Source organism: Micrasema longulum, unplaced genomic scaffold, assembly GCF_059751315.1.
Source record: "Micrasema longulum isolate JH-2025_06_02 unplaced genomic scaffold, ASM5975131v1 h1tg001827l, whole genome shotgun sequence".
NCBI lineage: Eukaryota > Metazoa > Arthropoda > Insecta > Trichoptera > Brachycentridae > Micrasema > Micrasema longulum.
The window spans coordinates 30,193-174,371 of NW_028279001.1; the positions used below are offsets into that span (position 1 = coordinate 30,193).

A 144,179-nucleotide genomic window follows, 5' to 3' on the forward strand; every position below is an offset into this window, starting at 1 on the left:
GTGAGATGTCTAATTATGCTTCACTAACTCAACTGAGAATGCTAAGTTTGCGGTGTCAAGTAGTATAATTAAAATCTGTTTTTGAAAGATTTAGAGATGGTTTTGAATTACGCTTTTTAGGTAGGTAGGTTTTCACATAAAGTTTATTTGGGCATCAATAACTAATTTTCCGGTTTTGGCAGAGATTTCTAGGTCTGCTTTTAACACCCTCATTTATATTTGTATGGATAAATAAATTGTAAAAGAAGACTTTCAGACTTGATTTCAATAAAGTGAACATTAAAACATCTTTGATAATGGATGGGAGATGATTCCACAGTGGAGCTGCATCGACGGTATATGAGCTTGAAAAGAAGGATCGAGGAAGCACAGTGGTTTGAAATAATATATATTTAATAATAACATATAGACTTTAAAAGTAAGCCCAAAATTTTTTTGTCGGCACGATTTTTTAAGGTTTTGTATTTTCTTTTATTACTCACTAGTTCTCTTCGGTGAGTTGTCCCGATTGATGTGTTGGTTCTGGTTTTGGAAACCGGAAATCTATCACAACACTTTATCGCTGGTTGATTTAGATATTTAGAAGAACTCATGACGTTAATTAAAGCGGTAAATTTCTTTTTTTTTCATAATTTTTTTAAATTAAAGTTTAAAATTTTTCAAGTACAATTAAATTCCGCATTTTTTACCGCGCGTAAGAAAAAAAAAATTATATCCAATTTCCCGTAGCGCAAAACTTCCTCATTATGGGTGGGAATAGGGAAATATCACATACTACGAATAACCGATAAAAGCGTGCGAAATGGATTAAGAATAAATAATTGTATTTACATAATTAATATGGATATTGTAGAGAAATGTTTTCATACGTAATTTAAAAAATAAAATTACTAAAAAACATATCTTTACAAAAACGCAACATGTTTGGCCTTGACAATTGTGACGAAGATTCGAGACGATGTTCTATTTCAATTTAAACGGTAACAAACAGTTCAAAATTTAACCGAATCGTGACGCATTAGGAGTGGCCAATGCAATGGACCGTTTTTACGGGAATTTAAAATTTAAAATTTAAAATATTTTTTTTACTCAACAGTAGGTATTTCATAGACCCTTATTAATTAAAAATTGTAAAAACAAAAGCGATATTTCCGTATTAAGAGGGTGCTTTTTTAAAGCTTTCGAATACAATAATTGTTAACGAATAAGCGTTGGCATTTTTAATTTAAACTAAAATCGTGGAGCGTTAGGATTATGAAACAGAAGCTCATTGAAGAGAAGTGAGAGGGTATGATAATCTCTCCGCTGTCGAATTTTGAGCCATTTGAATTGTCTACAATAATGTGGTTACATTTCTTAAGAATTTACATTATATCCTTTTGTAAAAAAAACTCTCTGGGCGCATGTACAGTACTTTTAAATTGTTTTATAAAATAAATTTATTATTGAATATATTAACAAATAAATAAATAAATTCTTAATATTTTATTGATTTTAGTCTGCCGAAGCAAGTCAGCCTAATCAGTCAGCTCAACGCAATCACTCAGTTCCAGCATGCAGTCTAGCCCAGTCACTTCAACCCCTCGTCGCTATTACGCTCGCGCTTTATAACAAAGTACCTTATTCGCCATGTAATCTTCCGTCAATCTCCAACGGAGTAGGATCTCCACAACCTTCAAATCCCACATGTATAAAATATAGCTCATCTTCAGCATTAAGTCTTCATTATATATTACCTTTACCTGTCTGCCTTATCTCAGGATAGAAATCTTCCAGCATCAACATGATATAATATATCCAATCTAATATTATATATGACTAAAACAATATATTATCCCTCACACGTTTTTCTGTCAAGTCACGGTACCAATATTGTATATTAACACACAACAATAGAACTCGGAGAAGACGTCTTCATATTTCATCATGACCGTTTTTTTCTGTGTCCAATCCGCACATACAAACATACAATATTGTTTATTGGCAATCAATAAATTCGCCTAAAAGAACTCCCGCACCTGAAGCTAATTTATCTATCAATTCGATCACCAGTCCTATATACATAGAAATAATATTATTTACTCGTATCTCGTATATGGACACTCATTTGGATCGAGACGAGAACGAAAGAGAACTTTATCGACAGACCAGGGTTTCCCAAACTATGCTCCGCGGAACACCGGTATTCCGCTGAACCTGAATTAGATGTTTCGCGACAATTTGGAATGGTTTTATTAATTGTAACACATTTAAAGAACTTTTACTTTATATTGAAATGCGATAGATGATTAATTGATGTGTATGACGTCAGGTATCTAGGTACAGCAGTGGCTAACGGGGACTTTTTTTATGGGTGAGCCGTAATTTTTTTCGTGATTTGTTCCTACTTGTACATACATATAAGTAATAAAGTATATATACGGCTTTTTTTCTGTGGTTTAATGTGAACACAGCATCATTTCTCCGCTTCAGCCGCTTACAACAGAAGACGGAATAACTACTTATTTTTTATTAAAATAATTATTAACTTAATATTTTAAGTTTTTCAAATTTTTGTAGACAAGGACTGGATTCAACTCCCTGGGGAGCTGAATAGATGAATCTCACCCGTATAAATTTGGACATACTCAAAATATTGTTGATTAAAATAATTATTACCAATAATCCATTAATCAAACTTAAACAACAATTAATAAATTCGCGGTGTATGTAGGTAAATTTTTCATTATTTTAATACAATACATGTATGCAAAACTTAAAAAAAAAAAGAACCGTGAAGAAGCCGTGGAAAATGATTATTAATAAAAATATTATTACAATTTAAGTTTAAAAAATGGGTTGAGGTCCCGCGGCTAATGTTACGAATTCACGGATCAGAGGTCCGAGGTTCGAACCCCACTCTACCCCAACTAGATTTCCACTTTCTAATAGCGAGTTATTTACAACTCGTTGAAAATAGCCAGCAAAATTGAAATATTTGGGTAAATTATAAGAACGCTAATATTTCATTTTCTTTTTAAAAAGAATATTATAATGTATCCTTATTTTATAATGTGAATTATATGTAAAAACTGTTGTTTTTTCCTAAATAAATAAATAAATTTGCCCCCGAACGGTTAGCCGCGCTAATAAATATTGTTCATCTGATAAAAAAAACGACTAAAAATTTTACTAGCAAGAATTACCCAACTTAAAAAATAAGCTAAGTGTTAGGTTTAAATTTCCGGGTTTGCGTCGAGTTGCGGGAAAAGTTTAGGAAACCCTCGTCTGGACAATGAAGAAGTTCGGTGGTTTTAATATAAGAAAAAAATTGTTAACAGATTATTAAAGTAAGCAAAAAATTCCCACCGAATCTTCGAAATTACACCGCCCGCGACGCGACGTCGCGCGTCGCGACTCTGCGTTCTCTCCGGTGAGTTATCTAAGCACTCATCTCATCGGTGAAACATAACTGACAAGAAGCAAAGAAAACGTAGGTTTCGCTGACGTTTATTGTACGAACCGCCGACTTCCGGATGACTCCACGACATCGTTTGGCATAATCGGAGTAGTTTTTTAAAATTTATTTTTTTATATGGGAGTTGCATTATTTATTACCTTGCTTATAATATACAAGGTTTATATTTTAAAAAGAGGATGTTTCTGCTTTTGTATTACATTGTTTTAGCTAAACTGTTGGAATCAGGAAGGATATTCTAATGAGGGCTAATCAGGTTCTTCTCAGCATTCGCTCATGTGGAGAGGAAACCACTTAAAACTCTTCAGGAGAAGCCGGCCTGTTGGCAGTTGTCAACCGGCCTTCCGTTCCACTAGAGGAGTGTTCGGCATTTTGTTCCCTACTTTGGATTATTTTACCGATTGGCTGCACTATATTGACCATGTATGATACTACCTCTCGTGTGAGTTCTTTATTACCTTTTACCGATGGAATGTCGCGTAGATCTTCACCCAGGCTTCTGCATCGCGCCTGCAGCTGTTGTCTTTGAAAGTTTAAAAAGGAGCAATGCATCAACAAGTGAGGGACATCTTGAGGAGTTTGGTCGGTTTTGGTTTGGAGGCGCCAGAAACTCCCCTTTCGTCCTCTCGTTATCCGCTGTGATCACGCCGTTACGAGCGTGATCCCATCGCCCGGGGTTCGCGACGTGGACGCTAACGAGTTGGACCAGTCAGTAGTGTTGCCGGTGGAATGCAACTGGGCATTCGCAGCATTTCTTATAATCACACCCTTCAGCAAGATGTGACTTACTGCGACCCTCCTGACGGTTCGAACCCCAATAAACAAAAATATACGCTGTCTGCCTTAACACTTTGAGTACCGGCCGAATATACATAGAATTTACGCTGTGCCCGGCCCATTTTTGTGAAATTTCATCCTTTGTGAAGGGTTTCTTCAACGTGTGCTCCAACAATTATGAAAATACTGGGTTAAATCAATTGTCACTTCTCATATTTATTTAGATCAATTTAATAAGTCATTTTTGAATGACAGTTTCGCCAACATTGGCCTCTATGGAGAGCCACATTGCAATGTTTGCACATATATCTACAGGGTCTCACTCCTTTTATTGTGCTTTGTATCCCGGAGCCGTGTAAACACGTGATTATAATAGCCACGCGTTGTGTCCCGGTCCCGCGTTTTCACGTAGTTTACCAGCAGTGAAAAAGTACTAATAAAAGTAACTAGATGTCAATAAAATGCACTTTTTTGAACAGCTGGTAAACCACGTGAAAACACAGGACCGGGACACAATGCGTGGTCATATAATCACATGTTTACACGGCTCCGGGATACAAAGTGTTGAGTAAACAAAAATAATTACATCACAATAAAAATCTATCCCCTGTGTAATTTTATCGTGCGGTGTGGATTTTTTTGGTCATTCCATTCTTGCGTTGTATTTTCCAAGATAATTGTTTTTTATTACTATCGCGCGAAGTTAGGAAGTTAGGAAGCCACCCGATCTGCGGACTGTCGCGGGGATATTGTATCAGTCATCAGTCATCACTGCTTCTGTGTGGCGTATTATATTATAATAAGATTATACTCGTCTAACATCACAATGGGCGGAGGGCGCAGGGTGGAGGGCGCAGGGTGGAGAGAGGAGACTGGAGACGAGACCACAATGCGTGCGAGGCAAATTGAAATTCCTCGAAATGTGTTACCAGCCGTAATGGACAACTACACACCTGCATGTGAGGACTGAGGACGGGACAAGTGAACCAACTGACAAAATGGTATATTCAACGTTTTAACTTTGTAAGCTTTTTGCTTTTTTTTTACCAAACTGTTTCGATCATTTTAACTAAGGTAGATATTTTGTTACAATATATTGAGTTTATCCAAATGTTTGCAGACAAAATATTGGATTTCACCCCCTAGGGGGTCATTAAGGTTAACAAATTACAACAGAGATGGAGAACATTTTGGAGAAGGGAATATGGTAGTCCAGTCATTTACAGGGCTTATGACCTCATAAGGGTCATAAGCCTTTATCTCATAAGGGCCATAAGCCTTTACCTCGTAAGGGTCATGACCTCATAAGGGGCATAAGCCTTTCCCTCGTTATTAACGTATATCTAATTATCATTAAAATATATACTCATTATTAACATTTTTAAACAATATATATTATGTACACTTGAAAGCTATGACGAAAAATATTTCAGAGAACAAAAAAATTTAAACAAATTCACCATATCACAAAACAAAGCTCCAAGAATAATCCCGAGAAGAAAATACACACACACAAGACACAAGGCACAAGTCAATGCTAAATGACTCAATTGTAAACGAATAAAACCCCGTTGATACAATGATTCGCGTTCAAAACATCATCAAGTTCATTTACTTCACTAAAATCAACAGACGGAAGAATTGAAGAATATGAATGTGCAAACTTAGGCAAAATGGTGAATGTTACACAGTGTGTAAAGTGGCCACTTAAACCAGCCAATGACAAGTCGTAAGCCATGTAAATGCCTAGACTTCCATTTTCCCTTCTCCAAAATGTTCTCCATCTCTATTGTAATTTGTTAATACATATTTTGTATCAGGTCAACTGTTGATGTTGTCACAGATTGGTTTGAGGTTACCACCGGAGTTCGTCAAGGTTGCGTCTTCGCACCATTCCTCGGGGACTTCATCCTGAGGACGTCAATTCCACCGGATCGAGGAATATCCACCTCCTCTTCGCAAAAACTCTGCGACCAAGCGAACGCCGATGATATAGTTATAATTGACGATTCAGTCGGGGGTCTTCGGGTCACTGCAGATAAGCTAAATGGGTACTCCGCAGGCATGGGTTTAAAAATCAATATTGCAAAAACCCATGTACTGTGTAACACTTCGCGCCGAGGCCCTAAATGAAAATCCTTAATTTTTAGCATCAAGATGCTGAAAATTAGGGTTTTTGACCCGGGTTTCCCCGAACCCAAAAACCCGGGGGATTTTTAATGTAAACCAGGGGAAGTGTAAAACAGTAGAAAAGTAGAAACAGGAAATGTAAAACAGTAGAATACCAATTATATTCCTAAATTTGGAACCATGACCGAATTTACCTAGCCGGACTCGGTACGGCCCTCAACGTGTAGGACGTGTAGGACGTGCGGGCGATGTGTAGAGTGCGGTTATAAAAGATAGTACAAATTACAAATTACGAAGCTGACTACCATTTTTATTAATGAATTCGTCGATAAGTATCGCGTAAGGAAACGAACCGAGAAAGGAGTATTTTCATATTTAGAAGAATAATTTATTATTACTTGATTGTTTAAAGGATGGCAAGCGGATGTATGATTTGAATCATATATTTGCTGGCTATCTTATTTCAGTTTTTATGTACATATTATTACTTGTTACTTTATTACTATTTGTTGCTATATTATTGTTGTTAACATACCTATGTGTAAATATTTTTCTGTACCAAAATGAGTTTGTTGTAACTCAGGAGTTCAAGGGGAGTACAAAAAAAAATTTGTATGATTTAATAAATAAAAAAAATAAAAAAATTCCAAGTATCGAATATTTTCCTAAACTATACATGTAATTAATTTATAAGTGTTTATACTCTTCGTATCAATTTGCAACATCGAGAATCCGCGTTAAATCGTATATACAGCATCTGCGAATTTAAATCTCTTTGGCGTTGCCTACTCGTACATAAATTGAAATATTTATTCCTCGCCTAGCCCGAAGCTGCCTGAAAGAGCTCTCCGTGGCCCGGTAGCCCTGAGAGAAAAAAAAAGCGTCCGCACAAAGTATAAAGTACTAAAACGTATGTAGTCTGTACGCTACCAGCGTGCAGTGGCCAGCGTAGTCGGCCCGCACCACTCGCGACTCGCGATGGCCACATTTTAATTAAAATCACTCGGACGAAGAGTCTACGGAGAGAATGATCGATGGAGTAATAATTATTGCCGCGGCTGCCAGGACGACAATGGCCCGCAATAAAGGGGGGCCGACAATGGTCGGGAATTGATTCCCGGGGGCCCCTCCGCGGGGTCCCGAAACGCGTTCCACGAAAGTGACCCGCGAGAAATATCAATTTGCGAATGAATGCGATGTTTCCTTTCTCACGTTCAACAATCGGGGACTTAGTATCTGTTTTGTAGTTTTTTTTACCGCGCCTCACGTCGTGTACGGTCTACTGGCAGCAGACGGGTAGGGTCGGGTGGGGAACAGTGTAACACGGGGTACACTATAACATAAATAATATTTCCTTTCATTTTTCTTCGTCGCAACACTGTTTTTCTACAGCCGGTGAGAATTCAATATCCACCTTCTCAATATAGAGCTTATCTGATAACAGTATTCATGTTTTCTGTGGTAGTTCCGAATAATTGTTTTCGTTGGTATAAGTAGTGGGGTGACGATTTAGATTTATTTATTTATTTATTTATTTATTTATTTATTTACGGACAAAGTCCATTATAAACATTACAATTAAAAGAAATTTTTACAAAGGAATAAAAAAATATAAGGAACAGAAATAAGCAGCAAAGACAGATGATAGATTTTTTAGATTAAGTAAAAAGCATAGGCTAACTATACAGATTCTTTAGCTGATTTGTAAAGAAAGACATCCTTACACCATAATAATCAAGATCTTGATGATCGTTCACCCGCCTGATCATTCTGGGCAAAGGCGACTGTGCACCATAATTGGTCCTGTAGTGACCGAGGAAAAGCATTTCATTATTTCTTAGTCTACGGGTGGGAACGTTAAAAAGAATCTTTTGCAAAATTTCAGGGGCATCAATGAGACAGTTCATAATTTTATACATGCAGATTATATCTGCAATGCATCTGCGTTTTTCAAGACTTGATATGCTTAAAAACCTCTCCATATCAGAATATGAATAGTCTCCTCTTTCCAATCCCATCTTCCATGCAATTTTTCTTATAAAACGATGTTGAACTGATTCAAGGCGCTTGATATGAACAGCATAATGAGGGGACCAGATTACAGATGCATATTCAAGAATAGGGCGAACTAAAGAGCAATAAAGTGTTTTAAGTGTAAGCATGCTTTGGAAATCAGACGTAGTTCTATTAATAAAGCCTAAAATTTTTAAGGATCTGTTTACTATATTATCAAAGTGTTCCAGAAAAGTTAGTTTATTATCTAGGATCACTCCAAGATCTCTTATAGAGGTGACAATCGAAAGAACTTGGCCATTAAGTTTATTATTATTTAAGCCATTTTTTTTGGATTTTGCGTGGGATTATTCGATTGAATTGTTGATTTGTGCTAATTTTGCGGGTAAAGAAAAAATGCGGTGCGCGAAGATGGCGGATGCGGGTAAAAACAGTCTGAGGCCAAACGAACGACAGCAAACGAAAATCCTACTTTCGGGAAGGTAGGAAAGGGGATCGGGGACAGGAATTCGGATGCTAAAATGTCCTTTCTTCCGGGTAGGGCTTCGGGTTGTCGGCGATCACAGAACTTGACACTTTCGCTAAATGAATGCGGGGATGAATACGGCGGCGCGGCGGTCGGAAGATTAAAAAGGCGAGCATATTCTCATAGCTACCCACGGCCATAGCGACGAAGAGAATAAATTAATATTTGGGGATTAGAAGTTGGGAAATCAAAGGGTGGGATGTTGGATAGGTGAGTCTTTATCAACTAGTGGTCTATCCAGCCACGAACCATTCAATCCCACTAACCACTCGCGCAACCAAGTAGTGAGTTAAAAAAAGTCATTTCGTTGCTATTCTGAAACAGTTAAGCATTGGTGAGTAAATGCCTTTCCTATTTAATCAATTGTTTGTAAACCGTATAATAAAACAAACAAGATTATTTATTAAACCGGTTATTCTATTATGACTTTTTAAAATTGAAAGCAAATCATTTTATTAGCCCCCCCAGATCGGAGGTACAAGTCACACGTGAGTGATTTAAGAAAAAACGTTTTTATTATAATTCACAAGGATGTTTTCTATTGTTTTTTTTCAGTAGTCAAGCTATAGGATAATCGATTATTTACTGTAGGAAAAGTGATTTCGAAAATTTTTGTTACACTGTTCCCATCTGACCCTACCGCATATAGTGGACATTGTATCTACCTAACAAGCTGGACACTGGACCCCACATTAGCGGGCAGAATTTCAATTTAAATTTATTTAATTTCACTGCTTACATTTTACTTAACCTACCGACGAGGGTAAAACTTTTATGTGTTTATACGACGCACGTCTTCGAGAAACTTAAATTTTTCGGTGTTTATTTTCTACACACTTCGCGGTCGTCCATTTTACGTAAATTTCTGTAGGATCTGGGGTAAGAAATATTTTTTCCTTTACACGTTTATTCAGTAAATAACATTACGTTCGAGAGTTAGAATAATAACGCGACATAATCAAAATGAGTTCAGAAATTAGACCAACGACCGCGAAAGCCAAAACCAAATTCATTTCTAACAGCCAAAAATAGTCCGTGTTTTGGAATCCACGGGTCACTGTGCCAATCAATTAACTGACAATGCGTGATTTGATTCAGTACCTACATACGAGTACATATTCATCCACGTACTTCGCGTTTTCGGGATTTATTTTGTATTTTTAACATTTTCCGCACTTTTAACACCTTTTCGACAATTGATTCCGCAAACATGACCTAAACGCTACAAATAATATTCCCTCAACGGTAATACACAGTGACGACACGTTAGTACTTAAATACACAATAATTTGCGAATATTTGCACAAAAATAAAATCTCTACTTCGTCTTTCATTGCAATACTTGTTTAGAGTAGCTATTTAAATGTTAAAAAAACGTTTTATTAATATGTTACTAGTCGTGAGCTATCTCCTGTCTCTGTCCTGCTCAGTTAGTTGGGCGTATGGTGAAACGATAAACAAAGGTGGCGCGTATGCGGAAGGGAGCGACATACTGAATAGAATTTATTAAACAATAGATCGTTTAAAACCTATATGTAAATATTTTTCTGTCCCAAAATGAGTTTGTTGTAACTCCTGGGAGTACAAAAAAAAATTGTATGATTTAATAAATAAATAAAATAAAAAAATCGATGTAAACAGTCCGTGCTTTTTACTGTACTACTTGTTTTGCTTGTCAAAGTCGACGTGATATGACGTGCGACACTTGCTCCCTCCACTGGTCATTCCCTTTCCTTCGGGTAAGACTTTTTAGCTCGGATTTGTATGGAGTATCTCTATATATTATTCTCAATAGTCCCGAATGATTTTTTTTATGCAACTTCTGGGGTGGTATTCTGAACGCAAAAGCGCGCATAGAAAACACATTTTTAACGCGTATTTACGTACTACATACACGCTAACTGAGCGATCTTTCCGCGCGGATTTCGTTCAGAATACCAGCCCTGAGTATAGAATATCTTATCCGTGTAATATTAGTTTTATTAATAATAAAAAAAGGGCGCAGCGAGCATCAACTTTGTTGGACATGTTTAGGTAAGTTTTTAATGTGATTTGAATTACGAAAAAAAAAAGCGAATTGTCACTGTATTATTGATTTCAAAAGTAATAAAAAAGTGATCTTAGAATATCTTGCGTTTTCTTTCTAAACATTGCATTAATTTAATAGTTAATCCAACTATCCGGATATCTGCATATCCGAATAACGTAATACGGATACTCGGGAGTTTTACCGTAGTTGAAATATTTAAGTTGCCGACTTCCGACTTCTGACAGTCCCGCTTCAGATCACTCGGCGCACGAGCGCCGGCTTACCTATTTAAAGGTTAACCTCGGGACATGGCATATTGTTCTTATTTATTCGCGTTTTTTTAACTCTTCAAAAGGGTAAAACAAACGCCAGAAATCGGTTGACTAGTGTATAGAGAATGGGGGACGTCACCTATCTGATTTGATCTCCAAAAACTAAATAAAACAAAACTTTAGGTACCGCGAAACCGTCCAATTTTGCCCGCTTTTGTACAATTATGTTGATTTTCTCCAAAAAAATGTATGTTGTGCTTTGCTTTTTAATTGCGAAGAATGACCTTGGTAATCATTGAATTGGGTTGCAATTGTAAATTCAGTCATATTTAAATAGGATTTCAAGCAATTTAAAATTTTGATGGCGGGCAAAATTACCTGCATGTTCCTCCATGTTTGCCCGCAACCATTATTTGTTGAACTGTAGCTCATACGGCGTTCTTGTCTAAGAACTACTTTATTGAATTATTAATTCAAGGGCAAAATTGACGTTTTAGCATATTTTCAATAGCTAACTAATAAAATATTCGTCTAAAAACGATTGGGCAAATTTACCTGCCGAACTCTATTTGTTTTCATACGAGCAATTTATAGGTCTTAGGGTTGTCAACATCTGGTTGATAACTTAAGAAAAAATAATAAATCTTGTTTATTTAAAGAAATGTTTTATTTAAGTACACATACCAATAATCGTAGTATTAATTACCTAAACGACAATTTCTAATATCAGGTAGGTACACACATTTTCGAAATGGCAAATACATATACCTATGCTGTGAGAAATAATAACGGTTTCGGGAATATAGTAAACGAACAACTAAGAAGGTTAAAACTAGACGACATCAATTTTAAAAATTCATATAAATTATTTCGGAATCTAAGTCCATATGAAAGTGGAAAAATTTCGTTTGAGGGTGGATAATAAAGGAGGCTGGTTAACTCCAGATATAATGAAAATGATCTAATATAGAAACAAATTGTATATCTTATGCAAAAAATGAGAAATGCTTCAGAAACTATTAAAAAGCAATATAAGGAATTGAAAAACAAATTATCAAATTAATTAAGAAAGGCAAAGAAGAATTCAATTAAATTATCCACAATAATGATAATATTTTTGAAAATCTAAAATACCTAATGTGTGCAAAACTTTCATAATAGTTTTAATGAATATAAAGCAGATACCCGCTAAACTGCTGACATTTACAAAAAAATGGGTTCATTTTAAATGGGAAGACCGTGTCATTATTTGCAGATGGATAATATGAATGTTGAAAATAGTTTTGTCATTAATTTTCTCATCAACCTTGGAATTGAATAATTTAGATAAAAAAATATTAAATTAGACAATGACTGGTCGTAAATCCTATAAATGCCTAGGCCTTCATATTGCCCTCTCTAAGTTTTCTATTTCTGTAAAAGTTTCCATAAAATTTAAAAAAAAAACAGTATTTATATCGTTGGGTAGGTAATTTAATTTAAACTGATTATTAAAATAAGAAAGTGACAACCCTAACACATTTTTTCGTTTGGGCAAAATTGACAACCCAGAGGCTCGGCTCAACTTATGCTTTTTAATTTGCCAATCTTCATAATTCTTGATTTAAGCTACTGACAGCATATTCAGCACGTTCTGATATACCACTGAGTAAAGTTAGTGACTAAAGCTTCTGAGGGAAATTAGTGACGTAAATCTACTTTCGTCCTTAATGTACCAAATTTACCGAAATCAAATGGAAATATATTTTTTTAAAGGTTGATCATAGATTAGACTTTTTGGGTAAAATATCCATCCAGGGCAAAATTGGGCGGTTTCGCGGTATGTGCCTACATTATAAAAAACAAATAAAAAATTCTGATTCATACAATGGGTTTTATCAAGTTCTGAAAAAAGGCAGTTGTACTGCCACACCGACAGAGCTAAGGTAACATAAATGTTTAATTAGTAATTACTTTGACCTACCGACAGTGAAAGTGTAAAGTGGCCACTGAAACCAGCCAATGACAGGTCACCGTAAGCCCTATAAATTTCTAGCCTTTCGTATTTCTTTATCTAACATGTTCTCCATCTCTGTTGGTAATGTGGTAATGTGGTAATGTGGTAATGAATACCCTCATTTAATGCTAAATAAATAAACAGGTTCATAATTGAGGTGATTTTATTTTCATTAAAGAACATTTTTATTTACCAGGTATTGCACGTAAATTGTATAAAAAAACTAATGTACAATATTGTCACAAATCATTACTATCTTGTGGCACAGCATCCGGAGAATTCAATTTTGCTGGAGACTCTGTAGAGTCTTGTTCGGAGCCACGTTCAGACGTGATGGAGCGCGCGTGTCGGCACGCGCAGCCGTATCTCAGTCCGGTGATGTTCCCGGACCCGCACTCGGATCTAAGATCGGACCCGCATTCAGACTCGTGTCGTTTGCAGCCACATTCTAAAGCGTGTTTGGAGATAACAATTTGTTCCGGCGAATGTTCAGATATTGCGGAAGAAGAATCGCGGATAGAAGAGAACGGATTGGAAAAGTTGCCAGCAATCGGGAGCTAAAATTATAAATTAAATCAACAAAATTTAGAGCGTGTCCAACCACTCCTTACAGATATACGAAAATTTAGATTTATTGCGACGGAGAGGGATTAACAGTGGAGAGAGGACACAGGGCGTTAAGCGGCCACTCAAACCAGCCGATGAAGGGTCATAACGCGGGTCGGACCGTCGATGACGATCTTCAGGCAGAACTAAGGGACGCAGGATCGGGTGATGTCCGCATGCTCCACATAGGAGCGGATGAAAAGAGAGAAAAGCCGTATTAACTTACAGCGTCGGGGGCCCGGGGGCGCGGGGCGGAGCGCTGTGCGTCCTCCCGCAGCTCCTCCTCCGGCCGAGTGAAGAATTCCACGGCCCTCCCGAGGAAGCGAGTACGGGGCTTTTCCTTCAGCAACTTCTCCAGGAACACTTCCACTAGAGTTGTTACCTGCAATATCCTTAACTTAACACTCAGCGTAAAATATTTGTATTAACCTTATTGTTTTTCTCGCTGGTTTGTACTAAGTCGGGTTCGCACGAGGACAGATAAGGCATTAGACAGGGCAATATTGTCGTTTCCCAGCTATGCGAACAACCCTGACCGCGCAGGATAGGACGATGGGCCGATTTGACCGTAGTTCAAAAATGAATACATGACGACGCGCGTTATGAGCGAGTTTGCGAAAAACATTATTTCTTTTATGTATTAAAATTGATGGAGAATGAAATATTTTTTTTTAAAAAGAGTGAAACTCGGCATTCCCATAGCAGATACAATCGCCTTTGTCGAGTTTTCTCTGCACTTTTGGTGCCTATAATTTGGGCAATCAATATAAGCAGTCAAGCTCGCTATGTACATATACATTTAAAGTAACTTTGTAATTTGGTTCCAGGATGCCATCTATGCGACATTTTCAGCAAAAAAATGAGTAGGGGCGACAGGGACGCTCGATATAATAGGACAATAGGTCCGATGCTGGAACGGGACAATATTTTCCTGTCCTCGTGTGAACGCTCCTTTAGAAATGAAATAAAAATCTACTTCCTTTGTTGCGGAAAATGTTAGTAATTTCATTAGTTATTCCATCGGTTGTTTTGAAAAAAAAATATTGTAAGTAATTTTATCAGTCGCTAAATATTAGTATTCTATGGTGAAATTCAACTCTAATTACAATAGTACAATTTAAAAATAAAAAAAATACTACTAATATAATCACACCATTTCCACGCAGGGAGGATGGGCCGCCACACACCTCTATCCTGGCACACATTCCTAGCTTCCTAGACACGCATCTTGTCATATATGCCCTTCGATTCAGTCTGATTTTAAAAATCAGAAAAAAAAATAATAGTTTACTAATTTAATTCAAAACACACATTCTCATTATTTCATCTGGTTTTTAAATTGAAAAACGCTCGCAAAAAACAACAATTAATACAGCACCTTACGACATGGAGCTCAATTCGCTAGACTAACCTCGGGATGCTGCGTGAGGTACTCCTGGTTCTCATGAAGCACCTTAACCTTGAGGTCCTCCAGCAGCAGCTCACACTCCGCGGCTCCCTCCGCACCCGCGTAGGCACGTGCGCTCCGCGTGGGACACTCGCACACCTGCGCACGTTTCTTACACCCTGCCGCGCTCCCCGAACCAAACTCCAAATTATTGGACTTAAAAAAGCGTAAACAGAAATTTTGAAAATTCGTCGTATATATGGTAATGAAAAACACGGAAATAAATTTGAACTATTGAAATGTGTATGTCTCTTTCTTACATGAATGATTGCATGAGTATGAGTATTTGCTATCTCTTTTTTTTCAATTTTAGAGGGCAGCGCTACGGGCCTTACCTAATTAATTAAAAAGTTGATATTATTAAGAATAACGACAATAAAAAGTATTTTTATAGTACAATACTTGGTGAAGAACAGCTACCGAACTTAAATATAGAAATAAATTTATTCCGTCATTTATTGAATTGAGTTTATTTTCTATTCTGGTTTATTTCTTATGCACGTTACTCAACACCACATTCTAATATATAAACTGATGAGTCTTACCATTTTATTATGTAAATTGTTACTGATTTGTATTCACATCTTTGAGGATGGAAAACAGCTGCAATTGATTCTACATCTGACATTCAAATAAAAAAATAAAAAAATTCAACATTTAATAATTTTTTTCAAAGTTCCTACTTCAATTCCTACCCAACGATATAAATACTGTTTTTTTTTTTTAATTTTATGGAAACTTCTACAGAAATAGAAAACTTAGAGAGGGCAATATGAAGGCCTAGGCATTTATAGGATTTACGACCAGTCATTGTCTAATTTAATATTTTTTTATCTAAATTATTCAATTCCAAGGTTGATGAGAAAATTAATGACAAAACTATTTTCAACATTCATATTATCCATCTGCAAATAATGACACGGTCTTCCCATTTAAAATGAACCCATTTTTTTGTAAATGTCAGCAGTTTAGCGGGTATCTGCTTTATATTCATTAACTTGTCATTCACAATGTTATTTTACCTTATATTTACAGTCTGCATTTGCATAATGGGTCAATCACCCGTAAAGTAATACAGACTGCAATTGTCAAATGAATAATTGATCCAATGGACGCATAAAAATGAAAACAAATGATGGCCAATATCTCTATTTTGCAAGTAGATATTTTATTTTTGATTTCTTTAATATACATCAAAATAAAATAATAAAACAGAAGAGATAAAAAGTTGGTGAGTGGTTAAATATTAATATTTACGAACATTAATAAAAATGTTTGACCACACAGTTAATGCTTTAAACATAGATAATTTTAAAAGAAAGTGTTTTTTTTTATTTGATCGTTTTATCTTTTAAAAAAATATATTTCTAAATGTACAATTTATTTTTCAATACATAATGTAAAAAAAAGATAAAAATAAAAAAAGAATTCAGTTTTTTTAGTTAATGTAAAATGAGAATATATATAATATGTATATATTTATCATTTTTTTATGGCAAGTCAATTTCAATTTGTTGGTGATGAAATAATAACACAATAATTTATGAAAAATACATTATTATTTTATTGAACACAAAATAAGAAAATCACAACACTTTCATTAAGACAACTCTACCTAACTTGTTCTGCATGTAAAAAAATAAAATAAAAAACAAATTTTCAAACACAAAATACTCTCGTAATAATAAAATAAATTGACTGAATACTCGCAAACTACAAAAACATAAAATCAACATTTGGGAAAATAATAAATGGCAAAATGGCAAAATGACAAAATCCATTTTTGCAATTTGATCTTAATAATCAAATCACGATACAAATATTACTGACCCTGACAACTATTAATTAAAGCAATTAAGATACTCGGACAATTGGACATGCGTTTTTTTGGAACTTAAACAAATTTACATTTTAGGAAACGTTTACAAAATCAATTCACTTAATCAGTGTATAACCTAGAGATTACTTTAAAAATTTATATAATACAATGAAATTCAAATAGTGGAAGAAATTTGAACAATTTTTATTTTAAAAATTTTGAAAACACTTGTATTAATATTGATATTAATACAAACTTAGCAATGGGTCCCGTCACAGTGGACTAGATAGATGCACTGAAGAATAGCTAACAATTACTGGAAAATATATTACAATACCATGTATGGAATTATTCCGTGAAGAAAAATAGATTTGAATTGTACATCGGTTCAAGGGGTAACCCTCACTCACCGAAGGACGTTTTAATTAAATTGGAAATTTTCACATTTCCTGTATCGAGCAAAATGAGTGTGAATAAAACTTAGTGAGTTTTACCTCTGAACCGATGAGTCGGTTAAACAGGACAGTAATGATTGCCCGTCAATAGATAGCCCATAAATTTATAACGACAAGAGCGGAATTTGGTAACACAATTTTCTACACCACCCGCAAATACGGAGAACTCGCACTTCATTTATGTTACGGAAGAAACAATAAGTACATAATAATCATTAAAGATAAAGATCAACAAACTGCATTATTTATATTATACAATTTATTAAAGATGAGCCGTAAAGTAGGACTTTTACAACTAATATGGAATTGCCTCTCGAATGATTTGAATTTGGCCACAACAGGCCGGGAGGCCAGGCCCGACTACAGTGCAGAACACCTAGGCTCGAGAAAAATCACATTTTAATTATTATATTCTCACCGGGAATCGAACCCGGAACCTTCCGTGCGTGAGGCTGCCATTTTCGAAATTGCTAATTTACTTAAAGATAAATAAGACGGGGCGTATCAGCTGATGGCTGCCCGCCCTTCCGGTGATAATATCACTCCGCGTAGGACGGTCCGCGGTGAGACTTTAAAGAGGCAATGTTCATCGGCTTCCCGTTCTCTCCCTCGGAGCGGGGCAGTTCTAATGAAATACAATTATGTTCAACGCTGACTAGAAAAGGTGAGCCATCCATTGTAATCATGTACATTTTTATATTTGGCACTATATTTATTTAGTTTACGGGACATTTTTCAGTTAATATTTATACAATATGACTAACATTTATTAGAGTCATTCTATTCAGTCGAATTTCACATTTAAGCATATCGAGACAAGGAACAAAAGCATCACATCACAAATATATCTTATTGGAAAATGATATGACAAGTCGGGAAATTAACAGGCAGTTGCAATATCGGGGTATTCGGTAGAGACTGAATGTTCCTTGACTTGTGGTGTGTCCGCTTTATCCGACTTACAGAAACTCTGCCCAATTTAAACTCGCTTCTAGTTTATCGCTGTGTTACTTTCGCTACAAATTCCTCAGATAACATTTACATACTCTGTATTGAATTAACAGCGTCAGTTAAGAAATGCGATTCTCGCAACTAAAGCCTTTCTCTAAATGAAAAAAACAGATCTCGGAAAAGAATCAAAGTAAAATTTTTTTTTTTAAAAACTGGTGTTGAAACAAAAACCGCTATCTCCAGAATTAGTCTGAAATGAGTTAGATATGGCGATGGATAGAGGAAACAAAAATACTATCTATTGACAACTGCAAAGGTTTCAGACCATAAATGATAGGGAATTATCTCAAACATTTTTGACTCAGTGTATGACTGCAGTGTATTTAGTTCCGCAACAACAACGGAAAACTAAGTTACAAAACAAATAAGTCAATAATTTACTGATTAATCGCAATAAAATATACACAGAGAGCAGCTTCTGGCATTAATTATTAACTAAAATAATAAATTACCCTTGCAGTCTGGGAAAAGTACTAAAAAAAAAACATTTATTGCGTATTATTCAAAATGAAAAAAGTGGAGAATGCCATCTTTGAAAACAAACTTAATAACAATGTTAAAAAATATACCTCATATTATGTGAGGAGGTTAGAAACAGAAACGCCACTGTCCTTTGAGAAGACCCGAAAAAGGTAATTTACAATCCCAACATTTTGGAGCGCATAAAATTATGAGTACCGAGCAACTATTTATGAGCTAGGCATCACAGACCATTTGTTTTTCCAGAATGCGGGACAAATTTACCGTTGTTGATGCCTGCGGAGAGAATGATCGCTATGTTGAACAGCCTACCGAGAGAGGTGGATCTTTTTCATGCTGGGATTACCAGCTTTAGACTCTTCTTCTCCAACTATATATCATAATATGTATTAGTGAATTATTCATCTTTGTTAACTATTGTTTTATGGACTCTATGTTGGACTTTAATAATGTATTGTCCTTTTTTTTAGCATGTTTTTATAATTACCTAATAACTAATAATATAATTCGTGTACATTGTGATTGGCAGTAGTGTCATATTATTCAGTTAAATTAATTTTAAAAACCAGTAAAGAAAAGACTATTCATTTGTGTGCACATTGAACTTAAAAGAAATAGTCTTTTGGCTACTGGTTTTCCCAAAAGCAGCGATTATGGGCAGTGACGTTTTTGCTGTTAACCCCCACACGGATCGGGATCAAATATGTAAATATAAAGGGAGGTGTCTATAAATAAATGCAAAAGTGTCCATCCGACAATTTCCTAAACCACCGTATTCCACCATATGTTTGCGAGATCAATACAGACGCGTCTGCGTGTCGCGGCGCCGTCACAGGAAGCGGGGGTTGCGGCGCCGCTCGGGAGAAGACAGGAAGGAGGGGTCGCCGTACACCGAGCCGGGGGAGGGGCGCACCGCCGCGTACGGGCTGCCGCGCGGCGGCGTGCCCAGAACCTGCAGCGGCGTGCCCGGGGACGGGGCTGCAAACACAACACTCCGTTACTACACCGAGATGAGGTTACGAGACGGACACCTAGATAATTCGTTTATATTTTTGGTAAGGTATCCGAAATAAAATACATTTATCGGATTAAATTCTACTATAATTTTTTATAAATATACAACAGTGTATAATGCGACGCGTTTCGTCTTACTCGACATTACTCACAGCATACTACGCTCGAATTGTGCGCCCGTTTTGTACATTGATAGTTTGGACAAATTTTCTCTAAATGTCAAATGTATTTTCAATGTTACGCTTGATTTGCGAAAAGACCCTTTTGATGTTTGTAACATAATAACATACACATACGCGGAGAGAATGACTCACCTTGTACAGGAATCGGACCGGGCTTCAGGAGCGGCTGGATATAGCTGCCGTATACTGTAATCACAAGACAGTGTTAGTCACTATCACTCGCCACACCACACCGCACATAGCGCAAAGAAGTTCAGAGCGGCAATACTAACAACAATGCAAGATTTGTAAACACTTTGTTTTGTCTACAAGATATGTTTCATATCTCAATTTTTTGTTTGCAGTAAACATCAGTTTCAATGTTGGCACGACACATTCATTAATTAGGAATTTTTGTATCACTATTAGATTTCATTTATTTTATTCAGATATTTAGAACATTACAGAAAAAAAAAAACAGATTCATTCTAAATACAATAATAAATCACAAATTACAGTAGATAGTTGTTATTAAAATAATATAACAAAATGTAAAAAGAAAAATTAAAAGTTAGAAAGTGCTTTCCTAAGGGAAGGCCCAGCGTCGTGAAATATGTCCGCATCTGAGGTGATGCGATTAAGTAGCGAGATTGCTCTACCAACCGGCATAACCATTGGCAGGTTGGTTCCGCATCCGAGGTAGGTAAAGCAATCGATGCTGTCTTTGTCAAAGATAGTAATCGGGTACGAACAGACCTACATCCATCAGGATTTCTGAGTTATGTATGCGACCACCGATCACCTGGAAAAGGTGAACATCCAAATGAACGTCCCTCCTCCTCCATAATGACTGATAGCCTAGCATCTCTAGTAAAAAGTCGGTTGGGAAGAGCCGAGGATAATATGCACACTCTTTTAGCCCCGTAGTTCCTCTGGTCTTCGAAGTGTGCTGAGACGATGAAAAAATATATAAAAAAACAAATGAAAGCCATCAGTACTTATTTAGACGAGTTCCTTCTCCTCTATATCGCACCTTAGCAGCGTGTTAATTAAATCTGCGTGTTTTACTCGGTCAAATGCTTTTTCCTAATCAATAAAACGAGCGTAGATATTCGTTTTTTAATCATAACACCTCGTTTTATATGTACACCCTTCTTTAGATAAATATTTATTATTTTATATTTTTTAAAAGAGAGAATAAATACAATTAGTTCGAGACCCCTGAAACATTATTTACAAAGGATCACACTTCTATATCGGTTCAACGTACTCGTTTAGTTATACGTGGAAAATAGGCGCTACTGACGTTACAACAATAATCCATGAACCTAAAATTAATCCGTTTACAGATATTTAAAATTCCATTTATTTATACTAACGTACACGACATGCAGAATGCGCCTATGCGTGCATCGTAATATGTATGTTAGAATTATAAACTTGATATGTATCTTATATTTGATTACTTTTTAACCATAATAAATAAAACTTTTGCAAAAATATATTTATTGTTACGAGTGCTTCGGGGGCACTAAAGCCATCCGAGTGCCATCTCGCTCGCACCTCAGTCAAATTCTGTAATGTATTATATTAAGAAACTAGAACATTTAAGTTTGTAAGTGAAAATTCTTGATGGAAGTTCATTGTAATTTATTATGTAAATAAAAGAAGGGTGATACTTTAATCCACAAATTTGGAATATCTCTATATTTTGTATAAATACATTGAACTCCTTAATTAATAAAGATACCAGTCTCGAAGATGTCGCGAAAGTGATGAAACCGGTCACTGGATATTCCAAATTTGCGGATTAAAGTATCACTCGTCTTTTATTTATGAAATAAATTAAGAAACTATTTCAAAATATGGCTCCTAAGACATTACATTTTTCAGGTGATTTTTTTGGGTAACGTAATAAATACCGATTTTAATCAATCTCGGGAGATAATCCCCGCGTCATATATATTATTAAACAGTCTAAGCGAACAGTCGGTATTATTTTCATCAATTCATTCATCGAACGTACGAAAGTAAGTACTCACCTAGAACGGTGCCAGCGAGCGCGGCGGCGCAGGCCACGAGCGCCAGCAGCGCGGGCAGCTGGTCCTGCAGCAGGGTCAGGAGGGGGGAGGCGCCGCCCCTAGCGCACGCGCCCTCCTGCGCGCCTCCCGTGACCTCCACCTGCGCGGGGAGCGGTTTAGATTTTTAAACATAAATGCCGATAGTTTAGAAGAACACGCGTACGTCATTACGGACACATCCGAAGGCCTTTCCATATAATACCCAGAAGGCGAGTTCCATTTGACGGGTTAAAAATCAACTTCATATCGTCGCATCGATTCTAATATAACGTAAGTCACTAAATGACAACTGTACAGGAGACAAAAAAACTTTATAAATCCGCGATTTTGTATGAAACTAAAGTGTTTTTATTTTTACCAATTATTTGGTTTTTATGGTCACATCGTCAGCGTGCAATACCTCTAGTTACCGATTAAATTTTTTGGCAGGGAATGTGTAGAAGCGTTCTGTTAATATATTACTTGCGATTTCGATGAATCAAAAATACCGCTAAAGAATCAGAAAAACTATTATTATTTAGAATAAAAATAGCAAAATTCAAAACTCACCGTTCCTAGTCTCTATTACGAATGTATTTCAGTAAAACATTATTGTAAAAGAAACCGGCTACCATCGACGACATGTTTTTAAGTGTTTTATCCAAACAAATCGCACCCCCAGTTTTAGACTATGACAAGTCAAAAAATAGCATTCTGAGATAATTGAATTTGAAGTTTCATTTCTCCGAAAGAAAACAAAAAATGTTTTTGGTTAACCGTGGTTTTTTATAATATGTTTGTCAGGATCTGTATTTTAAAATGCAATGTTTTAAAAATTAAAATATTATAAGGAAATTGTGCTTAAAGTCGTGTTTTTGAGATATCATACTCTAAAACCAAACCAATGAAATATTTGAATCAAGGTTTTGAGTTAACTTATCGTGTACATTATTATTGCACTTATAAAAGTAGGAAATGAGATATTTTTTTTTCAAGATATGGTGCAAAATAATAAACTAACATTAATTTTGAACAATATAATTTTTTTATTTTTGGCCAAAATAACCAATAAAAACAAAGAAAACAACATAGAAACCATCTCAATATTTTTTTATAGTTTATCGTAACAGAAAAAAATAATAAGGACTTTCAAAGTCTCATCAATTGGAATAATTTCAATCATCGTTTTCTTCACAAGTCGATGTATTTTCTCTTCGAGCGGTATTAACGACTTTTAAATTATTACTATTAGGAATAATTTTTTTCTTGCATAGGCTTAAAAGATCTTTCTTTTTTGTTCAGTTATTCCTGGTAACACAATGTTAGCATTCTGAAAATTTATAGAATTTAAATTAACCGGTTTTGTAGGAAAGATCATCAAAAATATTTGATAAAAAAACTATGTTTAGATTCTTTTTTGAAGTGCATAATTTTGATTGCTTGCCATTTCACTTTGTTTCCATCGGTTGTAGTAACATATTTTTTTCTTAGTGCAACAGAGAGCTTTCTTCTTCTTCGTTTTTTCATGGCCTTTTCACATCTCAACTTGGGTGTTCTGGCCAGTGTCGAGTAGTTTTGTTTTTTTTTTTACATATATACACATGTGTTAGTAATATAATATGTAAAAGTTAGTATGTTAGTATTTAATATAATGTATACATATAATAATAAAACATATTTACAGCTTTACACCATTTACAACTAGATATTTACATAGGATTTTAAATACACGTTTATTGGGTGGGGACAGGAGAGTTAGAATATGAATAGGGAATGGGATATTGATATCAGAGAGGTCGGATAGGAAATCAGGATAACAATCATTTATGGGGCATCCAAAAAAAATATGGTTTAAATCTTCCTCATCTAGCTGACATTCGCAAATGGCAGAGTCCCGGACATGGATTCTGAACAGGTGAGAACCATTGCAGCAGTGCCCAATGCGCATTCTGCATATGGAGGATGTCTCAAACTTGTTCAGAATCACTTTGGAAAACCAAGGCTTTTCTGTAACATTTGGTTTCAGTTGGAAAAGATGTTTACCCTTGGCTTGGGAAGAGGCTACCCAATATTCTTGCCATGCGCGAAGTTGCTTCTCCTTCGTCATAACAAGGAGATCACCTAGTGGTAGTAAATTACTATAGGCAGGATCCCCGGAGTGGACCGCCTCCTTTGCTAACGCGTCCACTTTTTCGTTACCGGGAATACCACAATGGCTAGGGATCCAGGACATAACAATACTCTTATTGGATGCCTCTGATATAGAAAGAAGAAATCGAGTTTCCACGCAGAGCTCATCCTCGGGATAAAAGGATGGAGGGGATTTGATTTTTTGTAAGGCACTCAAGGAATCCGACAGGATTAGGAACTTGCTATATTGTGAGCTTAAGGCGTATTTGACAGCTTCTCGGATTGCGATACATTCTGCGGTAAATACAGATGCATTCTTGTGCAATTTGTACAATCTTTGAAAGTTGTTGTCTTCACAATATATAGCCGCACCCGTATGGGTTGCCGAATCTGACCGAGATCCATCAGTGTAGATAATTTTCCAACCTATCCATCTTGACGACCGAATACGGTTGAATGTACACCGGGGCTGTAGGTGGCTTTCGACTCCGAATGTGAGTTCAATACTTGGGGCATAAATAGAAGTTTTAAATGGGAAACGATAAAGGGGAAGAAGGTCTTTAGGATAAATGTTAGATTTGAAAGATTTGTAAAAATGAAAACTGTTGACTAGTAAAGGGGGTGGTTTATGAAACCAAAAAGATGAGGATGTCACGCAGTCAGAGAGAAATTGTACCTTTTTGAGGAGCAGGTTGTTTTTTTGGATAGAGCATTTTAGAAGAAATCTATCCGCCAAGTATTGTCTTCTCATACCAAGTGGGGGATCACAAGCTTCTACTTGTAAAGCGTTAATTGGAGATGACTTCATGGCTCCGACGACTAGTCTCAGACTTTGGGATTGGATCCGGTCAAGTCTTTGGAGATTCTTTTTTGAACAAGGTTCTAAAAGGAACGAGGCATAATCTAGATGGCTCCGGATATACGCAGTATAAAAAAGTCTCTGTATAAAAGGGTGGCTCCCCCACCATACTCGCGAGACTGCTCTTAACGTATTCAATCCGGCTTGACACTTGTTTACTATATGATTTATGTATGAGTTCCATGTAAGATGAGTGTCCAGAATTACTCCCAGGAACTTAATCTGGGACGTAAAAGGTACTATCTCATCTCCGTGTTGAATTTTTATGGTTGGGATTTTTCGCTGTCTACAAAAGGTTATGGCATTACTTTTACCAGTCGATAGATCCAAGCCATGTTCCACTAACCAATTCCTGATGTTTCTCATACCTAAATTTAGAGTATTTTCTAGATTATTTGGGTCCTTCCCATATGTATACATGAAGAAGTCGTCCACGTATTGAAGCAAACTTGTCTCTGAGGGAACAATTCCGCTTATGTCATGCGTATAGATATTGAAGAGAATCGGGCTCAGGACAGAACCCTGAGGTAGTCCCTTGCTCAACTCTCTCTCCACCACAGCATGACCGCGAACACTGATTTCTACCTTTCTGGAGAGAATCAAATTTGCTATAAAGGAAGTGAGTTTTCGCGGGATTCCAATTCGTAGCATTTTAGCTTCTAGAATATGGATAATAACATTGTCATATGCACCACTTATGTCCAGACAGACACCTATAAGAAATTCTTTCTTAGTAAGAGCGGCTCTGATATCAGATGTCAGAACCGACACGCTTTCAATAGTGCTCTTTCTTTTCCTGAATCCAAATTGAGACTCGGGGAGAGTTTTCGAGCTCTCCACAAACCAGTCCAAGCGTTGTCTCACCATATGTTCCGCCACTTTCAACAGTGTGGAGGAGAGGGCTATGGGGCGGTAGGAAGACCCAAAGTTTGGGTCTTTGTTGGGTTTAAGGATAGGGATAATGGATTGGGTTTTCCATGAAGGGGGGATGTTTCCTGATTCAAAGATCATGTTGATCAATGATAGGATGTAGGAGAGGGTAGGATCACTGTTATGTTGGATAAAACTATACAGTATACCGTCCATCCCTGGAGCTGAGTCTGTGAGCCGGGTCAGAATAGTCTTCAGTTCATCTAAACTGAAGCTATGATCTAACCAGCTTCTATTTGTAAACTGGTACCAATAGGGAGACTCATTCCAGTTATTTGCGGTCTGCGGGGCTAATTTGTTGGCGAACTCCTCAACCCACCCTAGGGTCTCAGGACGTCTCACTGGTGGAGTGAAAGAACCTCTAAATCGACGTATCATGCTCCAAACAGTAGATATAGGCACGTCTCGTGATAAAGAGCAACAGAAGTTTTTCCATCCTTGTCGTTTCTTGTCTCTTAAGAGGCGTTTTGTTTTAGCTTCAACCTGTTTAAAACTCAACAGGTTTTCTAGGCTCATGTTTAAGGAGTAAACTTTAGCTTGCTTTTTCCTTTTCAAAACTGCCTCCGCACATTCGCTATCCCACCATGGGGCAGGGGGGGTTTACTTCTATTGCCTTTCTCCTTTACAGGGACATGTTTGTCTGCTGCTTCGACGATGCATGATGACAATGCTTCATAGCACTTCACTACATTCTCTTTCGTCGGGGTGGGCAGCTCGTTCACTTTAAGTTCAATGTCGTCAGAGAAGTATCTCCATTTAACTCTTTCTGTAATGTATCTCGGTCTTCGTCTTCCCCCAGGGGATAGGCCACTTTGGCAATATCTATGGCTGGATATGAGGCTGACTACTATAGGGTAATGATCACTACCAATAGTGTCATCCTTAATTGACCATTGCACAGATGGTGCCATTGCAGCGCTGGAGATGGTGAGATCCACTGCACTGGGTCGCTGATTTGGAAGCTGAAGGCGCGTCGCGGAGCCATCATTAAGGACACACATATTCAGATCATCCAAGAGATCAACAATATCTCTTCCCAACCTGTCGCATGTCGGAGCACCCCACAGGGCATGGTGAGCATTAAAGTCACCAAGGATAAGGAACGGAGGGGTCAATTTTTGGAACAAAGATAAAAGTATCGATTTTGAGGGTTTGTTGGTTGGGGAGATATACATGGAAAGGATGGTCAAGTCATTAACCTTTGCAGCTGTCACTTGGAAAGGACAGCCATCAGTCTTGACATTAATAGGGATAAAGGGAAGGGAGTTTTTGATGAGGAGGGCAGAGCCACCCTTCCCATCCTCACGATCATCTCGCAGACAGTGGAATCCCCGGAATCTAATAGTAGATCCCGGGACCATCCACGTCTCCGAAATGGCCGCAATTGAAATAGATTCTTCTTGCAATGTATGCAAGAGATCTTCTTTTTTATTAAAAATGCTATGGCTGTTCCACTGCAGAATCCTCATCTGAGGAGCCATGGTGGTGGTTAAGTAGGGAGGTTATATTTAGAAGTTGATGGGCGACGTTGGACGGTATTTGTGGATTGTTTTGAAGGATCGATACTAGAATACTCAATATGGTAGATATAATTGTATTGTTCGATGTTGGGACTGTGCTAGGAAAAGCATTCCCATTAGAACCAGATGGAAGTTGTCCATTCGGGAAATACAGAAGTGAAGGGTCATGATGAGGAACATTAGGTTTGGAAGGTAGTTTTTTTGACCTCGACTTCCTCTCTACTGATTTTTTGTAGGATATTGGCGCGGAGGGCGCGGGCATAACAACATTGACATTCGGTTTTGTCGTTTTAGAGACGATTTCTGCATAGGAAATCGTCGCTTTTCCGAACATTTTAGAAGCTTCAATATATGAAATGTTTCTGTCAGCCATCGTGTGTTTTATGTTTTGTTGCCTTTTAAGCTCAGGGCACAGCTTGCTGGTGGCAGAGTGGTTACCAGAACAATTGAGGCATTTTATATCTTCTGCCGCCACCGTGCAGGATTCCCCATTGTGTGAGGAGCCACACTTGTAACAGCGCACAAGGGATCTACAGACAGTCTTTGTATGTCCGTACTTACAGCATTTAAAACACTGAATTGTCGGAAATACGTAGAGTTCTACGGAGAGGGACACATTGAAGATGGAAATGTGGGAAGGTAGAGATTTTGAGTCGAAGGTCAAAACCACCGTGTGGGAGGGTTTCCATTCGACTACGTCACCATTACTCGATCTGTAATTCAGTCGTCGAGCCTTGATTACTTTTCCGAATCCATGAGGTACCTCGGCATTCTCCACAATGTCCTGTTCAGACCAGTGCGAAGGGATGCCTTTGGTAACACCTTGTTTAGTTACTAGGAAAGTCGGAATGAAAACGTTATAATTATCTTTTTTAGCTATTTCTGATTTTACGAACGTATTGGCTTCGTTTGCCGTCTTAAACTCCACAGAAATACGGTTACGGCCGACGGACTTGATTCCGTTCCAGGCAGTCCGAATATTGTTTCTATGAAGAAATCGACCGAAGTCAATATCGTACAAGTTGGTTTGGGTGACGCCGTCTACTTGTACTTTTGTTACATGTACGATAAATGGAGCACGATCCATTCCATTGTACATGCGGGATTGGACTTTGGTAGGTGTGGTAATAGGCGATAAAGTGTTTGTGACCTCTGGAGTACCTGGGTTTGTAGAAGCTGAGGGTCGGGGGCTAGGTGTTTTGTGTGGGAGGGGGCGGTCTGACTCAGAACTCGATTTCCTCTCCGAATTTATAAGTTTGAGTTTTTTTGATTTAGGCCTTATTGTAACAAATTCGGCGGGATCTGGAACAGTGTCCATTGTACCGCACGACGAATCTAATTGAGATCCATCCGGTGGATCCGGAGGTTTCTCTTTATCGTTCATTTATAACAAGTTGTAAAAACCAAAAAAAAATTTGGCTACACGTGTATGGAAAAAATAATTGTTACCTGGTTATTAGGTTTCGGGACAGAGAACGAAAACAAACACAAACTACTGAAAACACTTAATAATAGATAAAATTGTATGTACACCACTCTTTTTTTAACCCAATTAGTGAATTATTTCGACTTTTTAAGGAAAAAACACAATAATTATTATCTAAGACAAACAAAAACGACCGCCACCACTGTTAGTCATAGACAATCATTGTCAAATCCAACAGAGAGCTGTTTTAGGTCAAACATGTAATTTGTTGCCATTTCTTTAACTTCATAGGGGTTTCCATTTTTCTTGGCCGTGGCTATAATGCGTACCCATTGAGCTGGTATAAAAACTGGCGCCCTTTTGGACATTCTCTTATTTCTTTTTCGATGAGTGAGTGTATTGCATCTCCTTCATTTTGGGTGTGACCCGTGATCAAATATTGTTGTGTTATGGAGATAATATTTTCCGTTGCTAATATGTACAAATACAAAGCAACTATGTATTTATTTTTATTTTGGCCAGCCCTGTTATCTGACCAAAAAACTACAACATTCTTGTGGCGATATTAATTTTCCAGGTAATGATACAGACAACTACCAATTTCATTTGATCCTCTTTTAGCAGTCACCTCGTTCCAGACACAATAAAATTCTTTTTTCTCTACAATGTCAAAAATTGTAAAATTATACGTTGCGAGTTTTCGAGTGTGATAAAAGTCTGAAACTTCACCACAGGGCAATGAAAAAACTGCCTGTAAATCGAAGCATGCGACTATTATATCTGAATCGAGGGTAGCAGCATTTGCCACGTCATTTTTTTTCTCGTCTTATGCTCTTTCTTTGTTTCATTAAATAGATAATTTAATGAAACTAATTGTTCCGATTTTTGCGTCTCATTAGAATTTGAATATGATGTGCACGTTGCACGTTGCACATTGGTCTTTTTTAGGTTGGAAACGCCCAATGTTGAATTCAGCATTAAATATTGTAGAATACTGTAACAACTAAACAAAAGATAAATTATTTTGTTGACACTTTTCTTAGTATAGTCTATATATTGTTGCCAAATTCTAAGACCCATCAATGAACTCTCAAAAAGTAGTTTGGGGTCTCAAAAAGTGGGATTCCACCCTTGGGATGCTATTGATGTGATCCCTGACATATTGTTTTAATTCAGCATCATTGGTTTTATGATTGCCATGTCTTCCAGCCAATTAAACATTATATTTACTTCTAAATGAACTCATCTTGAAAAATAAACAAATACTTGAAGTGTATAAAAGTGCTTAAAACGAAATCTCTGTAAACAATGTGGCGAGTGTCAAAATTTAATGTAGTACCAAAACTCAAAATCAAGTCATTTGTCTATTCCTAAACTATAATTCAAAATGTAATAGTCTAAAATTCATAAAAATGTTGTTTTCTAATTCAAGACTATACCAACTCTAAATATCATAGTCTTGAAATATCACACAATATGATTTAAGAAAATTCAAGACTATATTTTGTGTTATTAACACTTTGTATCTAATTGTGATTATATAACCATGCGTTGGGTCCCGGTGCCGTGTTTGCACGTGGTTGACCAGCTGCCTAAAAGAGTGCATTTTATTGACATCTATTGACTTTTCTTAGTATTTTTTCGATGCTGGTAAACCACGTGAAAGCACGGGACCGGGACACAACGCATGGTTATTATAATCACGTGTTTACACGGCTCCAAGATACAAAGCACACAAAAACGAGTGAGGCCCTGTATATGTGCGAACATTGCAATGCGCAATATGGCTCTCTATAAAGGCCAACGTTGGCAAAATTATCATACAAAAATTACTTATTTAACTATTTTAAATAAATATGAGAAATTTTTATTGATTTAACCCAGTATTTTCATAATTATGACACTTTTAAAAAACCCTTTACAAAGCATAAAATTTCACAAAAATGGGCCGGGCACATGGTAAATTCAATGTGTATTCGGCCGGTACTCAAAGTTTTAAATTGAGAACAGTTCATTTAGACTTGTGATAGTTTTTGACCAGATAGTTTACCATATTATCAATACTTCTACATTATTAACTCAATATCTTAGTTTTTTGACTTGTCATAGTCTAAAACTGGGGGTGCAAAATGTCAATTACTGTACTACTGACCATCTACGCGACTTACGCTATATTCCGAAGAATATGTGTCTTATCGATACGAGTTCTTTGAAAAATGTATTTTATCTCTTTTCTGTAAACAATTTCTTCGTGCAATGGCATGGATAGATGCTATTTTGTTAGGCGAAAAATATTCAATCATAATCTCGACAACAGACAAAAATGACTTACGTTGAATTCTAATGTCATCATCATCATTCCCTTTCCACACCTAATGGTGCATAGGGCACTGCATTGGTACACCAACGCAGCGTATCTTGATCATTTTTATTACATGAAGGTAAGATGAGTCTTACGTCCAGGGACTATGAAATATTCTAGTGTGAAAACAGCCTTTAAAATAAATATTTCATATCAACCATGTCGGGAATCAAACCCGAGGCCTCTTGCATGGTAGGAAAACGCGCTGACCTAATATAATCACCATGCGGCCGAATTCTAATTTAGGCGACAATATTCAGAAAAAATATATATCGCAAAAAACTATTTTGTAGGCACTCGTCACAGTGCGGCACGTGCTCTTGTACTCCTTCTTCATAAAAGGGGATGCTCACTTAGTCGTCGTACACATTACTACGACCTTCGTTGAACTGTCTCACTCATCTCCTCGCCATAGAATCACTTATCATCTCAAAGATCTGTTGATGAATGTGGACTGGTTTTATATTCCAAAACGAGACAAGGACAATCGAGACTAATAGGACTGAAATTACACAATAAACTTCTAGACAAAACTAAACAAAAGTAAAAATATTATTATCGACAACAGAGTATGAAAAAAAAAAGATATATTATTTTTGTAAAATGAATTTAATAATCTGTAAGCGTTAATAAATTTCTAATAAAAAAAATTAAAAAATATTCTTCATATTAAGGAAACAAATTACAGACCTTATCTCACGAGGGACGGAACATTAAAATTATTTAGCATTCCAAACGAGCACCACGAAGCGTACGCAACACTCAGCTGACCCACAATGGAGCAAACTCCTCAATAGGTCAGCATGAGGCGAGCGCTTGTAATCATTTTGTATCGGAGTTCAGAGCGGCAATATTAACAATGCAATCGGCGACCGTTCACCCCTAAGTGGCTGAATCGATAATAATATTTGTTCCCGACTGACCTGGATATCCTGGTCGGTGAGTTCCGACAGGATTCGGATGTGCCCGGTGATGGTCCCCTGCGCGGCGGCACGCACGATGTACAGGTAGGTGTCGTTCCCGTCCTGAGCGGGGCCCTCCACGGTGAGCGCGGCGCTGGACGGGGTCACGAGCAGCTGCCGCAGCACGGGCGCGGGCGCGCGCACGCGCAGCTCGGCGGCCAGCGCGGGCGGGGGGGCCAGGCGCAGCGCTGGCGGCTCGGCGCGCGCGCCCCGCAGCAGGCGCAGCGGCAGCGGCCCGGCGCTCAGCGCGCCGGCGTGCGCGAGCAGCGCGACGCTGCTGTTGAAGCCCGCCACCCCCGACCAGCTCACGCGACACACCCACGTGCCTGCGAATATTGCGTATTATCCACATTGTAACGATCATTTCAACCGATTCACCGAAATAACATCAATAATAGATCTCACACACTGTTTTACACACCCGGAAGCCGCACAAATGCAAGTCAGAATTCACCCATTAATAGGACAATTCGAGTGCTGAATACGGCGGCTTCTGCGGATATTATGGATTTTTTTTTCTGTTACATATCGGCAGTTTAGCAGCTATCTGCTTTCTATTCATTAATTTCTAATTTATGTTTACAGTCTGCATTATGTGATGCCCGTAAAAAAATTCAGATTACAATTGTCAAATAAATAATAATAAAACACAATCATCATCAGACCCACCTGCGCTACATTGCTCGATGGAATGCGGCGTATCCCGATCATCCAATACGGGAATGTGAGGTAATCAGTCTTACGCTCGAGAAGGCCAGTCCAGGGACAGTAATATACTTCAGTGTAAAACCATCTTTGTAAACAAATATTTCAAGTCAACCCTCCCAGAAATCAAACCCGGGATCTCCGGCACGTAAGGCTTCCGTGCGCGGCGGCGCACACGACACACGACACACGGGCGGGTGCGGTCCCCGCGCGGCGCTGGATAGGATCACGCGACGCTCAGCGGGCGCTACTGCACTAGGAGGCCGACGTTTCTGCATTTGATTTCTTTTTATGGGATTTTCACCCACTCCGTGTAACAGAGATGTTCTAGATACGCTACAATTGGATTGTGAATGCGGTGTCCAGTGTATGTGGATAGGCATATTACGGTGTACGGAATGATCGGTGCGACTAGAAAAGGTCGGGTGGGTCCAGGGGACGCAATCTGCGATTAAATAAATCATCTTTCCTGGCATTGAGCTAACATCGCAGTGAGAGAAGGTGATTTCACTGACGACATACGGAGCTAGGCGGAGTATCCGTACGGAGTATAGAACAACGCTCACCCTTGACGATGTCCAGCGCCGGCTCGGCCGCGAGGTCGTCCCCGGGCGGGCGGAGCTCGCAGGAGAAGGGCGGGTCGGGGAGGGGCTCCTCCCCATCCTCCGCATCCACCGACAGGCACTCCCCGCCGCCGAACAGCTGTGGATGTAAACCCCGCTCTATTACTTGCGGATTTCTTTTCAATAGTGTAAATAATCAAAATTTTAAATGGAATGTTCAAATCGAACGTATTAAGAATAAACTAAACAAACAGATTTACTTTTTAAAACAATATGAAATATAATCAGCTCAAAAGAACTTCTAAAAATGTATTATGCAGTTTGTCGATCAGTTTTGGAATATGGTGTAATTGGATGGGGATGTGTAAATAACACATTACTCAAACATTCCACTCTGATGCTGCAAAAGCAATCGAAAATTAACACAACTTTCGGTCAAAGAGGGTTGGTCTACTTCTCCGATAAAATGTACAACCTATTTCCACTGTCTGTAAGGACAATTATTTATCTATTTATATGTACGCCCAATGGGCATTTTTAAGGACATATTTATACATAGAAAATTACTATAAAGAAAAGTAGAAAGACACAATGGTATATAGTAGACTCCGTGGGAGTGGAATCGGGAAAGAGGTGTTAATAATTGAATTTGATGCAGTGGTCGTTTGAAAGAAGACAACTTGTTATCGAAGAAATCAAGACTGGTATGTTTGTTGGCAGACCTGAGAATTCTGGGCATAGGGGAATGAAAACCATAGTTAGTTCTGTGGTTATCGGTCTTGAAGAGAAGATATATTTAAGCTAGTTTCTTACTCATTATACATATATTGGTCTCTGGATAAGCCCAACCTCCAGCCCATCTTTCTTAAAAATCGATGTGGAGCTGATTCAATATTTTAGATGTGAACATTATGATGTTTTAATTAACATGATTCTTGAGTGAGACCAGATAACAGAGGAATACCTAGGTGCGGGCGAACTAGGGAACAGAAGACTTTTGAGGGTATAGATATTTTTGAAGTCAGTAAGTTGTCCTTAGCTAATAATATGAAGAACATAAAGACAATATAAATATATGTGCGCTTATTCTGTCATTTACTTAAACATTCTTAATCTTCATCAATTATGCCACGCTCGATTGTCATATAAATTTGTATGAAGTAAACTGAGCGAATAATATTTTTATTTTTTAAACGCAAACCTTTTAAATTATAGAAAAATATCGGAGCTTTGTTGATATATATCTATCTATCCAGGAAAAATGTGTTTTTATGCATCATACAAAATACCTAACTCAAGCGCGCTCGCTAGCCTACTGCCTCTCCTTAATATCTCACCAAGATCGGCAGATATTCCAACAGAGGAGAAGATATTCGGGAAGGGAATACGGAAGCTCGGGCGGCATTACCACATTGGAAGTCTTGTCCTTCTCGTCCGCGGCGGCGAGCACCAGCGGCACGTCCAGGGGTCGCAGGTCCGTCAGCACGAGCTCGCGCTCGGGCGGCGCGAGGAAGGCGGCGCGCTCGGCGGCGCGCGTGCGCACCTCGCACGCCGCGTGCAGCGCCAGCCCCGGCGCGGCGAGCTGCGCGGCGCACGCGGGAGCGGGCGAGCGCGCCTGCAGGCGGCCCGCCGCGCTGGCGTGCAGCGCGCGCGCCTGCGAGCTGCTCCAGCGCGCGCTGCGCACGCCGCTGCGCACGCACCACACGTCGCCCACCGTGGCCGTGACCTGCAACAGACATACTCGATACAACAATGTAAAAAACAAAATAATGTTTATTTATTTTTTTTTTTTAATAAAAACTTTTATTAGCGTAAAAAAAAACATGCAGTAAAAAAATAGAACAATTAAGGTTGAACTTGCCAAAAAAGAGTCTGGCTTTTGAGTTTGGCATGTTTACAAAATATTATAAAAAAGAAACAAAAAAATGCAAAACAAAATAATAAAATGAATAAAAAATTAAACAATTGTAAAAATTGAGAAAACTTAATACCTACTAATAACAGGCACATATTGTACATACATTTTTGTTTTCAAAATACGGTTAATGTCAATTATGTCAGGAAACTTTTCTTTAAATTATTCCTTAATTTTCCGTAATTTATTTCTTGACGTAGATTTTGTGGTAAATTATTAAAAAGCTTTATTCGAATCTATCGGAAAGCCAACAGACATTTATCAAATTATAAAATACGTAATATAAATATATTTCGTAAGGTCCAATTAGAGGCTTCCTCTTAAAATCAATAACATAAATAATTGTCATATAAATATAATACAAAATGTAAAATAATCTTAGAGTAATAATCAGCCATTGGCTATATTACTCTAAGGACCAATTGACTTTTTGTATAAATGTAATATATAACTTTTATTCATTCGCAGAGGTATATGTTTCTGATCTGTTATTTATTTATTCATGTATGTATTTATGCTTTTAACTTAATAGTTAGTTCATAACATCATTCTTCAGGTGACTCATTGTACAGCTTCAATTCCTTGTGCAAGGAGTTTTGAGACTCTGTTGTTCTCCTCATTGGTAATCTTATCTTTTTTTATCCCTAGTTTCGTCACGATTTATTAAGAAAAATTACAATTACTTTATCTGCTACATGTTTTAGGTATTACATTTCTCTGGATTATGTCTAGTCTGCCTAGTTAGGTACAACCTGTTTTGAGGCAGACATTTTTATGCAAAATAATAATAACACGACTACCTACTACTTAATTTATTGTACGGTTATATTTATTATTTAAGAATGTTTTTTAGCAATTTTTTAGGTTTTTCTCTGCCTACACCCAGTAACCAATTTTTTACAAATTAATTTAATTGAATCCGGGTAATGGTTTCGCAATGTTCGGGTAACATATTGAATATTTTGGGGCCCAGAAACCTGAAATTTCTTTGCCCGAATTCAGAGTTTGCGGTAGGCCCCGTGACCCATCCTCTAGTTAGACTTCCGGTAGTGTGGGAGTGTTCCTTTCGGGATTAGGCAGAATAATTTGCTTTCACAAACATTATTATTGTAAAGATGCATAATTGCCTTATATCTAAGATCCCGAATTCCTCGAACAACTTGATTGCTACATTATATATTTTTTTTATTAGGTATGATCCACTCCGTTAAACCATCGAGAAATGTCAGTAGAAAAACTCAATCTATAAATAAATAACTGAAATATAAATACTAGAGGGAGAATAGTCACCTTGAGCGGATACACGGCGGGCAGGATCCGCAGGGAGACGTAGTCTGAGAAGGTGACGTCGCCCACACTGCCCGTCACCTCGAGCACCGTTCTGCCAGACTGGGCCAACACTATCTGTAATATGACACACCACTTACTTTACTCGACGTCACAATGATAACGCTTATATATAGAACATCCGCATCTTGTAAATACATCCGACACGCTTCCGCACATTGAAAATGGGAAGCGTCGCTCTTGCGCAATTCGAATGCAGCTCCCAGTTTCCCGGGGGCTCTGCCCATAGAAAAATTACTCATAACCATTTTTGGTTAAAATTTAATAAGGATCATTTCTGTCCTTGACAAAAGGGTGTTTACACTAGTGTAAGGGAAGAATATTCGATTTAACATACAAACAAACAAACAAACAAACCATCACGCCGTTTCTCCGTAGGGGTAGGCAGAGAGGATAGAACGCCACATCACTTTATCTTGGCATACAGATCTCGCTTCCTCTACATTCATACATCTTCTCATGCACGCGTGCTGATTATTCCGACTTTTGACATGTCCATCTTAAAGTTTTTGTTGGATTTAGTCATGCCATGTTTTTCTCGGTCTTCCTCTATTTCTGCATCCATCAACATTCGCATTGTAAATATTCTTAGCCGTTTTCTCGCTGTCCATTCGTTCTACATGTCAGAACCAGCGCAGAGCTCCTTTCTTGATTTTGTCGATAATGCTTGTCTCAGCCTTACATAATGTACGGATCTCAACATTTGCGCATCTATCGTACATAGTTTTACCACACATTCGCCTGAGAGATCGCATTTCGACAGCATTCAGCCTACTTTCATCCCTGTTTTTCCAAGTCCATATTTCGCTCCCATACATCAGGGACGGGACCGGGACTCCGTTGTGAACTGCCAATTTTGCCTTTTGTGACAAGCATTTATTTGCCAAGGTCGATTTAAGTGCACCGTTCACTCTGTTCCCGGCACTCATCCTCCTTTCAATATCTTTCTCAGTCATTCCATCCCTAGTGAACATACTTCCCAGATACACAAATTCCTCTACTTGTTTTAGTATAGCTCCATTCACAGTGATTTCACATTTAGTCATGCTTTCATTTCTTTCGAAAACCATCACATTCCATTTATCGACATTCATCAGCAAATCGCTTTTCTCGCATACATCATAGACCTTTGTTACCAAGAATTGCAGTTCCTCTTTGTTGTTAGCAAGGAGTACAGTATCGTCAGCATACAAAAGACAATTGACATTTAAATCACCCATTTTTGCTCCCAGTTTTAAGCCTTTTAGTTCTTTCATGCAGTTATCGATATACACGTTGAACAGCCATGGTGACATAACACATCCCCGCTTCACTCCTTTATGAATGTCAAACCACGATGTGTATGATCCGTTTACCCTAACACACGCTGTGCTCTCTTTATACAGAGAAGCAATAGCACGTGTTAGATTTCCGCTTACTCCGTACTCCGACAACACCTTCCATAATTTTTCTCTGTCAACTCTATCAAACGCTTTTTGCAGATCGACAAATGCGCAGAAAAGCTTTTGGTTTTTAGCGAGAAATTTCTCTGTCATGTTTCGTAAAGCAAATATTTGATCCATACATCCTCTTCCATTCATAAAACCGCTCTGAATATCCCACACTCTATCCTTTGTAACTTTTCTTACTCTCTCAATCAGTATTCTTCCATACATTTTGCCAACAGCGCTCGAAAGGCTGATTGCTCTATAATTTCCGCATTCTACTTTTGAACCTTTTCCCTTGTATAGAGGCATAACAACGGCCCTTCTCCAGTCTGGAGGAGGGTATTCCTCCTCTAAACATCGGTTGAAAAGTTTGTGCAGCCATACAAAAATTATTTCACCACCCGCCTTTATAAACTCTGTAGCAACATTATCAAAACCTTGCGCTTTTCCATTCTTCATATATTTGGCAGCAATTCTTATTTCTTCCATTCTTATCTCTGTCGTACCATCATATGCATTTAAACTTACCTGAGGAGGTGCTGCAGTGCTTATATTTCCTGTATGTGTTTCATACACCTCCTAAAAGTATTCCTTCCATCTTGTTTTTATTCCACTATCATTTGTCACCATTTTCCCATCTTTTCCTTTTATAGCTGTCATACATCCACTTTCATTACTGTTTCGGGAATTTTTCACCGTTTTCCAGAATATCTTTATATTTTCTTGGAAGTTCTCGGTATTTTTTTGCACACTTCGATAGTCTATTGACAAAAAAATATTATTTTAAAAAACCACCGAACTTCCTCATTGAGAAATAGCGCATACAAAATGTAATAGAAAATACCTCCAGAGAAGTGTTGAGTTGATGGTCAACATGCGCGAGATCGGCACGGGGCGTGCGCGCGGTGAGCTGCGCGGGGGCAGAGGCCAGAGGGCGGCCCAGCGCGTCGTGCAGCGTGGCGGACGCGCGCACGCGCAGCCCCTGCGGCAGCGCGCCCGGCCCGGAGAGCGCGCCCAGCCCCTCGAGGCGCAGCGTGGCGTAGTGCGCGGCGCACACCTGCACGGCGAGCGCCAGGCGCTGCGCGGGCGCGCCCACGTTGGCAGCGAGCAGCGCGCGCCCTTCGCGCCCGTGCGCCCGCACCTCCCCGCCGGGCGACACGTCCACCAGGGCGCCGCTCGCGGCGCTCTCGTCCTCCCACACCCTGCGTGCCCGATGGACTAACATTAATACTGTGATAACTTTGACAATTTACTACTAAGAACCATCGCCTAAGATCGGCATAAATTACTTTCGAGTCGAGACTCGAACAAGTTCAGCTCGAAGTAATTACGAAGTGATTTTAATGCATTCAGAGCATTATTTACCTCATCTTATCTGACATTTTTACGTATGTTTCTTTCTCTACATTTATTTCTCGTGGGATTTTTGACATTTCTATTTGAGATTTCAAGTGCGGTATACCTTAAATATTTACATGACGTAAGAATAACAGTTCACTCATACATAAGAATAACAGTTCACTCATACATAATAGGGCCTGCCATCAAATCATATGCATTAGCCTCAATTCTATACCTGTGTAGGTATATCACAACAACATTTTTGAGAAGAGAAGGTGGATGTTCAATCTAAAATCAACATTTCAATCAAAAAGAAGTGAGGGTGGCAGTGTCCAGTTTGAGACTGAGACTGAAAGTATGAGAAAATGTGCAGTTATTGCATTACTAATTTTTTAAATAATTTTCTGGACTATAATGTACTGAAATAAAAGGTTTTATCTCTCAATCAAAAATCAAAGTAAAATTTTGAATTTAGATAAAATAAATACAATATTATTTCTCCTAAATGGTAGAAAATTTTATTTACATGGTATCACTTTTTTTTTCTATGGCATCACTAAAAACAACTGTTGCTTATTTAAAAAAGGTATCACATTTTTATAACTTTTTAAACCATCTTCTTTTTCATAACGTTTAATATTTCTCAAGTTACAATTTTAAACTATATGGCATCGCAATTTATTGATATAAAAAACCTTATTGTTCCTAAATGTGCGTCAACTGCGAATCATGAATTACATATCAATATGGTATTTTTGCTCAAGCAAAAAGTAACCATAAAGGGAGACACTTAAACAAAAAGATCAATTACACTGCACCTGCTTTGAATTTAGTTTAAGACAATAATTTACCCTTTATTGGTTGTACATCTGCTTTTATTCTTTATTCTTGTGACACTCGCGGTGGCGTGCGGACCGCGGTATTGCTTTTAGAATGACATTAATGGCTTTTTTGACACATCAAACGAATTTCGAAATTTTTTAAACGTAAAACTGGGGTTATGAAAAATGTAAAAAATATTAACTAGGGGAAAATTTGTATGAGAAAAATGGGACTTAAACATTTCGGTGTAAAAAGCGGGAAAATGTAAAATGAGGTTTTACTGTGCATAAAATTGAATTTGTTTTACGTAAGTTTTATTATTTGAATATCTTATTCATACTTGAACTCGGGAAAGGGCGCCGTGGGAAAATCAAAAGGCGCAGCAACTCGAAAAAGTTTCGGTCCCACCGGGTTAGACTGATCCTCTTATTGCAGTCCAATACTGTACTATAGCGTTTCAATCTCCGCTGTAGTTGATCATGTACCGACCTGAAGGTGACCTGATCGGTGGGGTAGTTGGTCCGCAGGGTGGCCGAAGAGTGGGGGGCGAGCAGCAGGGGAGCGAGGGGGCCGGCTTCGGAGGAGGGGGCCACCAGCTCCAGGGGGAGCAGCACCTGCAGCTCGCGCTGCGCCCCCCAAGACAGGGAGCGGCCCGCCACTCCGCCGCCGCCGACTTGCTGTAAAGGAACACACATTTTATCGCATGTATGTGTGATAAGAAAACTTTTGCATGGAGTTGATAAATACTTAAATTGAATACAATTACATTCAAACTTGGTAAACAATCGAACGGGAAAGATGGGAGCGACTAAATTTGCTCGTTATAAGCATCACTTATTATACCAGAGAGTTTTTTTGAGAAAGGGAACATATTATAGTCGCCATTGTATATTACCACTAAGTAAACGAATAACAGAGAACAGAACATATAATTCGTACAGTATATTAAAAAAAAAAAATTGTTATTGAAAATTATAATAAATGCTCACAACTAGATAAGTAGATAAGTATCTAGTTGTGAGCATTTATGTGTCTAAGTAGACACAAACACAATATAATCCCGAAGCCCGGTGGCATCGTTCTGTTAAGTTAGCTGCTCATTTAGCTTATTTAAAAAATGATGCGTTCAAATGATTGAACCGCTTTTGCGCAATTGTTTTTTTTTTTTCGGTATGTGCGAGAAGTCACTCATCATAAAAGTATGAAATGTGCTGGTTTCTTCCATCTTCGACAGATCAAATCCGTGCGGAGAAATATTCCTATAGACGCAACTAAAGCTCTTGTAAATGCTTATGTCGTTTCGCATCTAGAATAATTTTATTGGAATATACGCAAATCTCCCAAAATATCAAACTTATATACTTCAATTTGTTTTCAATGCAACAGCGAGGCTTATTACGGGAATAAAAAATATTCTCAAATCTCACAACATCTACGAGATTTGCACTGGTTAAAAAGCCCAGAGAGAATAAAATACAAGCTTTGCTGGACAGTATTCAAATCCCTTCATGAAATGGCTCCGAGATACCTATCGGACCTTTGAAAATCAAATCAAAGAAAATCTACTCTTAGCTCAGCATTCAGGAAAAGGAAAACTTGTCAAAATCCGGCGCTCCCTAAACACTAGATTTGGAGATCGTGCTTTTGCCGTTGCCGGCTCCTCTGCCCGGAACCGATTGCCTTCAAACTTACCAATCATCGACAGTCCCGGTCGGTTCAGATCCCAACTAAAAATCTCACTTCTTAAGGTACCCTCAATTTAAATCAAAAAATATAATATGTCACTTTAGTTTAGTTAGAATGTAAGTTTAAGTATACAACTGTATTTGAGATGATTTTTCACAAAAATGGCGCTATATAAATCAGCCAAATATTAATATTATTAAAAGAACTATAAACTAAAATGTCAATTGATGTTTTCATAACCGAGTTCGACTGTATGCTAAAAGAGTCACTCACCGTAACGTTGAGGTACACGGTCACCTTCCCGGGGCGTACGGCCGTCAGGCGTACGGACACGCGGTCCGTGTCGTCCGGCTCCAGTCCTGCAAGTGTAAGGGCGAGGTGAGTAACATTGCACGCGCGCGCGCACTCCCTATCGGCGTGTCCGATTTGTTACCTGGGTGGGCGAGCACGTCGGTGACGGTGGCGGCGCCATCCCCCCGCACGCTCCAGGAGAAGGCCAGCGCGGGCTGCAGCGCCCCGAGCTCTGCGGGACCGATGCCCTCCGACACTCCTGATGCGCGTAACCAAAAATCAGACACAAATTATGTTAAATCGACAAGTAAATGGCGGTGTAGTAAATAACATATTGTTGAAATAATAAGAAATATTACAACTATACAACTTTTGATTGCTGTCTTCGATCAGTACGAATTTTGAAATCATCCTCCAAACACATTTGTAAATAACTCACTACTAGAAAATGGGAAGCTAGTTGGAGTAGAGTGGGATTTGAACCTCGGACCTCTGATCCGCGAGTCCGCAACACTAGCCACGGTCAGATATTAGAAACATCACTTCTCCCTGTTGATTTGAAGGATGCCATTGAGCGAGAAATTCGTGCGATGCCGTGTAACATGCTGGAGAGGGCAGACGAGTGCGGCGAAAGAGGGTAGACACTTACCAGACATTGCATAATTTATTATTAAAAAAACCTTACAATATGTAAACTTTCATTCGTTCTGCACATTTTGAAATAAAAAGAATTGCTAGAACTCAAAATTTACTGCTTACTATTATTTATAAAACCATCAGGTAACACTGGCGGACCCTGTATGGAGTATCGGTGTTCTAAATAAATAGAACCGATATTAGATAAAAAATAATTGTCAATTCAGAGACAAAAGTCAAGATTTCGGATTGAATTTTGACAGTATGTGGGACAGCGTTAGCGCATGACATACCCAGCGTCGGCTGCCGTTTCGGGCCTTAAAAAGAATACGGGACATGCGAGATAATTTACCTGTCGCCCAGAGGGGCATGGTGTTCCCGGCCAGCAACGCGGGTACGGGAGCGTGGATGGCCACGCCCTCGAGGCGGCGCACGCGCACCGTCGCCGTTGCGCGGCCCAGCAGCGCCCCGTTGGCGTGCGCGCGCGCCTCCACCACGCCCGTGCCGGCACTCAGCGCCTCGACCACTCCATTGACCAGGGTCTCTGGATATTTAAAACAAATATGGATGCGGTATAAAGAACATTCACGAATACCGAACAGATGAACACGTGCGAACCACGAGCCCACTGCGTGATAAAATCCACACGGTAAAATAACATAGGGTGGATTGATAATTATTATATTATAATATTTATTTATTTAATGCCAGGCGAACGCAATAACCGGTACACCGTAAGGCCGATTAATCTTCGCTCAATTTCCTTTTTCAGGATTTTTACATGAGAGCATCCGCTAATTTTAAATAAATGCAAAAGACTATAATAAATGCTAATCCACCCTAATTTTACTGTGCCGTGTGAAATGAGCCTCTGTCGGATATCACGCGGCCAGTTTGTTTATTTGGAAATTGGTAAGAAGTATTTTATTCCACACATATTTAATGAACCGTATTGATTTCTTCAATTATAATCTAACAAAAATGTTTTTAAAAATACTCCTAATTACCATCGGCGACAACACAAGATTATGGTATTCATTGAAAAGAAAAGTTATTAAATGAAATGAATATTCGATCAGACTAAAAATAATACAGAAAAGACTGACAATGAAGCTAAAGAAATTTCAGACACTGATAGTGATGATACATAAATAAGATGCCTATTTCAAAATCCTTTTTATTATGACTTTGTTGTTAATAATGTTTTTTATTGGTCTCATAAATAAAAGGGTGTGTCTTATAATCTAGGAAATACGATTATATATTTCCAACCAAAATAATACTGTTTTTTTTAAATGATAATGACATTAAAATACCTTCTCCCTGCTTTCAAATTCAAACGCCTAACACACATTCAAACACCTCGCTAGGATGGACTTCTCCGGATGAACACCCTCAATGAACACGAAGGATCAATACTCACTGACGACTCCCTCCGGAGAGCTCTCGGCGAGGGCGAAGGTGACGGCGGCGGGGTGCGGGGGCCCGCCCTGCGTCCGCAGCTCCAGGGAGCCCCCGACTAGCAGCACGGTGTCGCGCGGGACCAGCTGCAGAGGCAGAAACACGCGAGTGTGAGCCACGCCGCGTACGTCCCCCGCCGAGAGATGCAGCTCCGCCGGGCCCTCTTCCAAACCTGATGCAGAACATGAGCGTGAATTACCCGATCGTTAACACCGCACTCGCTAGCACCGCGCGGACTCCGTCCGTCGAGAACACTCACCGGTGACGGTGACCATCAGGCTAGCTCCGGCGGGCGTCGCGGGGTCGGGCGCGACCTTCAAGCCCGGGCCGGTCTGCGCCGCTATGGGCGGCGCGCCCACCGTGGCCGCGGGCAGGCACGCGCCCGCCGCGTCCTGCAAGCACACGCGCACGCTGGCGGAACGCCCGCGCTCGAGAAGCGGCGGAAGCTCGGCGCCCAGCGTGAGCGCGCCCAGCACGCGCACGGACAGGGCGGCGGGCGACGCGCGCAGGCACGGATCGCGCACGGTCACGGTGAACTGGCCCGCGCGCAACGGCCGCACGCGCAGCGCTCGCGCCGGTAGCCCTTCGAGCGCCACGCGCGCCACCTCGCCCGAGGCGGCGCTGAGCACCGCGTGCCCGGAGCCGTGAGCCAGCGCTACGCGCGCCTCCACTCCGGAGGACAGGTACACCACCAACTGAAACAGAGCCAGCTGAATTCCTTCCCCAGAGTGTAAATCTACAAATATAGCGAAAGTGGGTGGCAGTATCGGCCGCAGTGTCGGCACCGGGGACGGAGTGTACCTTATCTGTTTCGATGCGGAGAGGGCGCACCACCTTGATGGAGAGGGCGGCGCGGGGGGAGGAGGGCAGCGGCGGCGTGTGTCGCGCCCCGACGCTGCGCAGCACGGCATTGTCGTACCCGTACACCTCCGCCAGCAGCTCAGCCGCTCCCGGCTCGGGGAGGTCTTGCGTGTTGATGGACAGGCTCTGGGACAGTAAATACACCGTATTATTTTATTTATTCAGAATTCAAATAGATGCTAGATATTTAGACTGTTGATATTAACAAACGTATAACTAAAAGCTTCTGTTAAAATGTACCTGGGAGTGGTAAGCCACCGTGGGCACGGGAAGGAAGTCGTCGCTCGCGTGCGCAAGGAGGCGGCGCGGGCCGAGCTCCCCGACGAGCCCCGAGGGCCGCGAGGACCAGCCGAGCTGCAGCGAGCTGGCGTTGTGGAACTCCTGTCCCGCCGCGTCCAGCACGCGCACCTCCAGCTCCAGACTGCTGTCGCCTCGCAGGATGGCCACCTGAAGGGAAGATTGCGGAAGAGTGAACAAGCCATCGGAGATGTACATACATAGGTATGTGAAACTTACCGTAGTTCTTATAGCAGTAAAGATACAAATATATAATGTGCTATAAATACACAAATGCTACGCTTCATCAAAATATTGAAATCCCTGCGGAATACAAAGGGGGCAATCAAAATTACAATTGAAAGATACAGAAGCCATACCTTCACTATCGACCCCGTATCTTCAAGTTTTGAGGTGAGTACCTCGACATGTCCAACCGAGCACTTCTCGATTTAATCATGATTTATTTAAATTTTCAATTGTTTTGAGGTGGCTACTTTATCTTAGAAGCCTATTTTAAATACGATAGAGAATTTTTTTTAAATTTATTTCAACAGAGAGGGAATACGTTTTTGAGAAGAAAATATGGAAGTCTAGGCATTTACAGGGCTTATGACATGTCACTGGCTGGTTTAAGTGGCCACTTTAAACACTGTGTAACATTCACCATTCTGCACATGTTTGAACACCCACATTTCCTCAACTCTTCCACCTGTTGACTTTTGTGAAGTAAAAGAGCTGAAACCTTTATCACGCGGGTGAGATTCATCCGGCTGAACCAAATCACCTACTAGGCAACGCCTGAAAACAATTTTCCAATTTTTATACTTCTTCTTTTACCAGGTAGTAATTCAACAATGTTTGAGTATGTCCAAATAAATTTAAATATGAACAACTCCCTATGGAGAAAATCCAGCCAGTCTGCAAGCATTTGGACATACTCAAACATTATTGAGAAAAAAAAAAAAAAAAAAATCTTAGAGCGCGAAATCAATTTTGGCAGTTAAGACAGCATCACCCGGTGGTTTGAACATTCGAGGTATAACCACCTCACTCAGCACGCGCGTTAGATTATTGACATTTGAGATGACTTAATATGCTGTGAGGTGCAATGGCAACACTTGGAAAGAAATTAATGTTACTACTATGAAAAATAAACATTCCCATTGTATAGGGAAATATCACGTTTAATCAATTAAGGTCTATGAAATACTGTCCGGTAAAAAATAATAGATTTTGAAAATACAATTAATTATTCTAAATCCATTTATTATATCATTTCCCTATTGCCCCCCTGATATCTTTAAAATGATTTAACCCTACCTGGGAAGCCTCGGCCAGGGGGCACGCCGAGTCCGGAGGCTGACTTTGGGAGATGGCCAGCGAGTGTGGGCTGCTGCAGGACACGCCCAGCTGCGCCTCCCCCAGCACCGCGCCGCTCTTGTCTCCGTACACCTTCAGGGTCATCTCCGTCTTCCCCAGCTGGAAACACAACCTGCCGTCACTACGCCGGTCACCGCAACACACGAGTCTTCGGAAGATATCTCATCATTTGTACGAACAGCTAAAAACTATTATCGGAGACCCGCCGACCCGTTACTTCGCAGCTCCTCGGTAGGTATAACGCACGATGTCTGATGAGGAAGTTCGGGGGACTATCGAACTGAGCCAAAAATAACTATCATAATTATGAAAATACTCACCGTTATTTCAAAATTACACCGCCCGTGAAGTCGCGAGTTCGGGTCAGTGGAGTTATCAAAACACACATCTGAATGGTGAAACATAACAGGGGAGAAGCGAGGGGGGCGCGGCATGGCTGAAGCTGTATCAGACTCCCCCCTCCCCCCTACTCATTTCTCCCCTGCAGAAGTAAGCAACCAGTTGTTTTTTTTATATTTCATTTTTGTAAATTTTATTCGTTCTCAAAAAATATTTTCATGTGCTAATATGTGATCTTGCTCATATTAATCGTGCTCATATTGATCGTCACCTGTATATCAATATATTTATGTAAAATGTGTAAACAACGGTTACTAGTTCAAGGATTAAAGGTGTTATAAAAATTATCACGTTTTAATTAGTTATGAAGCTGAGAGATTAATAAGTTCATTTATTTCCATATGAAAACATTTGTCTTTTATGAGAAAATCAATAGTGTTCCGGACGGGTAAAATGAATAAAATATAATAAAATATGTAAACTAGCTAGAATCCCCGGTATTTGTACGACTGAGCGCCAGGCCCCCGGGAGGGCGCGCGCCCACGCCGCGTCCTGATCCGCGACCCGCGCCTCGTAGCGCGGCTCCGCTCCCCCTATCCAGCTCAGGGGGCCTCCTGAGAGAGAGAAAACCCTCGACTTATTTATAAATATATCACAGTTGCGCCGAGAAAGAGACAATAAAGATAAATGATTCACTTTCGAGCCTGGCCTCAGTAAAACCGGGGCAAAATATAGCCTTAGAATGCCTAAATATAAATATAAAGTAGTATTAAACGTAAATTAAGCCCTAGAAAGGGCAACTATATTGTAATTATCATGTTGCGCGCGTCGCGGCTGCCGACGAAATAAGCCACCCCAAGCCAGCCGGAGCGGGTGGGACAGCTGACTCACGGGGCCCGACGCGCATCGCTTTATAAGGCGTGTATTTCGCCACAATAAATCAGTTGAGTTCCTAACTCTGAGCACTTCACAAGTGTTTCATTAAGTTCTCCCTTCTGTACACCCTCCTGCACTTCGCTCTTGGCTCCGCTCTGCCGGCTGACTGCCTTCGCCTCTCTACACCACTCGGACCGGGTGGAAAGTCCTTTTCAGGGCTATTGAGGTTGACTTGCGGTCGTCGCAGTTGTGCCCCTACCTTCCGACTTTGTCTTTGACTCTGTCTGGGAGGGTGGCTTCTCGTTTAGGCCGGGAAGCCTGACTGCGGCAGACGCGGGTGACGAACCAGCACAACACGTGGTAACGCATACGTTACAAATAGTTTTTAAGAGTTACACGTTTTTAGAATTGAAAAAGGATGTTTTTTTTATTTTATTTTATTTTATTTATTTTATTTGGGAAATCAACAGTTCTACATACATATTTTTAATAACCCTCTATGGAACTGAGACATCGATATGTGGTATGTAAAATCTAGCCCAGTTATTGAGACTGCACGTTGAGACCAGACCTTTGTAACAGCTTATTCCAACCATCAATATCATCGACAGCCCCTGTGGGGTGATACTCGATCCCGGTTCCATTCCCGGTGAGTGCGCAAAAATTGAATGTGAATTTTCTCAAGCCAGGGTGTTCAGCTTGTAAGTCAGCACCGTAATCGGGACTCCTGACCTGTTGTGATGCATACAATACTAAAGTTTTACCTACCATTAAAACTCTTATTATGTTGCCTTCGTCATCCAGAACATATTTTATATATGTGAGAGACGACATTTCGATTCTTGTCTTGTAGTGGTCTAAATTAGCTTCCATTCTCCTTATATTGTCAACACTGGGATGACATCATCTATATGCTCTGTGATTGGTCGTTTGTTTTGTCACCGGCAGTTGGCATCATGCACAATTTTTTGTCAATTCTAATCTCACCAAGCAGTAATTAAATATGTTCTGGATGACGAAGGCAACATAATAAGAGTTTTAATGGTAGGTAAAACTTTAGTATTATGTAGTGCCGTTCGTCATCCAGAACATATTTTATATATGTGAGAAGTGTTTGTTATCGCCTTGGTGACAAAACTGATGTCAATTGTGAGAGGTTGTTAATTAGTCGAGTATAGGTTCAAACAGATTTGTGAGGGATGGCAATGTAGAGGAGCTGCCACCTTCCATTACTTCCCTTCTGTAGTGTTTTGCGAATGTGTTCTCGCTCTTCCAATTTCCTCTTTCCAGGATTTTTTCAATTGGGCAATTTTCTAACCAGCTGAGCGATGCTACTGCTGACCTTGTACTCCCTGCTGATTCATCAATGCCAGCACTTCTTAGGACTGTTTTCACCCATCCTCCAATTATTGTTCTTGTGGCAGGTTTTGGTAAGCCCGTGGTTGAGATAAATAAGTCTGGTATGGAATTTAATTCTTGTCTTCTTACTCTAGATAAAGCGCATACTTCTCGAAGCCAATATACCGGATCCGTACCTTGTTCTGAGGACGCATTAAGTTTCCACCCGGACTGCTGGCGAGTTGCACAGTCAGTTTTAGATCCAAAAGCTGGCCAAAGAATAACATGGTCCCCATTGTCCACAAAGCTGTCTGGTGTGCATCGTAACAGAGTAAGGTCGTGCACTCTTCTCCCAGATGCGAGTAAAAGTATGACAGCGCATCTTCGAGAGGCCTCAAACAGAGTAACTGTTTCTGGAAGGTTTTCTTTTAACCAGTTACTAACCTGTCTCGGGTCCCAGATAGGTAATACTTTTTTCCCTATAGTAGTATTGACTATACCCTTCATTACTTGTTTAACTACCGTGTGATTACTAAGCCTCGATTCACACTCTGGGTTAGTTAAAGTTGAAATGGCCGACTTATGAAGAGCAATGGTACTAGGAGCCAAGCCTTCTTTAAGTTTCAAGTGTGCTAAAAATCTTGCTAGCTGCGAACCTGATGGGTCAATCCTATTAACATTATGTTTAACACACCATTGGCCCCACCGTTTCCATGCTGATTTGTAGGCAGTTACTGTGGACGATCGCCACCCAGCATTGAGAAGGGCCTTTTCACGTTCTGACCACCCATTTATCGCTCCTCCCCAGCCCCAATCATCCATACTTCCATCTCTAGTTTTTGGATCTGAGGAGGGTGAAGACCTGTTGACATATCCACTAGGTTTTCGGCTAGGTTTGTTATTCGCAAAGCTGGGGCTAGGGCTCTCGACTGGAGATCTGGCAACCAGAACACTTTGGGCCACCTTGGTATTACCAATAGGTAAATACCGACACACTTGTTTAGATGTTCCAGGACTCTCGGTATCAAGCACGGTGGTGGAAACACCCATGCCAGTCGGAAGCGCCAAATTCTGCTGAAAGCATTGTGGAATAGGGCTGTTGTGTCGGTGGGGTTTATGGAAACATAACTGTTTACCACGTGAGCTGTCTCGGACGCAAATAGGTCCACCATGGGTCTGCCCCACAAGCGGAATATTCGGTCGGTCGCTGAAGGTAGAAGGTGCCATTCGGGTAACAAGGTCCCTCGTGAAAGATGATCGGCGAGTCCGTTGTATCGCCCCGGGAGATAATACACTTCCATCCTTATATTGAGAGCATCCACTAGTGCCAGAATCTGATATGTCAACTGAAGAAGGTTCGCTGATTTCGTACCTCCTTCGTTGCGTAGATATGCCAGTACCGTCCTGTTGTCCGATTGAATGAGACAAGTAGAATTGCTCAAACTGGCTCTCTGATACTTCAATGCCTGGAGAATAGCAAACATTTCTTTGAGGTTGCTGTGCCATTTGGTTTGTTGCGGTGTCCAGCAACCTGATAGTGGAGTGTCGTCTACCTGCGCTCCCCATCCGCTGTCTGCTGCGTCTGTCGCAATGAAGTGGCATGCTTTCGGGAAATGAATAAGGGAATGGGTACTCACATTGGTCATCCACCAGTTTAGGTCGTCCAGTACAGTAAGGTTTACAGGTACCTTCTTTCGGGGTGGCAGCCTTGACATGGCATGTGACTGAAGCTGCATCTGCCTGCAGTGCAGGCGACCCCTGGAAACCACAAACGCTGCAAAGTTCAGCTGTCCTAGGATGCTCTGTACCTCTCTCAGGGACCATTTTTTCCTTGTTATAATATTCTGCAATGACTTCCGTATTGCCTGGCACTTGTTTTTGGTTAGCATCTTCCGATTGAGACCAGTGTTCCATGAAACTCCCAGATATTCTATCCCTTGTGTCGGTAGGTGAACACATTTCTCTCTGTTGATGGTCCAACCAAGGGATTGTAAGAATTTCAATGCTTCTAGAGTCTGCAGCCGGAGAGTTTCTCGGCTCTGATGTGCTAGGAGAAAGTCGTCCAGATAAACAATAACTCGAATGCCCTTTCTTCGAAGGACCTCTGCGATCCAATTGGTTATTGCTGCAAAAATTTGAGGGGAACTGCTCAAACCCTGGGGCAAGCATGTCATCTGCAGACATTGACCTCTGTACACGACACGTAGAAAACGACGATGGGTCTTTGCAACTGGTATATGAAAATACGCATTCGACAGATCTACTTTTGTCAAGTAGTCTCCGGGTTGCAAGAATTCGGGCACTTTGAAGTGGGAGATCAGGGAAAACTTTTTCACTCGCACAAAATTGTTTAGCGCTTTCAGATTGATGATGGGACGATGAGTCCCGACGCTCTTCTGCACTAGAAACATCTGGGACAGGAAACCCCGATTCATGGGTGCTAGTTCTAATACTCCCATTTCTAGCAACTCCTTTATCTGTATGTCCATTTCCGCCGTGTATTTTGTGGCAAAATTGTGCAGTCTTATCCGAGTGGGCCGGGATAGCGGTGGTTTTATCCAAAATGGTATCCGATAGCCATTGAGAATTTTTAGGGCGAAGTCGGGGGCATTTGCGGTACGCCATTGTTCTAAAGAACCTTGCAATTGCCCTCCCTGAAATCGCCCGGGCTGGTTGTCAATTGTTTTGGGGGCGACGGTGCGAGGTCTGCCCACGCCCCGTCTGCCTCCGAAATTTCCGTCCTCTGCTGGCAGAGGAGGAAAGGCCAGAATGGTGACCGGGGTCTGCCCGCCGGTACTGAAACGGAAATTGGGTGGGACCCAGATTTCCTGCAGGAGCACATTGAGTCTGTTTGACTGTTTGTGCTCCGCTCTTTGGCCTTGACACTGTTTCCCTAACCCTGGGGGTCTGCGGAAACTGAGCCCTAAAGACTTTGCTTGCCCCACCCAGTCTCTGCAACTGGGTGACAAGTTTGTCCTCATTGAACAGATGAGTCACCGTGGGAGGAATCTTTTCCAGTGTTGCCTTATCCCCTGGAGTTCTACAGGTCCTTAGAATACGGTCCCGTCTAAATTCAATTATTTCTGCCCGCTTCCCGCAAGCTATCTGGAGTATGTCATCGTTCTTTGCAATGCTTCCCCCAAAAACATCCTGAAATCTTTCTGCCAGGGCCTCTGGCGAAAGTTCAGTATCTGGCTGACAGCTCCAGGTCAAGACATTTTGAATAGATTCCTGGAGGGCCTGCCGTTGTTGGAGCGCTACGTGGGAGATGGCAGCAAAAGCCCTCTCCATACCTGTGAGTTGGACACAAGCAGACGTGATAACCTCACAGTTTACCTCCAACTCTTTGAATCCCGGGTCAGCAGCATACTCCTTCAGCACCTTGGCGTAACGGACATTACACCAACCGGGGGTGTCGAAATTCTGTAGGCGTTCCACTGTCTTTAACATGGCATCGGTCGGTGCTCCCATTAGTGGTTCCTTAAGTGCCACTGCGGGGTCCGGTACATGAAATACCGGAGCCGTGGATGTGCTGCAGGCACTGACACTAGGCCCTGACACATTTGGAGTCTCCACCGGGCCTAAGGGAGACTCTTCGTCTTCGAAACCCTCAAATTCACTGTCAACTGCGCCAGATACGCCGCCGGCATCTCGCTTAAAAACGAACTTCTGGAGATCGCTTAACTGGCGCGTCAGCTTTTTGAGCATTTTATTTTGAGACTTTTTCCTGTGTCTCCTACTTTTTACGCGTCGCGAGCCATCCGAACTCGAATCAGAATCCGTGGTCTCATAACGACGCTTGCTCGTACTTGAGTCCGTGTTCTCACTTCGGTGTTTTTTGGTAGTTTTCGCCGGAGTCGGCGGTTCCACAGATGACATTACGGCGCGCGAGGGTTATGTGATGATAAAGATATGTAAATAATATTTGAAGCGCAACGACGCACGTTGTTTTTAAAAAATAAAAACCGGTAAACAAGATGGCGTCTACAAACAATGCGCGTCACTAATACGAAATTACACGAAAAAACAGTGAATAAACGCAACACTCCTAGTCAATTATATCATATAGTTTTCTTTAAACAACGGAAGCTTTTAAATAAACAATTGAGTTATCTCTAGCACTTAATGTATCACAAAAAACTTAGCGCGAGATAATTCGTGACCACATAGAAAGAATTTCTATGTCAATTGACAAAAAATTGTGCATGATGCCAACTGCCGGTGACAAAACAAACGACCAATCACAGAGCATATAGATGATGTCATCCCAGTGTTGACAATATAAGGAGAATGGAAGCTAATTTAGACCACTACAAGACAAGAATCGAAATGTCGTCTCTCACATATATAAAATATGTTCTGGATGACGAACGGCACTACATAATACAATAGTGAAGTTACCTTGAGACAGGCCACGGTGTAGACGTGCAGGTGCTGGGCGCTGGTGGGGAGGGCGCGCGCCCACGCCGCGTCCTGATCCGCGACCCGCGCCTCGTAGCGCGGCTCCGCTCCCCCTGTCCAGCTCAGGGGGCCTCCTGAGAGAGAGAAAACCCTCGACTTATTTATAAATATATCACAGTTGCGCCGAGAAAGAGACAAATCAATAAAAGGGAAATGCCATAAATCAGTTCATGTACAATAGGAAAATATTGGCAATATCGATCGATTCAATTACGACAAGAAAAAGAAGTACCTTTGTAAAACATAACAATTTAGTTATTTTTTAAATATAATTACCGACATTAACATACATTGTATAATTTATTATAACATCAATTTTACAAAAAACTAAACTAACTAAATCTCACCAAGCCACTTTCTGCAGCTTGTTAATGATATTTAAAATAGATTGAAAAAGTAAATACGATGTGTTCATAAAATAATGGGAATCTTTAAATTTCGCAGGTTTGGAGAGTCCGGTTGTCTCCAATGTTGGTATACATGCCCCTGAAATGTGCTAAAATGTTCAGATGTATTCATCGTTTACTTAGTCTGCGGCAGCCGCTAAGGTCAGACGTGTTTAAAAACTTGACAATCGGACTCTCTCGAAAATTGAAAAAATCCCGTTATTTTTCTGAACACACCTCGTATACGAGGTATATCCTGAAAGCAAATTCCGTTTGACAGGTCAAAGAATATAAGTATGTACATATTAAGAAAAAAAAATTATTGTGAAAACATCTTTAGATAATTTTTCTGCATAACTCCTTTCATTTTGTAGGCACTTGACATAACGCGGAATAGGCGCAAAGCTTTTGTATTCCCTCTTCATAAAAGGGTAAAGACTGCGATGTGATTTTTATGTACCTCGTTTGAGAGTAGAGTTTTTGGCACAAAATTTTCAAAAATCTAGTTTTTCATAAACAATTTCATTAAGAAGAAATCTTTAAATTTCAAGAATTTCCATAGCAAATTGCTAACTTTCAGTATTCATCAATTTTTTCTTTAACACGAACAAGTTCAAGAGTAATCAAAGATGGACGCCCACTTCATTCGTCATTGAACTACCTCACCCATCTCCGCACCGTAGAATCGCATATCACAAGTTCTCCGTATGGACTGGTTTAATGTTCTTCGCATCGAGGAAACAAATTACAGACCTTATCTCACTAGGGGCGGGATACTTGATTTAATTTGGAATTTCCAACGAGCACTACGAAGCGTACACAACAGTCGGCTGACTCTTAACGGTGTAAACCGAATAAATACAAACGGAACTCGCTTTCTGGATATACCTCGTAGATGAGCTTACTTCGGTGAATATGATATGATAAGTTATTTGTTACCGGAGTAGATGACGTTGGCCGTGGAGCCCACGGTGAGAAGCAGAGGGTCGCGGGGGGGGTGCAGGCGTGTCAGGGGGGCGTGGCACGCCAGCGCCACGTCACGCGTCAGTTCGCCGACGCCCACGCGCACCCGCGCCGCGCCCGCTTCGCCGCACTGCACCCACACCACGCCGCACGCCGAACCTGACAAATAAAAATACAAAAAATTATAAAACAAAAAACTTTCTGCGCCTACTTTTCTCGTTGTTGTCTGTATGCCTCGTGTCGCGTCACTCCCCGACCCGCACCCAGTGGTGCGCAGCGGCACCCGTGCAATCCACCGTTCCATCGTAGCTATTCCATTAGGCCTGTCGATCGCGACAAGACAAAGAAAATATAATTGTTTATGTGCATGGGTTTTCATTTTTTTTTTAAATTGTGTTAACATAAATGGTGTCATCATCACCAAAGTACTTTCGAAACGACCCAAATTTTTACCGGACACGGAGTTATGAGAAGTTATCTATATAGGTTTAAATTAAGGAATGATGACTATTGTCCATGCGATGATATTTCTTCACAGAGTATCGAACATCTGTTATTTCAGTGCCCATTTTTCAGTTTGCAACGCCATAATCTTGAAGCAGAATGCAGGAAAGATGGAATATCCTTAACAGATATCCACACTGTAGTTAAAAGTAGTTATCACGCGCCATTGTTCTTGAACTCTGCAACAATGGTGATTGGACTCATAAAGGTAATAAACCAAAATCAGTGATCGAACATCCCATTTCCAAGACAAACAAAAACGTTTTTTTCCGAGTACTTAAGCCTTGTACATGACACGTAAGGCTACTAAATATAGGGGTCCAAATATATATTTTTAAAAAATTAAAAAAATGGTGTCCGTTCTTTTCCAAATTAAAAAATGAGCGCGCAGAAAAATGGCAACAGTATACATCATTCGAAAGATTTTTTTTGTTATACAAAATATTGCGTTCGCTTTCACGTTAAATATATTATTTTATCTGATTAGAAGCCTTCAAAATGGAATGTCAAGTAGACGAAAGTGAGCATTTTCGACAAAAGTTCGTGTTCAATCGAGGGTATAAAGCTGCCAAAGCAGCTCGCGATATTTGCGCAGTGTAAGGTGAAAATGCTACAAATTATTAACTCATTTGTTAACTAAAATTCGAGACCTACAATTTATAAAAGAAAAAAATAAATAAAACTACTTCGGATACATGGAACAGATCAACATCCGGAGCGAGTAAACGTTCTAGCGAAAGAATTTGAACTGCCAACGTCTATTAACTTAAATCCTTTTGCAGAAATGTGTATAAGACTTACGCAATTGGTTTAAAACACATTTAAAATAATGAAAGTCAATTTTCCAGATTTGATGCGTTCGTTAATAAAGTCAGGGGCAGAGAGTAAGGCCTACGGCCCAAAATTTGAGGAAACTTTCTCACCGACAAGTTGAACATCTTCTGGCTTCGGGTCCGGCTCCATCCTCTGGAAGTCCACTCCCTCCAGCGTGCTCACCTGGAACGGGAGCTGGCCGCAGCTGCAAGGGACGCGGCGGTGATGGAATAATCAGCATTAGCGTTGTAAATTAAATATCAATAGCATCCATCATCATTCCCCTTTCCATACCCAGTGGTGCATAGGGCACTGCTTTGGTAAAACAAATGCGGCGAAGTTTGAATATCTGTTACACGAAGGTAAGGTGATTAGTCTTAAGCTTCAGGTGCCAGTCCGATGAAACATTGCAAATCCAAAAAACCTTTTAAAATCAATATTTCACATCCACTCTACCGGGAATCGAACCCGGGACCTAAAGAATGGGGGTGAACGAGCCAACCACTGCCCCACGGGGCAAAGTTATCTCCACTCGATTTTCTTATTTGGGATTTTTACCCGAGAGCAGCCATCGAGTCAAAAACACTCATACGGGTCTCTATTTCACACACAGAACCGTATTCTTCAACCGTCCAGACCCAACATACTAATCATTTTAATAAATCTTTAAATAATCAACATAATTAATATTTTACACATGTAATAAAAAATTAACAGGTGAAATCAAATGATAACAGAAAATTCAATTTATTGTCACACAAATGCAAAAAAACCTTTTTTAAAAAAATAATAAGTATAATTTGCAATGATAATAGAGTACGGAAAAAAGAACACAAATTGTATGAAATGATTTCGTTCACTGCAGATATTCACCACGGTGGGTACAGTACCTGGTGAAGGGGGGCGCGCCCTCCCCGGCGGGGAACAGCGCGAGGTGCAGCGCGAGGGGAGCGCGCACGGGGGCCTCCCCGGCGCTCCAGGCCACCTCCAGTCGCGCAGCCTCCACCACGCGCACACTGCGGAACATTCTCGAGGACATTATAATACGGACAGTAAAAACGCAATTGACTAATGTGCCGTAAAGGGAATTTTGTACGAGAGTCGATTAAATGTGAGCACATATTATGTCCGAATGTTTGTAGACAGGCTGGATTTCCTCCCTGAGGAGTTATTATTAGTGCAGATGTAAATGCAACAAATTAAACTAACTGGCATAAGAAAATATATAAAAAATGTTTTCAGGGGTGGTATTCTGAATCTTCTCTACCCCTTAGAGAGATTTTTGATTTTTCGCAATGCGTCACACTAATGGTCAAATGAATATGAACACGTGAAATCAAACGCGATGATTTTATTTAGAACATTATTGCGACTATCTTATTTCTTTCTGAAATTAATTTATCAAATATTTTTGTGTACAATAACATTATATTATTATCCTGTACGGGTGTTCTTTAAACCCTGTCACATCCGAAACCACGATGATTAGTACGGGCAAGAAGACTACTGTAAACTAATTTTTATTATTTGTTTTTGACATTAATTTATTAATACCATTTTTTTTTTATACCAATACCAAGTTATTCAATTCAAACATTTTCCTTATACCCATATATTTTTTTTTTACTATGCAAAGTTTCACTTTTTATTTTGCATCGCAGCATGCTTTTTTGTTTCTACATGTATACAAAAAAAAGTGTTGTTTAGTTTTGAAATTATTACTTACTATGTTTGTACTCACTTGTATAATTTTTGTAAATGCCCCTTGGGCGCATAAAAAAAAAAAAAAAAGACTTTAAACATTACCGAAAATACTTAATAAGGCTGAATTGACCAAACCGTATTAGTTATTTTCCGTTTTTTAACAGTTTGCTGACGTTGAATCATCAGTGTGGCCATTATGTGAAGCAAAGTACCGTCGCATTCAAAAAATATAAATCCTCAAATTAACCACTCTCCAGGGGGTAGAGAAGATTCAGAATACCACCCCATCGGTGTTCACATATAATCGGTGAAAGATGTTTAGTTTTATTTTATGAAGTGTATATTGTATATTTATTTATTTTTACATAGACGGCATAAATTGCCTTTAACATGTATTGAACATAAATATTTAAAAAAACGCATATATAAATACATAACAAAAATTATAAGATTCCATAACTATAACAATAGTAACAAATAGGTAAATACACATAAGCAACCAAAAATATTAACGAAATAAATACATAAATATGAAAAAACAAAAAAAGGAAAAACATTATTAAATATAAAGAAAAGTTTAAGAATAATATTGCGAGAGAAAAAAATAAATCAGATCCATTTTATAACTATCAAGTCCGGAACCAAATATATCAGCCTTGTCCTCATACTGATTGCCATATCTATGGAGCCTAGGGATAGGCGAGTGTATGCGATAGTCGGTCCTAGAACTTGCAAAACAAAAAGGAGATCTGTGGCGGGTATGTCGACCAGGTACACGGAAACACACCAACTCCAGCAAATCTGGACAGTCAATTAATGAATTGATCACTTTTTAAAGTAATATTAGGTCAGTTAGGATTCTTCTATCAGAAAGTCTTAAAAGATTTGCTGGAGATAACAATTGATTATAATTAAATAAAGCAGCTGGAATATGAAGTTTAAAATGAATATATTTTAGGAATTTCTTCTGGACGCGCTCGAGTGAATCATAATGTACACGATAATGGGGCGACCCGCGACCAGACTGGAGAAATATATTCTAAACGACTTCTAACCAGGGAGCAATAAAGTGACTTGATCGGTGTGATACTTTTAAATTTGTTAGTAACCCTACAAATAAATCCCAACATACTTAGCGCCTCATTTGATACCTTGTCAATATGTTTGATAAATGTAAGTTTATCATCAAAAATTACGCCAAGATCCCTAATGAAATCAACTCTTTCAATTGTTGGGTGGTTCAACAAATAGTTAAAAATTAAAGGTTTTACTTTTAGAAAAGGGAATAACTTGGCATTTATCTATATTGAGAAAACAATTATTTTTATTACACCACTCGTGAATTCTGTTGAGATTCATCTGTAGGGTATTGCAATCATCAGTGTTATTTACAACTCAATAAAGTTTGAGGTCGTCAGCAAAAAGTAAATATTTTACATCGTTAAAAATTTCAACAATATCATTTATATAAATTTAAAATAAAATAGGTCCCAAGTGTGATCCTTGCGATACCTTTTACTGTAAATAAATAAACAATGGAAAAGAAGATTGGACAAGTGCACTAGCTCCGATGGAGAGTACTTTGAAGGCGATTAAGCGTTTTTTATAGAACCTTTTTTTTTAAATATTGATTTAGTTTCTTTCATTGAAGTATAATATTAAATATTGAACTATTTTACCTAATAAACAATAATACGATGCGATACCATAACAATGTACCCGGCGAGGGTGGACAGGGCGTACCTGGCGGTGGCGGCTATGTGGGGGTGTGCGGGCAGATAGGCCGTGACCGCGCAGCGGCCGAGCGCCAGCGCCGTGAGGGTCCCGTGCGGCCCGACGCCCGCGCACGCCGCGCCCTCCACGCGCCACGCGTAAGTGCCGTCTCCTCCTGTGGCGCGCAGCGTGTACGAGGCCCTGCGGGATTCACACACTGACTATAATGAGGAGGTTCAGTGCCACGGGAAATAGGATATGAAGAATTAGAGCGTATAATTGAACGGCCAAGGTTCTCAAAAATGTATGAAAAATCAATAAAAATGGTTATAATAAAAATTAACTAATTTGCAAAGCAATAGATTTATGTCACGACATGTTTGCAATAGTTTGTAAACTAGGCAACAAGCAACAGATTTGCGGTTTCCAGGGTAGCAATGATTTTTGACATTTAGCGGGTACAAATGATGTACGAGGTTTAACATTTTAATGTCAGAAACAAAAACAAATTAATCCGATCGTGAACGCCTTCGAGCCAGCGGTTCGTACAATAAATGTAAGTTAAACCAATGTTTTCTTTGTTTTGATTTTTCTGTTGCAATTTCAAAGTCGAAACTAACTTTGTAGTAATTCATTAAAATAAATAAAACAACTTTTTTTTTAACCACTATTTTTTTTTTCCACCCACCAGTTTCAAATCAAACAAGCTTCTTTCTCAAGGTTTACGTAACTAATTAGTCACTAAGTTGTTTTATTTATATTACTTATTTTATTATTGACCATGAATTTATTATCGCTATACTAAATACGCGAATACTAAAGCTACGAACCTTATTGATAATACATTACTCATCTAAGGTAAGGAAACTACGAAATGTCAAATAAAATAAACCATCAGAAAAATATAAACATGTCAACCGTGCATCTTTTACCCTTGAAGTATGTAAGTGTGAAAGAGACGAATATATATCAACTGATCTCCCGGTCGATGGCGAAGATTATCGCAGTCCCATTTATTCGTTTCGACTAAAAAAAGAATACGTTCCTTGAAGATTTTTTATATTTTTTTATTTAACTTTTTTTTTTTTCAATATTCATAAGAGGTAAAACAGAGTATTCAAAATATAAAGGATAATTACATAGCAATGAAATACATAATAGTAAAAATAGTAAACAAAAAATCCTCCAAAGGCATGGCCTGTTCGTGGGTATACAAGAAAATGTTCGTGAATTTGTGTTCCTATAATAAATACACAGTTTTAATATTTTTGTGTTACATAAGAAAGAGAAAATAAAATATTCTGTACAAGATTATATGGTATTTTTTCATTTATAGTAATTAAAAGGAAATAAAAAATATGAAAAAACATTAAAATATTCCTTATTATTAAAGGGCAACAAAATATATCATAGAAAAAAGAGTTCATGTCTTTAGTTTGAATCCAGGATAGTGCGTGTTTTTTAAAAGAAGGATAATTATGAAAGTTTGGAATCAAAGATATGTTATCAGTAAAAAAAGAATTAAAAATTTTACAGACAGATGTCAAATAGTATGAAGATTATGCCACATTTTAATCCAAAAATGATTCTGGTTTGAATATTCTGGGGCGAGAAATTTGAAGTTTGAAGCCTGGGAACGAGAGAAACCACCGAACTTCCCCATGTCATGTGCCGAGGCGTACCTGGAGGACGACGACGGATCCCAGGGCAGCACCACCTCGGGAGGGATAATCTCCAGCTTCCTGTAAATATCCACTTGGCCGCTAGCAGTAATCTGGAACACGATATAACAAATATAATAAATTCCTCATTCCCACTGCAACATACCGGTAATTAATTGTAATGTGCGAGAAAGTCAGTCGAAGCTAGAATGGCAGTGCCCAGCTGCCGCATGTATGGAAGTGAAAAATGGAACTGGCAGAGGAAGGATCACAGCACAGAGAACGCGGTTGAAATGCGAGGGAAATGGATACATCACAGTGTTATCTCTGTTTTTTTCCAAATTTAAAATGAGTATCGAATGTAAAGGTAAGGATTTGAAAGAAATTTTTCCGCTCTACAATAAATTGGGCTTACTTTTTTGATACATAATATATTATTTTATTTGATTACAAGCCTTCAAAATGGGATGTCAAGTAGATGAAAGCGAGCAATTTCAACACCTCCTGTTCGCGTTCAATCGAGAGAATAAAGCTGCCAAAGCTCCTCGCGATATTTGCGCAGCGTACAGTGAAGATAGTTGTAAAATAATGAAGGAGAACACATTATCGACTAACTCGTATTTTATTTTTGTCGTGTGCTCATTTTTAGATTTGGAAAAAACGCACAGAACATATTAATACCCGATACATAGACAGATATAATCTCAACTCTGGTCATGTCAAAAGCGGACACAACCGAAGGGCACGTGTGACGGGATGTTCGAATGTGGAAGAAGAAAAAAGTGGTGTATTGTCAGGAAAGACCATCCTCTCCGCCTACCCCTACGGGGAAATGGCGTGATAGTAGCGGCAGTAGGCAGCAGTTAGGGCAGTACTCTTGACCTACTATCGTCTCGGGGACAGTGCAGAAGGTGAATTGTACATTTTCTGCGAGCGAACAATAAATTAAATACAGTCGGGGAAATAGAACACTCACCTTGGGGTAGATGGCCTGACCCGCCACGGAGACCAGCGTGGCCGTGACCGTCGCGACGCCCGGGCGCAGGGCGGTGGCTCGCACCACGGTGCCGTTGGTGCTGCGCCAGTCCACGCGCAGCATGCTCTCGTCCACCTCCACATGCACGCGCGTGTGCGGCCCCACCGTGACCTGTCGCTCCTCACTGCAAAGAGCCACTCCGTTACTACTTGATTACGACACCCCGAACCGTGAAGAGGGAGGGTTTTCGTATCAGTTTCGCTTATACTTCTATTATATTTAAATTTTTTACGACACATTCTGAATTTTTCAATTTTACTAACCACTGTACAAAGGGGGTACTTCGCACCATCGGGGTAACATTGCGCATAAAAAAATTAGACGTTTCGGCTACCATTGCAGGAGCCATCATCGTGGTAAACTGTGAGACGAATATGGCTCCTGCAACGGTATCACCTGTGAAAACCTTCGCACCTATTCGGGCATCTCTCTGTACATTTTTAAACCTTTGTACATAATGGAATTTCGGGATTCTGTTTGGCTTTATTCTATCCGTATTTCTAGTGATATATGGGAAAATGTTTGTTTGAGCTCGAAGATTTCAAGATTCAAGCTTCGACCTGAACACACCGGATGAGGGTGGAGTTAGACAGACCTGTCCAGTATGGAGACGTGCAGGGCGCAGGGCTGGGCCAGCAGCGCGGCGGAGGGGCGCGGCTGCAGGCGCAGGCGCGTCGGGCGCACGACGCGCAAGGCGGCCTCGGGGGGCCGCCCGCCCTCCCCCTCCCCGGCGCCCTCGCCGGCGTCGCGCAGCCACACGCGGCTGCTGCCCACGCTCACCGCCGTCACCACGCCTGAGAACGATTTACTCAAAATTAGCTTTATGATAATCCTAGAATAATAAATACAGGCAAGTAGTTTTTGTTTATGTAAGTAAATGAATCAGGTTGCGATCTTGCGGCTAGTATTGCGGATTCAAGGATCAAAGTTCCGAGGTTCGCAACCCGGTCTGCCGCAACCTGATTCCCATTTTCTAATGATGAGTGAGTTACAACTCGTTGAAAATTGCCCCAAAATTGAAATGTTTGAGTAAATCATAAGAACACAAATGTTTATTTTATTAAAAATATATATATATTTCAATCATTCATCGGTGTGCACTGGTGCATAGGCCACTGTATGATACATCTGTCGGTGTATTTTGATATATCTTTTGTTTTTCAAACAATATTATCGAGGCACTCTCAAGTCTGGTCCGAACCAACGAGTCGTACAGGATTCTGAATGCACTGGGATTCGCGAAAAACCTGCCAATTTGGAGAATAAAACCCCAACATCTTCTCGTGTTCTCTCGGTGTGAGCATAAAAAGTCAATCTGCTTTTATAGATGACCCCGAGATCCTTAATTATCGAAACACGCACGAGTTAGTGGAAATGCATTTTGTTGATAGTACTCCAGTCTAGAATATTGTTTATATCGCACTGTAGGCATGCGTGCTCAAAAAGTCAAGTCTATAAATCCTTATAATATTAAATTTCGACAATTTTTATAGCGCCGTTTTCGTGAGTAATCACTTCAAGGGCGCTATTGCTGGTGATGACATACGGACTAGAGAGAGGCAGAGGGCGGGACACTCGGTGAGACAAAATGATGACGATGAAAGGCGGACGCCCAGAATAATATGGTGGAGATCGCGGGCAAACATAAGGGGCGTCGCTGGAAGGTCACAAAAAAGGTGGGCCGACGACTTTGCTTCGACAGCCGGTGGAACTTGGATGAAATAGAAAGGAGTGGAAACATTATAAAGCGGAAAAAACGAGGCCGAAGAAGAAGAACCGCGTTATTATAAAGCATTTGTTAGTTGAAGAGAAGATCATATTTATCTCCGCAGGGAAGTGTAAATATTTCATCGAGAACGGAACCGACGTATTGTACACGAATATAATAAAATCAGGAAGTGAAATGATGGACTACCGGTCCGGGGATCGATGGTGGCGATGCGGGGATCGTCGATGTGCAGCGAGTACTGCGGGTCGGGCTGCGGCAGCTCGGCCAGGCGTCCCTCGCGCACCTGCAGCATGCGCAGCGCCAGCGCGTCGCCCGGCAGCAGCCGCGCCTCCGGCGGCGCCAGCAGCAGGTTGGCCACCACGCGCAGCGCCACCTCCACGCCGCCCGCCGCGCCGCCCCCCGCCAGCCGCACCATCACCTGCGGAGCGGCGACAGAATAAACGATGAATACAGCTGAAAATTTTAGCATACTTCAGGGGCATGTATACCTACATAATCAAAACCCGCAAAATTATAAAATTTCCCTTATTTTCTGAACACACCTCGTATTATCTACATCTACATATTATGCGCTTCGGAATGCGTATTGTTTTTCTTTCGTTGTTTGGGCAAATTCTTTGAATGTTTCCTACATGTATAGGGGCTTTGAGTCTGTGAATTTACATTTTTTATACTGTCAACTCAAATAAGACCGTAAATATCCAGTTCCTACTTAAATCTTTCCTATTTCAAATTGTTGTTGTTCTACCGTCCAGTGAGTAAGTCACATATCATATTTCGGACAAAGTGAAGTTAGTGTTACATTAACAACCTTAACTATACGACTCATCGACATCTCCACGATACCAGTATCTGTGCAGATAGCATAATAGATAGAAAGAAACAAATGGAAGAACTTAAGTGAGTAAACAATTTCTATACGGTCCACAAAATTCCAATTCCCGCTGTTATCAGTGTACAATGCCCGAAAGGTATCGAGCTGACCACACAGAGTGGTTCATTTTGTTTGTATTACTATGTTATTTTTCCTTTCGAAGTGGGATCCGGGAAGTATGTCCGTGATCCCGATTGGGAACTAACACTACACCGTATTCCTTCACTGTCGTGTAGGGAAACTAGAATACGACGATTGTACCGACCACGTGTATTTGATTGATCACAAATTGACAATACCGCAGTGAGATGAGATGTACAATGAACGCTTTTGAAGTTTCGATATTTTGTTATTTTCGCGGTTCACTTATAAAGAAATGTTAAATTTTCACTTAATTACTTTTAAAATAGACAGTGAATATGCGAAACTCAAGAAACACATTAGTCTTTATAAACTGTTTGGGGAAAGGGGTGGGCGCTTTCACACCTTGGCGGAGCCGGTCTTGACTCCTTCGATGAGCGCCGTGTGTCCTCGCTTCCCGGCGGCTTCCAGAGCTTGCAGCGCAGCGCTGGCCTCGTACGAGGATGAGGAGAAGGACATGATCCTGGAAAGCAGTTGCAAACATTCAGCTATCGAGTTCGCCATTTTCATTCTGTAAATATATCTACGTACACCTGAACCTCAATATTAATCATTTAACGATGCAAACTAGTTATATAATAATTATACTTTTCTCTTTCGGAATTCCCTGCATCGCTATTTTCTCACTAGGCGTATAATATTATGACGATGAAAGCGAGTAATCTTTGTTGAGATTGAGGATTTCGATGTTGTGTTATATTTTTAAATAAAATTACGGTACAGAGAATAGTAAACAATCTACTACTACTACTACTACTACTACCATCACGCCATTTCCCCGTAGGGGTAGGCAGAGAGAATGGACCGCCACACACGTCTATCCTGGCATACACTCCTAGCCTCTTCCACATTCATACATCTTGTCATACATGCCCTTCGGTTCTGTCTGCTTTTGACATGACCAGACTTAAGATTTTGGTTTATCTGATCATGCCACGTCTTCCTTGGTCGTCCTCGTCTAACGTTGCCATTCATTTTTGCCATATATACTTGTTTTACCATTCTCTCATCGTCCATTCGTTCTACGTGACCAAACCATCTCAGAGACCCTTTTTTAATCTTATCAATTATACTTGTCTCAGATTTACACTCTCTCCTGATTTCATCATTCGTAACCCTGTCATACATTGATTTCCCACACATTCGTCTAAGAGATCGCATTTCAACCGCGTTCACTCGGCTTTCATCCTTCCTCTGCCAGTTCCATGTTTCACTTCCATACATAAGTGTTGGGACTAAAACTCCGTTGTGCACTGCCAGTTTAGCTTCGATTGACATATCTTTATTAGAAATTACTGTGCTTAGTGCTCCGTTCATTTTGTTGCCCGCATTCACTCTTCTTTCAACATCTTTTTCTACTCTTCCATCTCTTGAAAACATGCTTCCCAGGTACACAAATTCTTCTACTTGCTCGAGACATTCGTTATTTACATTTATTACGCAGTCAGTAACCTCACTATCCCTTTCAAATACCATCACTTTTGACTTACTTTCGTTCATCGCCAATTCGCTCTCCAGGCATACATCATACATTCTAGAGACTATTTGCTGCAAATCAGCCTTGCTGCTTGCTAACAGAACTGCATCGTCAGCATACAACAAGCAGCTTACTGAAAAATTATCCATTTTTGCTCCAATACCCATACATTCTATCTCTTTCATACAGTTGTCCATGTATAGATTAAACAACCATGGTGACATTACACATCCCTGTTTCACGCCTTTTGAGATCGCAAACCAAGATGTAAATCCCCCATTAACTCTTATACACGCTGAACTCTCCTCATAGAGAGACGATACTGCACGTATAAGTTCACCATTCACCAATACACATGGGAAAGAGGGAATGAAAGAACGATAATTGATTACGTGGTTGTTGACTCTAGATTAAGAACAAACACAACCGACACCCGCGTGTTTCGGGGCGCTGAAATGGAATCAGATCATTTTCTTGTTGTAACACGAGTGATTCTATTTCGTGGATGGCGCTCACGAACGAAAACTGTGACAACTTCGTCTAGAGTCAAGGTTGAAAAGTTGCAAGTCGAGAATGTAAGAGTGAAGTATGAACGGGATTTAACCGAAAGTTTAGGAAAGAATGAAATAGAAGTCAATATCGACCAAATGTGGGAACGATTTAAATCGTGCTTGTGTGAATCGGCAAAGAGTGTATGCGGAATGGCGTCCCGAAGAGGAAAAAAAGGAGATGCATGGTGGGATGATAGTATTAAAGACCTTGTAAAGGAAAAAAAGAATGCATGGATGAAGCTTATATCAATTAGTGACATCAATAGCAGCGAGTATGAAAGTGCGAAAAGTAGTTATAAAGTATGCAAGAGGTTGGTTAAGAATGGAGTGAAAGAACGCAAAAAACGACTAAACGAAGAGGAAGGTATAAAACTGTCCACTCATTTTCATGAAAACATAAAACTGTTTTGGAAAGAGGTGAAAAAGACAAAGAACTCCTCCGAAAGTGGAAACATTAAAGCGATAAAATCAAAAGATGGCCGAATGCTAACGAATGACGAAGGAGTGAAAGAGAGATGGATGGAATACTTTATGGAAGTATACGAAAGTACTGAAAGTGTCCCTGAGCAACAGCTTGGTTGTGCAGAGGAAGATACGAGTGATAATAGGTCATGTGAGATAAGCATGGTAGAAATAAAGAGCGCGCTGAAAAGTATGAAAAACGGAAAATCCGTTGGGTATGATAAGGTTGCTGTGGAATATCTGAAGAGTGGTGGCCAGATCGTGAGCACATGGCTGCACAGACTTTTCAATCTCTGCCTAAAGGAAGGACATACGCCGTTGGATTGGAGGAGGGCAGTTGTCATGCCTTTATATAAGGGAAAGGGATCTCGTGCGGAATGTGGAAACTATAGGGCCATCAGTCTTCTGAGTTCTGTCGGTAAACTGTATGGGAAAATTATAATCGAGAAAGTAAGAAAGGTGACGAAAGACAAAGTGTGGGACGTGCAAGGAGCCTTTATGAGTGGACGTGGATGCACGGATCAAATTTTTGCGCTGCGAATGCTAACGGAGAAGTTTTTGGCAAAAAGTCAAAAACTATTCTGCGCATTTGTCGATTTGCAAAAAGCGTATGATAAAGTAGATAGAATGAAATTGTGGGGCGTGTTGGAAAAGTATGGAGTAAACAAAAAACTTATACGTGCAGTATACAATCTCATTTTGGAAATAGGTGCATAAAAATCATTTCACGGTTTAAAGAAATGAGAAACAATCTCATTTCTTTAAATCGTGAAATGATTTTTATGCACCTATTTCACAATAAGGAAGTTCGTTGGTTTGGTTTTATTGGTAAATAGAATATTAAACTAAACCATAATTTTTAATTTTTTTACATTTAGGTATCGTATTAGCAGCGCTATGATTTTTTAAAGTGTTTCTGAACTCTCTTATCATCGGTTGATTATTATGAACTAGCGACGTCGTTCGAAGTAGTTCGTTGTTATTGAAATATTTTTTCATACAGTTTCAAGAAACTTTGCCTAATAATTTAATGCTCAAATTTTTACCGCGAGTAAGAAATAATTTTTTGTAACCAATTTCCCACAGGGCTGAAGTTCCTCGTTGTTCTTTTTAGTGTACTTTTTTTACACAGTACTATGTGGAACTTATCTAACAAAAACTACAAAAAAATCTACAAAAACTAACCTAAATAACTAACCGATTCGTCTCTTCCAAAAGACTAGATTCATGTTTTTTAAAACATTCAAATTGGTATGTGAAATTTTATTTCAATAGATTAAAGCGTACCGAACGATTTGATAATCAGACCGGTCTAATGATGATTAAATGGTTACAGCGGTATGGTACAGTACAGCAACAGTTCCCCAGAAGAAGCGGTACCTGATGACGTCATTATCCTTCAGGGGGGAAACCAGAGTCCACTGGAACTCGACTCCGTCCAGAGTGGTAAACTCATTTCCTGGAAACAAAACAATGTATTTATATTTATTTCATTATAAGGTAATAATTCACCAAAAAGTAAATCGTGTCGGTGGTTGAATATTTAGCGAAACAATCGGCCCTTCATTGTTTATAATCACGATGAACTGCGGAGCAGCTCGACAGCCGCCACAAAAAATAAAAATATGGCGACCGAGGCACTCCATACGCAACCGTTCACCGGCGAAGACGAGCGCGTACTGCATACAAAATTAGAAATCAAAAAGACAGAATGCGCTATGTAACTGCTAGTCACAAGGGGACATTTGCCGGGTTTAGTTTTCAAAAAATAAATGCGTATTTTCATTCTTTCAAACGCAATAAAAACAAGTTCATTCCGAGAAATATTTGCTTATTTTAGGCTTATAAAACGCTTCACCGGATAGAAATAAAGGACGAGTTATACTTGCGACGGAAACGGCAGTGACCTTACTGATTTTGTAATAATAATGATATTGCGAAAGCAATTTAACCAGTCTCTGGTGATCGTAAATTTCTGAATATTACAATGAACGTCCACTTGTAATATTTACTAACAAACTCGACGGTTTTTTTAAAAGTTGAAAGTGAAATAATTGTTGCCGATAAAAATGGGTTGATTCATCTTAATTTTTGAAAGCAACTCATTTTGTCCATTTCGATAAAACAATAACTCAAAACATGAAGGAGCCGTTGCGCCGGCAATATCTGTCGAGTAACATTTAAACAATTATTCGGGAGATTAATAAAACAATGTGCCTTTCCATGATTTGATGTATTTTTTTATTGAAAAAATATTTGATTATCTTATGTCGGAACAAAATAGGGTAGTCTTAATTAGAAATTAAAAATAATTTTAAAAAAGAAAGTTAACTCAACGGATGAGTCATCAATATCGAGTCAGATATTTGCGGCGCAACGGCGATATAGAACGGTGCTCGTACCTTGGTCATCGTAGGCTCGGATCTCGAAGGCTTCCGGAGCCTCCTCCACGTACAACTCCCTCGTAGTGGTCACCAACTCCAGCGACACTATACTGTCCACGATCACGTCGCACCGCAACACCTGCAATGAAAGCTCGCATATCGGTCTCACGTAACTCGGCCACATCGCTCCGCCGATATATTCGTATTTGTTAATGCCCGAAGCGCAGAGCACTGACACGCGCAGCGGGAATGTTTCGGAATCCCCATGAATTGACTTCGTAAATAGCGGACACGTCGGATGGAGATACCCGACGCACCATTCGCCCCAGTTAAAACCGCACATTTACAGCATGGCCTAGATACTACGATGAAAAGGAGAAAGTTTACGTCGAGTGCTGTCAGCGGGCGCTACTCGGGGGCGATTTGGAAACGCTGCTAAATCGAAGTGCCGATTAAAAAAGAGCAGGTGCTCACCTGCTCGGTGCGGACGTCCTCGGCCAGGATGATGGCGGAGTTGCGGTGAGGGACGTGCGTGGCACTCCACACCAGCGCCGAGTGAGAGCACTCTCCGCCCAGCGCGCGCACGCTCACCACGTCGTCGCGGGAGGAGCTCCTGCCGGACACAATGTCGCTGATCAATCATCCGCCACTCGACTCCCGTTAGTTGAGAAACAAATAGTAGTACGATTGCCTCATCTTTTGATGATTTGCTGTAATTTTTCCCACACGGCATTGGTCTTGGGCTTATTGGATTCTCTATGATTTTCTTATTATGGGCATCGTAAGGCAAGCTTTGTTAATTTGAGAAATATAAGAGCTTCTGCTTAACACAATGGTCTGTTTAGAGTCGACGAGTTGATGAATTATATCTGTCTTCTTTTCACACATTACCGTAATATGATGAGTGAGAAGACGGGTGGTATTTTCAGAATAAAAGTTATGTAAGTTTCCTCACTAGGGAAACCAGTTCCAAGGAGGACTTTACAATGTTAAAATTTATTTATTTTGACATATATTTCACATGTCCTTTGAATATTATTTTTATTTTTTCTATCCTAATTTTCTTCAGCCAGATTTTGATTTACACTATACTTGGATAATTTAAATACATAAATAGCGCATGGATAGTAAGAAACGTAGGTATTTCCATTTTTTTTTATTGGACGATTTTTTTACTTTTTTTATAATTGGCAATTAATCCTATGTAAAGGATGATTTATGCCATCCGCATAAACGATTTTATGTAGACTGGGATTTTTAATGTACAATTGACATTATGTACAAAAAGATAAAGAAATAAATAAAAAATTAAATAGCAGCCTCCTAAAAGTACACACACAGTATGTGATGGATCACTTCGGGGGTAAGTGAGGATAGGAGAGAAGCGACATTCATAGGAAAATTTATGTTTATTTGACAATGAAGTTTAGAGTTTAAAAAAGAAATCTATAAAATTACAAGTCCTTAGCTACTGAGCGCATGGCGGTTGGAATTCTAGAGCCCATTTACAAAATTCAGGTATTTGATAGTTGATAATATTTATCTATCGAAGATAGATTACCTATCGTCTTGCAGATGGACAAAGCGCATGGATGAGTGGAATAATAGTACTTAAAATTACATCAATAAATTTACAAAAATAAACACTAAGTAGAATAGAGAATTTGTCAAATGTTCATGCTGAAAAGTGCACAACAAAAAACTTAACAAATAAAGCATCGTTTTAATACTACAATTAGCAAAATAAATCAAAATATTCGAAGGGTAGCTTTCGTGAATTGTGGGTAGTTACTGCTGCACATGTGGCTAGCAGGCTGCTCGCTAATTCCTGGAAGATGGTAGATGCTCATGTGTAGTTACCGAAGGGAGGGATGATGCCTATTGTTCCAATGACTTGGTTTACATTTTGGTCTATAAAATACATGTTCACCGAATTTAGTGCGCTGGTTGCGTAGAGATGTCATATCTTTTTTAATCTAAACATAAGACGTCTATCAGCTAGTTCATCTGGAATTCGTAGGTTCCTTAGATATTCCGGAACAGAGTTGTGTAGTGACTTATTCATAAACCAACAGATTTTGTATTCCACCCTCTGTGGAAAACGTAGCCAGTGTAATTCCCGCAGTAGTGGAGTGATTTGACTGAACTTAGAGATTCTAAAAATAGGTCTCGCTGCGGCATTCAATACAGACTGTAGGCGAGTCAATTTATTCATCGGTAGACCTGCGTAGATACCATTACAATAATCGACTCTAGACACTACAGATGCTTTGATTGATTGATTGACGGGCGGCATCAACTGGCAAATTTTTGCGTATTCATTTAATTATATATACTTTTTTACGGTTTTCGAGTAACAGGCGCACTGTTGTTTGAAAGTTTCCATTGTTCACTAATTGTCATACATTTTGGTAAGAATATATATTTCAGTTCTACTCTCGTCTCTTTTTAGATTATCTTTATTATGTGCAGTTCTGTATAATAAATGTAAATGTACACTGTATGGTCAACTATAGCTGTATTATATATTATAATGTGCAACTGTGTGACCAATATTCAAAAGTAGATATATTTTTAATAATATGTATTACATTTACATTTCTAGTAATATTATAAGTATTGTATGATTAGTTATTTTATGTTATGTATAATTTTTATGTGACAACATTTACAATAACAATATTATGTGGAAGCCTCTAATTGGACTTTATGATATGTATTTATAGTATAATTGTACCTTGTAAATTTATAAATGTCTGTTGGCTTTCCAATGAAATAAAATAAAATATAATTCCTCTGTACGTGTGATGTCGCCGTACTCCTCCTAAATGGCTTATCCGATTTACGTGCGGTTTTCAGAGAAATATAGATCTTTGCGCTGTGCGTGTTCGTAGATATTAAAATCTTCAATTGAATATGTAAAAAAGAAGTTAGGAGCATAAATGTTTTATTTATCGATCTACCAGTGTTGCATTCGAGAAGAATGCATTTGCAAATAAATGGAAAGATGTTGTTTTTTGTGTATAAAAAAAGGTTGTTTTTAAATGTTTACAGATAACATTTGTTTTTGGTGGATCTCAATCAGATTCATTCCTTAAATTCCTTATAATTTCTATCCATTTAATTATTTTTATTGGATTTTTGGTAATACTAAAATAATATTAAATTCAACGCATTTTTAAAAGTCGTATTCCAGCATAAGTACACCCCTTTGTTAGTGAGAAGACCGGAGCTTGATGTTTGCAAAAAGAATGCCATATTTGAAAAAATATTTATTTTATGTTTTTGAATTCAACCATAAACAAGTACCTACTTAAAGTCAATATTGTTTTAATATTGACAATTTTTAGTTTTGTAATTTAATCACAAACAAGGATCTAGGTACCTAATTATCAAAGAAAAGTATTTTTCCAAGGCAAGCCGACGTTCGGGCAGGACAAAGTCTGTCTGGTCAGCTAGTATTACATAAAAGGAGTGAGTGAGAAGACAAAAGTTGATTAGCAAACGTATACATTCCTCGCACTCGTTGCGATTGTGGGGCGCAGGATGCGGGATGGGGCTGGTTTACAAGCCGACGTTAGTAGATCGCAATATTTTTAGATTTCTATAATCTACTATGATCTAAATCGAAGATAGATACTAAAACTTCAATTTGGAAATAAATCAGTATTTTTTTACAAAATATTCTAATAATCATCCAATTACTACTATGTGCTTATGTAATTTTAAACGATGTTAAAAACCAATATAACATTCGGAAGCAGAATATCGTGCATTTGAAATTTCATGACAAAATAACTAAAATGGGATACAGTAAAACTCCATTTCTCCTAACTCGAGCCGTCCGAATCGCCAAATATCCGGATCGTTATCAGGAAATAAAAAATAAAGGAGAACCTTTCGATTTTAATTTTATAGCGCAATTAACTTTGCTGGACATGTTTAAAGGTAAGTTTTGAGTGTGATACTGATTCGCTGTATTATTTCAAAAATAAAAAAATCTGGCACTCATTTATTCGGATAGTTGGAGTTTTACTGTACTTTAGAAGACAGAGCGATTTTGGTAAAAGTAGTTTTTACTTCATTTTCTGCCGGTTTTTGTCCTCTGCGTTAATCGGTTACATTGCAGCGAAGCCAGCGTGAAAGGTGTTAATGTATATGATTTAAATTGATGTTCATAAGAATCGATTTAACTCTGAACTTTCTAGCGACAGGGACATAAAAATTAATCATTGTGTGATAGGGAATTGTATATACCCCTATGCTGCAAAAGCAATTGAAAATTAACACGACTTTCGGTCGAAGAGGATTGGTCTACTTCACCATTCGAGTGTATAACCTACTTCTGTTGTCCGTGAGGGCAATTAGTATAAGAAATAGATAATGGAGGCGCGGTGCGCAGTGAGCACGGAATGACGAGTGTATCGGGCCAAATAGGTAGGAAGATGTTTTTATTTGTAGGGTTTTTATTTGTGAGTTTTATCTGTTTATATTATGTTTTATATGCATTTGATATTATGATTTAATTGCGTTTAATAAGGCATGTTCTCGGCAAGGAACATCCCAGTGAGGGAACATTATCTTTAATGTAAAAAAAGGCATACATACATTGTAAAAGAACAAATAAAATAAAATAAAAATATGCTAATAATGTCGTGAAGAATCGAGGACGCGAAGCGACTGTGACTTTATACCCACAATCAGATAATTCACAATCGTTAAAAAATATTACAGTGGGAAATTGTGATAGTTCAATAATTTGGTGAAACCCTTATGACGGCGTGAGTTATGCAAAAAATTGTTCAAAAGTGACACTAAGTGTCTAAATCAGTTTGAATACTAAGTTTGTTCGAGCTGATTTTTATTTCCGGCAAATGTGAATGAGGTTATGAGAAGATTTACCATTTGTAACAACCACCATCGGTAACTTCGAGGGTGAAATTCACTTGAACCGAACTTATTAAAGGAATTAGCACTCGAGGGACATTTAATTTAGCAGATAAACTCCCCTGTGTAAATACTGTCAGTAATATTAGCAAACAAACTTTAAACCGCGCCATAACTGTATGGCAAGGCGCGGAAAAGAAACCGCTGAAATCTGAAAAGTCAGGTTACGACTACAGACTCCGAAATGTCAAGTGACAAAATAGGTTAAAAAGCGTAACACAATATTTTTATTCGTGTAAAAATGGATCTTATGAAAGTTTATTTAAAGGACTATTGTTGTCAAAAAAAATATTTTTTGTATCTAGTACTTTAAAAAATATATTCACCTTAGAGTACCTACCTACTGCACAAAAAATGCTTCCCATCAATCTCGATTTATTTTATGAAAGATATTCGGACAACAAGTTTAGTAATGAATGTTGGTAGGTAGTGTAATAAAGTATATATACATTTTTTTTTATTCCGATCTTTTTTTCAGATACATTTCCAAATTTTTTGCCAATCAATCAATAAAAGGCTGGCATTTGGGTCACGGGGCTAATAACCTGGCATTGCTGATTGTGACATAAAAATACCAAATCATCTTAGTTTCATTACGTAAAATAATTATTTTGCTTAAAAGCTAAAAGAATTGTTTTGCCAAAAATTAGACACAAACCACCTACCTACCTCAGTAAAAAAAAAGTTATGCTAGCTTAAATTCATCTACATGACAAATCGACAAATGCCCGCCTTTGTTATTACAATAGGTACACATTTATAATTGGAAGTTTCATTGTTCAGTAGAAGAAGTTGAAGAATAGATTGAGTTAGTGAATTTACATAATATAAAGGTTAATATAACACATTGTATTACCGCTACAAAGCGCAAAGAGTGTAAAATTCTAGCAATGAAAAACATTTTTTTTTTAATTCAGCAAAAATAAAATTATTCGATAATATCACTTTATGACATTTGCAGTGAGATGCATTATGTAATTTTATTAATGTTATTCGGTATATTTCTAAAACACAAGCATGTCTTAGATCACAGAATTAAGAATAATCCAGAAACCGCATACGCACATCATACAGAAGGCGATTCAACTACTCATAAATGAGTAGGTTTACGTTTTGACCCATTAGTTTCTTTGTAGACGTCGCTCAATACCTACGCAACTCCTGATTCGAATTTAACCATGCCGAGTTGTGTCCTTGCTAGGATCTTAAAGAAACCGGATGCAATCACATTTCATGTGTAATTACCAAATGAATGTGTTTGTCACAAATGCATTACATAAAAATTTAATCATTTTTCCATATGTCATATGTCGAAGAAACAAAATAGAAATTTCGTTAGTGTTGCCAAAGTAGTAAAAAATTTACCCTACTTTGCTCATATAATAAGAGAACTAATGTAAATTGAACCTCGGATTAAACAACACCGTGGTGGACATTTGGCCGACATTATCTTTAAAACATAAAATATTATGTGACATGATATGAGAATATCCGTTTTATATAAAATAGAATTTGTTTGATATTTTAAGTTCAAAGTTCATTAATTCAATTACTCTTATTAAATGACCCTTTACTTATCTACTCTGTTGTGTCAATCTATGTTTCCGAGTGCACAATAAAATTTTAGAAAAATTAACAAATTGTTTTTTTTTTATCTTACATTTGTGTTACCCACGAAAAGGCCATGTCTTTGTGAGATATTTTGTTTACTATTTTTACTGTTAATATGTATTTCATTGCTATTTAGTTAACCTTTGTTTTTTGAATACTCTGTTTTTAAGGTTTTACCTCTTATGTACGAGTATATTGTAAAAAAAAAACAAAAAATATTAAAATGAAAAAAAATATCCTGTACTTATTTACTCTGTTGTGTCAATCAGTGTATCCGCGTGTACAATAAAATTTTAGAGAAATGAAATAATTGCTTTTTTTATATATTTATTACATTTGTGTTATCGTCATATTTTTTGCGACCTGGCAACATTACGCGGCGACTTCAAGCATGCGCGCGGAAAAGTAGGGGGATTTTTGGACACAGTCCGATGTATTCAAACATGATTCTACGCTCTTTCTGGACTATTCTTAATTCTATGCGTTTAAGCTTGGAAAACATTCGGTGAACTGTCAGAAAAGGTGGCAATCATCTTTCGAGTTTTTTTTTACAAGGTTCTTTTTTTTAAGATGGGTTACCATGTTTTGTTTGTCAGCACGCTAAATGATACTTCCTCCACCGTGACCTTGATGGTGACTTCAGAGACATCTTTGAAAACACAGCCAAACTAGAATGACCATAAAATGGTATCATTTTTGGGTTAATTCTGAATGCTTATAATTTTTGCCGCTAGATCGCCAAATTTAAAGTAGTCGAAGTATGTGAGTCTCTCCTTTAAGTACAAAAAACAATATGTTTTTGAAAACTAATTGTGTGTTTTTGTTTATTTTAAAACAAAAAATTCTTCTTTTATTATATGTTTCAAAGTAAAAAAAATTAACGTAGTGGCGTACAAAATTAGAAATAAATATTATAATTATTATTATATGGTGGGACATTTGGCACCCTAGTTTCATTTTTAATTGAGTTTAATGAATGAACTCTGTGCGATTTTAATTAAACTAATCTATATTTGTTTCATTTGTAACACACAGGAGTAGTGAATTTCTGACAACAGAGGAACGGATTCTTAAACGTCAGAGACTCGGGTTTCAACTTTTTTTTTATCCCAATTCTTTTCGAGATGAACGAACTAACCACAGAATCGTACTTGTACTCTTAATCTGTGCACAGAATAATATTAGGTGGGACTAACAGTAAAATAATTATAGAAAGTAGACAAAGGTTTATTTCTACAAAGGAGAACACATCAAGATCCGAAGAAAGGAAAAAATATATATCAGTCTCGGAAACAATAATTTAAACGTTTTTTTATAAACTTTATCATTTCAACAATTGTTTGAAAATCAAATAAATAAAAGAAAGGAGGGAACATGGTGAAATTGTAAAACTGTGTTACCAACAATTTTGTTAAAAAAAAAAAAACAAAAATATTAATAATAAAATAAAAATTACACATTTCTGTACTGACCACCTTTATTTGATATAACTAGGGTATTTTATTACGAAAATGGCGCTATATAAGTTATCCACAATAAATAAATAAATATATATTCAAATCTTATCGTCATTTCATTTAAAATCAGGATCTAAAAACTCAACACCCGAAAATGTATCTTCTACGAATTCAGATTCATCTTTCATATCGTAGGTGCATAGAATTAGAATAGGTCGCTCTCACTGGTTTTTGTTTTCTGGGCACTGCTGTTTTAGGCGGTTATGTCATTAAATGCATTTTCAGTGAGTTCCTTGATATTATTTCCAATTCTTTTGTTTCTTTGAGCAACTCTTCGTTTTTGCTAAAGGTCATATATTGTTAATTTTAGGCCACAGTGATAAGGTGAAAGCCTTAGGTACCATGTTTTCCTAGTAGTTTATATGTGTGATGTGGGCTCTGACTTGTCTCCATTTTCATGTATCAAAGGGGATTTTATTTTGTAGCATCCAATGTATTATTCTATGATCCAATGTTCGACGTCGTATTTTTTTAGTTAGAAAAATTATAGCATCTATAAAGCATCTCAAAATCAAATAAAGCATCTGGTCTAGATCGAATTGATCCTGTGCTTGTAAAAAGGTGCTGGTATTTAGCTCCATTTGACCTCCTCAACATGTTTAATATGCCTTTTTGGAGGAGTCTTCCTAGACTGCTGGAAAACGGGATTCATGTAAATTATTTCTAAACCCTGCGATCGGCCAAGTACTGATCCTACAGCGTGTAAACCTATCACTCTTCTGCCTATCCTGGAAAAAATACTGGAACGATTTATATGTAACAGACTCGAGTCTCACTTAAATGTAACTCAACCGATAAATGCTAAGCAATTTGGGTTTAGATCCAATATTTCTACCGAAGATGCCATCATCTTGAAGCAATTTTGCTAACACACAAATAAAAAATATATCCCTATTAAATTGTTGGATATCTCAGATGCCTTCGATCACGCTTGGTGGGCAATGATTCTATCCAAGCGACTTTGACAAATACCTGAAAACTTATTTAAAATTATAATAAGTCATTTTTCAAATAAAAACGTTGTGTATCCCAGCGGAAGTACACTCTCATCACGTGAGATTACATATGGCGGTCCACGAGGCTCTATTTTGGGACCACTTTTGCGGAATATATTTGTTTGATGATTTTCCGGAGCTTCCCTTTCCTTCATCATCTATGATCCAGGCTTTTGCCGATGATGATCCCTACCCAGCAGTTTCCCTTGTCCGCATCCGGTGCGTATCGTTTCGTTGGTCAAATATGTTTTTTATCTAAATTTTAAAAAATAAAATTATTAGGTTTTTTTTAAAACTTTTATCATGAGGAATGCTCCTCTGAAGTACCTCTGTGAATGAACCTCTTTATCAATCTATATGTATGCGCATTGGACACTGCTGCAATGGTTCTCACTAGTTCAGAATCCATGTCCGGGATTCTGCCGTGTGCAAAAGTCGACATAAGGAGGAAGATATAAGATTCCCAATAAACAGTCGCTATCCTTATCCCTATCAGACCTCTCCAATATTAACATTCTACTCCATGCCAATATTCTAAATCTACTAGACCCACCCAATAAATCTGTTTTTATATTTTTTATAAATATCTTATAACTAATATTTTTTTTTTTTTTTCAAAAAGAAATATTTGCGTTCTTGTGATTTACCCAAATATTTAATTTTGAGGGCCATTTTCAACGAGTTGTAAATAACTCAGTATTAGAAAATGGGAATTAAGTTGGGGTAGAGTAGGATTCGAACCACGGACCTTTGGTCCGTGAGTCCGAGACACTAGCCACAGGACCACAACCCGATCTAAGGAAGGAATGGAAGTAAGTTGTAAATATGCTGCAGATGGTGAATTATTAAAAACTGGCATATCTTACTAACAAGTAAGTTTATATTATAACTTAACATGGTTGTAAAATACGGAAAAAAAAACAAAACACAGCACTGACTTAAGTAACATTGTACCTGTAAATAATTAATAAATAATAATTATATAAGTTAATGAGGCAAATATTAAAAACTATAGATCTGTATTAGTGTTATATATCATCCCGAAAATGTTTGAATCTATTATTACAAAAAAAAACAACAATTCTTTTAGAAAATGTATTAATTGATCAACAATATGGATTTCAGGCTGTTATATCCGATACATCCAATCTGCTTTCTTTTACTACCGCTTTCACTCAGGTCATGTTCTCTTAGACTTTTCTAAAACTTTGGATAAAGTCAATCGCACAATTCTTCTGGCTTAATTACAAGCTATATGTGTAATCATAATCATTCTTCCGGGTTTTCAAATAGCTTATTCAAATTATCAATATTTTTATTCTCTTTTTTTTCACCATTCTTGGTTTTTAGTTTCTGTATCTTTCTATTTTTTTCTTTTTAATAATCATCTATTCGTGTCCGGAAAAATGAAAATAGGTAGGAATGGCACCTGGAGCTTAAGACGGATGATATTGTAAAAAAAAAATCTAGACAGGCTGTGGTCGGAGTAACTACCAATTCTATGCTCTATACACCACTGGGTGGGATACTTTTTTTAAGTTTCTTCTGTATTAAAAAAAATAGTGACTGACATTTCACATTTGACTGTGCAATTTTCAATTATTTAGAGTATATAAAAATAAATAAGAAGTCGGCCTCGTGGTGTAATGGTCAGCGCGTTTGCCTACCATTCAAGAGGTCTCGGGTTTGAGTCCCGACATGGTGGTTGATATGAAATATTTTATTTAAAAGGGTGTTTTCACACTAGGATACTTCATAGTCCCTAGACTGGCACCTGAAACGTAAGTCTGATCATCTTACCTTCATGTAATAAAAATGATCAAGATACGCTGCGATTTGTATACCAATGCAGTGCCCTATGCACCATTAGGTGCAGAAAGGGAATGACGATGATTATGTTGTTTAGGCAAGTACAAAATTAGATACGTTTATGATATTTAAATAAAATGATTACTTTTATATAAAAAACAGTTCAAACATCTTGCATGAATATATTTTTTTATGTTCGGATAAGATTTTTTTTAGAAAATTAGGAAAAAATTATCGGCATCAGAAAAACTAACTTGCTGCATTATTTTGTTTACTGATGTTCGTCACCGCACCCAAATGCTCAATTTAATCTAAATATCTATTCAAATAAATACCAACAAGAAACTTAGCCTCGTACCTTACGGAAAACACAACCATCACCATCGGATTCTAAATTGGGGCCACAGGAGGCAATAAAACTCTCCACAGTAGATTATGCCGCAATCTGGCAGTAGACTACATTTTTTTGTATAATTTCTTTTCTATTATTATATTGTACAAATTACTTTTTTTTTGTACTCCCAGGGGTTACAACAAACTCATGTTGGGACAGAAAAATAGTTACATAAAGGTACAGTAATGAGTAATAATATGTAGGATAAAACTGAAATAATACAGCATGTTGTATATAATTCAATGAAATGAAAACATTACGTGTAATAAACATTTACATATAGTAAGAATATATCTGAGGTAAGACAGAAACTGGCCTTCCACGCACCTCCTCGAGTAGTAGTTTTTAAAATTCATATTGACATTTTTAAATCTTCTATAGGACTCTGACAGCCTGTTGTACTCGCTACAAGTAAGGTACAGCAGAGACCTTAGACCATACCTTGTCATGCGTGACCTTAGACCATACCTTGTCACGATTGCAGGTATAGCCAATATTAGGAGTTTTTATTTACAATTTGAGCAATGTTTTTGCGAGTATGTCGGTAAGTTTGTAAATGTCTTTGACATGCGTTTCCATCGGTACACCATATACGATTCTTATAGATCTATTTTGTATAACTTATATTTCTGATACACACTTTTTTGTGGCAAATCCCCTGACCCAAGACAAGTAGGTATACCAAATGAGAGTGTATCTTTAAACAGTAAACTGCACAGTGTAGTAAAATTGGAATCGTTGCATTATATTTATCACAAAAAGTGTATATATGTGTCAAATAACTCCACAAAACTATCAGATATCAAGCAATCTTATTTTTTATATTAAAATTAAAGATTGGCGAAAAACTGGGTAGTGCCGGTGAATTATATACTTTACCCTTATTTACTTATTTAGTTTGTTAATTTTTGTATCTTATACGGCAATTTCTCTCTTATACAGGAAACTCCACTTTATTTTATTTTTCTATTACTGTATACACTGTATGATATGATATATTACCAAACTAACGTATATAATACCTACTATTTATTATTAGTTATTTATAATTAGCTATTGTAGTTCTTGAATTTTTGTTGTTTTTGTACCTACTCATGTTTGATATTATTTATAAGTATATAATGTAAAAGCCTCGTGGGTGAAAACATTCATTTAAAATCCACAGTGCTACTGACTTTTTGTTAGTTCTGCTATCACGGGGAAGTTCGGTGATTATAATTTTTTTTTTTTTTTCAATTTATCAAATTGTTATCAAAAATCAAACTAAGCCAAAACAATAATGTTTTATTGCTACATTTTTTTAAGTTTCGTAATTTTTAAATTACTCCGCCCGTGACGTCACTATTTGACATCGGTGAGTTGTCCCGACATTTAAGAAGAGAACCTCGTATGTATTACGTTAAATTTCCCGGAAAACGGAAATATAAGAAAATAAATTATTGATCGGCTATTCTGAACAGCTGTTCACTAAAACTTGTGACATTTTAAAGTAGGTAAGTATTTCATTTGAATTAATACGTGTTTTCATTAATTTTTTCATACTTTTTTGAGAAACTTCAGTGTACAGTAAAATTCTCTCGTTTTTACTGCGTATAAAACATTTTTATATTTAATTTCCCGTAGCACTAACCTTCCTCATTATTTAACCAGTACTACCACACGAAGCAGATGCACGATCGACGAGCCTATAAGTTTAGTAGTAGTGTAGGTACCTGTTATAATTTTATCCCACTTATCTGTATTGTGCCTTGTGCCGCAGTATTTCCGACTACCTACCTATGTGTATGGGTACCTATATATAGCTACCTTTTTGTGGCTGTAAAAATAGCGCTTACAACGCAAGACAACATTTATCACCAATGTCCGTTTTAAAATATTATTGCGATGGGATTAAAGGGAGAGAGAAGCTTATTAAACATAACATAAATTATCGTTGCATTACTATGGACTGCTAAAAATATTGACATTTTCCATTAGGTATTTTAAACTGCCGCATATACCGACGCTGCGCGACTACCGGAAGCTGGCGATAGATGGTGGTGTCTGAATCGGGTAGATTAGAAATTATAAAGTGCGTGTTATCGAACAATATACTTCTAATATTATGATTATGGACGAAAGTACGAAAGGTACATAATTATTTGTCATGGAGGGCCGAGGGGTCAGGTTCAAGCGGCGCATGCGCATATTGCGCATGAATGATAGGCGCGAGGTCACATTGCGCACACTGTTGCCAGTTGTTGGCGGGTGAGACAAGATATCTGTAGTCTGTGGGTGAGACTGACGCATATTCGTTAGGTGGATGTGAGGTTTCAATGTGGTCGTGGGTAGCATCTGTTTGTGGGCGGTCTCGCGACGCCACGCAAGCGGTTGGACGATTCTACATCTTTATATCCGAAAGCATTTGGATTATTTATCTTACTATGGAAACAAATATCTGTATTGAGAATGTGGGAAAAGTGGCAGATAACTTGGTATTTAAACGTTTTAATTATGTGCTCCAGAACTGTGAAGAGGTCACTTATAATTCTAATGACAATCCTGTTAATGTCTACCCGTCTTCCGAGAATGTCTGTTTTCATTGTTTCGGTATTTGCTCATTTAGCAAGAATCGCTCTGGTTGTTAAAATACCTACCTATCCATCTATTATACTTTAATGCTTATTCACTAAAAGTAGTGATTGCATTATAAGTACCTTCAGAACGTTTAATTTAGTTTAGAGTGTCGTAATTGACTGAAAATGATAATCGGTATCACCGACTGTTCATAATATTATTATGATAATCAGCCCACATAGGCTTCCCCTGTATCCTCCACTCCTCCCGGTTCTGCGCCGTCCTCGTTCACTGCCTGGCTGTCTTCCGGCAAACCTTCGAATATCCTTGGTACCTCGTATCCCTCGGTCCACACCCGAGAACACGCTATCGTCGGATATTCGAGCGATATAGCCTGCCCACTTCCACTTCAACCGATCGATCGTTTCAACCACATGGCTCGACCGCTTGACTTGCAATCATTGACGGATGCAATCATTTTTACCTCCCGAGCATAACGCGTTCCATACATCCCTGTGCAACTTGCAACTTATGAGAAGACAGAGTTTGGTCAGAGCCATAGTATCTGGGCCGTATATTAAGACGGGTAGGATACACTGGTTATAATCCCGAAGAAACGCCGACTGTTAGATGCTAGAAAATTCCGCACTTCGCATTAATCACATAACGACTTTTGCTATATTTTTAAAATTCTTTTTATTAAAAATAAATATTTGCGTTCTTATAATTTACCCAAATATTTCAATTTTGGTGGGCATTTTCAACGAGTTGTAAATAACTTACTGTTAGAAAATGGAAATTTAGTTGGGGTAGAGTGGGCTTTAAACCTCGGACCTCTGGCCCGCGAGTCCGCAACACTAGTCACGGGACCACAACCCGATTCACCCCTTTGCGACCTTTTTTGGCATTTAATAAATTTTGTACTTAAATCTTGTGATGGACATTTTCACCAAAGAAGTTCAGTGTTACGGGAAATTGGACATTAGAGAATTTAATTGCACAGTGAAGTTTCTCGGTCGATGCCCTTGACGGAATCGTCAATTATTATGATTGCGTCATTGGTATACTCTAGATCGCAAAGTTTTTGAAGGCTTATAAAAAGAAAAGGTGCACGGACACAGCCTTGTCAAATTCTAGCGGTGACAACGAATCAATCGGGAACATCATTAGTTCCGACTCGGCATTCGTTATTCTGTGGGTCTGTGAGGACTATCAATCGTGATCCACAAATCACATGGCTAAGGTTCTGTTTAGTTCTTTGTTCTCCTCGCGTATCTTGTGGCTTGTGGCTATGATCCGCAAATAATGATCTACCAGGTAGAAATTTAGGAAACCCGCCTGGTTCTGTCTTAGTACTCGCATTGTGGGGGCTTAAACTCTTTGCAGTATTATGTACGGAAGTACCTTCCCGGTACACTAAGTAGCGTAATGCTATGTAATAACTATTACAGTTCAATGGATTTTTTTTTCAAAGTAATAACCCGTTAAACCTCTATTTAGAGACTTGCCAGCGATGGGAAGGGGGGGCTATGAAAGGTTACAAATCCACCACATAGCCAGACAAATAGAGAAAAAAATCTTCCTTGGATTTTTCCTTACAACTGGCGGGAATCGAACTCGACACCAGTTTCAAAGTTGGCCGTCTAACCAACTGCGTCACAGTGCCTGTCGTTCCCTATTCAGTGCGATGAAATTCCCGTTAACCCAGTCTCTTGGACACCTCTCTAGTTCAAATTCCTAGTCATTAGTAAACGGAAAACGCCAAAAAAAATGCTAGTGATTTAGGGGGGTTTAAAGACTTTCTGAAGTTTGATATCGCAAATACTAAAATAGACATAGATATCCGGACTTAATCTCAACTGCTCGTATTTGAATCATATTTCCGCTCTTCCTGTTGCTAATAATAACTACGCCCCAAGACCTTCGCCTGCCCTCTGGGTTTGACTACTGGACTACTCACCCCACGGACCTAGACTGCTGCGCTTTCTTTTGGTTTTAAACAGCCCTTTTGAGGACTATAGTCGATTCGGTTTTTGATAGAGCTTGGGCGAGAGTGCGCTCAGTTTGTCGGTTCCCGCTGCCTTACAACCAACGGAAGGGACATCCTGGCAATTAGAGTGTTCACACGTTCGTTGTTTTCGTTGGTTTTCGAAGTTGAAGGCCTCCCTGAACGATGTTCGTCTTCAACGTGTTTTCTGCCTTCCAAAAATGATTTGTGCCACCGAAAAATCTGTGCTCGGGATAAAGAATGTTCCCCATAGGCCTATTTTAACTTTTCAAACGTCACACTTGCCGATTCTCCAAGCTTAAAACAAAATTTAATGGCACAACGTTGCTCCGAATTCCGATGTTCCATTTTGCGTGACACACAAGCAAAACACAACTTCACTAATAGCAGCCACAAAAATCACGTGGTCAACGTAAGGAATTGAAACTCGCACTGAGCTATGGGAGGTTACTGATACACGTGCTCTATAAAGGGCAACAACGCAGTGTTGCCAGTCTCATTACTTTTCTGCCACACCTCGTATGTAAGGTTCAGATATATATAGGCGTAATATATATAACATAATAGGCGGCTTCCATGGTGTAGTTGTTGACGATTGATTGATTGATAAAAACATATTGTTGTGACATTAAAATAATAAAATAAAACACATATTTTTACTACTGTGCCCAGTAGATAAAGGATATTATTCATAAAGCCTGACACAATCCAATTGGCGGCCTCCGTGGTGTAGTGGTCAAGACGCTTGACTCACGCACGGAAGGTTCCAGGTTCGATTCCCGGTGAGAACACAAAAATTAAAATGTGATTTTTCTCAAGCCTGGGTGCTCTGTGATGTAATTTACCACTGTAATTAGGCCTCCTGGAGCTCAATCACAGATGGCTATCGACATGCTAAAAAACGTGCTAAGTATTTGAGCGATCACCACGAACAATCATGAACACGCTGAAGTTATCGCGGTCGCGTTGCAAAACGAAATTCAACTTCGGTCAGTTCAAGAGGATTGGTTGAATCTCGCACACGCCTTCTTTCAATTTTTCTCGAGTGCCGTATTGCATTTAGCCGGCGGTCGGCAAGCCAAATGTTAAGAAAAGCAGTCGCCATAGTAATTGTTTGTAACTTGAAAACGAAATAACCGTAATAAACCGGCACGAGATTACACGCGTGTTGACTTTTTTGATTTGACGTTTGACCACGGACTACGGATACGGAACTTATCTATGGCGTTTTTAACGCACGAAGTTGAATTTCGTTTTGCAACGCGACCGCGATAACTTCAGCGTGTTCATGATTGTTCGTGGTGATCGCTCAAATACTTAGCACGTTTTTTAGCATGTCGATAGCCATCTGTGATTGAGCTCCTGGCCTGTTGTGGTGAAAAAAAATAAATAATATTTTCAATACTTATTTTTACATTGCCCTCTCATGTTGGGGATTTTTCAAACTATCCGGGCATTATGAATAATGCCCTAGTAATCACTTAATTCCTCCCCCCCACCCATTTTCATGCATTGTTCCGAAAGGGGTGTCCGATAGCAGACGTAAAGGCTCCATTGGAGCTGTTTTAGTGATCACGGATATATGCGTTTGCGGCGCTCTCACCGACACACGCTTGACGCAATTTGAGTAATTTTGCATTTCTTAAGCATCACTTCGCATCTCTTTATCTTTCAAACTTCACATCAATACTTTCAGATTCTCCACCCGCCTAACCCGTCAGAAGGACTGCTCAAGTCATACTGAAGGGACTAAACGCATTTACACCGTCATAAACGGACAATTAAACTTCTTATCGGCATCCGTTACAACCGCCGAAGTCCAACGACTTTTAACAGTAATCGACTCCAATGAGAGCTCCTCCGCTCTATTCATCGCATGCGGGGTGCCAACAAGCAGCTCCGCCCCATAACTTCACCGACTCTACCGATTTACAACAGAAACGCGGGCCTTCCGGAGGCTGGGGATGCTCTCAGGACCTCCCAGACCCCGAAACACCCGGCTGACGCCTTACTACACCTGCCCAGGCCTGCCACCCCGATCCAGATCATCCCTCTTCCCACTGCCCGTCCCACCCTCGCTAATTATAATACGAGGATTCCACCCATAATCGTCACAATGAGCACCTCCACCCATGACGACATCACCGCCATTGCGCGTGAGGTCGTTTGGGACGTCACATTCAAATACGACAGAATGGGCAGTGCCACAATCATTGTAAGGCTCCATGGAGTACCGCGCTCAACTCGCAACCCTTCTCTCAGCCTCTAGGCTTCACAACCACACCTTCACCTCTGATTCAGAACTCAATATCATAATCCTTACCACTGCTACTCACTTTGTCCTATGCCCCCACCTCCAATCCCTACCAACAGCTTTCTCCCTGGCAGCCCCCAGTGAAGTCGCAGCCTCTGGTACAGGAGGACCAACCAGCGCCTTCACGCAAGGCTAGCTATGACATAATAAAATTTGTGCGCATCGTCCTCGCTGCACGCTCCAGCTACTCCAAATGCACCACCCGCGTGGAGAAAATGATGGTGCATTTGTAGTTTGTGGCCTCTCTACTAAACGCCTTGAACAGCAGTTCCCAATTTCTGTTGGCTATGGATTCCTAATTAATCTCCCCTTTTTTGGCAGAATCCCATCTCGAGAGTTAAAACTTATAATAAATTGACGAAAATGCTTTTTTTAAGACCCATGAAACCCCTCATTGTTTGCATGCTTATTCATTTTATTTATATATTTAAATGTACAATATAGCACATCTGCCAATTACAATGTACACAGATTATATGATAAGGTATCTATAAAAACATGATAAAAAAGCACAATAGATTATGAAAGTCAATATAAACAGTAGTAAACAAAGACGAATAAGTCGCTAATACATTAATAATGCAATTCGCTAGTACAATTCACTACAAACAAGTCGCTAATACAATTAATGATACATAGAGAGGAAGAGTCTAAAACTGGTAATCCCAACATGAAAAAGATCCACCTCTTTAGGTAGGCTGTTCAACAGACCAATCATTTTCCCCACAGGCATCAAAAACGGTAAATTTGTTCTGCATTCTGGGTCTGTGTTGCCTAGCTCTTAAATAGTTGCTCGGTACATATAATTTTATACCCTCCAAAATGTTGGGATTGTAAACTAACCCGTTCAGAAGTGCAAAGACTATCATCAGCAAGGCAATGCTCCTTCCGGCCCGCGAACTTGTGATACCAAGAATACCTAAAAGAAACAATGATTTGTACTGCAATGGGTAGTATCCATACTCTCATGTAGAGGTAACGAAGAAACTTCTTCTGTGTTCTCTCAACCATGAGTGAGCAAGTGGGGGCTGACCCCCCACACCACCGCACCCCTCTCCAGAATGCGACGCACTAAAGTTGTATACAAAAGTTTGATAGTATACAATTCTGCAAAGTGTTTAAAATTTTGTATTACAAATCCCAACATCTTTTTTTGCACCACAACAGGCCAGGGGGTCCAATTACAGTGGTGAATTACATCACAGAACACCCAGGCTTGAAAAAAATACATTTGATTATTGCATTTTTACCGGGAATCGAACCCGGAACCTTCAGCGTGTGAGTCAGGCGTCTTGACCACTACACCATGGAGGCCACTGATATTGAAAGCTGGATGACTCACATTGACAATGTGACTGAAACGTTGACTATGTGAATATGGATCTTCAATGATGTTGTAATGTTTGACTTGAGAAGAAATACTATATTTTGAATTTAAAATCTTTACTGCTTGTATTAAATGTAAAAGTTTTACTTTTAATATCTAAATGCCCTGGCATATGCCCTAACTCTCGGAATCCCTGTGACCCTTTCACGGAACCCCAGGGTTCCGCAGAACACCTTTTAGGAATGGCTGGCCTAGAAGACCCACACGAATATCACCCCACCAACGCAACCACAGTGTTTCCAAAATAACTTAAATTAGAGGGTCTTGAACTAGTGATTTAGAATTAAAAAGCGATCGTATTTGTCATCATAAAAGTTAATATTCGGTATGTTATAATTAAACTCGCGGTAAATAGTATAGGCGGTAGGGCCTTTTCACACATGCAACGCCAATCCACTAAGCCCGGTAAATTTTCCGGGATACCCAGAAATTTTTAAAAAATAAATAAAATACGTATAATAAGAGTGGAATGCACCGGACTTTGAAAATCATATAAAAATCGCGAAAATTGTAAAAATTCAAATGTTGTAAAATTTTATTTTTTGCATTTTTAAAATTTAAAAAAAATGTAAATTTATTATGAGTAATTTATTTCAAATATTAAAATTTTCACATTTATAAAAAAATTTAAACATGTAAATATATTAAAATTTATAAAAATTTTAATAACTTGTAAAAATCCTAAAATTTGCAAAAATTGAAATGAAATTTAAATAACGCGTAAAATGGTGTCCGATACACTCTCCCCGTGCGGCTTCCAAAAAACAACTACGGCGTACTATACAAAAGAAAACCTCCTCGGTGTCGTAGACCGCCAGCTTCGTCGCGGGCCTGGTGTAGGTCCCTTATGCAGTCTGGACTTCAGCCATCCGAACCTGGCCGTCTGCTGCGGGTGTTGCTCGTGTCACTTGACCCCTTCACAAGTGTTGTTGATCAGCTTCGGGTCGACGATGAGCACGAGGTCACCTTTCTTCAGGGGGACTGCGAGGGTGGGCCATTTGGGTCTCTGATACTCCCGTATCCACGTACGCCAGAAGAGGTCTGTCAGTTGCTGGGCCGCTCGCTAGTGCTTCTGGAGGGGGTCCTCTCGTCCTTCTGGTTGTAGTGGGCCAGTATAGGGAGTGCACCAGCCGAACCCCATTATGAAAACGTTAGGGGTCAAGGGCTCTTCATCGCCAGGGTCAATAGATACATGCGTTAGTGAGGGACTATTCAGAGGGAACTCCGCTTCTGCCAGGGTCGTCATTAAGATTTCCACATCAGAGGTTCTCCCTTTTAGGGTGACTGAGAGCGCGATTTTAACAGATATTTTCATTTTCGTACTGGTCCGATACTAACCCACAGGAACTCCATAAGAGGCCTCTTCACTCACCAAAAGTCACTGTTTAGTGAGCCATATGCAAATTTGGGGTCATTGGGCCTTACTTTTTTGAGGAAAATGACCGGACTGTGACAGTTACAGCACAACGCTATGTATTTATGCTGGAAAAAAATTTAAACCTCGATTACAGCAGTCGACTGACGAGATCAATTTGGGGGAAATTTGGTTCCGCAAGACATACAGCCGCATCTACAGCTCTGAGGGGTGACGTGGGGGTGGCCCACAAGCTCGCTTGATTTGAGCATATGCGATTTTTTCCTGTGGGGGTACCTTAAGGAAAATGTTTTCAAGCACCGCCCCCATACTATACAAGAACTGAAGATCCTAATCATCGAGGAGGTGAACGCCATTCTGCTTGAGATATGCCAAAATACTGCCAGAAGCTTCAGAAATCGACTACAACATTGTATCTCTCCTGAAGGCCACCATCTTGCAGAAATCATTTTCAAAACTACGTGAATAAAACTGTTTGACTAACGAATCTAACAAAAAAATGTTTTTTGCTCAACAAACTAGGTTGGTATTGGTACAAATTTTGAAAAAAAATATATAAAGAAAGTCATCGTTTGCCACTGCCAGATACCGCGGGGAAATGATGATCAGTGAAAATCGCAGTGAAATCTCTTCTTCGAGGAACCTGCTATCGTCATCTTTTTCATCATCATCATTCCCTTTCCACACCTAATGATGCATAGGGCACTATTTTGATACACCAATCGCAGTGTATCTTGATCATTTTATTACATGAAGGTAAGATGACCAGTCTTACGGTTCAGGTGCCAGTCCAGGGACTATGAAATATTCTAGTGTAAAAACACCTTTTTAAATATACATTTCATGTCAATGATTTCGGGAATCGAACCCAAGACCTCTGCATGGTAGGCAAACAGGCACGAGGCAGACATAGAACGTCTTTTTAGAACCATGAAAACCAGATTCAAAAGTTGGCGCTTTTTTGAGCGGTCTGCAGACTTTTCAAAACACGATATTGAGTCTCCCGAAGGGAGATTCCACTGCAAAGGGGTGATCTTATTGGATGTGATCTGTTTACCTGATTTAAAACAAAAAATATTATAAATCAAATAAATAAAAGTATAAACAAGGTGGAGTCCTAACCGTCAGTAGGGTCACAGTAAGTCACAGTAAGTCACGTGTTGCTGGAGGGTGATTCTATAAAATTATGCGAACACCCAGTTGCATTCCACCGGAAACACTACCGATTAGTCCAAATCGTAAGCGTCCTCGTCGCGAGCCCCAGGCAATAGAATCACACTCATAACAAAGTGATCACATCAGATAACGAGGGGATGAAAGGCAAGTTTCTGGCGCCTCCAAACCGGAACCAACTAGCTAAGGGAAGGTAACCCTGATAGAAAATCCACCAGAGAAGGCAACGGGAAACCACTCTGGTCATCTTTTTCCAGGAATCACGATGTCGAATACATCCAATTAGCAGTTGCCCTGGCTGCGAAATAGCGCAGGACCGAGATGCTTTTGCTGTAGTGATCGCTAACTTCAGGGGAACCTGAAAAGGCACCACTAGAAGAAGAATATACAAGGTACGTAAATAGATCGGCTCCCAGCACGTTAAGATTTGAAAAACGACTTATTAGTCAAAAAATGAAAACTGCTCAGAAAATTATTTAATAAATTACGTGTACAAAAGGGAATGGTTCTAAATCAACAAAATGAGTGGAGTTCATCAAATTTTCAAAATCCAAATATTAATATAAAAAATCACATGAATTGTAAAACTTGTGAAAATTAAAAAAAAAATAATTCTAAAAATGGTAAAAACAGTCATTAAATTTAAACAATGCGTGAAATGGTGTCCGATGAGAATATGTTTATGTGTGCCCTTTTGATATATTGAAAAGATAAAAATATATTTACCGATATACTCGTATAACTAGATGGCGTACCATCAACGGCCCATAAAGAATCTTAGAGAAACTTACCCGAAACAGAGTGGACAGTCGCCTCTCATCTTCATGCGAGGTACAATTTGGCTTCACCAGACCTCGTTCTACTGTTTGTGAATGGCTGGATGAGAAGGTTTTGTGAAAAGCGCGCTAGCGAGTTTTTTTTACGTCTCTGGGGCCTCAGTACCCCTCAGTCGCCAGATACTCACCCAGTGCCTAGCGACATATGATTTTTACCAATATAAAGAACATAGGGTGCCTGAAGAAGCATCTATATAATTGAGTTTTTTTTATTATTTCAAGACACATAATATATAAAGGATCATTGACTTAATATATTGTTTTGTAAGTATCGGTAGTCCACACTGTAATAATAATAATTGTTCCCAAACAAATTAACAAAAGGTAAATATTATGAATGTTTAAAGTTAATACTTTGCGGTCGAATATTTCAACTAATTTGAGAGTAAATGTCCAACCACTATCGGTAAGTGATTACGTACCAATATTTACCATTATCAATATTTAAAGCACTTTGTGGCCAAACATTTAACTAAATGTTATTAAATATTTGTAAATAACCACTTACCGACTTTTCTATGTCAGTTTCGAGACGCACCCGTCTCTGTGCATGTAGTAAAGGTTTGCCTACTAAAAGCATTGCGTGTTGGTTTTATATTTTTGTTAACAACTATGGTGAAGGTGTATAGTGGGTTTTTTATTTTGGTTTAATTGGTGTCTTGACGAGGAGATGGGCACGTCTCGAAACCGGTAGACAGAAAAGTCGGAACGTGGTTATATACAAATATTTCATAACATGCAGTAATATTTATTATTTTGTTTTTATATAATAAACAAAGTGCTACTTGGAAAACATAATATCGGCAATTTATGGCTTTTCAGTCATAAAGAGAGCAAAATAGAGGGGTAGTCGTCAGAGTTCGGTTTTAGGTCCGACCACCTGGAACGTACTCTTTGACGATCCGGGGAGAACTAAAAAAAGAGAAAATATAATATTTTGGCTTGAAAATCCAGGTATGACTTGAAAATCAAACTGTTTACCTTGATTGCTATTGCTATGATGAAGATTCTTGACGAGTGACAAACCAGACGAGACTCAACGGCTACGAGCAGATAAGTTCACTTTTTTCCCCAAGTATTTATTGAAGAATGCACTTCTTAAGGATTGCAAAGTATTTTAGTCTTCCGGCTGACATAAGGGTATAATAATCGGGATCTTCATGGAAACTGACATAAACTCAAGTCTTAGCCTAAATTAGAGTTCTAAAAAATGTTGACTAATTGGTTGAATCAAATTGATATAAACGAGACTTTTAGCCCTGTGCACGCATATTGGAACGTCCCGCTTGTAGGTGGTGTCGGGCAAAGATGTCAAGAGTGGGGGAAGCAATCGGGCGGCCTCATTCATTCCTATCATTATTCGTGGCCGCGAGGTGGCGTAGTATTACCCCGAGATAAACCCCCTTTCTTTTTACGGAAATAGACCAGATCAATCCAAGTAAAAACCTTTCTTTGATTTTTTGCAACTTAAACTTTAAAAAAAAACGATTTCAGAGGTCATTTTCGACGAGGTCACATTTATAAAACTGCCTATGTTTGAAAATTCAAATTATTTTTTATTTATGTATATTAAATATTCGCGTTCTTACTCAAATATTTCTATTTCGGGGACCATTTTCATAGATTCAAAAATAACTCATTATTAGAAAATGGGAATCAGGCTGCGGTAGAGCGGAGTTCGAACCTCAGATCTCTGATTCGTGAGTCCACGGGACTCAGATATGTAAACGTTGATTTGGAATGTGCAAATCTGAAGCCACAACGCGAGTGGTCGATCCCAACGGGCTCGCTCGTAAGTACGCCACGCTGACGTGAACACAATACGCTTTAAGTTTGATGTTGGCACTTTTTCTCTTAAAAGCCTATTAAAAATATGAGAAAAAAGTAAATTTTGAAGTCGAATTAAATTCTGAGACAACTGTCAGTTTCTGAAACGAGTGGTAAGATGAAAAAAATAATGTCTCTAGATTCTGCCCTATTAACAAATAAGAGTATCTAGGCGTAAAAAAGTTGCCAATACAAAAAAATAACTAGTTATTATATTTTTTCCATCTATTTTCCGAAGTGAACGTATCAAGACGTTAAAGGAGCCAGTTTTGTAATCGCTCGGTAGATAAAGACAGACGATCGTTAAGTAACCGTTTCGGTAAATGTCAAAAGTTATATAAAAATCACTTTCTAGCGAGCATTTTTTGCTTGAATTGGGACTCATTAGAGTTTATAATCGCTTTGAAGTGAGCGCTTTTTATAACAGAAGCCTATTTAAAATATAAATGAGAACTATTTAAATGTTAATGACGTAAGGAACGCGGACTAAATTGTTGCTGTCATTCGTTGGATTGTTTCTATTATACGATGCCGAGATGACATGTAGGTAGAACGTACCGAGGTAGATGCAGATAGTACTGAAGTTAAGTATACCGTCTCGATATATACAGATGAAGATAGCGTTCATAATTGAGGCCCTGAAGCCACAACGCGAGTGGTCGATGCCAACGGGCTTGCTCGTAGGTACGCCGCGCCGGCGTGAACACAATGCGCGAGTGGCTAAGAGCGTTGCCAATGCTAATTTTCCAAATTCCCCAAAAATCTAGATCAAATTAACCAAATGAGGAGAAAACAAAGTTCCGTTTCCGAAATTCCGAAGAAAGAATAAATAGTTTTGATAAAATATGTATATGAAATAAAAACTGGCTTTTGAGAATCGTGAGTGTAGCGAGGGCCCACCATCGATAACTTTGCCATTTATGCACATATAATATTACAATATTTTTTAATTCAAACAAAATAGACTTAAGGTCTAATCATCCTCGGTATTTTGAGGGGACGTTTGTGGGCTCTTAAGAAGAATTCAAACAAATTTTGTTTATAACCTGCCTTAGGATTATCTTGCGCTTTTTTATTAACAACTTTTAATAACCATTTATAATTTTTTGCACAAAACTGTTATTATTTTGAAAGATAATAAAACAAAACGCAAGCAGTCGTTTGTACTAGTACCTAATGTGCTCATTCGACTGCCATTGTTTTCATTTTCTGTTAAAAAGGAGATCCCCAAATTACTATTTGAAGTTGATATTGTATTGCCTTTAAAAAATATCGATTTCATTCATGATAATATTAATGTTTTAATCACTTACCATCAAACTATCGATGTGTTAGCTAAAGATAAATTAATAAATGGAAAAATGTTAAAATCCCCGCATAATACCAAACCCCACAAAATCTCCAATCGAGTTGATATTCCCCGCAGTTTGGGAAATTCCCCACAAATTGGCAACATGGCAACCCCGGTGGCTAGTCGCCAGGGCAACTTGCAAGAGAGCGAAGAGCGAGTGCTGAAATCGACGCTTCTCATCGGTGCCGCTTGCTAAGTAAAATAAAATTAATCAAGTCGGTTCTCAAACGGTTTTTTAGGTATCGTTATAAGAATAACTCTAAAATCACGAGGTGAAATGACATGTAAATCACTTGATATAAGAAAAACATCATTGAATCAATAATATTAATTTGTAAGAAATAGTAACAGGGGGGCGTTGCCTTATGTTGTCACTATATGACCTTGACTCGCGCTAAACATAATACCTACTAAATTTTGTACGTTTTAATATCCTTAAATAATGGAAGATAAAAGATAGCGGTCAGTTGGATATATTACGTGCATGAAATATACGAACAAACTACCCGCGACGACGGGAGAAGCGACCTAATCTGACTCACCCGACTAACGTACTGTAGCAGTTGTAGCACTGTGGCACTGTGTGGAGCGAGCGGGCAAAAAGAAAATACTGCCGTGGGCAGAACCTTCACAAAATGCCATGCTCGGATTCGTCACACGTCACAAATTAAAAGCGCGGTGCCATCCGGTCACGCGATACACGTTACAACGAATGCGCTGTTGCCAAGCCGACGAGAAATCCTTTCCAACCCATACGTTCACATTCTTTTGTATACGTAAACAGATAATTATTGTTTAGTAAGTGTGAGAGAGAGAGACGATTTTCACGACAAGGATAGCTATATACTCGTATATAAGAGCGAATCTCCCCCCCCACCATTCCAGTCGAACTTGTCGCTTCGCGCCGTGCGTGTCGCGTCTGTGCGTTCCGCGTAGTCATTTTTAGTATTATCTGTACTAGCTGGATGGCTGATCGTCCCCGTAGTTCGAATAGTCACATATAGATGTCTCACCGAGTAACTGACTTTCCCGCGCATTTTAGTGAATTGTCAATCTGATATTTTGTAATCGTATTGTTGTTTAGTTATAGTTTTTAGTTTGATCATTGACAATGAATTTCGACGACACAAATAATGTCATAGTCGACACCGAAACCCTTATCTTGTGCAGATTGTGTATAGAACAAAATGGGAAGTATCACATCGGACCCAAGTTGCAGGGACAAATCGAGGAGTGTATGGGCATCACGGTGAGTTACGAATAATTCCATATTTTTTTTTTTTTTAATTGAGTTTTTTATTCAATAAAATACACACATTAATACAACATTAATACATTGTAAAAACAAAGTATTAAAACATATCGGGGCAATTATTTATGTGCGATTCTTATGTGTTTTATATTATAAAGTTACATAATATTGACTTCTGTTTTTTTTTATATTAATTTTTTCTTCTAGTTTAAAAAAAAAATATATTAGTGCTTTTTATCAAAACCTGACACCATCGGCCGAAAACAAGTTATAGGTGCATTTACAAATTATAATAAGCATATTTACAATTTTTATATACCTTAATTTATTTTTTTTAAATCATGTTGTACATACTTAAGTTATCAATATTATAATCCCATTTCGAGTACAGGAGTTTGCATCTTTTTGGTGTGGTATTATATTTAGGTTATTATTTGTACTTCGGCTTGGTTATTATTTGTACTTACCCATAAAACATTTAAAAAAAAAAAACAAAACCAACAAACAACAAAACCAGAAAGGGCGGTGAATAACAAAATGTTCAAAAACATAAAAATTATGTGAATATAAAACATGTTTTATTATTATAATTGTATTTGTTGCATTTATACAGAAAATTTCTTCATGGGGTCGATTATTTGGGATAGTTTCTGAATGTGCATCTTGAGTGGTTTATGCTATCTATATATCATACAATCTTCGGTTATCGATCGCGCGTCACTAACTCAGTGTGCTTCAACTTTTGTGTCAATGTTTCAAAATATTATTATTTCGATTTATTATGGCTTTACCGTTCTGCGGTAAATTACTCGGAAACAAAACATAAAATACAATATTTACAAATTTTGAAAGGGAGCATTTCATTTCAATGGCCAATGTTTTTCGTGCAAAATAAACATTCATTAAAACATAAACACGGTTAACGTACAACTGTCAAACGCTGTATCCTTAGCAATATTTAATAAAAAGCAAAGTTTTAACGCACTATTTAACTAAGCATAGTACAGTTCACGTAATTGAACTTGTTTCTTTACTTCGCAATTATCTATAATCTCATTTTGTGAAGTGTTTTATGAACAAAATCCATTTTTTCTATTTTACTTTTGTGATGTTCGAGTGTTGTGACATTTCAGTACTGTATTGTCTTTGTAACTTTAAAACTTATTGAACAACAAGTTAGTGCTGTGAAGAAAAATAAATCTAGAAACGTCTCATCAAATTATGGATAATGTGCTGATTTGCAGTGTTGTAAAGAATAAAGGGAAGATAAAAACCGTAAAAATATTTCAATAACACTTATGTACTTTAAATACACGTAATTTGACAATTGTCAGTTAGTGGCCTGTGGCTACATTGACAGGCGCTCTTACCTGATCGTCAACCCTGAGTTCGAATCCACTGCTCGAATTAGTTTTGTCTTTTTTTTTTGACAACTCATCATGGACTTACACCTTTTATCAACAATTAACTTTACTCAATAATAGTAAATATTTTAGTATTTACTATTGTTGACAGATGTCTCTGCGTTTATCAAATTGATCTTTACCAATCTAAAATATTTTAGCTGACACCAACAAAACTAAGAATTGAGCTAAAAGTTGGTTATTTGTTTATTTATTGCATTTATTGCATGTATTATTTATTTATAAACGCATAAGTGAAGAGTAATAAAATGAATATCATGAATAATAACTGCAATCTATGCTCAAAAACCATAAGCCCAACTAAAACTAATAAATAATATAAATAATATATTAAAATTCATATCCGGAACTGCCCGCAAACTATATCACGGGTAAGACGGAGAACATTGTGCCTCGCTCTCTCCGCAGTACCGAGCCCTCCCACATTCGCTTCTGATCTTATCCTACAGAGTAATGTACAGTCCATCGCCATGTGAACTGATTGAAGAAATCCTACTAAAAATGATGTAAATTGTTGTAGCATATGCGAGATTTTCTTACTTAACTTTTTGTATATAATGTTGATTGTACATCGGCTGGCTTATTGCCAAATGACAATTTCTTCCAACACACCGACAAAATATAATAATTTTTTAATAATTCAAGTTACAAGGCATATTCGATAGAAGATAAAAATAAAAAGGCTAAAGATATACAAAATAGAAATAACTGTGTTTGTATATAAATTACCCCAATCAATACTATTACTCAACGGGAAAAAGGAATAAAAAGCAAAGGATGAGAGATTAAAGAAGAGAAAGGAGATGTTTCTTTAGACGTGATTTAAACAGAGATACTGTAGTAACATCTTTGATAGTGGATGGGAGATGATTCCACAGTCGATTTTTATAATTTATTGAAAATCGGATTTTTTTGAATTATGACAATTTTATCGGATGTGCGATATGTAATTAGCACATGGTATTGGAATTATATTGGGTCTTTTTTAAATTTTTTTTTTTTTAATTTTCTCCTTTTTTTTCAGATCAATTCTTACGATGGCCTGTCGCAAATAATATGCAATAAGTGTCAAATCATAGTAGGGGAGTTCCATCAAGCCAGAACTGGATTCAAGAAGAAACAGGATGGACTGTTGGAGAGGAGGAGGCTTCTTCTCCTCAAGGTGAGTGTCGAATACTCGTATGTCGACTTTAGGCTCACTCGACTATCGGAAGTGGTCAGGTAAGTATGTTGAAGTACACGATGTGCGAGGTGGAAATACGGAGAAAGATCTGAAAGGAAGGCGACTGCCGGTAACGGGCTAAACGGAGCGAGAGTAAATAAACGCTTGTCGCTCCTGGTGGAGATGAAATCGCCAGTTCAAAAGGTGATCTAATATGTGTACGCTAATGTATGAACGTATAAATCTTGAAAATCCTTTTTCGTTTTATTGATGTAGGTATGTATTCATTTTTTTATTTCTTTTGAATTTTTACACAATTGATGTTGAAATTATGTACAATTATGTATAAATAAATAATACACTGACACTCCGGAACGTGCCTGTGGGCCAGTGGAGTGGCTATATCCATAAAAAAATATATATATATATTGAATGTACCTACCTATTGTATAAACATTTTTGTTAACTATGTATTTGTATTTTATATTGGATTAAATAAATAAAAAAATAAAAAATAAACGTGGGTGAAAGTAAGCTAAATGTTGTTGAAATGGGATCGTGTGGTGCGCTTCTCGTTGAAGTCAAGATCCGTACAGTTTGCCAAAAAACCGATTAAAACAGACATGACCAAATACGCACTTATTGTCTAAATACATATTTATATACTTATTATGTTTGAATATCTTTGTTGTTCATACTTAATATGTAATGTCGTCAAAGTGAAGTCTGTATGCGAAGACAGAGTCGCGTATCGTTCTAACCTCTGCCTGATTGAAAATGTGTTGCGATTGAAAAGACAGCCCCGAACAAATATTTGTAACCCGTTACTTTGTCCGGTTTCAGGAAAATTCGGAGAAGGAAGACAACGTCAGCGTTTCCAGCACATCGGTGGGCGCATCGCTCGTATTGTCCGCGGGGCTCGCGGCGACGTCTGCGCCGCCCCCGCCCGCCGTGGAGCAGGTGCCCTCCGTGTCGTCCAGCGAGCGCGCCGCCACGCCTAGCGCTCGTCCCGCGGCGCCGCCCTCGGTGCCCCTCCCGGCGCCCCTCCCGGCGCCCCTCCCGTCGCCCCTCCCGTCGCCCCTCCCGTCGCCCGCTCTCCCCGCCGCCAACAGCGGCTCGGATATTAAAAAGGAAGGCCGCCTCATCAACTTATTTCACTGCATTTTCTGCGATAAAGTTTACACCAACAAGAGCCAACTGCGAAGGCATCGTCTCAACTTCCACGTCAACCTCTCTCAGCTTACTTGCGCTTTAACTAAGCCGTGCAGCATCCGCATGGAGAAGATCCGGCTGTTCGAGAGCCAGGAATGCTCGAACGAGTCTTGGGTCAACGTGTACCGGGGCCACAGTATAAAGTTCTCTCCCGCCGACCCCTTTCAGTACTCGACGCGCAAGCCGATTGCCAAGAGAGCGAACCTGAGCTACGACATCAGCTCGAGCGAGGAGGAAGAGAACTCCCGGGCCGCTCGGCTCGCGCCGCCCTCGCTGCCCGCTCGCTCCTCGCCCGTCCCCTCGCCGTCCCCGCTCGCACCGCCCGTCTCCCTGTCTGATTCGGAATCCACCGAGAGTTTGGACAGTAAGTATCGCACTAATAATGCTGATAGGCCCTATATGGGCGGTTCCAGAAAAGTTCCTACACAGGTACGAGGGATGCTACTTAAGTTTCGAGATAGACAAGTAAAAATAAATATTTATAATCAAAAATGGCTTTATTGTTTATTAAAATTTTCTCCTTGAAGATCAATACACTTTTGCATGCGTTTGAACCAATTTTCAAAGGACTTTTTCCAGTCCGATTGAGGTACCTCGGAAACATGTGATTTGAACGTATCAACCGCTTCTTCAGGCGTCGATGACCTCGTAATTTATTTTTGATATGCGGGGAATAAGAAAAAATCATCGGGTGCCGAATCAGGACTGTACGGTGGATGATCCATCAATTCGATGTTTTGAATTCTCAAAAATTCACTCATTTGAGCTGATGTGCGACACCTTGCATTGTCATGGTGGTTTTTTTTTTATTTTATTTTTTTTTATTTATTTATTATGTACATACAATATTACATTTTAGTTATTTTAAGACATTTTTGTCATTTTTTTTTTTTTTACAGGACTCACCAAGCCAATGAATATGGCTTGTCGGTAAAGATCCTTTACAATTAATCATATGATAGTCCTACATGGTTTTATAATAATAATTACTACTAACTTAGATATAGGGAGCGAAAAAAAAGTACATGTAATTGATGCTTTCAAAGAAAAAATATTTAGAAGATGTAAAAAAAAAAGCAAAAAAATAAGTGAATAATTTTAAGATAAAAAATAAATAAATACAGAACCGGAGTACCAAAATTTTAAACATGAGTGTTAACATATTTAATGGGCACAAAGCATTTTATTAAAAACATTATTTATTAACATATCCATATCTATATCTATATGTAAGTCTATATCTATATATCATCCTCATCCATATCCATACATATTTATACCCGTACATGCACACATAAATATCCATACATACATATATACACATATATACACATACATACATACATACATGTGAACATACATATACACACATAAACATCCATGAAAATATTACTTAGTTATAAATTCTATTTTATATATATCTATATTTACAAATATTCCATTTTTTAATATATAAACTCCTGATCGAATAGCCAGTCTATTATTTTGCCCTTGTCACTTTTGGTAGTGCCATTTCTCAGATTGTTTGGTAACAAATTGAACATAACTGGAACCACATATTTTAAAGTTCTTGTCCCATATTTGTTTCTTGTCTTTGGAATCACTAAACCCTTATTTTGTGTGAATCTTGTGTTATAACCATGTTCCAATAAATTTTTGAATTCATCACTTTTTCTTTGTTCCAAAATGATACAGAGCCACAGAATTCCTCGAACCGGCAGCGCCTTAATAGATTTATATAATACACATTTGTTACTCCTTATTTTGTAAATATCATTAGAGACTATTTTTTTAACGATGGAACACTGTAAACTCTGTATCATTTTTATGTTTGTGATTGTTGAGTGACCCCATGCTTTGATACCATATCTTAGAATAGCCTCCACCAAGAAAAAATAAATAATTCTGAGTGTACTTTTAGGCAGAATAAACGATAACTTATAAAAAGTACTAACTAGAGTCCGCAATCGATCACAAAGGTTAGATATTTGACAATTCCATTTAAAATTTACATCTATATATATTCCTAAATATTTATATTGACTTTCAAATTGAATAATATCGCAGTTACAGTGTAGTGGAATTTTATTATGTAGACAGTCAACATTATGGGCAATGAAATTTTGAAGTATGTATTTTTTAGCATGAGGTGATTTGATATACAAACATTTTGTTTTTTTTGTATTAATAATGAGACCAAAATCATAAGCCCAATTCAAAAGTTTATTAAAATCGTTTTGCATTTTTTCTTGCATTTCTAGTGGATTTTTCCCCGAAATCACAAGTGCCGTATCGTCTGCAAAGATAAATTTTTTAACATTTCGAAACAATTTTTTTATAAATGACACATAAATTATGTATAATTTTGGGCCTAAAATCGATCCCTGAGGTACTCCGGATAAATATTCCTTGTCTGAACTTAAAATGTTTTTAATTTTGACGCTCATTTTTCTCCCCGATAAATAATTTTGAAAAAAAGAATGCAGTGTTCCCCTTATCCCAATTGACTCTAATATTTCTAATAATTTTGAGTGACATAAAGTGTCGAATGCTTTTGAAAAATCTATAAATAAAACCAAGATGTGCTGTAAGCCATTCAATTCATTATTTATGTAATCTGCGAATTTCTGTAATAGATCGTCGCAACTTTTTTTTTTCTAAAATCCGAATTGACAAGGATCAATAATATTGAACTTCTCCAAATATTGATCCAAATTAATACACACATATTTTTCTAATATTTTTTCGATCGCAGGCAATAAAGATATCGGTCTATAATTATTTACATTAGAATGATCTCCCCCTTTGTAAATAGGTCTCACTATACTGTGCTTGAACACTTCTGGAATTAAACCAGTACTCAAAATAAGGTTGATAAGTTGCGTAATCACAGGGCTCAAAATAAGGTTGATAAGTTGCGTAATCACAGGGCTCAAAATTGAAACATATTTTTTAATATCATACATTCTTATATTGTCTATACCCGTAGTTCTCGAATTTTTCATTGTCTCAATAATTTTAGTAATTTGCGAGGTTTTGGCCCGAGGTAAATACATCGAGTGAAGTCTTGATTTAAATGTTGATACATTTGTTTTGATGTTGCATTTGTGAAGTAATTTATTTACTCCTTCTTGAAAAAAAGTAACGAATTTTTCTGCTGTATCTTCTATAGATTCCGTTTTCAAAAAGTATTTTTCCAATATTTCGTCACAATCGGCTTTTTCCTTTCTCCCCATCACCTTATTGATTTGGATCCATGTCGCCTTGATGTTATTTCCGCAGCTGTGAAATTTCTCATTATAGTATGTTTTCTTGGCCTGTATAATACATTTATTTAATTTGTTTCTGTATTGTTTATATTCAGTACCAAAAGATATATTTTTAGGCGAACTTTTGCATCTTCTCCATAAAGAGTCTCTTATTTTAATTTTTTCCAAAAGATGATTACTAATCCATATCTTTCTGGAACAATGCTTGATGTTGTTTTCTTCCGAACGCACCTTTTTACTATTTTCATACACTGTATTAAAATTAATTAAAATTTTGTTATAAAGAGTGATAGGATCTGTTTCTACCATTAGGATGTTCCAATTTATTTTTTGAATATTAGTATCAATAAGTTTGTCAGATAAAAATGATGATGTTTTTTTCCTTACGATGTGTACGGTTTTTTTTAATGGGATGAAAACAGCTGTCATGTAGTGGTCTGCTATAGAGCTTTCATGAACACATGCCCTCAATACCATGCTCTCTTTGTCACGAATATAAATGTGGTCCAGGCACGAGCAGACGGTCCTCTGCTGCACAATTGCTTCCCTCGTTACGTTTTTAATACATCTTATTAATCCAAATGAAGCCATCATGTTTTCGTATTTTTGTACGGTACCATTGTTTTGTTCCAAAAGGTTTATATTGATGTCTCCGAGCCATATAATAGAGTCCTTCTCGTCGATTTTCCTGAGTAGTTTTTCTATTTCACAGATAAAAATAAACTTACTTTTATTTGGTGGTCGGTGGTGAATGGTCTTCTGCAATTGGTTTCCCTTATTTTTCCTAACACTTCTGGAAAACAAATGGTGGTATTCCATTCAGAATTGATCGTTCTACATTGCTCTAATGGAACGGTGGCGACATGTCTAGTCATTCCGTAAAAACAGGCGACCATTTGCTTCGAAGTGCTTCGTGCACGAACAACTTTTGTTAGATTTGCCTCGTCTTGAAAGATCCATGCAGTCGATTGTTGTTTAGTTTCAGGTTCATATGCATAGATCCACGATGTGTCGCCTTTCACGATCTTATAGACGTCTTTTGAAGCACCGCGATTGAATTTTTTCAACATTAGGTCAAATTATGCGGTATTTAATGCGAACAAAGGTTCATGCAAAATTGAATGTATGCGAGTGGAACTAATGCCCGAGCATGCCTCAATCTCACGGTATGTCACATGACGATATTGCAATATCAGTTCACGCAAAGCGTCGATTTTTTCTCTCACGAAATTCGTCCTGTAACGAAGTGCAACTACGATTGAATACAGAAAACCAGCGAAACACGGTGGCTCGAGATGGTGCTTCATCACCAAAAGTCGCAGCGTGTTAATCGGCACACGATTTAATCCACATCAAAAGTCATAGAAAATCATCGCACAAAAATGTTCATGATTTAGTTATTTTTCAATTTAGGTATCTGTGAACAACACAAATATCACTCATATGTCAAAACGTTCCGAGTACGTTTACCATTAAAAATGGACTTTACGATGACAATGTCAGATTTGACATATTCACACTGGTGTTGCCATATCTCAAAACTTAAGTAGCAACGAAAGTTGTGTTTTTCTTAGTAGTCTCCAAGTATCTGCAGGGATTTAGACAGATTTTCCTCAACCATCTGGAATGTGTCCCGGGCAGCCACGGCTGTGTCATCGGCATAAATAAACTGTTTGGTTTTTAAGCCAGTGGTGGGTCGGTCGTTTGTATAAATATTGTAGAGAATAGGCGCAAGAACACTTCCCTGAGGTAGTCCATTTTTTTGAGTTCTCCATTGCTGTTTTTGCCCCGGAGGGTGACATAGAACCTTCTATTGGACAGAAGCAAGCTTATAGTCCATTGTTAGGGTGTAGATTTCTTTTGGGAGCTTATTGTGGTTGACTGTGTCATATGCTGTTGTAAGGTCCAAGAAGGCTACGCCAGTCACTTTTCCCTTCTCAAAACCATCCTCTATAATATGTCGTACAAGAATTAACACCTGACCCACTCATGATCTACCTGGTCTGAATCCGGCCTGCTCATCTATTGTATTTTGATCTATATAGATATAGTGTGATATTCGATCTAAGATAAGTCGTTCGAATACCTTACTCAGTTAGCAAGTTATTTGAGAGATGATCATTCAACACGATTACCTGTATATTGTACGAGTTAAAAGTTCATTTCTTTCCAACCACTTTGCCGTGGTACAGCTGAAAAATCACATTACTATTATTATTAATACTACATCAATTCAGACAAAGAAATATATAAAAACGCCAAAAGTTAGAAAATAGTAATGTCACGGAACTGCTACGAGAAACCACTATCACTACTCACTACTGTTATCAGGAATTTGTGTACCTCCGTGGCACATTGAACTTGAACCCGAAACCTCCCGGGCGAGGTTAGGTCGCCTATTGAATAAAAGATTCGGGACTGTCAATAAACTTTACAACAGGATAATACATATTAAATTGTATTTCAGGAGAAGAGCGACCGCCGGCGAGCCCCTTCCAGGCAAGTCCCTCCCGGGGGAGCCCCTCCCGCGAAGGCCCCGCCCGCGGAGGCCTTCCCTCGGGTAGCCAGCCCCCCACCGGCCTGGCGTACTTCGAGCTGGCCAAGATCGTCGAGTGCTGCTGGAAGATGGCGGCCAAAAAGAAGTCCCTCACCGCTCCTCTGGCCAAGCCGTGGCTCCTCGACACCATCAAAGCCAACGATTCCGTGGACGTTCTTTGGGTACATTCCAAACAAATCAAGGTCTCCATGATCAAGTCTGTGGAGCTGAGCGAGAGGACTGCAGATCCGCTGGCCAATCTTTATACGTACGCACTTAAGAAACGGAATAAGCCCACCGGACACCTCAAGCTCAGGAGGGCGCTCCCCACACCTGCCCCCGGTCCACACCCTGACTCCGCCCTTCCCCCCGTCTCCGCTCCCGTGCCCCCGATTCCCGCAGTCTCCTCTCCGATCGGCTACTTGCCCGCTCCCGCTCCCGCCCCCTCGCATTTCGCCACACCCGCTTTGTCCACAGTGGATAGAGAAAATAAACAAATTAGTGATAACTCTCCCTCGGCGAACAAAATGAAACGAATAAATTTGTTTTCCCTCGCTCCTAGTCCACCGTCGAAGAAGATATGCGAGGAAGCAGATGTGAAACTCGACACTCTCCCGTTTATCGTGTCCACGGTGTCGTTGGCGGGGGTGACAGAGAAGGGGCGGGCGGCCACGCCCCCTGATGACGCCCTGCGGCCGCTGATAAAGTGCAAGCCCACGGCTCAGCTCCTGGCCAGTCCGGCCGAGGGCGCAGATAGCCCGCCGCTGCTTTCGGAGCTCTTGATGATCCCCGGCCGCCGGCTGCAGCCCCTGCAGAAGACCACGCTGATGCACGTCCTCACGGAGTGCCTTTGCAGGCGGGAGGTGACCCTGGTCACAGAGCCAGTCCCGCAGACCAAATACCAGGAGCTGGTACGTTTCATCCTCACCATCCGCGAACGCAACTGCCTGATGCCGCAGTACATGTCCTCGGAGTTTCTGGTAGAGGTGGGGGCCTACAACCGCAGCTTTCTCATGATCAGGGTCAAGAACATGGCCTCCTCCCCCGTGGACATCTTCCAGTGGTCGCACGACTTCCAGACCGAGCTCATCAAATCGCTGCAGAAGGACACCTTCCTCGACACCATGGTGAGTGTGGCGGAGCGGTGCACCGTCGACGTGCGCAACTGCGTAGATTGTTTCGTGGACACCCTACGCACCTTCCGCATCCCCATCTGCGTAGACTAGATGGACACCGTAGTGAGTGCCGTGTAGACTAGGTGGACAACGTGGCGAGTGCCGTGTCGATATGTGGACACTGTGGCGAGTGTGGCGGAGCGGTGCGCCGTATCGTGGACACCCTACGCCCCTTCCGCATCCCCATCTGCGTAGACTAGATGGGCACCGTAGTGAGTGCCGTGTAGACTAGGTGGACAACGTGGCGAGTGCCGTGTCGATATGTGGACACTGTGGCGAGTGTGGCGGAGCGGTGCGCCGTATCGTGGACACCCTACGCCCCTTCCGCATCCCCGACTGTGGGGTGTGGATATGTGGACACCTTTTCTTAGTGATAGAAGTAAAATGTATATATACATACATTTATGTATATGACTTTTGTCACAGATGTAAAAACTTGCCCATTGCCAGCAGTGGTTTGTTATTGTCACTTTGCAGGGTGATGCGAGGCTTCGGAAGACTTCCAAATATAGATACTACGGACGTCTTATGACATCATTTCGGTTATGTGCGAAAATTTACATCATTCGAGAAACGTCCAGTTTCTTTATGCAACTTTGTAACTGTCGAAGATAATTTCACTCCGCTCTATCATCTGTCGACTTTTTTGTCCTCACGGACGAGAAACACAGCGCTAAGAGCGGACGTTGAATTTCGGCGTAGATTTTCCCGGCCACCGATATGGAAAAGTATAGTCTTTTATCGGTGATCCCGTGTGTTCGTTCCGTCGTTTCGGTTTCCATCTTCGAGGTAAACTTTTATCGTTAAGGCTCTTGCGACGGTAGCCGAAATGTCAAAATGAATCCGACACGCATAGGATCACCCAAAAAAGACAATAAATATTGAATTTCTGGTTGTGAGCAACTCGGTTCGTCAAGTTACCGCAAGTAGGACCGATGTTGACTTGTTTACTCGAGTCGTATTCATCATCAATAGACAGATGTTGGAGAGCGAAGAGGGAATATTTCATCAGCGATGGATGTCACTTGAATGAGATAATTTTTCGCATATAAACTACTGTTATTTGACAATCTTCGCTTTCCAAGCCGCACCCTGTACGTTTGCAACAGTAGACACTATTTAAATATAAATTATATTATCGTTACATCGGCTCATATCTCATCGTTCGGGGTAAATGTATGTTTTGATATTATAATGAGCGTCTTTTATATTTACTTTTTTATTCTTTCTCTTTTATTATGTTTTCAAATAAGCGCCATTTTTGTAATAAATGGCGCTTTACAAAAGCGATTTTATCAAATGTTAAATTTATTACAAAGTAATCCAATGTTCAGAAACCGTGTTCAGAATCACATTGTGTATGAGAAGCGTCTACCAAATATCGCATATTACGGCATATTTGTTTTCCCGGAAGGGAGGGTGTGTATTATAAATATGGGACGGAATTATGCTTATAACACATCTTTAAACTTATAATATAAGAAATCAAACACTGATTTGAGTCTACTGAGCGCTTTATTTTATTTTCTCATTGTCAATACGAATACGAAACACATAATATTATGATTTCCTTATTGCGCATGCACATATTGCGCATGAACAAATATGCATATATTGGAGTGATTCTAAAACAGCTGATTGTTCAATTTGACAATACCTTTTTACTTTATAAACTCGACAAGAGCCTGTGTTGCTCGTATCGCAAGTCAATTTGCCTTTCTAGGAACTCTCGTATGGAACTGGTTGTGCTAAAATTGATTTCTTGTATTTTTTCTTCGTTTTGCGGCGAGTCATCTATTTATTACGAATTATTTATCAAATTCACAACTCCAGACAGGCTTTCGAAGGTTGCGGGTCTTGAACAAAACCGTTCTCGGTCGCAATTGAAGGACCAAAATAGTGACAATGTATAATCAAATATAACTTCGATCGGTGGGTTCGATAGGAGAAACTTCGATCGGCGGGCAATTGCCATCGTTTCTTTAATTTCCTAACGGATTTATTTTACGATCGGACGTGACACCACCCAGTGATGAGAAAATGCTTTAATTACACCGCAAATGTCGGACATTATTATTTCTTCCATTTTCAAATTGTCAGAGGGCATCGCAATATTTGCTAAATCTGTATGTACGCAATATTACAAACGTCGGTGATGCATAAGCAATAAAGCTCAAAACAAAAAAAGAAATTTAAACATTAATTTGACAATGCGTAAGTTATAATATAATTATAATATGTATTTGTTTTTGGAATTCCTTACATTGCTCCTTTTCTTACTAGTATTTAAATAAAATTGTAAGTAAAAAGTAATTTGTTATTTACTTTAATAAAATGAAGGTACAATAATTTCCGAGACTAGTTATTCCATTTCGGTCACCCGGGCCAAAAACTTAAAAAATGGAAGATGTTCGCAGACAAACGCTGGCTGCCTGCAACAAATAATAATAGATAGTAAACAATTTCTTATTTTTTCAATCCAGAAATGATTTTTATAGAAGGAAACATATCCCCTATTATTATTTTTTTAGTATACTTCTATCTAAGAGAGTCGGACAATTTATTGACATAATATCTTTGTATGAAATATAGTTTTCAGTTATTAGGCCATGTGCAAATCACCGGTAAACCTGCTAAACGTATTACCGGCTACTCCTATTTAGTTTACTTTACGAATTGAACTCGAGATGACTCGATGTAGGACGAGGACGACCGAGAAAGAGGCTGCATGATCGGATAAACCAAAATCTGCAGTTTAGAAGAAGCTAGGAGCGAATGTCTGTACGAGTATGTATGCGGCGGTCCATTCTTTCTGCCTACCCCTGAGGAGAAATCCGTGTCGTACATCAACTTGAAAGGCTTTTTGCTGAGCTTTCGGAATATCATTTCGGAATAACATTAGGATGGAGAATGCGGATCTAACATAGAGTAAATCGAGGAATCGAAGACTCGCATAATTTGGGTATCGTAGACAAAATACAAATTGGCATATAGTTTATTTATGTCAATTTTGCTTCCTTTTTTAATACAACAAAATAGGTGTTAATACATTTGCTTAAAATAACAAGACTCGATGTTTGGGTGCGTATATGAGTGAGTGATAATAAACTTATCGGATCTGTATAACGCGTGCGCAACATTACTTAACAGAAAAATTCACCTAATTTTGGAAAAGTGAGTGCTCAAAAAAAGAAAGAAGAATAACAAAAAAATCAATCGGTGTTGCCGTAAGAACACTCGCAAAGTAAGTAACTTCTGTAATGACACGCGCAACAGCGATGGGACCGGAAAACCGGAAAATACGGCATAGAATAACATTCCTTCCCGCATGATGAAATACAAAACCAAATCGAGGGAGTAATAAAATGTGATATTTTCTTTTGCTTATTCCGAGAAGAACGTTTCTTTACAGCCATATTGATCCGGAAATTCCGTTAAACAGGACCATTGCGTATTATATAATTCCGTAGTTGCGTAGATGCGTAGATGCGTTCAGGGCACAGAGTCAGTGGCGATTCAATTGTCATCATTTTCCAGCAGAAAAATACCATCATCTGTGATAAGAAAAAGCTTTTATTACACTGCAAATTAATGTGAATAACAGAACAGAACAGAACATACTATATATCGTTTCATTCATAAATGCAATCCAATTTATATTCATATATAATTAGTTGTATTTATGAATGATTTTTAGGGTTGCATTTTGTCTCCCGTCTTGTTTAATATATATGGTGAATATATCATTCGAAAGGCACTCGACGACTGGACGAGTAAGTTCACAATTGGAGGAAGGAAGTTATCCAACCTGAGATATGCTGATGACACCACGCTTATTGCATCGTCAGAGATTGAAATGATAGAACTAATTGACCGAATGGGTGCTGCTAGTTCAGATCTGGGACTCGATGAATATGAGCAAAACTAAGCTTATGATCATTGATCGAACTAATATAGCAGCGCCATTATCCTTACTGCGCAACTTGGAAAGAGTCAACTATTTCGTTTATCTAGGTTCTCTCCTCAGCGATGGCGGTGGGTGTGAAAGTGAAATACGGCGACGTGTTGGTATTGCCAAAAGTGCTATGAGTCGGCTGGTGAAGATCTGGAAGAATCGCAGTATAACCATTAACACCAAAAAGAGACTGGTGAAGGCCTTGGTTTTCTCAGTGTTCATGTACGGTGTGGAGTGTTGGACACTGAGGGAATCTGAAAAGAAAAAATCGAAGCTTTCAAGATGTGTTGTTGGCGGCGACTGCTGCGGATTCCGTGGACGGCCAGACGTACGAATGTATCTATTCTCCAGGAACTGGACTGATATCCATGTGCGAGAAAAGAATCTTGGAGTTCTTTGGGCATATTTTCAGGGGAGACTCTGATAGTTTGGAGAAAACTATTCTCCTGGGAAGTGTCGAAGGGACAAGGTCGCGTGGACGTCAACCGACAAGATGGAGCGGCACAGTCGCTGAGTTATCAGAATCATCACCGACGAATGCCCATAGAAGAGCGCAAGACCGTTCCAGATGGAGGGAGACTGTCCACAGACGAGCCATGCCCGGAGTCAGGCGTAATCACCATCCTTAGACATTAGGCACGGATTGAATAGATGAATGATTTGCTATCTGTTGGGAATTAAGGTCTGTAATAATGCGTCTATTATATTTTACTGACTTTCTCTCCAATCTACGTGAACCCTTAAAGCGTTGTAATGTAACGCAATTTTTATTTTACTCTTTTAAATTAGGCACTTTATATAATCAAATGAATACAAATACAAATGAAGCTCCAATTATCCGGATTAATGAGTGCCAGATGTTATCCCGTGTCCAGCAAAGTTAATCGCTTCGATGAAGAGATGCGCCCTTCTTTATTTGTTCTTATGACATCTCTTTTATTATATACGATCCTGATATTTAGCAATCCGGATGACCGGAGTCGGGATAAAAAATCCTACTGTATGTACAGTTCTCGAATATGGAAAAATGGGCGATGAGGATTGAGAAATAGTTTACTTCAATTATTTTTTGTCAGAGGTAATACTCGGAATGTTAAAAATGCATAAATTTTATCAAAATATTTTTTTGTGACGCTATTCAACTTGACGAACCGCCCCTTTATGTTTCCCTGTCTCCCTGATTTATTTTGTCCAGGTTCGGTTCCCTGAAGAATGTCGCATGTCACGGGTACCTACTTTATAGCCTTAATTTTGTTATATTTGTAAAAATACTATTGTTGTAAGCTCTAAAAATTAATAAAAGATCTCCCAAAATCCGAGAGAATCTCGAAAAAAACAGTGTTTGAATAATTATTTAAATACCCATTTTTATTTATTTGTGAAATTCCATCGGACAAGGGTGGATCATTAAATTTGTGCCTTTTTTAAATGAAAGATATTGTTTATTTTGTGTTTTTGATTTATATAGCAATGTGTGCATCTATAAAAAGTTAACTGTGGCAGTTATGTGTTGGATTTAGGGATATATGCGGTATTGCTCGCTTCTTTAGTTAGAATGATTCATTCGCAATATTGAATTTAATCTAATGCGCTTAAGCGGTCTGTTGGCCAATTTCAAAATTCAAATACATCAATCGACGGCTTGTCCCGTTCAACTAAAAACACAAAAAAACTATTAAGTTTTTTTGGCTCATACGCAGTATTAATCTTTCATTATTCTTAACAGCGACTGGCGGCAGCATCCCGTGGTCGAGTAATTTAATTTGATTTTAAAATCTAATTGCATTGATATTCCTCGATGTATTTTTTTTAATTATTGGTTTTAGTAAATTTTATAAAAATAATTCAAAATGTAAGAAACATTTTTGTGTTTTTTTTCTTTAAGAATTAATAGTAATTAATTAGATTTATATTTTTAAAAAACAACTATTTCCATCAAATCACGTGTATTTTTATTATTTAAGTATTCATTAAAAATAGAATTTCACGCCACTCAATAATTACAATGGCCGAGATCAAATATTATTTATGTTATTTGAATTTCTGAAAATAATCAGAAAATAAAAATAAGAAAAGTAATTCTAGGACAAGTAAAGAAAATAAATTTAAAATGCACATTTTTTATCCATCATCTTCATCTATCTTCTATATATATATGTATCAGTGGCGTGTCGTCCATACATGCGATAAATGCGGCGCATGCCTTTAATACTGGAAAACTACGTAGGTACATGAAATCACAAAAGAATATGTTTATGTGTGCCCTATTTCAAGATTTAAAATAAAAAATATCAAGTATTTAAATTATAGATTATTTACGTAATTGTAACCGACCCGTTACAGGGGGGTGGGGGGGTGGCGGCTTCGTCTCCCTGGTTCCGTTCAATCGGCCCACCCGGCGTAAATGGGGGCCTGAGCCCGGCGCACCGAGAAAGCACTGACCGCTAAGTCAACCTCAGTAGCCCTGAAAAGGGCTTTCCAACGCGTCCTGTTGGTGCAAAGAGGCGAGCGCAGTCACGGCGGAAGGCAGCAGCGAAGAACGAAGTCCAGCGGGAAGCCTCCGCTTCCCGCTGGTCCGCCGGAGAGTAAAACGCGGTAGAACTGTCTTGAGCGAACTAACGTTAATTTTGTGTTGTTGTTAAAATTTAAATTCGTATTGAAATATTTTAAAATATCGCCGCGTTTTTTCCCAATACAAACAAGGTTGATTTTATAATCTAAAACAAAAATACCTGCTTATTTTACGAGGACAAAAGGTTTTAATGCCTGAATATTTTAGACAGGTATGTATGGCTTGTATCAAATGAATAAAATTATTTTTGAAAAAACACTTAGTTTTTTTCCTCGTGCAGGGAATGACCTAAGAATATTAATTTTCAGTCATTACAGAAATTTTATAGGTATGTTCGATTTTTCAAAAGTAATTTTGAAGGCCCTTGCGCGGCCTAGTACCATTTGGTCCACAGCCCGGTGGTTAGGGACCACTGCCGTAGATGATCTGTCATGCCATGATAATTTGTTTGTCATCAACACTGTCATTAGTCTATGGTCACCCATGTGTCACCATCATGTAATCTTGATCAGCGTTGCCATTACTACCGATTTTTCGGTAGATCTACAGATTTTAGGAGCAATCTACCGAATTCTATTGAAATTCTACCGTTTTCTATTTATTTTACTTTTTTTTTTCGTAGAACAAAATTTTAATACAAATGAAACGAATTCATGTTTAAATAATTTATTATTTCTTTGCTCACTTAGGTTGCCATCTATTGATTGATAAAAAAACCTCCTTAAGTATATAATAAATTATATACTAATGAAATGAATTGGTGAATGGTGATTTCCGGTTATTTTCAAATATATATTATTGTGTTATGATAAATCATGACCATAGAATTTCATGACATTATTGAAAAATTCATATGTATATCTTTGTTTATCTTAAAAGGAGAAATGAAAGGGATCACTTCTCATATAAAAATGGTTCTTTTTCAGTTAATTATCTATTTAAATTTAGGTGAATCATTGTTTTAAGCAATGTTTTCAGTACTTCAGCAGTTAACAGTTTTTTACATTTATAGAACTTAAAAATATTAATAATTTCTTTGTTTGGCAATTTTGTTTGACAACAAAGTATGACTGATGATTGTAAAAATGACCAGGACATGGAGAGATAGAGAAGACCCATCAATTTCAGGGCCTCTATGCTCCAAGACGCTTCTACCTGCAAAAAAAAACTATTTATAGAGTCATTGACAGGCTTACAATACACAATACTCAGAACGGTTAAAAATAAACATAATTGAATATATTTTATGAAAATACATTCAACCGATGTACCTTTGTGCATAAAAAAATACGTACATAGGTAACTTGGTGTGATTTCATTAATTTATTTAGCAACATACACTTGAATCAAAATATTTATGCCTTAAACCCTCGAAGAATTTGTATAGTTACACAAAATACAGTATTGTTGAAATAGATATTAAAATATCAACATAACCTCAAAGTAATAAAATAAGATTTACCTGTATTCTGGGCCAGTTTTGCAAGCAGGAATCAATATATTTTGGTTATTCACATATTGCAGTCCTTTTGGTTTCCAATTGCTCATTTATCATGCATTTTCGACTATTTAAAGCAATGATTTATTGCCAAATATAAAAGACTCAAAATGTAAAACAAATTTTAAAATAAAAATAACTGCACATAAAAATAGTGCAGCGAGAGATTTTTTTGAAAAATACACGTAAATCAATAAACGTAGTACTTTATATAATTGGTACACATATTATTTATGTTTTTATGTATTTCATTGCTTTATATTTGTTTTATTATTTGTTATACCTTATTCTTTATGTTTAAGTAACATGTATTCTTGGCACATATATATACTTTATATTTGTATAATAATGATTTTTAATTTCTTACATTTGATTAGCTAGGCATTTATAATTAAGTAGTTTTAGTTTTTCTTTTTTATGTTATTGTTTTATTAGTATAGGACTACTTACGCTCTAAAGATAGAAAATCTCTATCTTAGAACAGGCTGTGTCATGTTAGATGGAGACTCATAAACAGAGAACATTCCGTTTTCATTTAACATTAATTGGTTTTATATAGATTCCCCGTTATTAAGTATGTATATTATTTTTTTGCAATAAATTTATAAACAAATAAATAATAATGGCCTTAGACAAAACGGCGCTTTAATTTTGAACAACTGTCAAATTTATTTTTGCCCCCCTTTCCCCCTCTTCAACCGAAAATCTACCGAAATCTACCGATTTATTTTTCTGAATCTACCTATTTTCGCTTGATCCAGTCTGGCAACCCCGATTGTCACTTTGACAACTGAAGATGGACGGCGGTTGTTTTAGTTGCGTTTTTGTGATTTTAATATTTGTCGCTATATTAAACAATGGTAATAATAGAGAATTCGATAATTCTAGATAAATTTGATTCCTCAGGGTTATAAAAATGTCTGTTTACGCGTTTATATTTTTGTTTCCAGCTAATTGCCAGAGATTGCACGATGACATGTACAAGACGCTGTTTGGCGGGGCAGCGTGCTTCCGTCGGCTGAATGGAACTCATCAGACCGGCTGCTCGTGTATGTCCGGCTATACTTCTTAGTTATTTTCCAAATTGCACCTTAGCATTCCGCCGATTCCGCGTAGGGACAGAAACGGACGATGAAAGAACGCGCGTGTGTGGCGAGTTCGAATGGAGAGATCGGGCGAGAGCGGTCAGGATACACTCGGTATGGCCGGATAATCGAAGTTTACGGATGATGAGATGTTTGAAAGTTGGAAAAACTACATTTGTATCGGAAGCGGTATCTCGGTTTGTCAAGTGAAAGAATCGCCAGCCCAAAGCAACAGTGAGACATCCGATGTTCCGAGATAATCGGACTTTGAGGTGTGCAAAGGGTCTGCCCGAATTCAATTATTTGAAGTTGTTTATGAATACTATATTTTCATATAGGCTTACTATCTAACTTCAATATCTTATTATTTGAAAACATTATACTATTAACATATCTGCGTGCGTATCTCGAAATTGAAAATTCTCATGTAGTAATATGTGCGTTGCAGCGGGGCGCGGGGGGTCCGTGGGCACGGTGCACGTGGTGGCGGGCCCGGACGACGTGCAGTTCGCGCTGGAGCGCGGCGCGGCGCGGCCCTACGCGCTCGTGCTGCCGTTGGCGCTGGCCACGCCCGAGCTGCTGCTGCGGCTGGCGGCGCGGCCGGACGCCGTGGCGGGCGTGGTGCTGACAAACGAGGAGGGCGCCGCGCGGCCCCCGGCGCTGTCGCACGCCGCGCGTTGCCCGAACGCCGCGGCGGAGGCTCCGGCCCCGAGCCCGCAGTGCTCCGCCCGCGAGCCGTGGAACCCGCTCGGCTCCGGCCTGCTGCGCGGGGACTTTCCCTTCCCCATCTTCTACCTCCCCCCCACCAAGATGGACTCCATTAATGCTCTCCGCGACTGCTTCTTGAAGTAAGCACTTGTTGTTTTATTTTATTTGTAAGTAGTCTTACTTCTAACAATACTATACGACTGTTTCTGAATTTATTCAATCAAATATTCCCTTTAGTCAATTTGGTAAAATTCTAATAACTTGTAGGCATAATTATTGTAATAAGCCTTTTCTTTAAAAAAAAAGAAAACTTGTTTTTACTTATTCGTACATGTTGTGTTCACATAATATTCACTGTGTGATCAATTGATCAACAATATCTAACCGTAACTAATTGTGATTCTAAGTACCAATGGCTTATGTATTGTTTGTGAATCGTAATGAATTAACAAATTAAAACAGGGATGGAGAATACCTTAATGAAGGAAATATAAAGTCTAGGCATTTACAGGACTTATGACTTGTCATTGGCTGGTTTAAGTGGCTACTTTACACACTGTGTAACATTCACCATTTTGCGAATGTTTGAACATCCATATTTCTTTAACTCTTCCATTTGTGGATTTGAGTGAAGTTAAAGAGCTGAAACCTTTATTGTTGTGAAGAGATTCATCTGACTGAATTATTTCACATACTAGGCAACGCCTGAAAACAATTCTCCAATTTTTAAACTTCTTCTTAGACCAGTTGGTTTTATTACAATATTTGTGTTAGTCCAAATGTTTGTAGACAAAAGACAAAAATTATTATTCTTACATTTATCTGATTGTTCAGCATCACTTTGAGAATTCTTCGAAAACCTCGAAAGGCAATAAACTCTCGCTTTGTTCTATGAATATAGCAGATTAGAAACTAAGATCTTGTATCGAGCATAATTATCCATTTTCGGTAAGGCAATCAGCATATCGACATTGTGCAAATTTGTGCAGATTTATTTTTATTGTAAACCAAGAGAGGGGAGTTTGCTTGTTAACTTGATCGATGGATGCATCGAGAAAATATGAATCCGGATTGCTGAAAACCGACTAACATTAAACCCATTTAAAACGGAACAACTATTGATGGCTTCAGCCAGATGACAGAATTTGATTCAGGATACGGTACTATCCGATACGAGGAGTACAGCTTTACCTACCGCTCGACTGTTAGAAGTTTTTCTTGATTCATCTCTTGATGCTCAAATTAGTAGTATGATAAGTTCATGCTTCTACCAGCTGAGACAAATCAAATGCATATGCAAAAATTTGCCAGTTCATGTTGCCCGTCAATTAATAAATTCTTTTGTGGTGTCAAAATTAAATTATTGTAATGGTATCTACGCAGGTCTACCGATGAATAAAATATCTCGTCTACAGTCTGTGTAAATGCTATTTTGTAACTGTTATTTTCGGAATTTCTAAGTTCAATCATACCATTCCACTGATTCGGGAATTACGCTGGCTACGCGCACAGAGGGTGGAATACGAACTCTGTTGGCTCATGTATAAGTTACAGCACAACTCTGCTCCGGAATTTCTAAAAGAACTATGCATTCTAGAAGAAGAAGCTGACAGATGTCTTACGCTTAGATAAGCTACATTGTAGGAAGAGTTATTATACCTTTACCCAACCAGCGCACTAAATTAGGTGAACGTACATTTGCAGTAGCAGAGGTGCGATATTGCCAGAGTGAAGTGATGTTTTGAAAGAAACTTAAAACCCACCTGTTCTCCAAATCATTTGAATAAATCCGTAGCCTGTGAAGACAAAATAAATAGTTTTACTTAAATTATAAATTGTATATTGAAATAAATTTTACATTTGTAGGATCACTTTATAAAGCGCTCTTGAGATATTACATTATGAAAATGGCACTGAACTTAGAGTATATACATCTTAGAGTCCATACTATTCCAAATTTTGTAAGAATTTTTGAAAAGGGGGCGTGGTCGTTTGTTTAGTGAAGACGTTTTTCGTTTCCAGATGTTTATAAAACAGGGTTGTCACAAATGCACGACTCTCGGTGAATTTTTACAGAGATTCGTAGGGAGTACAATACAAACGTTTATTTTAATTTAGTAACAAGTTTACTAAAAACATTTTTAATAAATAAAAGTAAGCAACAATAAACATTATAAATGACATTGTGAGGTTTATTAATTAATTTAATAAAGAAATATTCAATTATAATAAAAAGTAAAAATGCAATAAAGTAAGTTTATTGATTTTGAAAGATAACCAATTTGTTGAAATGTTGTCTCACTCTGACGGCAGGTTGTACCGCTGATTTAGCCAGAAAGTGAAGCCTGACATCTAAATATTTAGAAGCAACTGCCCTAATTAAGTGAACAGCGTGATTCTCCAGCGGGGACTGGTCTAACATGTGAGAAAGTAATATTTCAAAACAATCTACAGTTAAGAAAATTATTAATATATCTATAAAACCCGAATTAATTTTACCTCCATCACTGTCTAAAAACAATTTTTTGTCACCCAGTGCATTTCTTATTAATTTAGGCATATGACATGGGTAAAAAAAAACCACAATAATTTCATTTTCATAGAAAAAATATGGTTTTAAATTATGCTCTTCGAAGGAACAACCCAACTGCTTCGCCATAGTTGTATTTGGAGCAGCGCCATCAAACGTCAAAGAAATTGTACGAATACCGCATTCCTTTAGCAAAAAGAGACATTGAGTAACCAACATACTTTTTTGTTCCCCCGTTATACTTTTGACCGGAAAATATCCAACAGCTATTTTCCACCATCCGTTAATACAAACTACAATGAAAGTTAGCATCTCACGGGCAAGGGGTATTTCTTCTCCTTCCAAATTGGACGATCGCTATGCTGAACTTTAAGTTTGAGGGCATCAAACGACTCTTGAGTGAAGCCGGGATCACAATTAACTTGTTTATACCAATTTGAAAGTGTTCTGGCATGAGGCAAGCACGTGTTAAATGTTTCCTTTACATGGTTATACTCTCTAGGCGAATAAAAATGAACGGTAATGGCAAATTTTCTTAGCTCTGGGGTATACTTCCTGGCTAAAGGAAGTCCCTTTGCTTTCAAAATTTGCCGTTTTAAAAAATCCTCGCTAGGCCCGTCCATTGATGATAAAATCCCAATACCTTCACATTGAACATGTCCCATTTCTTTTAATTCCTGAATAACATATGATAAGTTCGCAATTTTTTTTAATTATCGACGTTTTGACTGTTGCAACGTTGACACTTTTCTCTGCAATTTAACAATTTTCTTATCTCTTAGATTTAACTGTTCTATTAAAGCTAATTTTCCGGGTGTGCCTACTTCAGGTGCCCTTACAGTGATGGAAGAAACGGGAATTATCTAAAATAAAACAAAAAAATCTTTAATTTCCTTTTTTAACAAAAAACTACAAATTGAAAAACGAATTCGGGTTGAATATTATGCAAAATAAAATATACTTACATCATTGAAAACTGGATATAATGAGTTCTCCATTGCCAAAATAGTATCTAAATTATTTTTTTGACTTGACCCCTAAAAACAGTATCGGGATTAAATTTGATGTTTTTGACAAAATAATAAAAATGATTTACATGCAATACTTAACTTACATCTTCGAAAACTGGATGAAACGGAGTCTCCAATTTCAAAATATTCTCCGAATTCATTAGATTTGTGACCTGAAAACAGGAATCTCTGATAAATTTTATGTTTTAGTTGAATTAGTAAAACTAATTTTAGTACCTACGCGCAAAACTCAATGAACTTACATCTTTCAAAACTGGATTACAGGGGGTCTTCAACTCCCAAATATTTTCTAAATTCTTTGTTTGATTTGTGAACTGAAAACAGTAGTCTCTATTAAATTTTATTTTTAAACTTGCATATTTGAAAATTGGATAGAGTGAAGATGCCACTTCCGATTTGGTGAATCGGGGAAAAAGGAGAAGATAGAATTTCATATATCTCTGTCTTTGCATACAGACCTCGCTTCATCTACATTCATATATCTTCACATGCATGCACGTCGATTTATTTGACTTTATGGTATATAAATATTAAATAATTGTATATTTACTCTATCAACAGCGAGTTGAGTTTTTGAAAACATGATGGGTACGGCACCATTTATTAAACGTACCAAAGATTATTTTTTTTCCAAATTATTGTATAGAAAGTGGTCGGAACAGACACAACTGTTATTTCCACTACTTGTTCCGGGGACCAATTATTCCGCCCTGTAGCATGGATCCATTTATTTCGCATTATTTCATCTATCAGGAATCTAAAAAAAAAACCTTCATCTACTATATGCTTATAAATTAAATGATAAAATGATTACACATACAAATAACATTTAAGTATTTACTTATTATTTTAAATAAATGCACAGCCCTGGTAGTCTTAATTAATAAAATAAATAACATAAAAATACCATTCAAAATTGGCGCAGATGTATTGTCGTCTCTTTTAGTTAAATTCAATAAACGAATATTTCAAATTCTTTCAGTGAGATAAAAAGAGAAAGAATTATTTCCAGATGTCGGTTGACTCGGTAAAAGGTCGTCGAGTTTGCATGTCTTGAACATTTAGAGAATTATTTTGATTTAAACGATTGAAAAAAATGATTTAAATTACATAAATCCAATGTATAAGGTATTTGAATTACACAGAAACAAATGCTATAATAATTGCTCATTAGATAGTAAAAAAGTAGTGGTGCGTTTATGTTGAAAACTACCAAAAAAACGTGTTAATGTGAAAATTTATAATATTTGATAAATACCTGTGATAACTGAAGCGTTTTCTCCCTTTTCCAGTTCTATTTGAACATCCTTTCATGGCACAAGTCGGCATGATGTATTTTGATGTAATTAGCACTAAATACGATAAACAATCATCGAAATACCGACAGAGTGTTTGACAGTTCGAAGCAATACTGGCCGCGTACGTCAAAAATGAGCATCGCACGAATTCAAAAATCGACTACAAAACAAAAAATGAGGACTGTACCCACAGATTGTTTTTGTCTCCCTTTCTCTCATTTAGAACATATTGTAAAAAATGAGTCCGCTATAACCGGCAACATGCATTGGATTGGTAAAATGTCTTGTTATCCCTCTATATATGTATATACTCTAAGGCACTGAATAAGTTATCCACAATAATAATAATAAAGAATTAAATGAATCAAAATAGAAACCAGAAAATTATCGCTTCAATGTTTCTTTTAAACTTTTAGATTCAATTCGCATGACCTGGATAATCAAGTCCAACGATCTCTGTGCGCCGTGGACATGGACGCCTTCATGTACGCTGCTGTGGACAGCCGAGTCTGCCTGAGAAAGTGAGTGATCCATACGGCATCTGTACTCGTATTGTCAGTGTGAGAACTGAGGAATTATCTGCGCCTTTCTGTAGGTCCCGCCTTGTGAAGAACTTGAGCCAAGTGAGGTACTGCGACCCCCTCGGGGGCAAGTCTGTGTTCCTCACTCTCTTCCCCCGCGGCCCACTCTCACACAGCCCCACGCAATATGTAAGTTTTTTTCTTAATATACATGGCACGCAGTGCCTTTTACCCTTCAAAAAAATCGTATTTAGTAGAAATAAAAACACTTATAACATCTGCTTTAATCCTCATACATTTTTTCATATATTGCCATGCTACTCTTACAACATAGTAACTTATTATCTACTCCTCTAACATGTGTAGTAGGTTGGCAAATTCTATCGCATTTTAATGCGATACTCTTCTGACGTTCCATCAGCCACCCGCGCTTACCCCTGGCCCCGCGAGACTCCTAAATTTATCACTATCCCTTAATTTTGACCTTTTATAAGTCAGATTTCTAGCTCTAGAAGTCAAAGTATTCCCGATCGTCTTCCTGCCATTCTGCTAACCTATATTTTTGGGTACTTTTTGGCTTAAGACACCTACTCGGGGCTCCCTCAGCCTAATCAGCCTGCTTTCCTTGTTCAGCCTGCAACCCCGTACGATCATCTGCCTCCGCTTACCTTATTTGGGACAACCGGTTACTTCGGCCAGACATATAATTTAATTAACACAGATCATAGTAGTTGACCCCTAGTACCCGCTCCGTTAAGTACGAATGCTAGCTGTCAGGCCCTTTCGTAAACTTCTAAGTACGGTGCGAGGCATCAGCTCAGCTCTTCCGAGGACCACGTGTCGAGAAACAATAATGCAGTCGCCTCTCAATCTGTAAAGTCGGCGCTCATTAACCCGTGTAACCTACGATAGAATATTTATATAATTTGCAGTGCTCGTACTGTCTTATGTGTGAATTGAATTAATAAACATATTTCAAATATAACCACTTCAAATACAATGTAAAAATGAAAAAAAATTAAGATATGAATACATATCACAGCACGACAGTTTGGTACTAAGAAAATGCTTACAGATTACAAAAATGATTTGATTTATACGTGCAAGACAAAAAAGTAAAAAAGGGAGAAGTATATCTTAAAAAAATAATCATACATTAGTAGGGACAAAAAAGGTACACAATATAATTATACGAAATAAAAATAGAAAACAGAACATAAAAAAATAACTGATGAAAATAAACATAAAAACGTTCAAAATTTCAAGTTTGTTTTTAAAATATGTATAAATAGGTTAAATACGTAAATAATATTTATTTACAAATAAACATATTTAGATTTATTTATTCGCTCTTTTACCTCGTTGTATATAACCTTACTATTTTCAACTTGATACCATTCCAAACTAGATATTGACTTCAAATTTTGAAAACATGTTGTTTGGGTGGGGACAGGAGAGGTAAAATATGAATAGGGAATGGGACGCTGATAGTTTATATCGGAGTGCTCTAATAATGACAATTCCCGTAATGATTCACATTATCCTCTTTCTCTCTCCTCCTTTCATTATTCTGTTTCTTGCGATAGTTTATGACATAAGTAGCGACGCGAGTAATTCTAAGTTAGTTCGAGTCCCGATGATGAGGAAGTAACCTCGAAACCGGTCGACGTATTTAAAGTGGTTTACAAATAAATAAGTGTAAATATTTCATTGCAATTATTATTTGTCAATTTTTGATGGAATTTCATTGTAACGATGTAATAACTTATATTTACATGTCATCATCATCATCATCAGCCGTCTCTTGTCCAATGGTAAAAATAGGCCTTCCCTTTTAGTCTCCATATTTCCCTATCCTGAGCCAACCGCATCCAACCACTTCCTGCAACTCGTCTTATGTCATCAGACCACCTTGTCTGAGGCCCGCCGACACTTCTTCTTCCCGTTCTGGGTCGCCATTCCAAGACTTTTAGTCCATCTAGAGTCTGTAATTCTGGCTGTATGACGAGCCCAGCTCCATTTCTGGTTGGCAGCCTTAGGACCACATCGGTGACCTTTGTTCTCGCTCTAATCCATGTATTATATTTACATATAAGTTACTAATTAAAAATACTCGGTACACTTCCACTTATTTGTTCAACCAATTAGCGCTTTCACCCTCTAATGGGCATCTTCAGACTGGTGAATATTATACAGTGTAAGGATTATTTATATCAAACTAAATACTATCTTAAGTGTAGGTATATTTTTTGAAAAGAATTTGAAAGAGATGCAAAACGTAATATTTCAAAGAAACAGAGTGGGACATATTATTGAAACCTGTGTTGGCGGTGAACTGTAAGAGATGTGTAAATATTCAATTTGCGTGTCTTAACCTCGGCACAGCGAATTGCCCTGTTTCCGTTGGATACGAAGACTTAACATAGGAAACAAAATAAAATAAATGATATTGCTCACATAGATAACGACGCTTGTATATGTTTGTGTATGTTGCCGCCAAATAGTTCAATCGGACGGTTAGGCTGTTTCCAAAATGGCGGCATTCGATAGACTGACGCTTAGCCGAATGTTGAAAGCGACGTTTCTCGCTTGTGAATGTACTTGTAGCATCGAAAGTGAGTCGTAAAGAGTGTTTACGGTTTGTCTACCCGCGGGAAAGGAGATGGATCGAATTTTACGCATTGTTAGGGTGACCACGATACCGTTCGGTAGGCGGATACAATTTTTACTTAAGTCTGAAATCGAGGTTGTTCAAATTAAAGAAACTTTACTAACGTAATGTAAAACATTCATGTCCTCATCCATCATGAATAGATATATTAATTAAGTTAATTAAGGTGGGGTTAACACTTTTCCTTTTATTATTCAACTTTCGGCGGCGACAGTTACACAACAACAACTCGACAAATGAGAAATTATCATTCACCATATATATTTGACATAATAAAATTCAGTTGAATTATATAAACTGTACTGTGAATTAAAAATATCAGCTACCTGAAAAAGCTATCGCCGAGTAGATGCGGTCAATTTGAAATAACTTAATAAGATTCACCGGCCGACCCGTCCTACAACATCGAGCGCATATTATAATATGACAGTGTCATCGTTGCAGCATACGGATAATGTTACAAAGATCGCCGACGTCGTGAGGAAACCAGTCGCCGAGAAGAACAACAGCGTACTTCTCATCACGACTGACGTAGATTCTACATCCTTCTTCGAAGGTAATATCTCCTTATATTCTTTACATTATTTCTATATTACTGTTCACGCGATAAGTCTTATTTCGTGGAAATTACTAGGATTCGAACATCCATTTCCTTAATTTACGCATCCGGGCCGATGAAGAATACATTTCTGAGCCATTAGATGGTTACTCTTTACATTTTCAGGTAGGTTGATTTGTCAATTTATCTGCCACGCTCCTAGTATGAGTCCTAGGTATGATTTCTGGCAGGGCGGTAGGCGTGAAGTATCGGATTTCAATTTCCATGTAACAAAAATGATCAGAAATCGAAATACCGATGCAGTCTCCGTGCTCCACCTTGTGCGTTGTTTGTGCGTATTGGGAAATGACAAGTTAAAGTGAGTGTGATATTTCCCTTGTCCATACGTTTGTGCTGTAAGTCTGCTAAGTTTTCGGTTATTTGTGTGTGCAATGCGCAGTACGGCAGTATTTTCTGAGCCATTGTTTTTAGGTAATTTTATAGCGGTATTGTCAATGTAAAAACAGAAGACAGTAGGGGTGGAGCGATGTATTTTATACATTTGGTTTTTATTCCTACGCAAAACATTATTTTGTCATATTTAATTCAATACTGTCAACTTCTAAATGACTAATTTTTCTGACTGACGTGTCGTGTCGCAGGTGAAGGATTCGGAGCCGTGTCAGCCATCTCCGGTATGGTGACCGTCCTGGGGGCCGTGCAACTCCTACACGCCATGTTCCCCGCCAGCCAGAGTGGAGTCTACGGTAGGTCTGACTGACTAACCCGCTTTCTGCACTCGTATCTTCCGTCCCGCTTCCGCAGCCGCAAGTCGCGAGTCCGCCCGACTGGCTCCATAGCTCACCTCCCGTACTCGCGTACTCCATCCCCCGTCCGGTACGCTCGCAGTTCATCCCGGGCAGCTCCACTATCCACCTCACTCACTGCTTGCAGAGGCCAACGTGCTGGTGGTATTCCTGAACGGGGAGGCGTACGACAACATGGGGTCGCAGCGCCTGGCGTGGGACCTGTCGCGCGGCACCTTCCCCGAGGGCGGCCCCCCCCTGCCCCTGTCCGCCCTGGGCCGCCACGTCCACGTCGGGCAGCTGCGCAACTCCCGCGACCCTCTGCGGGCCTTCGCGCCCCGCTACGACCAGTCTTACAAAAATAATATGGTGAGTATTCTGCGCTGTGTTTGTTAATTTCTTTATAATTATGGAATCCGGAGTTTGTTTGAAATGTTTCATTTAGGAGCGATAACATAATGGGAGGTGTGAAGATCTGAGGGAGAGGCCTGTATTTGTCACCTGTTCATGAAGGTCATCATCTGTTCAGTTATTTTCCCGTAAATAAAAATCATCAGCAAAATGTCAAAAACTTGAATTGAGTAACCGAAATGGTAGGCCTTTTCTTAATGTGTTTTTTATTTTATTGAAAAGTCAACAGACAATTGTAAGATTTTTAAATATAGGCAGAATGGTGAATATTACACAGCGTGTAAAGTGGCTACTTAAACCAGTCTAAAAAGAAAAATAATGCTACAATAGTACTTTTTAAGTTTTTAGAGCAATACGAAAACCTAAATTATCTAAATAATACCTTTATTTTATCAGTTGGTTGGAAGAAGGTGCCATTTGGAAATTAATCCACCAATATACTATTTATATTATGTACAACAACAAAACAAAAATACAGATCCAAGAAAACAAAGTTCAATTGATCATATATTCTAAAATAAATTCATTAACAGAGTTTGTATTGAAAATATCCAATATCAAATATTTGTTCAAACTTATTTCCACACCTATGTATCCTGGATACAGGTATAGATATATTAATACGAGTATAGCCGACAGTAGAGCGTACTCGTATTACGTACTCGCATACGATGTTATAACGATGCGCAGGTGGACGAGACGGTGTCTTGGCTGAACTCGTCGGAGGGCTCGGTGGGGGTGGAGCGCCAGGCGGGGGCTCGCGTGCCCCCCTCCGCCGTGCACTCCTTCCTGCGCCAGCTGCCCGCCTCCCCGCTCTCCTCCGTGCTGCTGGCCGACCACGGCGACACCTTCAGCAACCGATACTACCACTCGCTGCTGGACGATGCCCACAATCTGAACTACACCTACTACAACATTACCAGTAAGTCGACACCCTTCGGGACATTGTTTTACTTAATGATTTATTGCTATTTGTCTCGAAGGTCCTCGCGCAGTTCCGTCACTCCGCTTGACATCTCTGTCTGGCGGTCTCGAAGCCTATTATAAACATGTCGAGTTTGTTTTAAATCCTGAAATTGAACTTCATATTATCTACCATCCAGATTAACGAGTACAATAAAAATATCTGTGTAATATCTGTGTAATATAATATGAAAAGGAAAAGTAAAAAAAGTGGAGATTAGTCAGTCTCACTGTGTACTGGTAAGTGCATTTATTTGTCCGCTGTTAATAAATACAATACAATTCAATCTGTCCCATAATATTTTATCCTGCCGTGTGGATTTACATCCATTTTCTCAACGTTCAGTGTTTAATATAATATACGAGAATAATGTATTTATTTAGAATACGGACAGATGTACAGGGCGTGACAGGGCATGACAGGGCATGTTTATACTCGGAGACATGTTGTAAAGAAATGGAGAATATATTGAAGGGCCTGCCATCCGATGATATGTATTTATGGAAATAGAATAAAATAATGCGGCGGTTTAAACAATATGAAAAATAAATAGAGGATGAATGAAGGCAAATTGTAAATCTACAAATAATAGTAAATATACTAATTTAAATTTATTTCAACAGAGAGGGAAAAAGTTTTCGAGAAGAAATTTGGAAGTCTAGGCATTTACAGGGCTTATGACCTGTCATTGGCTGGTTTAAGTGGCCACTTTACACACTGTGTAACATTCACCATTCTGCCCATGTTTGAACATCCACATTTCCTCAACTCTTCCATCTGTTGACTTTTGTGAAGTGAAAGAGCTGAAACCTTTATCACGTGGGTGAGATTCATCCGGCTGAACCAAATCACCTACTAGGCAACGTCTGGAAACAATTTTCCAATTTTTATACTTCTTCTTTTACCAGGTAGTAATTCAACAATGTTTGATTATGTCCAAATGCTTGCAGACTGGCTGGATTTCCTCCCTCGGGAGTTGTTCATATTTAAATGAACAACTCCCTAGGGAGGAAATCCAGCCAGTCTGCAAGCATTTGGACATAATCAAACATTGTTGAATATACTAATTACTATCTTTCAAAGATATAATTTATTTATTTTAATATATATATAACTTTTTGTACATAATGTTAATTGAACGTTGGCGGGTTTATTGCCGAATGGCGATTCCTTCCGACCGACCGATGATGGTTGCCGGTTAAATATAGCGAGACGAGCGGAGCCACGAGGCCCTCATTAATCTCGGGGGTTGTTCCGCAGACGGCACCGGCGCGGGGCCCGCGTTCCCCGACGAACTCGCGGTGCCGGGCAGCGTGCAGGAGCGCCTGGCGGGCGTCGCCACGATGCTCGCGCGCGCCGCCTACCGCCACGTGCGCGGGGAGCCCTACCGCGGTCCACTGCGCGCCAGCCCCGTGCTGCTGGACGAGCTGCTGCACTGCTTCCTCGAGGCGGGCGCGTGCGCCGCCGCGGTGGCGGCCGGCGTGTACGCGCCGCTCGCGCCCGGCGCCGGCCCGCCGCCGCCGCCCCCCGCGCCCTACGTGGGCGTGCGCGATGCGGGCACGCACTACGCGGCGCGCCTGCGCCTGCTGGCGCTGCTGCTGGCGGGCGCCGGGCTCGACGTCCCGCAGGAGGAATGCCGCAGCGCGGGCGCGCAGTACGCGGCCTGGCTGCCCGGCTGGGACGGGAAGGGCCACTGCTACCGCGCCTATGTAAACACCACCTCCGCCACTAGCCCGGCCTTCGAGATTCCAGGTGAGATTATTCTCCGTATGCGATGTATGTTTGTTGATGTGACCGAACGATTGAGCATAATTCGGTTACTCGGTCGCACCGACCAGTGTGGAAGCTACGACAGTATGGGATTTTACTTCAGTTGATAATGCGGCAGTATTTGTAAGGCATTGCTTTGTATTAGAAAGAACAAACGAGCTCATTAATGCCATCTTGTGGTTTTCCATAATTTATAATAACAAAACATGCTCATAGGGCAAATGTTAATTTGATATTTCACACGATCAAGGGTATTGTCGTATTGTGTTTATTTGTAAAACTGTAAAACTTGTGCTGGTAAAAGAAATGTGTGGATAACTTTTATCAACAAAAAATGCATTGTTAGCAAAGGAAAATTTATGCCAAAATTTGATTTATTTTTAATGAAAAGTTTGTCTATTACACGTAAATTCGTCGTTGATGAGTTCTACTGGCTAACTGAGTGTGTAAATACAAACCGTTTATATTTTCTAACCTAAATATAGTTTGGAATGACAGAACAAAATATGGCACTCAGTTTAATATTTGACGTCGCTTAGGTAATTTTAACATCGACTACGATCCAACAACATTGCGATTCACTTGTGTGACGTGTGAAAGAAATTATCTGGTAAGATTTATCATTAACATTTAAGTATTAGGTTGTCGAGGGTTGTTAGAGCTGCTACCCCAGTTGGAGATTGACAGAAGACACGAGGTTGCTGTTTAATGCGTATTTATTACATGGCGAATAGGGGTTGAACTGGCTGCATTTGGACTCGGATGCTGTTCGGGCTGCCTGTTTAGGCTAACTGGTCAGGCTGACTGGGTGTCGCCATGCCGTGTGCTCTCTTTATAGGCCACGGTAGGAACGATGTTAATGTACTACAGGACGTTGCTCTCGTCGTTATGTGCAATACTGTTAGTCTTGCAGAATATGTTGTATCATGATCAGATAAACCAAAATCTTAAGTCTGGTCATGTCAAAAGCAGACAGAACCGAAGGGCATGTATGACAAGATGTATGAATGTGGAAGAGGCTAGGATTGTATGCCAGGATAGACGTGTGTGGCGGTCCATTCTCTCTGCCTACCCCTACGGGGAAATGGCGTGATGGTAGTAGTAGTTGCAGAATATGTTGTATCGGATCCAACATATCCAAATGATGACTCGCTTCATCCGTCGTCGCTCTATATTTCGGGTGAAATGATTTAGCACGTGTGTGTGTCGTCCATCGTGGACTATGAACCTCACAAACATATAAAATGTAGTATGTTATTTTTCCTATTGCCCACCCTGTCATATTGTGTGGATGGGCAGAGAGCTCACAAAAAAATGTTGTTTTTCTAAAGCCCGGATGCCCTGTTCCTATTACAATTCGCCGCTGTAATTGGGTCTCTCGATCGAATTGCGAGCGGTGCAAATCTTTATATATATAATTCCTCTGTACGTGTGATGTCACCGTACTCCTCCTAAACGGCTCAACCGATTTACATGCGGGTTTTAGAGAAATATAGATCTTGGCGCTGTGCGTGTTCGTAGATATTAAAATATTTAATCGAATAGTTAGCAGCATAAATGTTTTATTCATCGATCTACCAGGGTGGGTTGCATTCGAGGAGAATGCATTTGCAAAAAAATTGAAAGATGTTGTTATTTGTGTATAAAAAATGATTGCTTTTTAATGTTTACAAACAGCATTTGTTTTTTGTGGATCTCAATCAGATTCTTTCCTTATAATTTCTACCCATTTATTTCTTTTTATTGGATTTTTGGTAACACTAAAATAATATTAAATTCAATACAACATAATTTGAAAATGTATAATATTTGATAAATACCTGTGATAACTGAAGCGTTTTCTCCCTTTTCCAGTTCTATTTGAACATCCTTTCGTGGCACAAGTTGGCATAATGAATTTTGATGTAATTAGCACTAAATACGATAAACAATCATCAAAATACCGACAGAGCGTTTGACAGTTCGAAACAATACTGGCCGCGTACTTAAAAAAAGAGCATCGTAAAATTTTAAAATCGACTACAAAACAAAAAATGAGGACTGTACCCACAGATTTTTTTTGTCTCCCTTTCTCTCATTTAGAACATATTGTAAAAAATGAGTCCGCTATAACCGGCAACATGCATTGGATTGGTAAAATGTTTTGTTATCCCTCTATATATGTATATACTCTAAGGTTTTACTATAGTTTAATTTATTAACGAATTCGGTTTAACTATCGTTCTACTATCAATGCGTTGTTTCACCCACGTTTTTAGTTGAATGAAATATAACCACTGTTTATTTTTATACTAAATCTCAAAAATAGAATATTATGTTTTATTCATTTTTTACACATTGTTACACTGTTGAATGTGACTTTGCAAACGTCAAAAAGGCAAACAAATTAAACCACGTGACAACATGGCATATTTAAACGCAATCAAATAATAACATCGGTCAACAGAATCTTAAAATAATAATAAAGTTTGACAATTCCATAGAATAAAAACCGAAAAACAATAACGATATTTTAATATCTTAGTTGAAAACAAGAATGATAAGAAAAATTAAAAGACAACAAAAATACGGTAATCCAACAAGCTCTGAAATATTATAATGTAGGCATCAAATAATCATAGAATTAAGAATAGTCCAAAAGTAATGTATTATGTAACTTAGTAGACATTATAATAATAAATATGTACATCTCCCCCCCCCCCTCCTTATCCTCTCTTCAAGCATTTTTGTCCTTTTTTGTCCTTATCCCGCCCAATTTACAGTAACTTAATGTTCTTAAAATTAATATTTAAAAAATCTTTGATTATTGAGTACTTGAAAATAACATTTTTAAATGTATAAATTGTTTGTATTTATTTGATATGTAATATATATATTCTTTACTAGCTTTGTATACTATGTGGAAATCTGTTATTGGTTCTGAGTTTATACACTATATCTGTTTGTTTACTAAAAATATGTATGTAGAACTGTTGATTTCCCTAATAAAATAAAAATAAAAATAAAATAAAAATAAAAGGAGCGTAGAATCTTATTTGAATACATCGGACTGTGTCCAATAATTCCCCCACTGTGCCTCACTTTCGCCGCGCGCATTATTGATGTCGCCGCGTAATGTTGCACGATGGGGAAAAAAAGCAATCTGTTAATTTCTCTATAATTTTATTGTGCACGCGGAAATATTGATTGACACAACGGAGTAAATAAGTAAAGGGCCATTTAATAAAAGTAATTGAATTAATTAACTTTAGTATATAGTTTATCGAAAAAACGTTTGCTCAACCGGCTAATGGCAGGGGAGCCAATGTTCGGGCGGGACAACGTCTGTCTGGTCCGCCACTATATTTATATTTAATAACTACGCAATACAGTTTGGCTTCATTTCGAGTATTTTTCTAAAGGTTAGTTGAGTGCTCATTCCCATACTCTCTTCTGCCACTGGAATCATAAACTAAACCAAACAGCTTGTAAAATTCCAAGTAAAAATATCGTATTTGTGTAATTCGTAAGAGAGATGATTAATCTATATTTTTTTTAATAAAAAGGTTATAATTAAATTTAAGGCTTCAAACTAGCTGTGAGGGATAATATTTATGACTTTCGTGTTAATGGGGGGGTTGTGCGGCATCCATTTTCAAGCCGCTCATAATTTCACGGAAATTATTATCGAGAATAATGTTCCGGCGCCCTCCGACATACCCGTCAGAACAGCTGTTCCAAAACATGAAGGTACTGGATATGAGACAACTGTACCTAAAAGAAGCACTTCTGGTCAAACAATAAGGAGAGGTCTCAGCAGAATGTCCGTACGAGGTTTTCCCAGAGCATGAATTATGTCATACCAAAAACCCGTACGACTTAGGCTCAGAGACATCTCTCATTTATTGCACCGAGAGTTTTCAATATTTTCGAAGAGCGTATTAAGCTCTCAAGGACAAAAATTATTTTCAAGAAAGGAGTTGAGGACTGGATTTTCCTTAGTGGGAGGGATTTGAGTAGGAAACTCCTTGATGATTTTCCAAATGCTCGAGTTTACTGTTTACCATATTGATGTGCCATATAAAATACCTTTTAAAATATTTCTTATAATCATTTCTCATGTTTCTAATCCTATATTTGTGGTGAAATAGTCACGTGTCTGTGTCGTATAATTGCTCGTCCCATCTCAACACGGGACTTTTAGTCCCATGGAGTTGAGACTTATCTCGTCTCAAATAATGTACAATAACACTTATGTATGTGAATAAATAAATAAATTAATGATGTGCAGAAAACTTTCCGTGTGTTTTGCTGCGCGGTGTAACTTGAATATGATGATGTTAAGAGTGGTGCGTGGGCAATATTGTTCAGCGAGTTTACTCACTATTGCCTTGAATGAGGAGCGGTGCGAAAATGTGGAATGAGCGGGTCCTGTCGCTGTTGCAGATTACGACCTGTCGTCGCAGCAGTACTCCACGTGGACCGAGTCGGTGTGGTCTAGCATGTCCCTGCGGCTGCTGGTGGTGCCGGCGCGGCGCCGCGAGCTGCTGGCGCTGGGGCTGGGCGGCGCCGCGGCCGCGCTGTCGCTGCTGCTCACGCTGGCCGCGCGGCGCCACGTGGCCTCCCTCGCCGCCGCCTCGCCCGTCCTCGCCCCGGACACTCTCTCGTGAGTCATCCTACCATTGTATACTTTACCGAATTCGATATGATCGTATCACAAATCGCAACCTGTCCGTTGAAAGATGACTAAATATGATACGTGACTATTCATTTTATTTTTTATAAAGTAGCCTAAAAACTCTTTTTTAATTTTTTTAAATAAATTTCATAAAAGGTACATGTTTTTTAAAAATTCTATACATATCTACTTTTACACATCTAGTAAATGTTATCACTGTAACTCTCCAAAAAAGAGACTAACTCTTGTGCTTGGAGAGTGACTTACGCTGTTGTAGTTGTTTATTGTTTATTATAAGAGTTTATATAATTTTAAATACGAGTACATGGGGAAAAAATAAAAACATAGGATATATAAAGAAAAAACATTAAACAATAATACATTCGTACTAATTGAAATTTAATGTAGTTTTTACACGCGTTCTGTTATTATATTATTTAGAGTGAAAATTTAAAACTAAATGCAGTATCACCTATACAATATGCTGTTTTTTAGGCATATCGAGTTATAAATATCCGCGGTTTGGGTCTAAAAGAGCCGATGTCATCAATCACAACATTACGGCTATTTTGTGATGTTATAATGAACTGTTTTAGGTGTTTGAAATTATTCTTAAAAGAAACATCACCGCATATTTTTAATTAACGTCAACCCTTTACAAAATGGAATCCGACATTGGCCCTTTTAGACCCAAGACACAGAGTATCACGGGATTTTTCAGCAAATTTGATAAACAAACATTGGACGCATCTACTGACACCGGAATAAGGTATCTAAACTGAAATTCCCACTTTTCAGAGCCCATCAAACTTTAGAGTTGCAATCCTTCGACAGGTATATTTCCTAAAATAGGGATTTTATCATATCGTTAAATTGATTTTGATGTTTTATCTTTTTCAGACCAAATGTGGACTGTTGATACTCGAAATAAAGGATAGTTTTGCTAATTTATTATTTGAATGGCATCGGGCCGCTGCGGAAGATAAGAAGTGAAAGTGAAAAGACAGAAAGCGGCTTCTATAGAACGACGCAGCGACCGGTTCTCTGTTAACGTCTGGCTGTACTCGTAAATAGAACCCGAGGGATATTTCCCAATAACATCCTCCGACATACTTTGCTCGTTGCTCGTTGTTGTTGTAGGTAGGTAGGTATACTATTTAAACTTTCTGGATGTTATGAAGAATTATAAATGCATTTTGTTCATGTTAGGTTATTGATATATTGATATATTTATGTTGCTTACCATAATACTTAATGTAATATTCATTTTTGGTCAGTTGGTGGTCAAGTGGATTTCTGTAGAACGAGTGATGTGCAAATAACAATCTATTTCACACTCAATATGATAACATACTATAATCACATCACCACTCGTATTTAGTTATGATTGTTTTTTTTAATGTTCGTCTGTGCCGCCCTGTGTATAAAGCAGTCGGTGACAGATTGTGTTGTATTATGTAATACGATATAATTCTAATTTAACTTTTAATTTAAGAATAATCAATCTTAATTCTAAACTGATTAAGATCACTCATTCTTCATCTATGACTATCATAAAAAATCATAGTTCTTGTTCGCGGATGCGGCCGTGGAACTTGTCCGATGAATAATGGACTCGCCCGGTGGATGTGGCCGTGGGACTTTCGGCGGAGTGTCGGGATATTCACTGTAGAAAAATTCTACTTTTTATGCATACATTTGATATACCAAATGTGATATTTGAAAATAAGCGAGTAATTTAATGAATTTAGGACTGAATATTTTGTTTAAATTAATGCAATCGATAAATACAATTTTATGGTCTTGTTGTTATTTATAATATAAATAACAATTAAGGTGCGCAGTATTATAAAAGTGGTTGATAATATTTTGGTAACTCGTGAGGTTTCCGGCTTTGAAAATTTCAATCAGAACAAATTCAATAAAAAAACCCATATAAAATGTTTTTTTTTCAAAAGTGGAAATAAATAAATGTATTTTTTAAATGACAAATAAAAGAGATTAAATAAAAAATGGTTTTATTTGAGCAAATTATTGGATAATTGTACACCACCATGAAGCGAGCCATCATTTTGTATTGAACATGGCTCGCATGCACCCATGTCCCGATTGTGTCGCACTGTAAATTCGAGACAAGTCTTTCTGGATTTAAACAAAAACTAGGATAGACCGGATCTCGTCTCGAGGTAGTCATTATTATTTATTTTTTGTCTATTTGTATTTTATTTCAATTGTGCCATTTTTCGAATGGACTAAGTCCGTTAACATCGATCGACCACTGTCCGCCGACTATACGGGGGAACTTCGGGAGGATGGATTTTCTCGGGACGAAGCGGAGGAGCTGGCGCAGGATAAAGTCGAACGGAGACTACCGGTGCTACACATTGGGGAAACGGCGGAAGAAGAGAATTACACAAATACTATAATGTGTTTTATTGATTTTTTCTATTTAATTTCCATTACGTATTATTATATTCTTGAAAAACATAATATGATTTTAATGAAGCAAAATAGTTCCCGAGTATTTTTATTTCTGTTTTTTCAATTTAAATGAGGTTATTTCGGAAAATAATAACATACTTACTCAATAATAATTACATTATTATTTCCCGGTACATAATTATATTTACTAAACTCTGTTGCGTAATAAAATGATTATATTAAAAATATTTTAAAAACATGAAAAATTGAGGAATCAGATTAAAAGGAAAGATCTCCTCGGGTCAGTAAGTAATGTTCATTAATGACAGTAGGTAGTTGTTATCGTGTTTAGTGGCCTCAGTGTCAATATCAAGTAGAGACCGATCACAAACACGATTTCATTTTACTCGCAGAAACTGGCATAAACAAACGCAAACCATTTCCCGGTACTTGTTCGTATGTGATAAACTCTTCATCTAACGCGCACCTACCCGTGTATAAAATCCATACACGAGCTACATTAACTACACATTGTATCCCGTGGGGGTCGGGAGTAAAAATAAGCTCCCGACGTCACCGCGACCGGGATTATTAGATTACGTAATCTTAAAGTTCATTTGAAATTATAACCGATATAATTTGTAGTCGTGTTATGGTTTATAGATAAAACACAAGAAATAACACAATTTTTGCCTACTTCGGTATATTGTTTTTCTTCCCCGGAACATGTTTACCAATGTACTGACACATAATGTCACCACACTTGCCTACTTCACGAGGCGTGAGATTATCTAGCTCACGGTCTGACTTGCGGGATGCGTAGGAGTTGGCCACCGACAGAGATAAACAAATGCCATGTCAAATATGGCAGATAATCAATAGCCATCTTGTATTTAATACTTTTAATTGGTATGAAATGAAAAACTAATATTTAATGATATGACAATTTCATTGGGGGAGTAATGTCAAGGACAAATATTCAGTTTCTATCCGGAGAAAAGGTCATCATTGCCAAAATAAATTACTTTATTTATTTATTTTAGCGTACTTTCATTGAAGATAATTATATATAGAACAGCATAATATTAGCTCATTTCTTAGTCGTCGTTTCGACCGACCACAGCCAAACAAATAATCACTAAAACAAGAGATCCGAGTCTCCCCGATTTGAGCTATTTCTTTATTTTATTTTTTTACTTAAGTATAATAAATTCCACAGTTATAATATAGTAAAATGTATAAACAACCGTGTAAATTGTAAATATTCTTGTATTATTTCGTAATTTTATAATAGAACACTATTCTGTTTAATGTATTTATGTTTTCATGTCTATAAAAGGCATTTGCGCCGTGTACACTAATAAAAAATAAATATTCCGAGTATGTCCAACTATACAACAATCTATATAATATAGTATCAACGGTCTATTATAAAACTATTTTCATAGTCGTCCCGTGCTATGCGGCTGGCTGTTGGGCGCACCGATGCTAGTTGCATTATTATTTGAAGTAGACAAAGGCAACCTCTTCTGACACCAGCCGGAGCATACGGGACATGGGGATGCATTCCCGATTCTAATTGGCTTGTCCCCCTCGAATCTGGAGGTTCAGCTACGATCCGCGATTTTATTTCACAATTTCCATTTGAAAAGAAAGCCTTCTTCTGTAATCCGGCAGCTTTTCTCGTTCAGCAACTTATGGCCCTCGGATGTGGTGAGCGAGCTCAATACAATAATAGAGATGGAGAAGATTTGTACCCATTTACAGGACTTATGACCTGCCATTGATCGGTTTAAGTGGCCATTTAACAACTGTAGCATTCACCATTTCTGCTTTTGTTTGAACATCTATATTTCTTCAATTATTGGCTAAACGAGTAAGCTCACAAATATATTTTTTTTAAATTAAAGGAAAAAAGAAAAATTAGCATTCATATAATTTACCCAAATGTGGCCATTTCCAACGAGGTGTAAATAACTCACTATTAGAAAATGGAAATAGAGTCAGGGTAGAGTGGGTCTCGAACCTCGAACCTCTGATCCGCGAGTCTGCAACACTAGCCACGAGAGAATATTGTCAGATAAACGTCATATAATTACATACTTATACATGGATAGGTACCGAGTTATGTAGTAAATTTGTAAAAACATAATTCTGCAGTAGGTACCTACTTAATGTGGTGCATCTAATAGTGTTGTATTAATATGCTTTTTATAGTAATCAGCGGAGAGTAGGAGTAGAGGAGTAGGTAGGTAATCATCATTTTTTATTTTTTGTAAAAAAAAAAAAAATAATTTTTTTTTGGTTTTTTACAATATACATAAGAGGTAAAACAGAATATTAAAAAAAATAAAGGAAAATTACATAGCAATAAAATACATATTAACCGTAAAAATAGTAAACAAAAAAATCCCTCATAGGCATGGCCTGTTCGTGGGTATACAAGAAATGTTTATGAATTTTTGACAGGTATAATATTTTTGTGTAATATAAGAAAGAGAGAAGAAAATATTCTGCAACAGATTATAAGGTACTTTTTTATTTTAAACTAATTAAAAAAAGGAAATAAAAAATATTAAAAAAAAACAAAAGTATTCCTTATTAATAATATTAATCTTATTATCTTTCTCAGCGTGTAGTTGTTAACACGGATAGCAATAAGCGGAAGTAACACTGGTAAATAGAAGTTGTTGCAACGGTAGCGCGCATAAAATACGTCAAATATTTAAAGTTTATAGGAGTACTAGCATAGGTGTAGTTGTTAACACGGATAGCAATAAGCGGAAGTAACACTGGTAAATAGAAGTAGTTGCAACGGTAGCGTAAAATACGTCAAATATATATTTTTTAAAAATTAATAGTTGCGGTCCCGCGGTAGTGTTACGGGCGCGCAGATCAGACGTCCGAGGTTCTAACCTCGCATTGCCAAAACTTGTTTCCCACTTTCTAACAAGTTTATTTGGCTTCAAAATTGAAATATTAGGGTAAATCATAAGAATGCAAAAAAAGTCTTAACGCAGATTTAAAATTTTTAACACGGAGATAAAAATATTGGAAAATCATTTAGCGTGTCGTCCTCATTTATCTGTCCGCACCTGATGGCTCGTAGGGCACTGATCGACACTCGAGTACTAGAATTTAGCACACGGGGATAACAATGAACAAAATTAGGCTATTTTGATTAGCACGCTAATGAAATGAATTTAATTAGCCATAATTTTCATCGCTATTCAGTCGCTACTAGCGAGTGACCCACTACTGATACGAGGTATGGTACAGAAAGTATTTGGTGTTTGCGTTTAGTGTTGTCCCGGCAGCCGTCGAGATGTCTCCCCTGTTCCGCCAGTCCGGTGAGTACCCAGAGTACCCAGAGTACCCAGTACACTACCACCCTGCGCCTTCGTGAAGGAACTCGGTACCGCTTTACGGCTTGGTATTCAGTCGAGGATTATAGTCGCGGCGTGTTATCCACGCTGAGATGTCAGCCGAATATGATTTGGGAAACAGATATTTCATAATATAATATTTAATTTATCTTGTAATAACTTGTATTTGAATATAAGTCATAAATTAATAATACTTGGACACTTATTTATTCGAACAATTAGCGCTTTCACTCTCCGATGGACATCTTCAAACCGGTCTGAAGTGTTTTAAATCTATAACTTGTATTTAATTATAAGTTATTATGTAATTACAATGGAATTTCACCGAGAATTGTCAATAAATAACATAAACCTAATGTGAAATTTATTATTAACTTATAAATATTGTATGGGCGAACAATTTGTAGATAGGTCCGCTTCGTGATCTAGTGGCGAGTGCGTTTGCCTACCGCGCGAGAGGACTCGAGTGTGCGATTACCGACACAGTTGGCATTATTTGAAAATGTATTTTTATCCCACAATATTTATTCTATAGTCGCTGGACGTAATATTTAATATATCCTTTATTATTATTCAATATTGGATATGGACAATAAATATGTACATTTTAATAAACTGCTGTGAAAATTAATGTTTTTATAAGGTTGTTTTTGCATATTTGCATTGATTAGTCAAATCTTCCGCCGAGTGCATTAAATAACACCATTTCAAAATTAAGCAAGTACTATTAAAAACAACTAACATTACTGCCATTTTATTTTTATTTAGCGATTGTTTAATATAATTATTATATCATATAAATGTTGTGTATTAAGCGTATAATTCCCGAACAAAAATAAATATAAAATATAGGCATATGTGGATTTTTAGCACTTTTTGCTAAAAATATAAAAAGAGTAAACACAAAAGCATTTTCGGTTAAAATCTTTAAATAGTAATAAAATCTCGGAGAGACATTCAATTGTTTTAACTTCCGCAGAAATCCTAGAGCATTGAAAAATCACATACGCAAGTTCGCATAATCAATTAACATAATAAGGACTATAGCACAAAAAGAGTTGAATTATTGTTCAGTTTTCGTCGAAACGGGAAAAATTTAGGAGTGAAAATGAGTCCACCCTAGTTACTTCCTCTTGCATACATTGTTTTCTAGGACTGCGCGACGTTCTGTTCAGCGGACATACACTTCACACGGAGGCGGGTAACGCTACACAATTGTTGCGGGTACAAGTGGCGCAGAGTAGAGTAGAGTAGCGTAGATAGATGTAGAGAGATACATCCACCGTGCCGGGGGTCAGTGATAATAATAGCGAGGTGATGATAACATGTTGTGTAATGCCAAATGTAATATTTTGGAACTATGTATATATGTACGTATGTATGTATGTATGTACGTATGTATCTAAAGATAAAAATAAAAAATGATCACATTTAGCAAACAAAATAGATGATTGCTCATTAATAGGAATTCTTACTCTTCGGACCTCGAGTTATTCTGACCGAAGATGATGACCCGAGTCAATAAGTCCCGCGGGCCTCGGTCAATCGGCTCTTCGGCTTCGGGCCTTATCTGACAGACTGATACTTCATATTTTATTACCTCGTGGATTCGGCCGCTCCTATTATTATGCTAATAATTAGATATTAGATTACCAACAAACAGGTGACATACTTACTCGGGCGCGCTAATAAAATAAACAAACGACATCTTGGATCACTTCTGGATTACTTTCTTTCAGCGCAAAGATGCTAAGGCTACCAGATTTCAGAGAGCTCCTTCGGGCAGCTTTTCTCGTTTGACAACGAGCAAATTTTCCGTGTATGCGGGGGCACCGCCGAGGAGACTTATATCCTCAGATGCGGTGTGCGGTATGCGGTGTGCGGTATGTGGTGGGCAGCTGTATCTTGGATCAGTTACTTTTTTCATGAAGCACATAGCCGAGTAAATATTAAGTTGGATTCAACCCCCTAGGGAGCTATTAATATCAACATATTAAACGTCAACAGATGGAAGAGTCAAATAGAGGCAGAATGGTGAATATTACACAGTGTGTAAAGTGGCCACTTAAACCAGCCAATGACAGATCATAAGCCCTGTGGATGCCTAGACTTCTAAATTCGTTCTGTAAAATGTTCTTCATGTCTGTTGTAGTATGTTAAATTAATATTAAGTTCTGTGTTCTCCCGTAGAGTGCAGCGTATGTTGTGGATGTGATCCGCACACGACCTTAATTAGGAAAAATATTTGTTTTTGGATTTCTAAAGCTCGTCTATAAAAGGATAACTACTAATTGCTAAAATACTGAATCAAAAAGCAACTAAATTTGAAGAGAAAATAGTGAAGTTGCAGATGACCGTTATATTTATTTGATTATTTCTATTAAAGGTGATCCGATGCCGATATTATATATCTGAAGCCGATATTTCATTTAATAAAATATACTAAAAAGTTACAAAGAGAAATGTCATAATCTTGTGTGTGCTCCTATACTAACATTGTATTACATATATATATATATACATCTATGTATTTGTCTTAACCTTATGTTTGAACGTTTTCTTTATTTGCACCGCAGAAGGCCAATTGCAGTGGTGAATTACCCCACAGAAAACCCAGGCTTGAGAAAATCATATTTTCATTTTTTGTGTTCTCAACGGG

At 38.4% G+C, this 144,179-nt stretch overlaps 5 protein-coding genes and 2 long non-coding RNA genes across 14 annotated transcripts in view; 3 read left to right on the plus strand and 4 right to left on the minus strand.

Annotated features, from left to right (window-relative positions):
- Positions 1–13,362: 13,362 nt before the first annotated feature.
- Positions 13,363–16,313, minus strand: LOC148273838 (uncharacterized). 2 transcript variants are annotated; one of them, XM_088238079.1, is made up of 4 exons: positions 15,799–16,081; positions 15,218–15,409; positions 14,033–14,188; positions 13,363–13,757 (listed from the first exon to the last, which is right to left on the minus strand). In XM_088238079.1, exons 1-4 carry the CDS (start codon positions 15,799–15,801, stop codon positions 13,440–13,442), a joined length of 669 nt encoding a protein of 222 aa, XP_088094205.1. In that variant the 5' UTR covers positions 15,802–16,081; the 3' UTR covers positions 13,363–13,439. The 2 variants fall into 2 exon arrangements, with proteins under 2 accessions (XP_088094205.1, XP_088094206.1); XM_088238080.1 differs by lacking the exon at positions 15,218–15,409 and having other exon boundaries at positions 15,799–16,313.
- A 480-nt stretch (positions 16,314–16,793) lies between these two features.
- On the minus strand, positions 16,794–75,690 carry Gp210 (nucleoporin 210). The gene is made up of 31 exons (XM_088238078.1): positions 75,471–75,690; positions 71,043–71,181; positions 70,587–70,707; positions 69,565–69,643; positions 66,040–66,157; positions 64,866–65,097; positions 63,546–63,744; positions 62,891–63,074; positions 61,936–62,027; positions 60,284–60,454; positions 57,727–57,852; positions 56,947–57,041; positions 55,496–55,678; positions 54,111–54,244; positions 47,097–47,255; positions 45,738–45,944; positions 45,438–45,623; positions 44,896–45,331; positions 44,599–44,808; positions 43,528–43,719; positions 42,682–42,798; positions 42,522–42,607; positions 41,052–41,239; positions 39,244–39,601; positions 36,916–37,029; positions 35,119–35,436; positions 33,714–33,849; positions 32,404–32,768; positions 22,236–22,374; positions 20,347–20,400; positions 16,794–19,996 (listed from the first exon to the last, which is right to left on the minus strand). Exons 1-31 carry the CDS (start codon positions 75,626–75,628, stop codon positions 19,848–19,850), a joined length of 5,445 nt encoding a protein of 1,814 aa, XP_088094204.1. The 5' UTR covers positions 75,629–75,690; the 3' UTR covers positions 16,794–19,847.
- A 15,062-nt stretch (positions 75,691–90,752) lies between these two features.
- On the minus strand, positions 90,753–97,361 carry LOC148273840 (uncharacterized). 2 transcript variants are annotated; one of them, XR_015824448.1, is made up of 3 exons: positions 97,211–97,361; positions 93,446–93,625; positions 90,753–91,588 (listed from the first exon to the last, which is right to left on the minus strand). It is a non-coding gene; the product is annotated as an uncharacterized LOC148273840 (long non-coding RNA). The 2 variants fall into 2 exon arrangements; XR_015824449.1 differs by lacking the exon at positions 97,211–97,361 and adding an exon at positions 94,472–95,084.
- Positions 97,362–97,552: 191 nt separating this feature from the next.
- Positions 97,553–111,121, plus strand: LOC148273841 (uncharacterized). Its single transcript, XM_088238075.1, has 4 exons — positions 97,553–97,917; positions 100,369–100,506; positions 101,350–102,082; positions 107,455–111,121. Exons 1-4 carry the CDS (start codon positions 97,780–97,782, stop codon positions 108,747–108,749), a joined length of 2,304 nt encoding a protein of 767 aa, XP_088094201.1. The 5' UTR covers positions 97,553–97,779; the 3' UTR covers positions 108,750–111,121.
- A 6,375-nt stretch (positions 111,122–117,496) lies between these two features.
- On the plus strand, positions 117,497–137,670 carry Nct (Nicastrin). The gene is made up of 12 exons (XM_088238076.1): positions 117,497–117,583; positions 117,674–117,772; positions 118,257–118,656; positions 123,792–123,896; positions 123,971–124,085; positions 127,012–127,123; positions 127,768–127,872; positions 128,060–128,280; positions 129,013–129,244; positions 130,547–131,038; positions 135,482–135,701; positions 136,614–137,670. Exons 1-12 carry the CDS (start codon positions 117,520–117,522, stop codon positions 136,630–136,632), a joined length of 2,184 nt encoding a protein of 727 aa, XP_088094202.1. The 5' UTR covers positions 117,497–117,519; the 3' UTR covers positions 136,633–137,670.
- Positions 120,065–123,793, minus strand: LOC148273843 (uncharacterized). The gene is made up of 4 exons (XR_015824450.1): positions 122,320–123,793; positions 122,161–122,229; positions 122,012–122,083; positions 120,065–121,909 (listed from the first exon to the last, which is right to left on the minus strand). It is a non-coding gene; the product is annotated as an uncharacterized LOC148273843 (long non-coding RNA).
- A 3,728-nt stretch (positions 137,671–141,398) lies between the features above and the next one.
- LOC148273844 (serine protease inhibitor 3/4-like) overlaps positions 141,399–144,179 on the plus strand; it is a 45,654-nt gene continuing 42,873 nt past the window's right edge. For all 6 annotated transcript variants that reach the window (XR_015824451.1, XM_088238082.1, XM_088238090.1 and 3 more), the window contains exon 1: positions 141,399–141,484. Coding sequence is in view for 5 of the 6 variants with exons in the window: in XM_088238082.1 (XP_088094208.1) it covers positions 141,460–141,484 (25 nt within the window). In the remaining variant the exon portion in view is untranslated. The remainder of the gene's footprint in view (positions 141,485–144,179) is intronic.

Excerpts from the sequence above, each read along its gene's own strand:
- Gp210 (XM_088238078.1), bottom strand. The coding sequence starts at position 75,628 with ATGGCGCGGTTTAAAGTTTGTTTGCTAATATTACTGACAGTATTTACA. Across the intron at positions 63,075-63,545 it reads CACGTCTCCATACTGGACAG|TGAGGAGCGACAGGTCACGG; the intron begins GTCTGTCTAACT and ends GGCTCTTTGCAG. Across the intron at positions 45,332-45,437 it reads TCCGCATCGAAACAGATAAG|TTGGTGGTGTACCTGTCCTC; the intron begins GTACACTCCGTC and ends GCTCTGTTTCAG.
- LOC148273841 (XM_088238075.1), top strand. The coding sequence starts at position 97,780 with ATGAATTTCGACGACACAAATAATGTCATAGTCGACACCGAAACCCTT. Across the intron at positions 97,918-100,368 it reads AGGAGTGTATGGGCATCACG|ATCAATTCTTACGATGGCCT; the intron begins GTGAGTTACGAA and ends CTTTTTTTTCAG. Across the intron at positions 102,083-107,454 it reads ATCCACCGAGAGTTTGGACA|GAGAAGAGCGACCGCCGGCG; the intron begins GTAAGTATCGCA and ends ATTGTATTTCAG.
- LOC148273838 (XM_088238079.1), bottom strand. Across the intron at positions 14,189-15,217 it reads ACCTCACGCAGCATCCCGAG|GTAACAACTCTAGTGGAAGT; the intron begins GTTAGTCTAGCG and ends AGGATATTGCAG. Across the intron at positions 13,758-14,032 it reads GCCCCCGGGCCCCCGACGCT|CTCCCGATTGCTGGCAACTT; the intron begins GTAAGTTAATAC and ends TTATAATTTTAG.
- Nct (XM_088238076.1), top strand. The coding sequence starts at position 117,520 with ATGGACGGCGGTTGTTTTAGTTGCGTTTTTGTGATTTTAATATTTGTC. Across the intron at positions 118,657-123,791 it reads CTCCGCGACTGCTTCTTGAA|ATTCAATTCGCATGACCTGG; the intron begins GTAAGCACTTGT and ends TTAAACTTTTAG. Across the intron at positions 129,245-130,546 it reads CACCTACTACAACATTACCA|ACGGCACCGGCGCGGGGCCC; the intron begins GTAAGTCGACAC and ends GTTGTTCCGCAG.